The sequence below is a fragment of the Polypterus senegalus genome, chromosome 14 (assembly GCF_016835505.1).
Source record: "Polypterus senegalus isolate Bchr_013 chromosome 14, ASM1683550v1, whole genome shotgun sequence".
NCBI classification, from domain to species: Eukaryota; Metazoa; Chordata; class Cladistia; order Polypteriformes; family Polypteridae; genus Polypterus; species Polypterus senegalus.
In genome coordinates, this window is record NC_053167.1 from 49,051,371 (window position 1) to 49,186,687 (window position 135,317).

The following is a 135,317-nucleotide window of genomic DNA, read 5'->3' on the forward strand; positions in this document are numbered from 1 at the left end:
TCTTAGATAGGTCCCCTGTTACAGGGGTGATGATATCTAACACTGCAAAGACAATTACACAGTTTGTAACTGACCACAACTTATCAGACCCCTGGAGATTTCTAAACCCAAACTCAAGAACATATTCCTTCTACTCATCGGTGCATCATTGCTACTCAAGAATTGATTATTTCTTTGTAGATAACAATTTCTTGCATCATCTCACAGATGGCGTCTTAACCCAGTTTTATTAGCAGATTAGAACTGTACAGAATTTATATCCAAACAAATCAGCTTTTTTTAGAGACAAATACATCCTCAGAGGTCTCTGCAGGAATACTCTAGAAAACCCTGAAGGCCTTCTTAAGAGGACAGATTATTTCATATCTTTCCCACAGAAATAAATTTGAAACCAAGAATGTATCTGAGCTAATCAACCAGATTACTAGAATAGACCAAGAACATGCCAGGTGTCCAAGTGAGGCTCTTCATAGGAAAAGGCAGACTCTGCATTAAGAACTCAACCTATTGACAACTAAAGAAACAGAACAATTCATTTTTAAATCAAGACATCATTACTATGAACATGAAGAGAAAGCTAATAAGATCTTAGCTCAACAAACAGTTCAGAATGCAATCCCAGTAATCACCAATACAAACGGAAACAAAATCAGTGACCATAAAAATGTAATGCACACATTTAGAGACTACTATAAATCCTTATATTCTACTGAGATTAAAGAAGAAAAGACAAAATCTAATGCAGTTCAGGATGCATTACAGATACCACAAATAGACACTCCCAGTGCAGAGGAATTGAATAAACCTCTGGTGCTATCAGAATTACTAGCTACTATAAAGTTATTTCAGAGTGGGAAAGCAGCAGGCCCCGATGGCTACCCTGCTGCATTTTATAAGAAATTTTCCACTCAGCTAGGTCCCTTCTTATTAGCAACATTTACAGAAGCTAGAGACAATCAAATTCTACCTCAAACTTTTCGCCAAGCATTATTAACAAAATAAGGACTTATTAAAATGTGCATCATACAGACCAATTTCACTTCTGAATAATGATGTTAAGATACTCTCCAATGTCCTAGCTAGAAGGATGGAGAAAGTGCTGCCTTTGGTAATATTTATTAAAGGCCGACAAGCTTCCAATCTTTGACGCCTGTTTAATATAATATATTCACCTGCAAAGTCAAACAACCCAGAGATATAATATTATTATCGTTGCAGAAAAAGCCATTTGATATGATTGAATGGAACTACCTTTTCACTACATTGGAGAAATTAAATTTGGGTTTGGCCCGAACATTTGTGCATGGCTCAAACCACTGTATACCAATCCAGAAGCTTCAGTTTGTATTAACAACATTAATTCAGACTACTTTAAACTAGAACGTGGTACCAGACAAGGATGCCCCTTGTCACCACTGCTTTTTGCAATCGCCGTTAAGCCACCAGCAGTTCACTGTAGAAATGCTTATGAGAAAATTGGGATTATCAGAGAAGGACTTGAACAGAACATTTCTCTATATGCAGATGATATGGTACTGCATATATCAGACCCACAAAATACTTTGCCTAAAGTCCTAACAGCACTTACAGAATTTCAAAAGATTTCTGGTCTCAGAATTAATTTGACTAAAAGTGTGCTCTTTCCAGTGAATTCTCAAGCACACAATATTAGATTGGACACCTTCCCTTTTATCATCGCAGATCAGTTTAAATACCTACTGTAGGTGTAAACATTACAAGCAGACATTAACCACTCTATCAACAGAATTTCACTGTCTGTATGGAAAAAATTAAGCAAGACTTGCACAGATGGTCAACCCTTCATCTCACTTTAGCTGGAAAAATTAACATTGTTAAGATGAATATCCTTCCTAAGCTTCTCTTTTATTTCAAAACATTCCAATATACATCAATAAATCATTTTTTAAGAAATTAGATTCAACCATAACCTCATTTATTTGGAATTCAAAACATCCACGTATCCAAAGAGCGACCCTACAAAGACCTAAGGCAGAAGGTGGCATGGCTCTACCTAACTTTCAATTTTATTACTGGGCAGCAAATATATAAATTATAAAAACCTGCACATTGACACAAATAGATGAACATGCACAGGCTTGGTCCGCAATAGAAATAAAATCCTGCAGTACTTCTTTATATTCTTTGCTTTGTACCCCAATAAATGCAAGTTATTGCCAATATACTAATAACCCAATTGTGCTTCACTCACTCTGCATATAAAACCAGTGTAGGAAGCATTTTAAGATAAAGAAGCTTTTATCGGTGGCACCTCTGCATGAGAACCACCTTTTTCCACCCTCTCAAACATATGCAGTTTATAATGTCTGGAAAACATTTGAGATTAAATCACTTTGAGATCTGTATATAGACAATGTCTCTGCATCCTACAAACAATTACATTCCAAATTTAACTTTCCAACAGCACATTTCTTTCACTACCTTGAAATCAGAAAGTTTGTTAAACAGAACCTGCCCAATTTTCCTCATCTCCCACCTCCCTCTATGCCGGAAAAAATATTGCTTAGTCTTGAGGACTCAGAAAGCATTTCTGCAATATTTAAAACCATTTTACAGTTCCTCCTTTTCAAAGATCCAAGAGGACAGTGGGAAAACGATCTCTCATTCAATATCTCAGAAAAGGAGTGGAAAGTTTCAATGCAGAGAATCCACTCAAGCTCCATATGCGCAAAGTGTACAATTATCCATCCATTTTCCAACCTGCTGAATCCTAACTACAGGGTCATGGGGGTCTGCTGGAGACAATCCCAGCCAACACAGGGCAGGAACCAATCCTGGGCAGGGTGCCAACCCACTGCAGGACACACACAAACACACCAAGCACACACTAGGGCCAATTTAGAATTGCCAATCCACCTAACCTGCATGTCTTTGGACTGTGGGAGGAAACCAGAGCACCCAGAGGAAACCCACACAGACACAGGGAGAACATGCAAACTCCACGCAGGGAGGACCCGGGAAGTGAACCCAGGTCTCCTTACTGCGAGGCAGCAGTGCTACCACTGCGCCACCGTATTATTTATCCATCCATCCATTATCCAACCCGCTATATCCTAACTACAGGGTCATGGGGGTCTGCTGGAGCCAATCCCAGCCAACACAGGGCACAAGGCAGAAAACAGACCCTGGGCAGGGTGCCAGCCTACCGCAGGGCGTGCACACACACACACACACACACCCGCACACACTAGGGACAATTTAGAGTTGCCAATGCACCTAACCTGCATGTCTTTGGACTGTGGGAGGAAACTGGAGTACCCAGAGAAAACCCATGCAGATACAGGGGGAAGAACATGCAAACTCTACGCAGGTAGGACCGGTGTACAATTATTCAATTCAAAATTATATACAGTATCGAGCACATCTGTCTCACTTTAATTTGTCCAAAATGTTTCCAGGGCAAGATCCAACCTGCGAACGTTGCAATCAAGCCTAACTGGGTCACATGTTTTAGGTGTGCAGCAAATTAACATCATTCTGGACCAAAATCTTTAAATACCTATTAGACAGCCTTGGTGTCACAATCCCTCCTAACCCATTAACAGCTGTGTCTGGTGTACTCAGAGATGGGTTTAAAGTGGAGAAGGACAAACAAACTGTCATTGACTTTACTTCATTATTGGCATGTAGACTTATCTTGCTCAACTGTAAGAATCCTAACTCTCCTATTTTACGTCAGTGGGTAACTGATCCATCCAACCATCCATTATCCAACCCACTATATCCTAACTACAGAGTCATGGGTGTCTGCTGGAGCCAATCCCAGGTAACACAGGGCACAAGGCAGGAAGCAAACCCCGGGCAGGGCACACACACCAAGCATGTCTTTGGACTGTGGGAGGAAACCCACGCAGACACGAGGAGAACATGCAAACTCCATGCAGGGAGGACCCAGGAAGAGAACCCAGATCGCCTAACTGTGAGGCAGCAGCGCTACCCACCTCACCACCCTGGTTAACTGATGTTTTATACTACTTGAAACTGGAAAAAATCTAATTCTCAGAGGATCTGTGCAGAACTTTTTCAAAACCTGGCAGGATCTGATCAGTAACATTTTGGAATAAGCTTTTAAAGCACTGAGGATTTTTCTTCTCCATTTATCTTTATTCGCTTATTAATTCATCTACTAACTTATTTTACTGGCTTTAAGTTTTACTCTGCTGGCTTAGCTCTCTTTTTCAGGGGTGGGGGTTAATTTGTTTTTGATCTTATGTTTGTAAAAATTGAATAAAATAAAAAAAAAGAATTGTATTATGTAACTAGGATAAGCCTCAAGTAATGGATATTTTTTCCACAAAATCTTTTAAAGCCACAAACTATATAAATATGTTAATAATAAATGAATACATGGCACAGTGTTGTAGTGTTAGTGCTGATGCCTCACAGTCTGGGGTTTATGTCCTGGGTGCTACCTGCCTGTTGTTTGCATGAGGGTCACACTGGGTTTCCCTTTACAGTCTAAAGACATACAGGTTAGGTGAACTGGTGATTGTGAATTGTTTGTGTGTGTGTGTGTGTGCTAACCTTGTGACAGGCAGACATCTTAGTCTAGTGATTGTTCCTGCCTGCAGGCGTAGCTTGGTGTCATAGGCTTAGTTCCCTCGTGACCCAGCCATGGTAAGTGGGTTTATAAAATGGCTGGATCAGTGAATACTATAATCTGTCCTGATCTAAGCAACTGCTGCACATCACCTAACCTTAAAACAGACACATAAAGACTCTGTATAATTTTAGTTTCAGACTAGTTTACTTGTATATTTTGTATCAAGTTTTTTCCACTTTTACACATCTGATTGCCACTCCTGTTGGCAAAGGAAAACTGTCGAATGTCTACACAAGTGAATGAAAAGGCTGTGCATGCCTGCCCGGCACTTATGTCTGTCTGTACAAATCTCTAACACATGTCACATATACCATGTGACAAAATATTTAAAAAAACAAAAACAGTGATGTCTGTTTCTTTGATGATGCAAATTAATATCTGAACACAGTCCAACTGTCAAATCAGATAACTAAGTTTCTGAATGCATCACTCCATGCTTATAGATTATTAAAGGAAGTGCCTTTTTGCCACAATTACAATTAGCAGATTAACATTTTCTGTAATTTAAATGTTATGTTTAAGTTTTGTAAATATATTGTAACTCTATATTATAAATAATTTTCAATATTTGACATGATATGCGATGTAACTATGTAGCCGTATAGGTGTGACAGTACAAAATGGAATTATCTTTTATGGTTCTTCTAGCCAACCCAAGCCATAATGTCAGACTCCGTCCATACAAATTGACCTATCACAAATGTTTTTGAGATGCAGTAGGAATGAGGATTATTTGGAGGGAACCCACGAAGCTGCCCACAGTGAAGGAGTCCAAGGTCTATCTGTACAGATGGGGAAGAGAAGCTCTACATACTGTGCCACTGTGCCAGGCTCCATACCAGTAGTTTTGAGCCATATTGTCTGAGCTTTGCTACAACAGAACTTGAAGACAGGTTGACATCATGTCAAAGGTTACTTGTGGAGGAACTTGCATAATCTACCTAAAGTTCAATAAACATGCTTCTCAGTGCTGCTTATAAAATTTACTGTCAAATGGTATTTTCTTTGAAAAATGATATTAAAAACTAAAAACATGCAAGTAAGTTAGACCAGCGGCTATGTACTTTAAATACCATTAACATATTATTTTAAGACTTCACTTAAACATTCTTCAACATGTTACTGCTACTGAGTGCATTGTCTCACTTCTTGTACATGAGAGATAAAAATACAAATACAGCCAAGCGCTCAGGAATCACAGCTCTCTATAATAGGACAACAGCCTTGTTTTGACCTCCATACACTTAATTTAATGTAATGACCAGACCTCGATTTTTCAACACACATTGTGAAAAGAAGCAATTCAGCTGTTTTCCATTACACCTCAGCTGGCATATAAATATTTACTGTAAATCTTAGGACGTGTGGAAATTCAAACGTTTTATGAAAGCAAAGTTCCTCAGATGTTTTTTGCAATCAAATATGGACAGTTGTTCCATTTTGGAAGTTCTTTAGCGTTGTGGGTTCAAATCCTGCACTCACTCACAGTGTGTGTGTAGTTTGTATGTCTGTGGGAGTTTCATGTCATATAGTGATTCTAAATTGTCTCTGTATGGGACTGTGTGTGAGTGGGTCCTGTGTCCACAACTGGTTCCTGTGGTGTCCAGTACCTTCAGGAATAGGCTCTGGGCCCACGTCACTAAGAATTGGAACAAGCAGGTTTGAATATATTATTTTATGTTACATAAACATGCTGTGAATGTCCAGCTAGCATGCAAGCAGCAGCACAAACAGATTAGGGTAGTCATTAGTAACAGAATTAACATTTTGTAACCTCCACATGACTAACTAACTGGTGCTAAATGATATGCAGCTAAGCAATGAATCTTGACTTTAATTATCCAATGACATGGTGTCTGTTAGCTTGCTTCCCTTGGTGAAGAAATATAATAAGCTTATGATGCAAAGTACAAAAAAGCTCTCCATACACAATACAATACGCAGGGATAAGTCTAAGATTTTAAGGGTAAATCACTTGAGACAAACTTTTTACTGCCAAGGCATCTACATTCCAAATGTAAAAGCAATAAGAAAAAGTAATAAAACAACAGACCATGAAAACTGCTTTATTTAAAATTGTTTGCATATGTTATTTTGATCACATCGTCTGTTCGGTATTACACCCCAGCAAGACTAAGTTATGCTGCATGACGCTGCCCACTGCCTACCTTGTACATTACAAAGATGCTTCATTCAACCAAACACGCATATGGACTCCCTGGATATTTTCCACCATGTTAAATAATAAAAGAGGCATATTGTTGAGAATAATTGCTTAAAATGAACACATTGGCCTCTACCTGTAAGCTGTAGAATTATGAGTCACCTATGATGAATTACAAGAAATCTCCAAAAATTAAACATATTCAACATCTGCAAGATACAAAAAAATGTTAATATAATAGATATCCAAGTTACTAATAAGTGTGCTCTTTTGCTTGCACCAAGTTAACGTTTAAATGCATTAGGGGAATGACAAAATTGAAGAGAACAAGAAAACAAAGCTCTACAGCAGAAACAAGGAACAAGCACTTTTAGTGAATGATATCATTATGAAGTGTAGCTCAGATGACAAGATCTTGCTTCAAAGGAAGATGCTCCTTTTCCTAAGGACATGTAATAAGACTATCTGTACATGGGACATAAGGAAAGGTGTACTGTGTCTTTGCTGGTAAATAGTATAGTTTGCCCTGTAAAGAACAGTGTGTTATGGCTCAGCCAGGGTCTTATCCTCCGCTCAAGTGTATTTTTTTAATTTCATCTTTTGATTTTATTTTAATATTTTGTATATATTACGAATATATTTTTGTTGTTACTTGTTTTGATCAATAATTTGTATTTTTAATCATTTTGTGTCTAGTCCTTTAAATCATGTTCCTCATGTCCTTTTTAATGAACCTAGGGGGGCAGGCCCTCTGCATACCACAGCAAAGGAGTTTCCCTAAGTAACTACTTAACAAGAGGTCGCTTTGGCACTAAGATTGCTCTCCTGCTTTTTGGTTTTATGGTTTGCATTTTATTATTTTATTCCCTGGTTTTTGACTTCTGCTTTTGTAATTAGGACTTGTTTCAATTAGAAGGCAAATGTTTAGTTACATTTATTCTCTACTCCCGTCTATCCTGCTTTGTGTAATTGTTGAATTTCTGAATTTCTGATTGTTTTGTTTTTGCTGGCCACAGTTTTTTATTTATTTATTTGTTTTTTGAACTGGTTTTGTTTGTTTTACTGGTTTGTCACCATTTTGAGCGTAATTAGTAAGCACAATCATAACACAGTTAAAACTTCTGATCATGGGAGACTCTAGTCCTAGTTCAAACTTAAAACCAGATATTCAAAACAATATAATGAAACAAACGTAAAAATTATGACAAATGCCATATACAGTAAAGGGAAAAGGGCAAAGTCCAAAAGCACAATCTTTATTTAGTTTTTTTTTTTCTAATACTATAATGCATAACATGCCAGCATCATTTATAGCTGGGGAATAATGACTCACTATGCACATTCAAATAACTGGCAATTGGCATCATAACTGCATACAGTAAGGCCAAAGACATACAAATCTTCACAAAATGGCAACAAACAACACAGAAAAACTTAGTGGAGCTCATAATAATTCAAATATTTAATAAATTAAAATAATAAAATACAATAAAATAAACACAAGGACTTATTAAATCAGAACCCGGTGCTCAGTCTGCAATCCATATATTGTTTCTCTGGCTCATTTATTTGGCTCAGGGATGTGGAGAGCCCATTCATCTCTTGGCAGTATTGTTTACAAACCAGGAACACAGCCCTGTTGGGACATCAGTTTACAACAGGGTACACTCACACAGACACTCCTTATGTGCTCATACTGAGTTATTAAGAGTGTCCAGTCTTCCTATCCTGAACATCTTTTGGATGAGAAGAAAAACAGGAGAGAAATATGGGGAGGGTACCCAGATTCCAGTATGATTGAATATGAAAGCATGATTCTGGCTAGTTAAAAACTGCAGTCATGATTGGGTCATGGTTGGTCACTGTCATTCTCTTAGGTTCAGCACGATAGCTAAATTAACTGCGCAGTTAGGACTAACCATAACATGTAGAGGTGATTTAGACTTTACATCTTCTGAAGAAATACAGTAGATGTTTATCCAGGTAGACTACAGATGCTTTCAAAGACATAATATCATTGTGGCTAAAATAAAAATTAAATGGAAGAATATCCATTATGTCCCTGCATAAGAAAAACACAGCATTGTGATAATGCCTGCCTGACCAGATGAATACAAGAAGGTAATGAAAACCAGTCATTACATTTAACACTCCATTACACTGTAAAGTAAAAAATATAAATTCTGTAAGGGGAAAACCTGGGCAAATTACATTCATTCCTATAGTATGCTGCAGTTTCCATGAAAACTTTCAAGAGCAACTCTCACTAGATCTGTGCATATATCAGTGTGTTTTCATGGATTTTTTTACTATAAAGGTTTAGGGTTAAAATGTGTGTATTGGTTTGAAGGGTATTGTAAGTGGCACAGCCTCTTAACTACATGGACCTCATTTTGGATGGTAGATTTCTGGCCTTGTCACAATGTGAATTTTATAAGTTTTCCTTGAGTTCTGGTGGACATTGTCTAAGCTCCAGTTTTCTTCAATGCTGCACATCAGGTTATTGAACATCTCTAGATGTACTTGTCAATAAGTGTTGGGGAACTGCTTGTGGCATCTCCAGAATAAAAGCCAAAGTTGCAAAAAAACAAAAAAAAAAACAGAAGAAAAGACAGAAAAGTAGAAAATGAATAGGAAACAACAAACCTAATAGTTGTCTTGGGCTTCATTAACAGATCTGTTCTCTTTTCTAGTACATGTGGTGGCTGATCCACCTCTCACCTCCAATCGAAACCAAAACACTCTTTCACTTCTGGCACTTTTTCTTCTACTCTCTTGTATTATCTCCTCCTGGCAGTTGGGTCTTCTCTTTGTCTAATCTCAAAGCGTCAATCTCACTGAAGCTTTGTGGAGGGCCTGGGGTCTTCAAAACCCTGGCCAGAATCACTTTTTGCTAAAACTTTCTCTGGAACTCCTAGAGGTATCTTCCTAGGGATCCTAAAGGGCTAGGTGTTCCATCATCCTGTTCAATAGGACTCTTTCTGGTAGTATTTAATATGAAAAAGATCTAGAATGCAGATCTCCACAGCTCTACTGAACAGCCAATTGGATTGAAAGTTTATGTCACAAAAATGACACAGTGAAAACACAGAGAACAGGAAGTACCTAACACTCCTACTTACACAACACACCTACTATAAGACACATTGATTCAATTGTCACAGTTACTATTGAATAAGATAACCCTTTCATAACCCTAATCTTAACAATAGTGTAAGGATATTTCAAGAGAACGATACACAAGGTATGCCTTAAAATGTGCATATTGAGAAAGACTTAAATGACTACAGTAAGCGTGTCACACAATGTGACAGTTGTGTACTGCAAAGGCAGCTAAACATGATCAGATGTGTGCATTTTGATTGGTTCAGCAGAGGTATAATGGTCTACAGCTCAACTCTGTGGACCAAATAGTAGCTACTGTACCTACTCTCAGCTATCACTCACTGCTCTCGTGTTTGAACATCTGATTGAAATCCTCTTGGACAATTTGGTCATTTAGAGTGGTAAGGATTAAGTTAGGGCTAGGCACAAAAATGATCAAAGTCGTATGTAAAGGTCAGTGAACTAAACATTAGATTGATCACCAAAATATATGGGTTTGCACCAAACTCAAAGCTGTACAACTAAACTAAAAACTAAAATCAGAATCGGAACCTAAATTGATTGTTTGCTTCAGCACAAGTCTTTTACAGTAAGAAGCTTTTCTGATTTTTTCATAAAGTGTGGGCTCTACCAAACATCAAACCTCAAGTGCCAAACATGCCTACCAATTTACAGTATGTGAACCTCCAAACTGGTGGTAAGGGCCACAAAAACAAACATGTCACCAGAATAATAATACTATAAATAAGAACTAATGAAAATGATGAAAAAAGGTTAACGGTTATTTCCACATCGAAAAGGAAAGAAAGTCAAAGGACGCATTGTTGATGAAGCCTCTACAGTTGAAACATTGTTTTTAACCTTCTTTCCTTTTCAGCATTGAAATAACCTTTATTTTTTTGTCTTTCTAAATGTAAGCTGATGTAGCCCTATAGCAACTTAAACAAAAATTAAAGATTTATTATAATAAACAAACATCAGAAGGAAATTACCAATTCTTTCCTAGCTACCACAGTTTTCTTGAACATAGAGCTTAATCCCAATGATATTACTTTTGCTGTCCTCATTCTGTGTCTGTTGCCCATGCCAGCAGAACCTTGCCTTTGTGCTGTCACTAACAATGGGGCTCCCACCACAGCATGTTATGCCCTACTCTGTACTAGTATCTCATCTATGGTTGGTTTTGACATTTACCCAGTACTCCATAATAGGATCCACTTTTGCAAAACTAAGAGAAATGGAGAGATAAAGATCTGGACCTGGGAATGGTTCCACAAAGGACAGTGAGCAAATTGGAAAAATAAAAATCTTTGACTTTACAATTTGGTGAGCATACATTTAAAATGCAGACATTGTCTTGATTAATATAAAGGTGCGAATACACCACCGGCCACTTTATTAGGTACACCTGTTCAAATGCTTCATGCTAATATCTAATCAGCCAGTCACATGGCAGCAACTCAATGCATTTTGGCATGTAGACATTGTCAAGCTGGCCTGCTGAAGTTCAAACTGAGCATCAGAATGGGGAAGAAAGGTGATTTAAGTGGCATGACCCTTGGAACCAGAAGGGCTGATCTGAGTATTTCAGACCCTGCTGATCTACTGGGATTTTCATGCACAACCATCTCCAGGGTTTACAGAGAATTGACCAAAAAAAAGGGAAAATATCCAGCGAGTGGCAGTTCTCTGGGTGAAAATGCCTTGTTAATGGCAGAGGTCAGAAGAGAATTGTCAAAATAGTTCAATCTGATAGAAAGGCAACAGTAATTCATATGACCACTTGTTACAAATGAGGTTTGCAGGACAGCATCTCTGAATACACAACACATCAGACCTTGAAGCAGATGGGCTAGAGCAGCAGGAGACCACACTGGGTGCCACTCCTGTCTGTTAAGAACGGACAACTGAGGTTACAATTCACGCTGGCTCAACAAAACTTACTGGACAACAGAAGACTGGAAAAACGTTGCTTAGTCTGATGAGTCCGTGACAATCAGGTGGTAGGGTCAGAATTTGGTGTTAACTGCATGAAAGCATGGATATTTTTGGCACATTTTGGGCTCCTTAGTACCAACTAAGCATTGTTTAAATGCCACAGCCTATCTGAGTATTGTTTATGACCATGTCCATCATTTTATGACTGCAATGTACCTATCTTCTGATGGCTACTTCAGGTAGGTTAACACACCCTCACAACTCTGCAATGATCTCAAAATAGCTTATTGAACTTAACAATGAATTCAGTGTACTCAACTGGCCTCAACAGTCACCAGATCTTAATCCAACAGGGCACCTTTGGATGTGGTGGAACCGGAGATTTGCATCATGGACATGCAGCTGAAAATCTCTAGCAACTGTGTGATATTATCATGTCAATATGGACCAAAATCCCAGAGGAATGTTTCCAGCACTTTGTAGAATTTATGAAGAAATATGGCACTTCTGAAGGCAAAAGGGGGTCCAACCAGGTACTATCAAGGTATAACTAATAAAGTGGCCAGTGAGTGTATAATCTAGGTTACACAAGGAAGGCACTAAGGTACCATTCAGCAATGCACAGGCTTCTTCCACCCTTCATACATTTGTGGCCAGGCTTGTATCATCGTGACACAGTTCAGCAGAAATCGTGTTATCAGCTCATAACGCTGTGCGCGTCAGGAGTAAAGTTAAAATTAATCTTACAGCCAGAGCTGAGGCGTAATTCGAAGTGATGTCTGTGACAAATCGCTGAAAACAAATTTCACAAAAGGGAACAATTAAAAAAAATCAGAAGAAGCACGACAGACCAACATCAGATCTACTCATCCAGTAGCCAACTATGCATCCGACGATTACATTCTTCAAGTTCCACGTATTAATATCAGTCGGTAATAATGTGTCTATTTTAAGTGCAAGCTGAATGGCAATCAGGTTTTCATTTTTATCAAACTTCGCACACAAAGTCAACATTCTTTCTTTCTTTCTTTCTTTCTTTCTTTCTTTCTTTCTTTCTTTCTTTCTTTCTTTCTTTCAATAAACAAACACACACACGGCGCCTTAACTAGCTCTCTGTCGGCCAGGTATTTTGGCGCACCGCAGGCTGAGCCGTCGTTTTCCTGGACACGCCCCCTTCGAGGATGCAGACACTCGCTGGGAATATGAGGGCTCCTTCACTCCGGGGACCGCACTGTCCTTTGCTTCACTCTCTGCACTATTGCTCAGCGTTTTTCTTCTCATGTTGCAGTAATATACGGCTGTATTGAAGATTTTTGATTATGAACAGATTCGTTTCCAATTACGGATGTGGCCGAAGGTTTTTCTTTTTCAAAGGCAAAAACATCTGTTGGATTTTGTACTTTATTCACGGTTCCATATGGAGCGGCGCTTTCTGGCTGTAAGGTAATAGTATATAAAAGCAATTTTAATATTTGCATAGTTTGCCTCATTTCGCTTACTGGCTGTTCTTATGTGATTATTTTCTGTTTAAACATTTGGGATTGTTTGCCTTTATACATGAAGTGTGGCAGGCTATTAATTATCTTGTTTTTTTATTTGGAATTCTTTGCGCAGAATTAATATATGGGGCATCGGATAAAATAAAACAGACTCAGTCGATGTTTTTATATCATTAAACACTGGTCATTTCGCATGGTATTACCTGTAGTTGCTCAACTGTGGAAAACTTGGCAGTGTCAGGATTTGATAGCAACAGCGATCACTTCAGAAACATCTCTTCGTAAGTTTTCTTTGCTTTAAAACAGTCACTCTCAAGACTGATGCTAACATTACCCAGACTATTGAAACAAGGCTTAGAGTAAAAAGAAATTCAACATTTGTCAGTAAATATTAAATATTGAAAAGTGGCTCAAACATCATTACGCATTAGTCTGTATTGTACATTCAATGGAAGTAGTAACTGTCAGCGCACAGAATTTTGAGAAAGGGAACTTTTGGAGTTACAGGTATACAGTTGTGATTCAAAACGTAAGTTTGAATTGGCACCATGATTTATGAGCTACCTTGGGTTTTCTCTCTATTTGTTGTTTTTGCTCCCCACCAGATGGCAAATGTCCTTCCTTTAAGCCCTCCCTAACATTTCAACAGTGTGTGCTGTCTGTGATTGACCAGCAGCGCCTATAAACCTTGTAAGTACTTTCAAATATAGTGCTATATTTGGTACTCTTATCGAAGGGTCCGCTGTAAAGATCGGGGACCCCACAATTGCATCCTGAGTTATTGACAGGATGGATGTAATGCTTAGGCATTTTGTATTTGTCTATCCATTCATTTGTACCTGCTTATTCATTTCTCAGCGTAAGGACCGTTCTATTGAGCATTCAGATATCATGCACATGTATCCATTCATACACTCAAAAAAATAACCGTTCTGTAATTGGATGTGTGGTTCCTCTTTGAATCATTGCTTGGCACAAAAAAAAAAAAAAAACTTTCATTCTGGAACGGATTCTTAGCAACAGATAGTTGAACTATGAATGGAAAACAACAGAAATCTTTAATGTATAACAGGCCACATAGCAGATCAAGGAAACCCGAACTTAGCCGATTTTATTTTATGCAGCAAGACTCCACATTTTGCAAACGTCCAGTGAATATTTATGGAGCCTGTTACGCATACAGATTTTTTCTGGATGGTCCTTTCGGGAAGAAAAAACAGGTTCCCCTACGCTCTGAAGTACCCATCGACACCTTTATTCTTGCGAGTGTGGTTGCTTTATCACACCCTGCATGTGTGTAGGCTATATTCTGTAACATGTTGTCGACATCAAATGATCACACAGCCATGACGAGATAAACTGTGTGTCCCGGGTTGAAGCTTTGCTCGCGACTTTCTTTCCGTGTTCCTCTACGGATTGTTGGTAACTTTTTCTCATTTCAGAAGCACTGTTTTCAGCTCGCGTGGACTCTTTCGATTGCCTGGTCGTGAATAAACATCTCTTTGAGTGTGACTGGTGACAAATGAAGGTCTTCTTTATCGGATGGTCTGCTTCACCTTGGACGCGTTGCCACTATTATGCCTGCACCTTCCCGTCTCATAACGCTTTGAGTTCCTCCGCTTTCCTGTGTGAATTCTGATTAATTCGACCTCTACAGGGGCGGCATCTGCCATTGCGTTTTTCATGATTGTAAAGTAGGATGCGATACACAGAACTGTGATGTAGCAAAATGAGTGGTATATTATATATATATTATATTAGTATATTATGTACTAGCAAAATACCCGCGCTCGCAGCGGAGAAGTAGTGTGTTAAAGAAGTAATGAAAAAGAATAGGAAACATTTTAATAATAACGAAACATGACTGACAATGTAATTGTTTTGTCACTGTTATGAGTGTTGCTGTCATATATATATATATACACACACACGCACACACACACATATAAACATATATATACATATACACATATACATATATACATATACATACATATCTACATATATACATGCACACATATATAAATACATCCTTGCGGAGGTGGACAGTGACTCGGGTAATTCTGAGGTGGTAGGCAGGGTTGAGGAGCCCCAACGGGCCACCTCAAAACCAGTTCCCAAAAAGAGAGAGGTAGTGATAGTTGGGGACTCAATCATTAGGGGGATTGAAGCGCAGGTGTGCTCCAGAGAGAGAGAGTCTCGCACGGTGTGTTGCCTTCCGGGAGCACAGGTGGGAGACCTCCCTGGAAGGGTGGATAGGCTCTTGGCCAGAGCGGGGGTGGATCCAGTTGTCCACGTTGGAACAAATGACATACATAAGGGTAGTCTGTCAGTTCTGCGATCCAAATTCAAAGAGTTAGGTACCAAGCTGAGGAGCAGAACTGACAAGGTAGTCTTCTCCGAAGTTCTGCCTGTGCCACGCGCCAGTCCAGGTAAGATTGAGGAGATTAGAAGGCTTAACGTGTGGCTCAAATCTTGGTGCAGGGTAGAAGGGTATAGGTTTATGGGGCATTGGGACTCCTTTTGGAACAGATGGGACCTGTTCCGCCGTGACGGGTTACATCTGAACGGAGGGGCACCAATGTATTGGGGAGGCGTATGTGTAGGCTAGTCGAGGATTGTTTAAACTAGGGAATGGGGGCAGGGAGTTTAGGACAGGCCAGATTTAGATCTATACATGGAAGAACAAACAATGGTGTAGAAATAAAAATGCATAGTAATGTAAATTTTAAGCAAACACGTAAAGATAGAAGGATTAACACATTAAAAATAGCTTGCCTTAATGCTAGAAGTATCAAAAATAAGGTAAGTGAGTTGGAGTTGTATGTAGCAGAGCATAATTATGATATTATAGCAATAACGGAAACCTGGCTAAATAACAAAGATGGGGATGAGTGTAACATAGAGGGATACACATTTTTTAGGAAGGATAGACAGAACAGAAAAGGAGGTGGGGTTGCTGTTTATGCCAAACAGGAATTAAATGTAAGTCATCTTCAGTTGGATGATGAGCCCCATCTTAGTGAGGACATGTGGCTTCGCCTGGAAAATATTAGGGAAAAGGTCTCATTTTAGGAGTGTGTTATAGACCACCCAATTCAGACAGTAATTTCAACACACATCTTTTAGTAATATCAAAAGGCAAGTTTACAGGGGATATTATAGTCATGGGGACTTTAATTATCCAAATATTAACTGGGATAACCTTACAGATGGAGGAGCACAAGAGCAGGAGTTTTAGAAGTAATCAGTGACTGTTTTTAACACAGCATGTTAAAGCACCAACAAGGGGTGAAGCCTATCTGGATTTAGTATTCTGTAATACAGGATAGAATTGAGGGTGTAGAGGTGATTGAACCACTAGGGTCAAGTGACCATAATGTAATACAATTCTCAGTATTTTGTAAGAGTACAGATGCAAAGACTAAAATTGTTAAGTTGAACTTTAGTAGGGCTAATTTTGAGCAGATGCGACAAAGTCTAAGTAGGATAGACTGGGATAAGCTTTTAAATGTGGAGACAGTCGAGGAGCAGTGGAACAGGTTTAAAATGTTTTACATGTAATGCAGGACAGATACATACCTAAATTTGGAAGTAATAGGAAACTAAAAAAAACTCCACGATGGATTAATAAAGATTTAAAAAGAAGTTGCAAAGGAAAAAACTGCTGTATAAGGCATATAAGACTAATGACTGCAAAGAGAACCGTAGCGTATGAGAACATGAGGGCAACCATTAAGAAGGATATCAGAGAGGCTAAAAGACAGTTGGAGAGGAATATAGCAGATAAGGCGAAAGAAGACCCCAAGAGATTCTTTCAGTATTTTAGTAGTAAAAGAACAGTTAAGGAGGAGGTCAAGTTCATCAGGAATAGTAAAGGGGAATTAAAAGATACAGACAATGAAATAGCAGATGCCCTAAACTTACATTTTTCTGAGGTGTTTACAAGTGAGCAAGTGGATAACCTGCCAGAGGTAAACGCAACTACTAAGGAGGTACTGAGGGATTTGGAAATTGTAGAGGGAGAAGTGCTGCTCAGATTAAATAAGATGAAATCAAACAAATCACCAGGCCCAGATAATATTTATCCTCGTGTTCTTAAGGAGGCTAGTGAGTACATATATAAACCCTTGACACATATTTTTAGGAAGTCACTGTGCACTGGAGAGATTCCAAAGGACTGGAAAATGGCAAATATCATCCCATTATATAAAAAGGGTGACAGGGCAGATCCAAGCAACTATAGGCCAGTAAGCTTAACAAGCATCACAGGAAAATTAATGGAAGGAATTATTAAGGATAAGATTGAGCAACACATGACAAGGACAGGAGTTATTCTGAACAGTCAGCATGGGTTCAGAAGAGGGAGGTCGTGTTTTACTAACATGTTGGAATTCTATGAGGAGGCAACAAAAGGATACGATCAAAGTGGAGCTTATGATATTATTTATCTGGACTTTCAGAAAGCATTTGATAAGGTGCCACATGAGAGGTTGGGCATCAAGTTAAAAGAAGTGGGAGTTCAGGGTGATGTTTTTAGATGGGTGCAGAATTGGCTCAGACACAGGAAGCAGAGGGTGATGGTGCGAGGAACCTCATCAGAACTGGCGATGTTAAGAGTGGTGTTCCACAGGGGTCAGTGCTAGGGCCGCTGCTATTTTTAATATATATAAATGATTTAGATAGGAATATAAGTAACAAGCTGGTTAAGTTTGCAGATGATACCAAGATAGGTGGATTAGCAGATAATTTGGAATCCGTTATATCATTACAGAAGGACTTGGATAGCATACAGGCTTGGGCAGATTTGTGGCAGATGAAATTTAATGTCAGTAAATGTAAAGTATTACACATAGGAAGTAAAAATATTAGGTTTGAATACACAATGGGCGGTCGGAAAATCGAGAGTACACCTTATGAGAAGGATTTAGGAGTCATAGTGGACTCCAAGCTATCAACTTCCCAACAGTGTTCAGAAGCCATTAAGAAGGCTAACAGAATGTTAGGTTATATAGCACGATCTGTGGAGTACAAGTCCAAGGAGGTTATGCTCAACCTTTATAATGCACTGGTGAGGCCTCATCTTGAGTACTGTGTGCAGTTTTGGTCTCCAGGCTACAAAAAGGACATAGCAGCATTAGAAAAGGTCCAGAGAAGAGCGACTAGGCTGATTCCAGGTCTACAGGGGTTGAATTATGAGGAAAGATTAAAAGAGCTGAGCCTTTACAGTTTAAGCAAAAGAAGATTAAGAGGTGACATGATTGAAGTGTTTAAAATTATGAAGGGAATTAGTACAGTGGATCGAGACTTGTATTTTAAAATGAGCTCATCAAGAACACGGGGACACAGTTGGAAACTTGTTAAGGGTAAATTTCGCACAAACATTAGGAAGTTTTTCTTTACACAAAGAACGATAGACACTTGGAATAAGCTACCAAGTAGTGTGGTAGACAGTAAGACGTTAGGGACTTTCAAAACTCGACTTGATGTTTTCTTGGAGGAAACAAGTGGATAGGACTGGCAAGCTTTGTTGGGCTGAATGGCCTGTTCTCGTCTAGATTGTTCTAATGTATTAATGTTCTAATATATACATAGATATACACATATATCCACATATATACATATACACATATATATACATATCTACATATATACACACATACATACACACACACACATACTGTATATATATACACACATACATACATACATATATATATATACATATATACATATCTACATATAATATATATATATACATATATATACACATATCTACATATATATATATATATATATATATATATATATATATATATATATATATATACCATTGTAATAGTTTTGTTACTGTTATGAATGTTGCAGTCATCAAGGATTTGATTATCATTATTTCTTTCAATCAGGTTTGTATTTGAAGGACGTGTTGTGTTCAAGTTACATTCCATGTTTGTCAACCGTTGTAAAGATAACAGGTTTCATTCATCGAAGTGTTCACTACCCAAATCGGCACTCGTGAATCTGAGATGTTTAACAGGCATTCCCGGTATTAAGTTGTGGATTTTCCTGAGAATATTTAGCGGTAGCGTGTCTATAAACTTAATTTAACCTTTCCCAGTTCTGCAAAGTCAGTTCACGTGAGCCGCTCGGAGTACATGCATCAAAGCTTCTCAGCTTTGCTTGTGCTAAGAAAAGGAAACATTTTAAAAATAACGTAACATGATTGTCAATGTAATAGTTTTGTTACTGTTATGAGTGTTGCTGTCATCAAGGATTTGATTATCATTATTTCTTTCAATCAGGTTCGTATTTGTAGGATGTGTTGTGTTCAAGTTACATTCCGTGTTTGTCAACCGTTGTAACAATAACAGGTTTCATTCATCGAAGTGTTCACTACCCAAAATTGGTACTCGTGAATCTAAGATGTTTAACAGGCATTCCCGGTATTAACTTGTGGATTTGCCTGCAAATATTTAGCGGTAGCATGTCTATGAACTTAATTTAACCTTTCCCAGTCCTGCAAAGTCAGTTCACATGAGCCGCTCGGAGTACATGCATCGAAGCTTCTCAGCTGTGCTTGTGCTATCTTGTGTGATCTCGCGATGTTCACGGCTTTATTTAATGTTAGCTCAGACCTGGCATACCAGCAATTTAAACTCCGTTACAGCAATTTTAACTCTGTTACAAAGTCATCAAAAGTCTCGTTTAAACCCTGCGTCTTCTCATTAAACATATATCTCACGAATATTCGTCGTGAGGAATGACAAACGCCAGCGGCCGCCTGTCTATGAACTTAATTTAAACTTTAGGTTTACACCGTGCTTTGTTTCTGAAGTAGCTGCACTCATGAATATGGTTGTATGCATCGCTCGCTTCATATTCTTTTGCTGCCTTCTCAATTGTGTAATGCGTTTTTTGAACAGGTTTCATTCATCGAAGTGATCACTCATACTGCGTTCACAGTCAGTTCACGTGAGCCGCTCTCTTACGATGTCCATGGCTTTATTTAATGTTAGCTAAGATCCGGCACTTAAAAGTTTCTCGCTACAGCAATTTTAACTCCATTACAAAGTGATCCAAAGTCTTGTTTATACCTCATGTCTTCTCATTAAACTTGTATCTCGTGAATATCGTATTCGTTGTAGGCATGACAAACGGCAGCGGGAGCGTGTCTATAAACTTAATTAAAACTTACGGTTTACACCGTGCTTTGTTTCTGCAGTAGCTGCACTTATGAATATGCTTGTATGCGTCACTTGCTTCATATTCTTTTGCTGCCTTCTCAATTGTGTAATGCGTTTTTTGTTCAGCACTCTTTGGAGCTGTTGCTTTTTGTCTGAGTACTGCGTTCACAGTCAGTTCACGTGAGCCGCTCAGCGGCAGAGTGTTTCTATTGGATTGCCGCTGACAGACGGCCTAATATGGGCAGGCACTCAATTACATGGGAGGCGTGACGATGAGGGACGCAACTCCGCCTCACACGGCGACCGAGCTGCAGGCTATGGCTGGTATATATGTACATAAGTAGGTTCCAGTTATGACCGTTACACGTAGAATTTCGAAATGAAACCTGCCTAGCTTTTGTAAGTAAGCTGTAAGAAATGAGCCTGCCAAATTTCAGCCTTCTACCTGCACGGGAAGTTGGAGAATTAGTGATGAGTGAGTCAGTGAGTGAGTGATTCAGTCAGTGAGGGCTTTGTCTTTTATTAGTATAGATTTATAATGTATATGTATATATTAAACGTGACTTCATCCATCCATGGATTTTCTTAATCTATGTTGTGTCTATCACGGCAGCACTGGACTCATGTCTGGATCTAAATCTAACACCTTGAAAGCAAACTTATAAATGTATAGTGTGGGCTCCTGGAAAAATAAGTCACAGCATATGTTAAGCAAAGACTAAGAGTAACTTACCAGGCAACCTTAATCGAATTCGCTTAATCGAGCCCAGGGAGTCAAATTATGCAGCATCAGCACAGGCAGGAGTCAACGCAGCACACAGTCTTTACGTACAATAAAAATCAAATGTATGGCTGATGATCTGAATGGATACTTGCAGCTGACACTTAATAAGAAGCTGGTGAAGCAACTGACAAGTCTATGCCTCCATATTTATCCTTATGAAAACTGCAAATTAATGTCTGTAAAAACTGAAATTGTAAAGTTCACTCTAGTAAACTTTTGAGGGCTTAATTGTCTTTAATTTGATTTTGTTCTTAAACGAATTTATGTTTCATCACTGCAGAAATAACCAGTCGAATTAAGTTTACTTAAAGGAATTCACTTTAAGGTTTCAGTATTTCAGTTCCTTGTGAGGGTGCGACACTCCGTCCAGGATTAGAATAAAGCAGCTATTGAAAATGGACGGATAGATGATGGTCTCGCCTGTCCATCTATTGGCAAATCCACCTCATGCAGCTCATCTCAGGGTAGATCCACAGACATGTACATCCACACATACTGGGCAGATCAGCAGTTGTCTGTCCGCCTAATATTGTCCTCTTTCAGAATAATGCCAGAATGTCTGAGGAAAAAATAAAAGACAGGCTGAGGCAACAGTGCTAACCACTGCGTCACCTTCTTGTGCTCTGCACACATAATTTCTTAAGTTTTCCTGGAACTGCTTTTCAGGATTTTTATATTAAAAATCATCTAGTTTCCAAGCGGGTGGTGCAGTGGTAGTGCTGCTGCCTCGCAGTTAGGAGACTCGGGTTCGCTTCCCGGGTCCTCCCTGCGTGGAGTTTGCATGTTCTCCCCGTGTCTGTGTGGGTTTCCTCCCACAGTCCAAAGACATGCAGGTTAGATGGATTGGCAATTCTAAATTGGCCCTAGTGTGTGCTTGGTGTGTTTGTGGGTGTCCTACGGTGGGTTGGCACCCTGCCCAGGATTGGTTCCTGCCTTGTGCCCTGGGATTGGCTGCAGCAGAAAACCTCTGTGTTCGGATTCAGCAGGTTGGAAAATGGATGGATAGTTTCCAAGCTCAGTCCTAGGGTACCCCTGTGGCTGTGAGATATTCATTCTGACCAGTTTTACTTCTAAATGATCTAATTGTTTAATTAGTCCTTTTCTTCTCTTACTTTGCTTTCAGAATTACGTGCTATATATTTACATGTAAGCACATTTAAGAAAAGTCATTTTTTTGCCTTATCTATAAATGTTAACTTTTTTTACCATTTTTATTTTTATTCAATTTATTTCTGTGGTATTTCATGTTATGTTAACTAGAACTTTACAACAATCTAGACAAGAACAGGCCATTCAGCCCACCAAATGTCACCAGTCCTACTCACTTAATTCTTCTGAAATCACATCAAGTCCAGTTTTAAAGGTCCCTGAAATTATACCATCTACCACAATACTTGGTTCTTTGAGAAAATTTACCCTTAACAAATTTCCAACCATGTTCCTGTGTTCTTGATGAACTCATTTTAAAATAATAGTCTCAAACCACTGTACTAATTTTAAACACCTAAAGCATGTCTCCTCTTAATCTTCTTTTGCTTAAATTTAAAAGGCTCAGCTCTTTTAATTGTTCCTTATAATTCATCTCCTGTAGCCCTGGAATCAGCCTAGTCGCTCTTCTCTGGGTTTTTTCCAGCACTGCTTTGTCCTTTTTGTAGCCTGGAGACCCAAACTGCACACAGTACTACAGATGAGGCCCCACTAGTGTGTTATAAATCTTGAACATAACCTCCTTGGACTCGTACTCTGCACATTATACTATATAACCTAATGTTCTGTTAGCACTGTTAACACTAGAATCCCTGAAGCCTACTAAAAAACGTAATCCCGGCCCACTTTAAATCCCTTTGCACTTCCACCATCAGCATCTTTTGTTTTGTAAATGTGTCAATCAGAACAAGCAGAAAACAGACTACCATCCCACAACCCACCACTGAAGCTCATTTAGAGCAAAAAGCTCTCTCGGCTTAAGCCTTGTTTATTTCGATGTGAAGTTCCTGGAGTTGTGTAGGGTAAATAATATATCATTATTTGGAACACATGCATTTCATGTAGGATGACAGGAAATGCGAGAAATGCAAAAAATGCTGAGCACATACCTAAAACACAAACTTTTTTCATGTGTGAAGACAGAAGTCCAAATATCAAATAAACACTTTCACAAAAGGTACATGTTTAACAAAACAAGCACAAATTTATTCAAGGATATAACCGAAGAAAAAGAAATTGGGTTACGGTAGATCATTGACATGACTGATTTGGGAGTACAGTGGTAAGATCTGCTGGCTCATATTCAAGAGGTTGCAGGTTTGAGCTGCTTCCCAGAATTAACGTTTTGAGTAGTGAGCTGCTCTTATTGTTACTATTATACAATAAAAACATACATTTGATTTGAGTCTGCAACAGCCAGTGTAAATTTATGGTATTTGCAAATGTTAGTGTTTGTTTTTTATTATTCAGTTTTATTCACTCAGTCGTGTTCATGCTTTCCCCAATTTGACACCGCTGTTTTCAAATAAACACATGCTATAATAGAGGTGAACTCAGATGAGGATGAGCAAGGCATGCCAAGTTCGCCAAGGTATCGTGCAAACTTCTGTTTGTGATTAAGTTTTGTGATGGTCTTAATATATTAAAAAAAAAACATTTATATGTTAATTATATAAAAGCCACATCGAATGTTATTTACTTTGATTTATTTACCTATCTTCCTGCAGTGTAAAGTCACATGTAGATTGCAGAGCTTCCTGTGTTTGATCAACATGGGCATGCTCACAAAGTATACCTGTATGTGTAATGCCACTAAAAGTGTGGCGGCAGCTTCCACCTGCAGCTATAGACACGTCAGTACACGAGCGACTCTCCACGCTAGTGTTTTGACCGTCAGATTCTAGTGTTAATGGCTTCTGAACACTGTCTGGTTGTTGATAGTGACACGCCCACCACGACTCCTGAATCCTCTTAAGGTGCATGTTTGATTTTCAAACCTCCTATTGTGTATTCAAATCTAACATTTTCACTTCATATGTGTAAATCTTAACATTTACTTACATTAAATTTTATCTGCCACAAATCTGCCCAAGCATGCTCTCCAAGTCCTTCAGTAATTTAGATTATTTGCCAATCCACCTATCTTGGTATCATCTGCAAATTTAACCAGCTTGTTATTTATATTCCCATCCAAATCATTTATACAATTTATATTAAAATTAGCAGTGGCCCTAGCATTGACCCCTGAGGGACACCACTCTTAACATCACTTGATTCTGATATACTTCCTTCCAGAATCATACTCTCCATGAAATTGAATGTTAAAGCAGAGCCATTACTTCAGTGTTACATTCATTTGTGTGCTAATATACTATATAATAAAACACTAAGGTCTGCATGCCCAATAGCACTAAACAATCTGATTGGTCGGTTTGGCTTTGGTAAGATGACAAAAGAGGAAGTGAGAGTGTAAGACACACAAGAAGGGGTAAAGACGTACGAGGCATGCTGAGAGAGGTGCCTTCAAAGGCAGCAAGTATAAAAATTGATAGAAAGTGAAAAAGGTGCCTTGAAAATAATGACACAGCCTGAGAAGCCGCCTTTATTGGAACACAATTGAGAAAAAGAGCGCCAGTTAAGAGATGTTTACACATGCAAAGGTGCTGAAGGTAAAAACAGATGACAGAGCAAAAGATAGCAAGTATTTTTTTAAACTATTTTATTACCTGTTTCAACAGGTACTGTGGATAGTTAGTGATAAAATGGTTAACTACGTGATCCTTAAGTTCAGTCCTGTAGACCACCATAGATGCAGGAGTTCATCTTGTAAGACACATTAAATTGTATTTCTGGCTCCTTAGTTATAGAACTGTAGTTAAATAAAATTGAATTAAAGGTAGAAACATATCCTCGATTCAGTAGCTACTTGGTGAGAGTAAGGAAAACAGATGATTGCCACATCAGCCTAAGTCTCTTGCGATTCTCTTATCTGATGCTGAAAGTAATGGAGTCATAGATGGCTGATCATCTGCTGCTACATGCTACATGGTTGAGTCTGTTGTACTTACCGATGTACATTCGGCTAATTGGCTTATGACAGTTTATTGTAACTAAACACATTTGGACATTATCAACTGACTGGCAGACTTGCTTGGCAAGACAGAGTTTGCAGTTCCCCTTGGCTGGCATTCTTTTCTGCTGTGTCTGTTTCAACAAGATACTGTATGTTGTTGCAATATGGGAATTGCAGGATCCTGGGGAGTGAGAACTCAACTTGTAACACTGAAATTTGATTGATTTGTTCACATGCTCTTGAAGAGGCTGCTTATGGAAGCTATATTTTAAATGATTCAAATAATGCAGCACAGGATTCATGCCAGGATTCCTACTGGCATCCTCAAGGACATTCACTTCCTCATTCATATGTCACTCCAGTGTAGCTTCGGCATGTCCTTTGATCATTGTCCTGCTAAATGAATGTTTGACTTTTGGATTTAGAGGTTTATCAGATGGAAGCAGATTACCTTTAAAATGTACCCATACTATGCAAGTGCATTTTACCCTTTCAACACAGGGCAGCTTCCATGTGCCCACTGATGAAAATGTACAGCTGTCATCACCTTGGTAAATTGTGTAAATGGTGGTGACTGGGTGATAAATTGTATCAGGAATGGCAAAGGCTTTGCTGGCTGAAGGACATTTCTTCTGTATCTGGCACAGAACTTCCCTTAAGCTTTTCTGTAGCCTTAGTGTGCAGAGATGACCTGACCCAGGTATTGCTGGGGATGTTCGATATTAATTTCATTTCTTGTCTTTATTTGCAAAAAGTACTTAATTCCATTTCATTTTGTTTTACAACTTCTTGAGTGTAGAGTTGCAAGGTTTGAAGAATCATGAATTTTTAGATCTTACAGTATGTACAGTATGTCATGAATATCAACACATGGCTCAGAGCAGCAGTGTAGTCTCACAGCTCCAGAGCTTAGATTCAAAAATCACTGTATGAGTGGAGATTGCAAGTTCTCCTTGGTCTCCGATTCTCATCCACTTCTCAAAATGGTGCCTGTCGTGTTAATTGGACTTTTGTGAGTAAGTGAAGATGTGCATAAATGTGCCTACTATTAGGCTTATCTAGGTCTCAGTCCTGCTTTGGACCAAATTCTTCTGGAAGAGGCTCACCAGAGCTATTTCAGCCCTGAACTGGATTAAGATAGCTAGAAAGTCTGCGGATAGATAAGAAATATTACATGGGTCTTCAAAATATTCAAATCATATAGATTATTTAAAGCATCAAACAATGAAAACTTTGCCAAGATTAAAATAATGTTGTAATGAACTTTATATTCTTTCTATCTGTCTATCTATCTATCTATCTATCTATCTATCTATCTATCTATCTATCTATGGGGTCTCCTTCATAACAACAGCAATACAGCTGCATAATGCCTCATAGTGACTGGAACTGCCAAGTCAGAAGTTTTCTTTCATTTGAATTCCCTTGCTTTATAGGTATACCATGTATGTTCAGACCAAATTGTTTGTATATTTATTCATGTATGTATGTATGTATTTATTTGTTTATTTAAATGGCTTCTGTAAAAAGTCAAATTTTCCCCTCGGGACAAATAAAGTTCTATCTATCTATCTATTGTAACAAAGGCACTATATAGGCGCCTGACCCGACACAGAAAGACACGGAGGCACGTATAAAAAGTACAGATACTTTCATTTTCTTCAGATGTGGGACATGTCTTCCCCGTGCCACACAGCCCAAACACAGGCCCAAGCACCAACACTAAATCACAACACCACAATTCTCCACTTCGCTCCACCACTCCTCCCAGACCAGCCCCCCTTAGCGGCCACCCCGGGCCCCAACCAAGCTGTGGAGGACTCCGTCTCCCATGGAGCCCTCCGGGTGGTTGGGGAATCACCGTCGGCCAGGGAGGCTGCCACCAAGTGTCCCGGGGGAGGTATTGGACTGCCCATGGCAGCTTCCCCGGCACATAAGTAGCAGTAGTGTCCCTGCCAGGCATGGGACCCGGCTGTCCTTCACACTATCTATCTATCTATCTATCTATCTATCTATCTATCTATCTATCTATCTATCTATCTATCTATCTATCTATCTATCTATCTATCTATTGTCACAGGTGGCTAGGGGATGACCCCGCCGGGATGCCCCGGAGGACCAGAGGAGAGCTCATGCCTCCCCCAGACCATGTGGGGGTGACTGCCCTGGTGTCTTTGGGGGCCACGGGTACAGAGCTTTGAAGCTCAACCCTGTAGGGGCCCGTGGTCACCGCCAGGGGGCGCCTCAATGCCTTGGGAGCCCTGGACCTCAGCACTTCCGCTACACCAGGAAGTGCTGGGGGGAAGAAGAGCAGGAACACCCGGAGTGCCGGTGGAAGATTGCCGGGAGGCACCTGGAGCACATCCTGGTGACTATAAAAGGGGCTGCCTCCCTCTATTCATTGGCTGGAGTTGGGAGTGAAGGAAGATAAGGTCTTGGAGGAGCAAAAGAGGTGGCCTGAAAAAGGAAAGGCGTTTGGATTGTTGGCCTGGACTTTTGGGGACTTTGGGGTTTGTGCACTGTAAATATGATAAATAAACGTGTTGTTGGTGATTTCAACGTGTCCGCCTGTCTGTGTCCGGGCCGGCTTCCACACTATCTATCTATCTATCTATCTATCTATCTATCTATCTATCTATCTATCTATCTATCTATCTATCTATCTATCCAGAAGTGCCTTTCATGCAAATATATTTTTATGTAGCTAATGCAGACCATTTTATATCTATGTATCCCTTTCAGAGATACGGCATTGACTTTGAAAAGCTTTTATCCAGTTTCACAACATTTTTTTAATCACTGTCTAAGTAATTTTTAGTTAATCTCTTGTCCGTAGACACTGATTACTCAGCAGGAGTTAAACTATTGTTCTTTAGCACATCTTAACTTTATTTCTTTGAAGTAATGCACAAAGCATTGACAAACTCAATTGACATACTTAACAATACCACAAATCTCAATTAAGCAAACACTTTGCTTAGAGAAGATTGCATTAAACCTGACTAGAGAATTCCCAGATGTTTGACACAGTGATGATTGATTATTTCTTTTTTTTAATGGTTAAGATGTTAGTTAAAATTTCACTCAAGTTAGAGTTTTCTGTATTTAATGAATGTCTTCTATCGGCCTTTAGATTTGTATTCATGATAAGCTTAGCAGCCTGCTTCAGCCTGGTATCATTGATGTATATCGTTACTTGGGATGGGCAGAGGTTTCAGTAATGTGAAGTGACACCTGTTGTACATCAGGGACAATGATAGCGTATTAGTCTAAATTATGTATATGTGTGAAATGAACCATAAATGTGAAAATGTGATTGAAAAGATAGGGATATCTAGGAAGTACAGTATGTTTAAAGAGAGGATCAATAATGTATCACATTACAGATTGGTTCAAGATTCAAAAGGAATCTAATAAGGTACTTAATGATTATGTTTTCCACCAGTCTTCTTAGATGCAGGTCATTGTCAAGAGGATTTTGGCATAAAGCACTTGGGATAAAGAAATGATGTGTGTTTAATTCATGACATGTTTAGTAAACTGTGATTTGTATTTTGCATTCCAAAAGACTAAAGAACAAACTCACCAATAACCTACTGTACATATTCTGTAAAGTTAAAAGGTATTGATAGTTTCTGACTCACAGAATGTTCAAACCTCTCTGAATGGATGCAACATTGGAGTAAATTAGCTACCAGCTAGCCAAATGAGCCTGATACATTAAATGGTGTTCTTCTGTAATTAACTTTATGTTCATAATCATATGCCAAATGAAAAGGTCTGCTACAGTCCACATACAGTGCCTATGAAAAGTATTCACCTGTTTGGTAGATTTCACTTTAAATTACAATGAATTTCACCTTAGGGTGGAGGCCTCGCTTGCAGACCCAAGACACACTGGAGAGATGATATGTCTAGGCCAGGGAATGCCCTCAATATCCTAACAGAGGTGCTGAAGGAAGTAGTGGGGAAAAGGGATACCTGGGTATCTTTGCTTGGACTGTTTTCCCTGCAACCTGGACCCAGGTAAACGGCAGAAGATGGATGAATGGATGAATTTAATTTGTCTTTCTTAAAACTGATCAACAGAAAAATAGTCTTTAATATCTAAATGAAAAAATATCTCTGCAAAGTGATCTAAATTCACTACAAAAAATTCAACACAAGATAACTGATCATATATGTTGTCACCACTATCAAGTCAGTATTTAGTAGATGTACCCAGGGACAGTCCTAGCCTGTTTGGTGCCCTGGGCAAACACCCCCTCTGGCACCACCACCCTAATCCAACCCCCCCCCTGGCCCCCAGCGTTTTAATATACAATAAAAAAATACAGTGCAATAAAACAAACTTTTGGAAATGTAATGTCTAACAGAGACAAAATCAAATTTTTTATTTATACAGCACCAAAATATTTCGTTATAGTGTAAAGAATTTTCACTTTAGTAGGCTACCATCTCCAGTCATCAGTTCACCAGGTCACTAACAACTACATAAACATTTTCTCTCAGAGCTGCAGTCAGTTTATTATTTCGGGTTAACTTTCCCCGCCTACCACTCTCCACTACACGAGTCAATTGCATTAGTAAGTTAGCACGCAAACATATATATCCACCTAAAAAAACTCTTACTAACTCAAATCATTTTATCAACATGTTCAAAATCTCATTGACGATATTTTACTGTTTTAAAGCCTGTAATGTGCACTCCAATTATGGCTAATTTACTAACCTGTGATAAAGAATAGAGAGAGCACACGCATTGACCTGGCGTCAGCTTCACACAGGAGAATTTATTCTTCCTGTTTGCGGTACTCTGCTCTATGCTGCTCGCGCAAGGAGCGCCCATCTAACGATTTCTGCGATTTCGCACAACCCAGGAAAAATTAATTGTGACATAATGGGCTTGGATTGGCAAGATTATGAATGAAATGTGCTTTATTCTTTCAACAGGTTGTGTGTGAGGGCCCTCACGCTCACTTTCCGCATATATGGGTGTGACAGAATTTAGAAAACACATTGGTGCAAATTATAAGTCTATATCATAATGTCTGGTGCTTTTGTGTTTGTTTTTATTTTGTTTTATTTTGCGAGCTGGTTATTAGATGCCGCGCCAGCCAGCCAGAGAATCCCCCGCCGCCCCTCTCCTCCCTGTGCTGCAAGCAGCAGGCGCACCTCGCAAATGGAGGGCGCTCTTACTCCCCGCAAATGGGCAATAGAAAACCGATCGGTGCCCATGCAATCCCAAAAAGGCGCTGGCATGATGCCGGGGCAGCATGGGCGCGTGCAAAAAAAAAAAAATAAATACATTTTGCCGACACCCAAGATGCCGCCCTGGGCAACGGCCCATGTTGCCCATATCAAAAACCGCCACTGGATGTACCCTTAGCAATCATGACAGCCTTGACTCTGTGTCCGCAGGTTTCCATCAGCTTTGAACATCTGGACACTGAAATTTCTCCCTATTCACCTTTACAAATTTATAAAGTCCTCGTTTTGAATTCCAGTTTATTTGTGTGGGGAGTTTGTATGTTCTCATTGTGTTTGTGATTTTTGGTTTTCCAGGTACTCTGGTCTTCCTTACACAGTCCAAAGGCTTAATTTAATTAATGACTTTAAATCAGGCTATGATCGAGTGTGAATGCCTACATGTGTTTGAACCCTTTGATTGACAGGCCACCCCTGTCCACATCTGGCGCCGGCTATATGCTTCAAGTAGCTGGGTTCAAGGACTGGATAAAGGGATGCATTTATAGCACAACATACATTCTCAAAGATGCTGTAAAACAAAGCAAGTAAAGTCATCTAAAAGAGTTGGGGTATCAATAGGCCATCCATGTTTAACTGACATAAGATAAGGTTGAAAGTAAATAGCACACAAGGATGAAAAAACAATAATGGAGCAAACCAAGTAGTAATGGAAAGAAAACATACTTCTTAGATATCTACACTCGGTTTCAGCAATGAACACCCTGTTCTGGTGGATTTTGGATCTTTATAGTAGCCTTCAGGAAGATGCAGGGCTTTGGAAGGAGTGGAAGTGATGTTTATATGTCTTTCAGTTGGTGTTCCTCCGAAATCCAAGTGAAAAGGAAGTTGTTACAGAAAGCACTCCCTCTTGACTCGAGGTGTTATTGCATACCTTTTTTGGAATCTTGAAGATGTTCCTTAAGTACCTGTATGTGACAACACATATTCAGGGACCCAGGTTCCAGATATACTGTGTGTAAAGCATAATATACTATAATATTCTCAGCGACACTTAATAAAATTCATTGACTTGAGTGAACCAGAGCCTATCCTGGCAGCAATGGGCATAATGCCGGAAATGTTCTTAAGCTAGGCAGTAGTTCATCACAGGGTCCACTCTCTGACACAACCACATTTACCCTAACACATTCTCCAACAAGTTGGAATGCTTTTAATATTTCTGGTGACACTTTGGGATGTAATTTCTTGATGATGCTTAAAATATAGAAGAGCATACTTTAAGGTGTCTAGAATTCCAAATCTCTTTACTTATGGTTTTCTCCGTATTCCTAACACTTGGCTCAATGTGATGCAGGATAAACCATTATAATGCACTGTATGTGTGTGTGTTTATATATATATATATATATATATATATAGTGCTCAACAAATTAAAGGAACACTTTGAAAACACATCAGATTTCACAGGTGAAAAAAATAACACTGGATACCTCTACTGATATGGATTAGGTAATGTGTTAGGAACGAAAGGATGATCGTTTGATGGAAATTAAAATTATCAACCTTAAGAGGGCTGAATTCAAAGACATCCTGAAAATCAAAGTGAAAAAATGATGCCGCAGGCTAGTCCATTTTGCCAAAATTTCATTGCAGCAACTCAAAATTGTACTCAGTAGTTTGTATGGCTTCCACATGCTTGTATGCACGCCTGACAATGTTGGGATTGAGGGGGGCATGCTCCTAATGAGACAACGGATGGTGTCCTGGGGGATCTCCTCCCAGATCTGGACCAGGGCATTATGGAGCTCCTGGACAGTATGAGGTGCACCCTGCCAGTGTCGGATGGACTGAAACATAATATCCCAGAGGTGTTCTATTGGATTTAGGTCAGGCAAGTGTGGGAGCCAATCAATAGTATCAATTCCGTCATCCTCCAGGAACTGCCTGTATACTCTCACTACATGAGGCCGGGCATTGACGTGCACCAGGAGGAATCCAGGACTCACTGCACCAGCATAGTATCTGACAATGGGTCCAAGGTTCAGGTCCAGGTTCATCCTGATACCTAATGGCAGTCAAGGTACCATTGTCTAGCCTGTAGAGGTCTGTGCATCCCTCCATTGATATGCCTCCCCAGACTATCACTGACCCACCACCATACTGAATGATGTTACAGGCAGCATAACGTTCTGTGTGGCTTCGCCAGACCCTTTCACGTCTGTCACATGTGCTCAGGGTGAACCTGCTGTCATCTGTGAAAAGCACAGGGCACCAGTGGTGGACCTGACAATTCTGGTATTCTATGGCAAATGCCAATCGAGCTCCATGGTGCCAGGCAGTGAGTACAGGGACCACTTGAGGATGTCGGGCCCTCAGGAAGCCAGTTTCTAATTGCTTGGTCAGAGACATTCACACCAGCGGCCTGCTGGTGGTCATTTGTGCCACCTCTGTAGGGTCCAGGTATCGCCTCATGCTACCAGTAGTGACACTGACTGTAGCCAAATGCAAAACTAGTGAAGAAACAGTCAGAAAAGATGAGGAGGGAAAAATGTCAGTGGCCTCCACCTGTTAAACTATTCCTGTTTTGGGGGTCATCTCATTGTTGCCCCTCTAGTGTACCTGTTGTTAATTTCATTAACACCAAAGCAGCTGAAACTGATTAACAACCCCCTCTGCTACTTAACTGACCAGATCAATAGCCCAGATGTTTCAGTGACTTGATGCTATACTCAGATTAAAAAGTGTTCCTTTAATTTTTTTGAATACATTTTTGAATAAATAGTAAATAAGAAAGATAGTGTGTGTGTGTGTGCTTATATCTAGATAAGTTGTGTATATGTGTATAGGTAGAAAGTTACACAAATACTTATTTTCCTTGATTATAAAAGAAACAGCTTTTTCAAAAATTGTGTCAAAAACATGAACACATTTTCAACTTTACATATACTTTATAAAAGATTTAAAAATCAATAAAGTTTCCCTCTAGGAATACACTTTATTTACAGATGTATGTAAAACTGCTATTGATTAAACAACATAACACCATGGAATGAAAAGCCAGGCCAGCACACTTCATCAATTCCTACTCTTTTACAGTTTTTAAAGCCATGTCTCACATTGGGATTGAAAGGTCCCCTAAGTAATTTTAATCACCAAGCCACACTCATGCATCGCTGAATAATTGAAATAAGTAAGTATGGGAGTTGTTTTGTTTTATACACCAGTATAATTTACAATTCGCCTATCACAGTTCTCATATATAGTGTGGGGGTACTGTGTGGGGGTTCAGTTCTTGGCAGGCAGGCAGGCAGGCAGGCACCTTCTTACTATATATTTATGTAGTTTATTAATCAATAAATGATACTTATTTCATGTAGGATGCTGGAAAACAGAGCAAATTGTATAAAAAGCTTGAAGTGCAAGGTTAGAGTTACAATTCAAAATAACCCACATACATAATAAAATCCTAGAGAAATAATAGTTAGAGCCACCACACTGCTTCACTGTAGGGAGGGTGTTGGGCTGGTGATGAGCAGTGCCTGGTCTTTACCAGACATAGTTCTGCATTTTGTCTCTTCAAACCAGATAATCGTTTTCCTCATGCTCTCAGAGTCCTTTAAATTGTCATATGCCTTTTACTATAGCCATTCTATTAAAAACATCTGATTGATGGAGTTCTGCTAAGATGGTCATCCTTCTGATAGGCTCTCCCATCTAAGCAGAGGATTTTTGTAGCACTGTTATAGTAGCCATTGGGTTCTTGGTGACTTCCTTGACCAAGGTCACACTTAGCAGGTAACTCAGTCTGACAAAATGACCAACTCTAGGTAGAGTCCTGGTGGTTCCAAACTTCTTCCATTTCACAGTAATTGAGGCCACTGTGTTCCTAGGACGACACCAATCTTTAGAAATGGTTTTATACCCTTGCCCTAATCTATGTCTCACCACAGTTTTATTGTCTGGCACCATAGTTTGTGTGGTCTACAAAGAGTTCCTTGGATTTCATGACTCTTTTTTTGTCTTGATATGCAGTGTGTATTGAGGGTCCTTATATACACAGGTGCATACCTTTCAAAACTACCATGGGGGACTCAGAATTCCTAGGATCAGTCATTAGCATGATAGGGTGTAGTTATCAAATATGCCTTTAGGAATTGTGTTCCTATGAGCGTAGTTAATTCAACATTGTGCTGAATTGATTGACTGTGTATTTTTGGCATTTATTCTGCCATCATGCAGGTTATTGTACAATTTTGTCTTCTCCAAGCTACAAAGGCAAATGATTGGTTTTTGATATTCATGGCTTTTGTTCATTCAGTTTATTGCCTGTGAACAGACTCTTAATCAATGACATTACACTAAAATGCTGGGGTGTCTACAGCAAAGCATCAGGAAAAAAATGTCCTAAATTTGCACCATAACAGTGAACTTTGATCAAAAAGAGGGTGGGTGTTGCTTTGAAATCCACATTTTCGACAGATCTCTCTGGCTGAGACTTCCTTTTTGTTCCCACAATTAAAATTCATACGGAAGGGAACAAAAGTTGCTACTGTGGAAGAAATACAAGAAAAACACCAGGGTCTCTAGGAAGTAACAAAAGATGAGTACAGGAAATGCTAACAAGAATGGGGGAATCACGTGAACAAGTATATTCCATCTTAAGGAAAGTATTTTGCATATGACTAAATTTCTAAAAGTTTTATAATAAAGGTTTCTTTTAACAGTTACAGAAATTTTTGAGTCCTTGCTTGTATGTCCAATCAACTCAGGTTGCCATTGGTGGACTCTAATCAAGTTCTAAATATATCTCAAGGATAATTAAAATAAACTAATTTTTCACTTTAGTCTTGTAGTTTATTTTGTCATTAAAGTAGATCGCCGTCCCTATTATAACTAAAGTACCACGTTAAATGCTTCATATTCTAAGTGTTCCCCGACCTAGTTGCCAGTCACTACTTGCTTCTTAAATAGGCTTTCTCTTATACCGACAGGGGGGCTCAGGCAGTGATCGCCACACAGAAAACATTACATTCATTATGTTACAGCTCTCTGAACATTTTAGAATACTAAAAAGTAGGATTGATATCATTTTCATGACAAAATGCATTAAAGCATGTATTAAACATGAGGGGGTACTGTAGTGCAGCGATAGCAAAGAGCCAGCGCCCCATCCAGGGACTGTGCTTGCTGGGATGCACGTGACCCTGGATGGAATAATTTATTAGAGCAGTACAGTCTCTATCAAATGTACCAACCCCCAATTCCTGTCTTTCCATTTTCTTTCTCCGTTTAACCAATCACCATACAATAGATTAGATAGATAGATAGATAGATAGATAGATAGATAGATAGATAGATAGATAGATAGATAGATAGATAGATAGATAGGTGGAACTGAAGAGTCCCATAGTGTGGTGGAGGAACAATCTCCTCAGTCTGTCAGTGGAGCAGGACAGTGACAGCAGTCTGTTGCTAAAGCTAATTACAATATCAACACACAGGTAGTCATGGGTTCAAACTGCACTGTATAGTCAGCATATTACCAGCATATTACCATAAGATAGGAGAGACTTATAAGTGACTGACAGTTAAATGTCAAACAGGTACGCTGAACTTTGTATTCTGTGAACCACTGGAACAGTCGCATTGCACTTGACAAGCTTGGGACAGTTTAAGAAGACAGGTGCAGACTCCTCGGCAACCTGAATAAACAGAGCCTTGTAGAAGATAAAGGGGGATCATGACGATAGGCATTGGGAACCCTGGAAGAGTGAATGCGACTTCAGGAAACAGTGCCAGAATAGCTGAGCTTAGTTTTAGTATAACTGTTACTTTATGAATTTTTTCCAATGTGCTCTATTAGTTGCAAGATGATTCTTCTAAAAGTATGGCTGTGGATCATTTATTGTTAAATAAACCTGGCCATTATCAGGCTTTACTCTCATTCAGTAAGTGTGTCTTGGTCTTTCCATCTCAGTGCTTATTGCAGTATTATTCTTGATAATGTTGTAAATGGCACAGTTTAACATATTACTCAAGAGAACTTCATGACAGTGGAATGAACATTTATTAGAATGCATTCATGTCCCTTTTTGTATTATTATTATTATCTTTGTGGTGAAGCCTTAGCGTTAGTATCAGAAAGCGACAAAGCATCATTATCATTTCCAAAGAAAGTGCAACACGCTGTCATGAATTCCATTTTGTGACTTGGTGTGCTGTAAAATCATAATGTCATTCATTGTGGCCTACTCCTATCTATGAGTAAGCGTAGGATGCTTCATAACTACTTCTGATGTCCTGCTCTGAGGTAGGACAAAGTCTTATTCCAGTCAGACTTTTGGTGCACAGTTCTTTACTTCTTATTTGCTTTTAAATTTTTCATCACATGCTCTTCTTTGTCCTTCCAGTTTTTCTTTGGATTGCCTTACTGATATTTTTTTTCTCATTTTGATCATATTCTTTCACCTTTCAGCTTTAAGTATAACATAAATAAATTCATTCTTTATCATTTTTCCGGCTTCTTTAATCCTATGATTTTTCACTGAGATCTTCATGCTCGAAAATGGGAACAAACATAATTGCAGAAGAGAGGGTAAAGATCTGTGATATTGGTGTTATTTCCACATACCATGATGAAGAAGCTCATTTTCCACAGTGGAACTGAAGGAATACAAATTCTATGAACAAATGTTTAATGAGTTAACTGGTTCCTATCACTTGAGTATATAACTGGGGGGAAACAAACACAGAAAACATGACATATTCAAAATTAAAAGAATCACTCAAACATGCAGAGCAACAATACTAACTCAAAACAGCAATGCCAGGGTCATGTTAGTCTCTTAAGTCATTCATCAACTTATGACAAGTGTGACAAAAATGTAAGCAGAGTTCACGCTGTGCTTCAAGCATGCAGAATACATTTACGCCTGTAGGCTGCTTCTTATCAAAAACGTTGCATCTGTTTCTTATGCTTATTAGCTGTGATAAGCTCTACTCCTGTCAAAATGGGTTCTCCAAACCTATTCTTTCTGAGGCATTCATGTCATATACTGTACCTGTGGACACTGACTTTCCATCTGGTGAATAGCTTTGTACTTTGCATACACTGCATAGATGTGATATATTTTTCTAGTCCAATTGATTCACAATTAAATAATCACCCAAATCATTTACAATTAACACAGTAATTGTGACACCTTCTTGGAAGGATTCATCAAGTGCATTCATTTGTTCTTTTGTCATTAATAGTATTTTTCTATCTATCTCTCCAACCATCCGTCATCCATCCTAGCTAACAGTAATACAATGTTATGTCTCATAAAATGAATGTTGTACTTTTGTGTACTCATTTTCAGTCTGTGTCAAGATTATTGTAAATAATGTGACCAGGAGATGTAAAGAGCTAAACAGTGGGAGAAATAAGATTAGAGTCAAAGATAGCAGTCAAAATCAGTAAAGATAATAAGATCAACAAACTACATAACCTTTTTAGGAAAACAAAGAAAGAATCACATTAAAAAAACCTGAGCAAAATTCTGTAACCAAACTAATTGTAAAAACAGTAAATCCCCAACCAAAGAAAACTCACGTGCACACAGAAAAGATATGGTTTGACAATACCAAAACAATTACAATGAAAGGATATGCCGCCATTTTTATATACTGTATGCTGGCAGTGATGTTGTCACACATCACACGGTCTGGGTCACATGACGAAAAACAAGCCACAACAAAGATGGTGACAAAATGAAATTATGACCTCATCAATGCCTTTGCCACAAAAATAAAAATAAGCATACACAAAAAACCCAAACATAAACTGAAAATGACACATGAAGTTGATGCAAAACTGAAAAATAACGTAACAGTTGTGTTGAGACCTCTAAAAGAGATTCTTTATGAAGTGATCTTGAAACCCTTTAGATTTTTTTAAATGCCACATAGTTGGTGCCATTCAATCTCAAGTTTCCTGACCTTCCAGAAACAAATGTCAGGAATGAACTGAAGTGAGACAAGTACTTGTTTGTTAATTAGCCTTACAAAGAGGTGAGTGCTAATTAATCAATTGGACAGAGCAGTGCACTAAATTTGCTGATGACACCACAGTCATAGGCCTAATCACTAACAATAATGAAATGACCTACAGAGGACATGATTTCCTTGTGTCATAGAGGTTCCATTACAACAGTTTCTCCCTTAATGTCCAGGAGCTTGTCACAGACATAGCAGGAGATAGACCAGCAGCCCTAAATGTCTTCGAAGTATCATCACTGAGGACTTAGCATAGGTGTAATCCATTAATGCAATCATTAGGAAAAACCACCTGCACTGTAACGTCCCTGGATGTCCGAGGATGTCCAAGGAAAGCTTGCAAAGGCTAAGACTATGTTTAGCACCTCTAGCATTCACTGTCAGTATTGTGTCCTTCCATTTGGGTTACATTGGGCACCTTCCGACGTCTGGTGAACAAAGTGCTCCATCCTCATAACTCCTATAGTGCTGTCTACCTGGATGACGTAGTCATCTGTTCCAGCACATGGAAGGAACATCTACAGCAGGTCAAAGCAGTATTACGGATGCTAGGAAAACCGGAATCATATTAATCCAAAGAAATGTTTCTTTGGGATGAACAAAGCCAAATATTTAAACTACCTAGTGGGCTGGGGTACTCTGAAGCCACAGTGTACCAAAGTAGATGCCATTTTGAATTGGCCAAATCCGAAGACCAAGAGGCAGATCAAAGCTTTTCTTGGTTAAGCGGGTTACTACTGCCGATTTGTACCCATGTTTTCTGAGAGAGCGGCACCCTTAACTAATCTCACAAAGAAGAGGTCCCCTAACAGTGTGGTATAGGATAATAACATTAAAGCTGCATTTTGTGACTTAAAACAGACCTTACGTCAGCACCTACTTTGAAGGCTCCTAAGTTTTCTTTGCCTTTTATACTCCAGACGGACACTTCAAACATAGGCCTGGGGGCTGTGCTGAGGCAGAGCATCGATGATTTCGAACACCCCATCATGTTCCTAAGCCGGAAATTGCTGGAACAGGAAACCAGGCATGCAGCAGTGAAGCGGGAGTTCTTGCCAAGCAGAAGGGTACTACCTCCTGGGCCGTGAGTTCACCTTAGTGACCAAGGACTCAAACCCACGGGTCATGAGGTGGTTTTTGGACCTGCAGCCTTATAAGTTTTCACTCGTCCACCTGTAGTTCTGAGGTGTTATACCGTGTTAGCTGTTATGAATGTAGTGAGAAGTCAAGCAAAATGATACCTTTTATTAGCTAACTAAATTGATTACAATATGCAAGCTCTCGAGGCAACTCAGGCCCCTTCGTCAGGCCAACAAGGCTTTCGTCACACCACTGCTGATACTCTTTGTTGGGTTCACAATCTCTGTCAGGAACATCCAACCCGATGGGTCTGGGCTGAGGAGAGGGTCGTGTCACACATGTGTGCATGGGAGCCAGCTGAAGGGCTCAAATGAAGGTAATTCCACACCAGACCAGAGGATGGCAGAGTGCACTGATCCTTCCCCTTTTTCATCGCCAGACCGACCACAGGAAATTCTGCCTGGATTTGATGATGTCACTTCCAGTTCGAGCCCCGATGACATCACTTTCCCTGCCTGACATTAAAGCCGCCATGTTTGCCTGTCTGTTTGTTCTTGCTTTGGATTAAAGTCTGTACAATATTGAACCACAGCCTTCATTTTTGGCACCCTCTTTCAAGTATACAGGTGTCTGAACCCAAACCTTTTCCTGTGTCCTTTTGAGTTCTTTCACAAAATAAAAAAGCAAAATGGAATTCTAATGTGAAAAAAACATGAAATATACAAAAAATACACATATAACTATATGCATACTGTTTGTTCAAGGCAACAGTAGTATTGAAAGAAAATGGAATCAGGAGTTGGGACAGAGAAACTCGGAATTCATGCAGGAGTCATAATCTGGAAGACAATAATTAAATAATGGAGCTCAGGAAGTGTGGCCAGAATTGTGGTCAGAAAACAACGTAACCAGAGCCAAGAAACATGAGACCTAAATCATCAGAGGTCAGGAAAATTTTTATAAAAAATAAATTTAAAAAGTTAACAACATGAAATGATATGAGAGTTTTTGTTTTTCTCTTTTACAGAACTAGATATTTTAGGCAAAAATATTAAAACGCTGTGCTAATGACATCATGTCCTACCAACAAGTCTCTGCAAGAATAATGAGACAAAATTGCGAGACAAATGATAGTATGAATCATTTTCAATAATGTTAAAAACACATGAAAGCAATAGATAAATATAGCTGCTAGATTGTTTTGCCCCAGAAATCCTGAAAACCATACTCAAATAATTTTTAGAGGTCAAGGATCTGTTGGAAAAAATCAAAATCGTGACAATGTGTTAACATAATACACTTTCTCCTTCTTTTTCTCTCTATCTCCATCATTCTGGCAAACAACACACGACCATGTCAGTAGAATCAAGGACATCTTTCATGCTCCTTTCATGAGGCTACTTAGCATCCACTTGTACTGACAACTGCATGAATGTGTCTGATGTGTATTCTTACATCGTCTGGTATTATCTTAAATGTCTGCTTTTGTATTCATTGTCTGTTGCTGCTATTGCACTACTGTCATTAGTCTGTGAGAGACACGAAATAAGACTTCTTTGAAAATAAACTTGAATGGGCAGATGGAAATGACAAGCAGTTGCTTCTATACATTTAATCATAGATATTGGTCTGAGTTGACTGATAAATAGAACTGTGAAATTTCTAAATGAACAGTGTACTGTCTCGTGTCTCTTCAAGTACATCTCCTATGTGTCCTTTATGTCCCAGTCAGGATGAACCCTGCTCCCTTGAATGGCCGGGAGACCATTATAATGGTAGGCCAGAGAGGGAGCTGTGATATTCAGCTTCCACAATAGGATTTGGACATGGCAAGACGCTGCAGCCGTAATTACAATGGGGTTAGTGGGACACCCTAGTTGGGCCTGGCAGTCTGGAAGAACAGGACAGTTGGTGACTGTCTGTTGTGAGCAGACCATCCCCCTGTACACTGAGCAGCAGCATCCTGGCAAGCCCCAGAATATGTAACCATAGGCCAGCATGGCATGGAAGTTGTTGCCCCATGGGGCTGCCCTATCGGGTTCTATGGGGCCATCCAGGGGGAACTGTCAGATATTAACTGCACCACTTTGTTACTGAATGGCCCAGAAATGTTTTTCGGAGATGATTGACTGAGCACCAGAAGTATTTCTGGGACGGTTGTTAAAAGAAAGCCCTGCACTTGGACTATGGAGTCAGAGTCGGGAGAGGAGCTGGACATCACTCACCTGGGAAGAGTGGAGGTGGAAAGAAAAAAAATTGAAGAATTGTGTACTCCTGGTAAAAAGAAGCCTGTCAGAGGTGCTGTTTGAAAATAAAAACAATCCTCGGTCGAACCTGGGACTGTCCTTTTGTAGTTGTATCTGGGGTATGGGGCTCAGTGGCTAACCCTGCTGGCCATAACGTAATGCCATACCCAGAAGTTACACCTAAGTTCTATTCAATATTAATTTTAGAGTATTATTCAAGTCAATGTTATTGTTTTATTTATTAATTCAAAGTTTTGATTAATTTTCAGTTCTGTTTTTTCTTGTATATAAGCAAAGTGTCCTGCATTGTGATGTCATGAATTCACATGGTCGCATACAATGCAGTTCTATAGTGTCACAAAGTTACCTTGATAGCTAACTTTCATTTAAAAGACATAGCAATCAGACAATATTTAGCAACACAAATGAACACTTTCTGACAGAGCTTATTATAATGGGCTGGAGCTCTATCTAAGGGTGGGTTCCTATATTGAACTTTATGATGCTGAAGTGAATTAGCAGATTAAAAAATAGATTGATAAATGGATAGATGACTGATTTTGGCAAGGACACCTACTGCGTCCCCGAAAAGAGTCTGGAAAAAGCACAGGCAGAATTCAAATGTTGCTATACAGCTGAGTATAACCAAAGTGCCATAAAGGAGAAGGAAGGTCAGGCAAGGTAAATTACTTTAATTCAAAATGACAGTAATTCTGTGACTTATGCAGTTACACAGAGCTTTTCAGAGATGAAACAAAATCATTGGATGTTTTCCTTCTCATGGCTCGTTAGTACAATGGCTGTCAAGTGATGTTCTCACTCACGTATCCATTCAGGATAAATATGGCAAAAGGAGGTTTTGTGCAAAAAAGATTATTTTTGAAGTTAGTTTTCCAATAAGTGTTAACACTCTCGTGAAATTACTATACAACATTAAACTAAAGTCAAATTATACATTGATACAACAAAAAGTAAGAATCAGATACTGTTTTTAACACAAGTCTGTATTTTTTAATCTCCTTAATATTACAAATTACAATTTTTTAAAAATATTTCTGTGCTCTTTTTAGACTAATTGTTCTTTCAACTGCCTCAGTTACATTTACGTCAGGGCTTAGAGGTGGTCAGCTTAATTCTGTTCTGCTCAATGTGCAGACATCTGCTCCAAATAGGTCTTAACCGTGTTTTCTCAGTGCTTTGGATCATTATCATGCTGAAAGGTGACATTTTCGCAAATAAGCTGTTTTCCCAAAGGTACAGCATGATGAATATAAATCTGTTTATATTTCTCAGAAGTTAACATTCCATTGATTTTGAACAGACTCCCTATACTGTTCACCGAGAGGTCACCAGATCATGACAAAGATGTCACCAGGCTTCATAGAAGGCCACAGACAAGAGTACAGCATGCTGCTTGGTAATTCTTCCAACATACTGACATCTTTTTGAATTCAAATTTAAAATTAGACCCATCATTCTGTAAGACTTTCTATTGCTGGTTGTCACCCTGATGGTCTTTTATGTTCTGCAGTCTTTTCTGCTTGTTGTCTTTCCTCAGAAATGTCTTCTTAACTCATCCTACAAGACCATTTCCTTTAAGCCTCCTTCACTTGGTCAAAGTATGTATTTGATCCCAGAGGACACTTTACTAGGTTTCTCCCATTTAGATGTAGTCAGCTTTTTAGGTGTTCCACTATATTTTCTTCTCTATCTTTAACTTGCTCAGTTTCTTCAAATTTCTTTAAAACATCCATGTAGATCAAAACTGTGATTTAATGTCTGTCAAAGCATGTTAGCTCATTCATAATAAATATGTCATTAAAGCCTCCCAATATTTGTAGTTCCCATTCCACTGCTGGTAGAAAACCATATGGAGCCCTAGGTGGTGTTCCGAGTGCGAGGCTGTAGAGTAATGGTACCCCTCTCTGCCCATATCATAGCCAGTTTCGAAAAGGTTCAGCAGCACCTAGATTGAGTTTCATAAACTCCTTGGTGTCCATAGCGTGCATTCATTATTCTTGTGAGAATTCTAGGACCAGGGTTGTGCCACCCTTAGTGTCCAGATCACGCACCCCATGAGTTACCAAAACAGTGCCCCTTGATTTCCATAGCATGTTCCACTTGATTTTCATTAACATTGCCCATCGGTTTCATGGGTGTGAACTCTGAAAAACAGGAAGGATCAGCGCACTCTGCCATTTACTTTCATAAATGGGGAACCTTAAATGATGGCGCCACCCACCTAATAGATTGAACAGGTCTGTGGCATCCAATACACTAATTTATTTGTTAAATTGCACCATTTAAACACTTGGTTCAGAATACAGAATGCAACAGTTTAATTGAATGAGGAAATTTTAAAAATACATGGAATACCTGGGATGCTTTTACAGTCATGGCCGAAATTATCGGCACCCCTGGAATTTTCCCAGAAAATGCACCACTTCTCCCAGAAAATTGTTGCAATTTGGTATACACATGTTTATTTCCTTTATGTGCATTGGAAAAACACAAAAAAAACGAGAAAAAAGCCAAATCCAACATCATTTCACGCAAAACTCAAAAACGGGGCTGGACAAAATTATTGGTACCCTCAACTTAATATTTGGTTTGCACACCCTTTGGAAAAAAATTACTCAAATCAAGCGCTTTCTATAACCGTCAACAAGCTTGTTACACCTCTCAAATGGAATTTCTGACCGCTCTTCTTTTGCAAACTGCTCAAGGTCTCAGATTTGGAGGGCGCCTTCTCCCAACAGCAATTTTGAGATCTCTCCATAAGTATTCAATTGGATTTAGATCCGGACTCATTGCTGGCCACTTCAGAACTCTCCAGCACTTTGTCTTCAACCATTTCTGTGTGCTTTTAGAGATATGTTTGGGGTCATTGTCCTGCTGGAACACCCATGACCTCTGATGCAGACCCAGCTTTCTGACACTGGGCCCTAGATTGCACCCCAATATCTTTTGGTAGTCCTCAGATTTCATGATGCCTTGCGCACAGTCAAGGCATCCAGTGCTAGAGGCAGCAAAACATCCCCAAAACATCTTAGAACCTCCACCATGTTTGACTGTAGGTACTGTGTTCTTTTCATTCCATTTTCTGTAAACAGTAGAATGATGAGCTTTACCAAAAAGCTCTACCTTGTTCTCATCTGTCCACAAGATGTTCACCCAGAAGGATTTTGGCTTCCTCAAGTACATTTTGGCAAACTCCAGTCTAACTTTGTTATGTTTCTGTGTCAGCAGTGGGCTCCTCCTGGCTCTCCTGCCATAGCGTTTCATTTTGTTCAGATGTCGACGGATAGTTCGAGCTGACACAATTGCACCCTGAGTCTGCAGAACAGCTTGAATATGTTTTGAAGTTGATCGGGGCTGTTTATCCACCATTTGGACTATCCTTCATTGCAGTCTTTTATTAATTTGTCTCTTCCGTCCACATCCAGGTAGATTAGCTACAGTGCCATGTGTTGTGAACTTCTTGATTATGTTGTGCACAGTGGACAAAGGAACATGAAGATTTCTGGAGATGGACTTGTAGCTTTGAAATTGTTGATATTTTTCCACAATTTTTGTTCTCAAGTTCTCAGACAAATCTCTGCTCTTCTTTCTGTTCTTCATGCTTAGTGTGGCACACTCAGACACACAACAGAAAGGTTGAGTCAACTTTTCTCCATTTTAACTGGCTTCAGGTGTGATTGCTATATTGCCAGCACCTGTTTCTTGCCACAGGTGAATTCAAACAAGCATCATATGCTTGAAATAAAACGATTTACCCACAATTTTGAAAAGGTGCCAATAATTTTGTCCAGACCATTTTTGGAGTTCTGTGTGACATGATGTCAGATTTGGCTTTTTTTCTCTGTTTTTTGTGTTGTTCCATTGCATATATAGGAAATAAACACGTGTTTACCAAAACATTTGTAATTGCAACAATTTTCTGGGAGAAATTGTGCATTTTCTGGGAAAATTCCAGGGGTGCCGATAATTTCGACCATGACTGTAGGAGATGTTTGGAAACCAAAGCTGTGTTGCTCTAGCCATCTCACAAGATGTCAATACATTTGTCTTACTTTTTTATATCAGTGTTTATTTGTGTTCATTTATTTATATGGTCTCCCCATTTAAGCAACATTCTGTTGAAAAGTGGTACAAATGAACACAGATCCAAGGACCATTCTGTCCAACACAAATACAGGCCTTTTTTAGGCAATACAAAAAGCTCCTTTTCTGAAGGTTCCACTATCTTTGGAAGCTGATTCCCTAATGAATGCTAACTTCTGGTATGCACATTTATTTAATAGTGAATGACTTTTTTAAGTTTGGAGGAAGCAAAATCAAGGTTCCTAAAAGTGGGACAAGAAGGTAATGACTATGTATCTCCCTCGTTCTTCCCCACTGTCTTTACCTGGTTAGAGCCAGTAAGATGCCTCCTTGGCTTGCATGTCTGACTATATATACTATTTAATGTATGTCCTGAATGTTAAAGCATCCAACAAACAGTTGTGTACCCTGAAATGATTCACCCTGAAAAGCTGACATGTTTAATTTTTTGAGGTAGGCAGTATTCAGACAAGCAGTGATCTAATTACAAAGAAAACACAGAGGGAATTGGTTTTATAATGCAGCTCACATTAGTCTGATAGATTTCTTGTTGTTGACATGGTCTAATGCTAGCTGACTGCAAAGTAATATTATCAAAGTACATTCTCAAAAAACACTCCATCCAATACAGAGTCAGTCCTGGTGGCACTGAAGAGCTAGGTGGGATGGGATGGGACTCCAGTCTAGTGCTTGGCCAATTAATGTAAAAATTGACATGTCCAATTTGGAATCCTCACTTAACCTGACCTGCATGTCTTCAGGAATTTGTTAGGAAAACTGGAATAACTCAGAAACCATGTAGACATGAGAAGAACTGGTAACACTTTACATTTAGTGTCCATAATTACACTGTAACTACTATGTAATTACCTGTATAAGTACAGTGTAACTACGAGTTAGTACTCCATACTTACTGTGTAATACAAAGTAACATTATAGTTTCAAGATAAACATATTTTGCTGCAGTTCATCTTAAAAATGATATCGTCATCATATGTAAATACGCGCTTTGTAAAGTGGCTCAGGTTATGCAATATTATAACTGTAGTACAAGTTTACAGTCAGGTAATTGTACTTATAAGTACAAACAGTTCTACAAGGAGCACTTGATTGAGTGCATTTATAGTTCTACACAACATTTTTGTACATACGCACTGTTTATATATGAGGCCCCTGGTCTTTCATCTTGGTTTGTTTTTTTATCACTCCTACGGTTGCCAGATTAGAAAATTAGAAATACGGGACACTTCTCTCTGTGTATTTCTATATATAATATAATTTATACATGCCCCCTAAACACCCAGACCAATATATTATATAAAAGTAAAGCCATAAGTTAAAAGCATAAGGCAAGGATTTTAATGGGTTGTGAAGAAAACAAAAGTAAAATCATTTGAAAATTATTTAATTCAAGCTAAAAAAAATTCTGTAAAAGTGAAATCATTTGAAAATATTTATTTAATACAGACAACATAGAAATATTATTATTATTATTTAATATAGGCATTTAGAAAAAAAGTGGGCCATGGCAATTAGTAACAACACACTTTGTTTATGCTGTATGTTGCAATGCTGATACAGAACTACACAGCAATGCAGCTGGAGAGCAAAACGGTAAGAGTGTCGCTGTCCTCGGCCAACCATAGCAACTGAGCAAGTTGCAAACAGGCAGCTAACACTACTTTCCTCGTTACATTTGGGTTATTTTCATCAAGAGAATCTGAGAAAAGAAAGTATAATTACTTATAAAGTTACAACTAAGTACCATAAGAAGGTAGTAAAAATGCATTTTATTATGAAATTTGAAAATGAACTAAATACTGGACATTTGGGTGTCCCTGAAAGGTCAGTATGGGACAGGGGACAAAATGATCAAATATGGGAAATGTCCCGTATATAAGGGATGTCTGGCAACCCTAATCACTCCACAACACAAAAACAGGACTTGCTAGAGCCCTCCCTCTACAACTTTGACAAGTGAAACTCACAGTTTTCATTTTTGGGCTTTTTCATGTTGCAGGTGCATCATTGAAATAAATAAATGAAGAAATAATTAAATAAATATATTAAATAAATAAGCAAGGAGAATTATATTTCGGGGGGGTCTGCTGGAGCCAATCCCAGCCAACACAGGGCACAAGGCAGGAACCAATCCTGGGCAGGGTGCCAACCCACCGCAGGACACACACAAACACACCCACACACCAAGCACACACTAGGGACAATTTACGTGACCCTGTATTCGGATTCAGCGGGTTAGAAAATGGATGGATGGATGGAATTATATTTCATAACACATTTAATTATTCATAGTTACATTTCATGTTGTTGTTATTATTATTTTTTATAAACTTTGTTAATCCCCAAGAGGAAATTGTCTTATCCCATGACCTTCTGGGGATCAGAGCACAGGGTCAGCCATTGTACAGTGCCCCTGGAGCAATTTTCAGGTTAACGATTTTGCTCAAGAGCCTAATTTATAGTTTAATCTCACAATACTTTTATAAATTTAGATATTTATTTATTTTATAGGTCCAAAATATTCATACACGCCGCAAAAGATCAATGTAAAGTCCATTAACATTATGAAATATGGCCAACTGACAATCAAAGAGCAGAAAACATAAATGCCAGTCAACAGCATTCCTTGAGAAATGAAAGGACCTACTGAACAATTTAAGTTTATCTTGACAAAAAGCAGGCTACAGTAGTTGTTATTATCATAACTGTAGTTATTAAATGTTTAGATTAGTCATAAACCCATCCATTTTGTACCCCACTTAATGCAATCCTGGGTTGCAGGAAGTTAGGTTTTCATAATGGCAACAAGAGCCATAAGGCAGGAACAATTCCTGGATAGGCCAGCAGTTCTTTTCCAACCATAACACCCAACCCTCACACACACACAAACATTAATGCAGCACACTCGTTCATCTACTTTTAATCTGACGTGGTCCAATACTGGATCAGAGCTGACTGAAGCCCACACAGGCATCAAGGGGCAGAAAGCAGGAACCCAAGCTAAATTTGGTGCTCTTCCCCTGTCATGTTTAATCATACATTACATAACACTGAATATAGTGAAGTTTGAAAAACAGTGAACAGAGAAGTGAAAAATAAATTCACAGTGCCAAGCAGCAAAAGTATTATAAAAAAGTAATAAGATAATAATTCAGCTCAACCTTGAGATTTGTTTACATTTTATGATACTACAATATGAAATACAGTACATCTAATTGGGATTTTATATATTGGATCAACTCAAAACTCTATTCATATAAAGTGAAAGGAACATTTCAGAGATCCTACCAAATGTAGTAAATACAAAAAAAAAAAACAGAAAATGACTGATTTCATATAATGATTTATCCCATATGAGTCAATATTTGGTAGAAATACCAATAACACATATTTCAGTGATGAGCCTTACAGGATAACCCTCAAATATAGAGGTCTACAAAGATGGTCCTAGGGGGCAGTATTGGCTGCAGATTTTTGTTCCAACTCAACCAACGAGAAGTTATTTGTCACTGTTGAAGTGTTTTTTGTTCAAGTAACAGTTTAATACTTCTGTTTAGTTGTCTCACTTGTTATGATCTCCCCTCTTGCCTATATTACTCTTAAACAGCTACATTCACTGCTTTGAATGGTTCCTTATTATCAATGAGATGCAGACGACAAAGGAAGCAGCAGTCCTCCATCTCACTTGTCTTCATTTACACCTGTGTGTATTCATTGCATTGTGAGCTATCCAGTTTAATAAAATGTTTGGAAGGAAACTAAAGAAAAAAGGGAAGGACTAAGAATTACTCATCCATCTCAGACTATAAATCATTTGGTTGATATTCTTGGAAATGAAAAAAAAAAATCTACAATTTAAAAATGACCACACATGGCAGAATGAAAACACTAACAAGCCATAAAATTAAATCAAATCTGCTATCAGCAAGGATTGGTTTCTATATAAGCAATCCAACTGTAACAAAAACCAGCAGCCACTACGTCTCTCCAAGATCAAATATGCAGGCCCCTACACTCATAGACTTACTCAGTGGAATTCTGCTGCATTGGCCTATTCCTTCTTTTTGGTCAAATTCCCTTGAGCTGCATGGTGGGAGAGCATCCTCATGCACAAAAATCAAGTTTTGTTTAACACAAGTCATGATGTTCAATATTATGGTGCTTTGAGGTCAGTTGTAGCTGTAGCTGCAGAATTGGCTGAATTCCTGTCCAGTTAACTGTGCAAATACGATTGGGACATTTAATTTGCAGTGTCTCTGTCACCCTGCTATGTGAGAAATTATCATTCTGCGTAGAGATCTGAGCATCCAAAAACACTAAATAGGACCAGAAAAAACAGCACATGCAGCATTCAAAGTTGTTGTATTCACTTCTTACAGTATTTATCAATTCAAAATTTCCAATATTTGCTTCACATGTGCCAAAGTGGAATAGCTCTCCCACCTCCATCTGATCTCCCCCCTAATCATCATGAGATATGCCATGGCTCATATTGTAGGGAGTGTAATTTGGGGTCAAGTGTGGACACCCACCTGGGGTGTTGTTTGCATTGCTTGTGCCAGTTGGATAGTCATGTTGTCATGGAAGATGGAAGGTCTCTGCTTGGTTCCTTACAATGGATAGTTGATAAAATATATTAGAATATCATATATTAGAAAACATTTATGAATTCAAAGAGTTAACAAAATAATCTTACAAACTAAAAGAAAATAATGCACAAGACTAGAGTAAATAGACCCTTAATTGTTCTTGTTATTGTAGATTTGGTTGTGTCCTTAGAAGTGGATGAATTCGAATTGCAGTTAGGGTCACTGTTTCTAAAACACTGCTGCTTGCTAAAATGTATCTTTCATGTTCCAGTGGAGACCCAATCAATATTATACATTCAGTGTGTAATTAAAAATCCATTGTCAGTAGGAGGTAGCTAAAGGGCCTGAGTAATGGTAATTATACCAATGACCAGGGGGTGGCGGGGTGTGCTAACTGTCTTTCTCAGTTACTTGCAGACCATTTCCGGGAAATCCCACCAGGTTCCGACACCCTCGATGATGCCACTTCCGGCCCCAGAGATGGTGTCACTTCTGGTCCCGTCAACATCACTTCTGATTCCGGCCCCAGAGATAACGTCACTAGCCTAATGGGCCTTTAAAGCCGCCATCTTGACTGTGTCTGATCAGTTCTGTTTTGGACTCAGTCTTGTGAAAATCTCTGTTCAATTATTGCAATTTTAGCAGCCAGGATACAATACAATATGCAGGTGGCTGCCCCAAACCTTTATCATGTCTTTTGGCATTATTTGTCACACCATTCAGATTAGTAAGGTGACTGATTTAAGATGGTTAAGTGTGATTTATCTTTAGGAAGTTTCCTAATAGATAGATAGATAGATAGATAGATAGATAGATAGATAGATAGATAGATAGATAGATAGATAGATAGATAGATTTAGATTAATCCCAAGGGGAAATTCACATACTCCAGCAGCAGCATACTGATAAAAAAAACAATATTAAATTAAAGAGTGATAAAAATGCAGGTAAAAAAAAAGACAATAACTTTGTATTATGTTAACTTTTACCCCCCGGGTGGAATCGAAGAGTTGCATAGTGTCGGGGAGGAATGATCTCCTCAGTCTGTCAGTGGAGCAGGACAGTAACAGCAGTCGGTCGCTGAAGCTGCTCCTCTGTCTGGAGATGATCCTGTTCAGTGGATGCAGTGGATTCTCCATGACTGACAGGAGCCTGCTCAGCGCCCATCGCTCTGCCACGGATGTCAGTGTCCAGCTTCGTGTCTACAATACAGCCTGCCTTCCTCACCAGTTTGTCCAGGCACTTCTGTGTTTCTGATACAGATATGCACAACACTGGAGCACCACAAGGAACAGTCCTTTTTACTTTTCTGTTCACTTTGAAAACCTCAGACTATAAATATAATACCAGGCCATGTTGCTTGCAGGTATTCTCCGATGATTCTGTACTTATGAGATGTATTGATAAGGGTGGGAGGGACAGAGTATAGGAGTCAGGTGGAGAACTTTGTTTCTTGGTGCAGAAAGAATTGTTCACATCTAAACATCAGCAAAACCAGGGAACTGGTTATTGACTTTTGAGGGGTCAATGAGCCTCTTTCTCCGGTCAGGACTTTCAGCCAACGAACAGCAATACACTTGCATAATGCCTTGCTGTGACTGAGACAGCCAAGTTAGAAGTTTTCTTTGTTTTTAATTTTCTTCCCTTTTAGTCATTCTGGTGTATGTTCATAGTCTGTCTATCTATCTATCTATCTATCTATCTATCTATCTATCTATCTATCTATCTATCTATCTATCTATCTATCTATCTATCTGTCTTTCTGTTTTCATGAAATGTCATAATGATGCACTAAGTGTAAAATGCTGATCATTTTGTTGTGTGCTTCTCTCATATTTCTCTTACACAACCTTATGTGCTCTTGCTGAGGTTTTGTTCAATCAACAATTTAAATACTTATGCAAGAAAATGATTACCACAAAACCGAATGGAAACGTACAAGACTACATCAAATAAAATTGATTTAACTTTTCATTTGCTCTTTCAATATTCAACGTGAGTTCATTTGTAATTGTATTCCTTCTTTTGAATGAGTTACTAACTGGTAAGTTAGGTAGTCTGACATACCTAACCACTCAATCCAACCAGTCTGTGACTTGCCCCATACAAAATCAAACAGATTTGGTTTTGCCCACTCATGAAAACACATTTCCCCCTTGCATTATTTGCATCTGAGTTTACAGCCATTACATCACTTGAGTGAGATATCAGTTATTTATTAGAAACAAGACATTGGTTGCAGACATCTATACTTTGTGTATTCTGCCCGTGTTCATTGGTGTTTCATCTGGTTTCACTTTTTTGAACTGGAGTCAGTCTGTGCTGTGTGTTCAACGCCCCATAATCCCTTCATGCAAAAATGAAACAAATGCACGGTTAAATTTCCATCATTCTTTAGAGAAGAATGTGTGACCAATTGGTAGTGAACCCCAGGTTTAAGGATGAAATTTTGGGACACCAAGTGGGTTGTCCCGTTTAATTATTTTATTAGAAATTAAAATAAACACATGATGGTCCTGCAAAACAGAAACTACTGCCAGTTGCCTTTTCTCTATTAATGTTGTTGCTCAGCTCCTTGCGTTTAGTGGAGCTCTGTCTTCTAGGTTAGCTTGACTCAAAGTGAAACTCCTCCCTCCGGGGATGCCAGAAGGGGTGGAGTCAATTGCCCTCAGTGTTCATTTTCTCTGGGCTGTGGAGGCAGAAACAGGTGACAAGGATAGCAAGAGCATCCTTTCTCACTTCAGGATGATACTACATACCTCAGCAGAGCCTGGAAGGTGACCCACTGGCACATATTTGTGACAAATGTCATATGCAAATGCACATAATGGAAGTGTTCACAGCCTATAAAAAAAGAATAAGAAGACATTGCACTCATATAGAGCTCTTTAAGACATGTAAAGTACTTTACATAGAGAGAGGGGAAGCACTTCAACCACCACTACCTGTGCAGTATCCACTTGTCTTTCTGTATTAGTACATTTGACACACATTGGTTATTAGGTGGTGAAAAGGTGAGAGAGATGATTAGGAAGCCAATAATGACCAGGCTGTGATGGTCAATTTAGCTGGGACATCGGGAAACCCCGTATTCTTTACAAAAGATGCCCAGGGATCTTTTATGACCATAGAGAGTCAGAACCTCAGTTTTATAACTCATTCTAAGCACAGTGCCATATTTACAACTAAATTTCCCCTTCACTAAACTGAGGCATTGAGATCCACATTCAGACCACAAGGTAAGTACCTTCTGCTAGCCACACCAACACCTTTTCCAACAGCACCCTAAGCTTTTCCTAGATGGTCTCCCATCCAAGTACTGGCCAGGTCTGACCACGATTAGCTTCAGGTGGGTACAATGTTCTAAAATGCATATGATATGTTTGCTATAGGCTAACTTGGAAAGCATCAAAGGTATGCAAAGGAACTGGGGAAATCAATTCAATGATTTTGTTAATTTTATGAGTCTGGCACTGGCATGAATTAACTGTAAAATTTCTTTTATGTAGATCTAAAACCTTAAAAGGTTAACAAATAAAGACAGCAAAACCAATGCAAAAACAACCAAATCCCATTCCAAGTTCCCCAAAATGGAGAACAGCTCATACTGTTTAGATTCCTCATTTTTAGACACTGAATATGTGACTAGACTACATTGTGTCAATTGGTATGACAGGCTTGTTACTGTAGGATGCTCCATTTCCTACACTGATGAAACTGCCAACAGCAAGATGTGATGGCCTTCAAATGTTTGCACAACAGAATAGCTAGTGTTTAATTTTCTAGTGTTGCTTGTGTAACATGAATGTTGAACTTGTTCTTTGTATAGCTTATTAGAGATGGGTCATGCAGTAAGTATGCTGCTGCCATCTGCTTTAGTGCTTCATGCTGAAAGCCTGGAGTGAAATAACGAGGTCAACTTAAGTGCAAAATCTTGAAGTTCATCATTGGAGCAAAAATTTGAAGGCACTTCACTTAAACAGGACAGTAGTACAAGTTCAGTGATCATGGATAGGGAGATATCAAGTATAACGTTCTGAATGCAGTTGAGGGAAACGGGCAGTAGCCAACTTTGGACTGGCTGCCAGTGCTCCTCAAGGGACAATCCATCCATCCTTTATCCAACCTGCTATTTCTTAACCCAGCCAACACAGGGCAGGAAACAAACCCTGGGCAGGGCGCCAGCCCACCGCAGGGCGCACACACACAGGACAATTTAGAATTGCCAATGCACCTAATCTGCATGTCTTTGGACTGCGGGAGGAAACCCATGCAGACATGGGGAGAACATGCAAACTCCACACAGGGAGGAACTGGAAAGCGAACCCAGATCTCCTTACTGCGAGGCAGCAGAGTTACCCACTGTGCCACTGTGCCGTCCTTAAAGGACAATGCATTTATAAAATAAGGCATTAGCTGAGCATACAATGCTATATAAATAAGAAAGGCCCATTGTAGAAATTGTATTTCAGTCCTTGAGGACAGCCAAGTTGAAAAAGGCATGTTGATGATGTCTTAATTTCTAAACAAATCCATCTGCCAATCCAATCTTTCATTCCGTTACGATGGTGTGAGGGGCTGGAAGCCTAAGTGCAAGTGCATGGCAGGAGCCAGTCTTTGACAGAACACTTACAAAAGGAGAGGTGCTACAGTTGGTAGTATTAATAGTAGGGGCAACATGTGTGACACAGTGTATGATGCAAGTGATCTTCTTAAGACGTATATCTTTGTGATAGCATTCTCCATGTCTAACTTTTTTATATTAAATAGTACTAGGATAAGTTTTAAATATTCAATTAACTGTGCAGAAATGATGGGACCACTGATTACCATAAAATGTTTTGCATTCTGGTGTGGGAAGGGCGACACTCTCACAGTGTGCACCAATATGTGTCTCAAATGGGGCAGGCAATGTGGTCACACTACTACAGACACCAAACAATTGATCTGCGTTGCAGACATTACTTAAATCTTAGCATATTTAAAAATTTGTAACCTACAGAAGATGGCATTATGGTGTACTGTAGATTCAGAAGGTCTTCAGATGCCTTCATTTCCTACACGTTTAATTATGGTGTTGCAGATTTATTTTTAAATGGATACATCTGCCATTTTTGCCCATCAGTCTACACTTAATAACTCGTAATGACAAAGTGAAAACCGGTTTTCTGGAATGTTTGCAAATTTGTTGCAAATCAAAAACTGAAATCTCTCATTCCTATCAGTATTCAGACCATGAATTCGGTGCTTTGTGGAAGCCCCTTTTCGCAGCAACGACAGCTTTGAGTCTTCTTATGTGCATTTCTACAAACATTGCACATCTGAATTTGGGCACTTTATCCCATTCATCCTGGCAGATCCTCTCAGGCTAAGTAAGACTGGATGGGAAGCATCTGTAAACTGCCATCTTCAGGTCTCTCCACAGATACTCTTTAGGGTTTAAGTTTGGGCCTTGGCTGCAGTGTGAATTGTGGGACTTTATGCACAGAGGCATGTGCCTTTTTAAATGATGTCCAGTCAATTCAATTTGCCACAGGTAGATTCCAATGAAGTTCTGGACACAGCTCAAGGATACTTAAAAAAATCAGGATGCACCTAATTACAATTAGGTGTTGTCCTAGAACAGAGGTTATTTATACAAATGAATTTGGAAACCTTACTGAGTGCAGATCAATGGGCAAAAATGGCAATGTTTCCATTTAACACTAAATCTACAACACAATAAAGAGTGCAGAAAGCTCTAAATATGTTTTAAGACACCGCTGTAGTGATTAGTGCTGCTGCCTTGTAGTTCCCAGTTTCATTCCAGTCTTAATAACTTTTGCGTTTTGAGTTTGCACTTTCTTCTAGTGGATGTTAAAGTTTATCCTGGACACTTTCCAAAACTGGCACATCTAAATTATTTTGGTTTAAATAAGTATGCCTTGGGGTGGTACGGTGGCGTAGTGGGTAGCGCTGCTGCCTTGCAGTTAGGAGACCCGGGTTTGCTACCCGGATCCTCCCTGTGTGGAGTTTGCATGTTCTCCCCGTGTCTGCGTGGGTTTCCTCCGAGTGCTCCAGTTTCCTCCCACAGTCCAAAGACATGCAGGTTAGGTGCATTGGCGATCCTAAAATTGTCCCTAGTGTGTGCTTTGTGTGTGTGTGCCCTGCCCAGGGTTTGTTTCCTGCCTTGTGCCCTGTGTTGGCTGGGATTGGCTCCAGCAGACCCCTGTGACCCTGTAGTTAGGATATAGCGGGATGGATGGATTCATTTTTGTATGTGGTAATCATTTTGAAAATATTGAAATAGAAAATGGATGAACTGATGAATAAAGTACTGTGAGTTCGGGTTCACATAGAGGAGGCTTTATGACATTTTAGAATTTGTTTTTATTTAAAAGATTAGGATGTGGATGAAACAGGTTTAGAAGGAAGATCCTAGAAGTTGGGAAAGGAACAGGAATTCCCCCAGTTGAATATCCCTCTCCTAAATGTAGTGAGAAGTCAAGCAAAATGACACCTTTTATTGACTAACTAAAAAGATTAAAATATGCAAGCTTTCAAGGCAACTCAGGCCCCTTCTTCAGGTAAGATGTAATACAGAAACTGGAGTTCCTTGCATATTGTAATCTTTTTAGTTAGCCAATAAAAGGTGTCATTTTGCTTGACTTCTCACTACATTCATAATGGCTAACACGGTACAACACCCTCTCCTAAATGAAATTGAGCAGCCTTTTCACACAGGGTGATCCCTAGCTTCACCAGCAGTATGATCCAGGGACCTAGTAGCAAGGGAACTGCACCTTAAACCCCAGGTTTGGCTGTTCAGTCTTCACCTTCAATTCACTGTGAGACCCTGAGCAAGTCACTTAATTTGTGTAAAAAAGTATGTAAACAATTGTAATTACTATTCATTTATTAAAGGCAATAAATACGTCAGCCAAAAATATACAGGAATAAAAATCTTCTAAATGTACTGTGTGGAAGAAACATTAGACTTAGGGGTCACATAGTCATTTAGGATAAAGTGTTTTGATATGCTTTCTTCTTAGAAGAATAAAAGGGTTAGTAAATTTTCGAAGCCTGTTCAGGAATACCAAGAAACCAGATAAAGATCAAGTGAAGAACAAAGACTAAAATGTACTAGCAGCAGGATGACGTACTGTAATACACCAAATGTTTTATTAAGAGATCAGAAGATGTTGTGAGGATCAGCCCGGCTACAGACAAACACCAGGACACACAATCTTCAAAAGCACACACATTTATTTTACAGTTCTTTTCTCGCACAACACCAGTGCACTAAAACAGCCACAACAATTCAGTCCTTACTTTTACTTTCTCTTCTTTTTCTGCCGCCTCTACTCCTCTCCTCACAAGCTTTGTCCTCCTCCTCCTGACTCCGGTTCCCTGAATGGAGTGAAGCGACCCCTTTTATAATGCACCCAGATGTGCTCCAGGTGTTCCCTGACCTTCCTGCAGCACTTCCTGGTGTGGCGGAAGTGTTGCATTCCATGGCTCCGGAACCATCCGGGCCCCCCCTAGCGATGGCCACGGGTCTCCACAGGGTTCCAGCTCCGTGGTTTCCATGCAATCCCAGAGGGCTGCCATCTTGCGTCCCAGAGTAGGAATTGGTCCTCTGCTTCTCCTGGCCTCCCGGTGGGGCAAGGTCCCTGGCCGTCTATCACAATGTCCTGTAAACAATAAAACTAGACAGTTGTCACATACATGCATGCAGATTTCAAAGTTAATACCCAAACTAACAGATATTGAAGAACAACGATATAATGTAGAAAGACTTTTATTTAGGCTGTGTCGTGCTTTATGCTAAACACCTCATGTCTTTTAACCAATCAGAGTTACAAAATGTATGCATTGATTGACACTGTATGTAAATTCAATAGCTTATAAAATGAACCTCTGTCCTTTGTTTGTGTGACCGTTGTCATCATGCTGTAACAGACTGCTGTGAGAGATGCGCCCTCCTCAGTCTGGTGCCGCAGGTGTAATAAATGACGTAGATGCCTGATTATTGACTAAAAGGTTTTATCAGACTTGTCTTGTTAAAGGATATGTCCATCCATCCATCGTGACTACAGGGTCACAGGGGTCTGCTGGAGCCAATCCCAGCCAACACAGGGCGCAAGGCAGGAAACAAACCCCAGGCAGGGCGCCACACACACTCACACATGCCAAGCACACACTAGGGACAATTTAGAATGGCCAATACACCTAACCTGCATGTCTTTGGACTGTGGGAGGAAACCGGAGTACCCGGAGGAAACCCACGTAGACACGGGGAGAACATGCAAACTCCAAGGAGGGAGGACCCGGGAGGCAAACCCGGGTCTCCTAACTGCAAGGCAGCAGCGCTACCCACTGTGCCACTGTGCTGCCCTAAAGGATATGTTTCTTTCTTTACTTATTTTGTTGATTTCTACTACAACTGTTTGTCATTTAGGGTGGCAAACCAGGTCTCAGATGTACCAGGATAGCTGGTGTGTGTAGGTGTGCAAGCATGTCTACACCTTCAGATATTTGTGAGACATTTGTGTGTCAGAGTGGCATCAGGTGGTGGCAGGCAGGAGAATGCCCTACTTTAGCTAAGAAGGGAAGCAGACAAATGCTGCTCAGGCGTGGAGTTCTTATTTATATTACATTTTATGTTGTTAATGACTGAGCAAACAGTTTTATTATACACAATAAATTTGCAATTGTATGTTACCTTTTATAGTGAGTGCAACTTCAAAGTATGATAAAAACGGCCATCATTTCTGTTAATCCATAAATGGCTCTGCTGTAATTTTACCGTACACCAATCGTAAATTGTTTTTTTGTAAAAACATAAAATGTTTATATTTAATAAAAATGAGTTATGAAACAGGACATGAAAATAAGAGTAACAGACTAAAGAAAATATTTAGTTCCTCAGAGAAGAACCATAATAAGAAACCCATGGAGTAATAATTCTTTAATTATTTTTGAATGAGGCCAGAACATTTTCTAAAGATTTTTTCTGGCTTGAACCTAATTTATGTGGTAGTATTATAAATAAAAAAAATACTTAGAGTTAGGTAGGCTGTTAACAGATACACATATGTAAAGATGGAGGAATGTGGTGAAGTCTCAGGAGCAATAGTTCAACAAATGCTGCCCTATACCATTATGTCTTTAGGACTGCCTAAGCACAAACCTAATCTAAGCAAAAGAGGTCAGTCACCACTGAACGATGCACTAAATATTAACAACTAAATGAATTAGATTAATTTATCATCTATTACAAATAAAAAAAAAGGAAAATTTAACGTAAAGAAAGGCACAAATTAGCACAACTCAAAACAGGAGGGAGAAAAACTCAACAGCAAAAGCAATTAACAAGGACCAACACTCAACTTCAATAATTCAATCACATAAATCACATTAAGAAACTTTCTTACTTCCACCTCCGTAACATATCCTGTGTTCGCTCCTTCCTCTCCTTTTTTAATGCTGAGAAACTTGTCCATGCTTCTATAACGTCCCGCATAGATTATTGTAACTCGCTGCTGGCAGGTGCCCCTTCTAATCTTATATCACAGCTCCAGCTTATTCAAAACTCGGCTGCAAGAGTCCTTACTTGAGCCAGCAGCAGCGAGCACATCACACCCATCCTGCTCTGTCTTCACTGGCTCCCTGTGTCTTACAGAATTGAATATAAAATCCTACTAATAACCTACAATTCCTTAAATAACCTTGCGCCAAACTACATCAGTGACCTTCTCCATCACTATGTGCCTGCCCGCTCACTAAGGTCCTCTGATTCTGGAAATCTTGTTGTACCCCACACTAATCTACACTCCATGGGTGACAGGGCCTTCAGCTGTATAGCGCCCAGACTCTGGAATGACCTACCGAAATTAATCAGATCAGCTGACTCCATGAATTCTTTTAAAAAACAACTTAAAACTCATCTGTTCAGGAAGGCTTTTAGCTCTACTTGACTTCATTCCCCTTCTCTCAGTTTACCTCTCTGTCAAGATGCTCATGTAACCTGTGTGTGTGTGCTAGACCATTAATTCTGTTGTCTGTTAGGCTTTTCTCTGAATTTACTCTCTTAATATTCTTTATTTATTTATTTGGTTTGTACAATGCTATACGCTGTATACCCTGCCGTACTTTCTTATATTCTGTAAGTGCCTTAAGCATGGGAAAGGCGCTATATAAATAAAGCGTATTATTATTATTATTAATAATTCAATAATACACTTCTTGAGTTAACAAAATGGTGCCTCTCGGTTTCCATACCACGAACAATAGGGAAGGGTGGAAAGGTCCGGAGCACATGCCCCTTCAGTTAATAGTGCCCCTCAATTTTTGCCACACAACATGGGATGAAATTCCTGAATACATGCTGCTTGAGTTACATAAACAGCCCCCTTGGTGTCCCAAGCGTGCAACCCTTAACTTTTATAAACACTGTAGTAGCCAGCCACCTATTTTGCCTAATGGATTGACTGGCTCTGAGACTAAAAACCCAAAAACCATTAACCCCACAATGAACATCAGAATCCCAAACCCAATGTAGAATACTAAATGGAACATGCAGAGGATAGATAGATAGATAGATAGATAGATAGATAGATAGATAGATAGATAGATAGATAGATAGATAGATAGATAGATAGATAGATAGATAGATAGATAGATAGATAGATAGATAGATAGATAGATAGATAGATAGAACTTTATTTGTCCCCAGGGGAAAATTTGGCTTTTTAGAGAAGCCATTTAAATAAGCAAATAAATACATACATACATGAATAAATATACACACACAGTTTGGTCTGAACACACACGGGATGCCTATAAAGCCAGGAAAGTCAAATGAAAGAAAACCAGCCATTGGCAGTCCCAGTCACTATGAGGCATTATGGAGATGTATTGCTGCTGGTATGAAGGAGACCCAATAACGTTTCTTGACACACTTCTGCTGAATAATTTGTTGGCTAAAAGTCCTCAGTGTTAGTATATCACAGAGAGGATGTGCAGCTTTGTTCATAATGGCATTCAGTTTTGTTTTAATTCTCTCCTTTGCTATAAATTTTCCTTTGTGAATTTCCCCTTGGGATTTGTGAATTTCCCCTTGGGATTAATAAAGTATCTATCTATCTATCTATCTATCTATCTATCTATCTATCTATCTATCTATCTATCTATCTATCTATCTATCTATCTATCTATCTATCTATCTATCTATCTATCTATCTATCTATCTATCTATCTATCTATCTATCTATCTATCTATCTATCTATCAACTCCAGCGGGTCCAGATTGTGCCCCATAACTGAGCTTGCCCAATAAAGAAGCTTGTCGATTGGCAGAGAAGTACGTAAGAGTGGTACAGGATATGTACGAGGGAAGTATGACAGTGGTGAAGTCTGCAGTAGTGGTGTTGGATGCATTAAAGGTGGAGGTGGGATTACATCAGGGATCAGCTATGAGCCCTTTCATATTTGCAATGATGATGGACAGGTTGACAGACAAGATTAGACAGGAGTCCCCGTGGACGATGATATTTGCCGATGACATTATGATCTGTAGCGATAGCAGGAAGCAGGTTGAGGAGACCCTGGAGAGATGGAGATATGCTCTGGAGCCATTGGCAGTTCCAGTCACTATGAGGCATTATGCAGATGTATTGCTGCTGGTATGAAGGAGACCCAATAGCATTTCTTGACACACTTCTGCTGAATAATTTGTTGACTGAACGTCTTCAGTGTTAGTGTGTCACAGAGAGGATGTGCAGCTTTGTTCATAATGGTATTCAGTTTTGTTTTAATTCTCTCCTTTGCTATAACCTCCAGCAGGTCCAGATTGTGCCCCATAACTGAGCTTGCCCAATAAAGAAGCTTGTCGATTCAGTGGGCGTCTCTTGAACTGATGTTACCAGTCCAGCACACCACAGCATAGTGAATCAAATTGGCCGTCAGAGAGTTATTGAAGAAGTGAAGGATGTCACTTTCCACATTAAAGGAACGCAGTCTCCTAAGGAAAAAGAGCCTGCTCTGCTCTTTCTTATACAGCTCTCTGTGTTCTGAGACCAGTTCAACCTGTCATTAATGTGGACACCTAAGTACTTGTAGTAGTGGACCACCTCTACATCCACTCCTTGAATAGTGTAAGCTAAAGAGCACCTCACTAGCAGTGGCATCAAGAAGAGTACCACTGGGAGGAGTTGTTATCAAATAAACATCTTAGCAAATGATTGTAGCTGCAGCAGCTTCTTAAATATAACTTCAGGTGACTGGCATAATTAGCAGAGGATCTGAATTATAAAAGACACATGAAAGCGTTAGAGAAAGCATGGAAAAACAAGTAAAAAAAAAAAAGGAAAGGAAATGAAATGAAATCAATGAATGGGGCAAAGCCCCAATTAAATCCTAATACTTGTAAGATGAAATACCAGGGTACATTGGCTCTCAGCTGTTAAATGAGCAGGAGGAGCTTTTAATGTTCTTTTGGTGAAGGAGGTGGTTCAAAACATACGAAAAGAATATTATTATTACTTTGATTAAGATGAAAATTGTAGAAGCCAAAACAGCTGCAGAGGAAAAGTACAGTTCTCAAAACAATTGACATTTAACGAAGACATGAAGAAGGCTGTGATACTTTAGATGGAAAGTGTTACATACAAGGATTTCCAATTCAACAATGCAGCAAACATGCCTTATGCCTTATGAAAATAACCTATCATTAGAGGAAAACTTCAATGAAATGAGCAAGGAATTAGCTGTGTATGTTTGTCTGATTATTTTGCTGTCAACGTAAAGATGTCAGAAGGAAATGGACACACAAAGGGGACAGGCATTACGTAATCACTTCTTGAAAGTGTAACTGCTAATAGGGGTGTCATTATCAGATCAGCTTCCAATGCAATTTTTGCTCTGAGAATGTTGATGGAGAAGTTTAGAGAAGGCCAGGAGTTACTTTGCGTCTTTGTGGACCTGGAGAAAGCATATGACAGGCTGCCTTGAGAGGAGCTGTGGTATTGTATGAGGAAGTCGGGATTGGCAGAGAAGTACGTAAGAGTGGTACAGGTTATGTACAAGGGAAGTGTGACAGTGGTGAAGTCTGCAGTAGTGGTGATGGATGCATTCAAAGTGGAGGTGGGATTACATCAGGGATCGACTCTGAGCCCTTTCTTATTTGCAATGGTGATGGACAGGTTGACGGACAAGATTAGACAGGAGTCCCCGTGGACTATGATGTTTGCTGATGACACTGTGATCTGTAGTAATAGTAGGGAGCAGATTGAGGAGACCCTGGAGAGGTGGAGATATGCTCTAGAGAGGACAGGTATGAAGGTCAGTAGGAAAAAGACAGAATACATGTGTGTGAATGAGAGGGAGGTCAGTGACATGGTGAGGATGCGAGGAGTAGAGTTGGCAAAGGTGGATGAGTTTAAATACTTGGGATCAACAGTACTGAGTAATGCTTCATTGTGACGTAGTGCGTCACAAAGACATTAACATAAGAAAAAGTGGGTTGCAGCACCAAAAAGGTTGAGAAACACACAAGTAAGGGGATATATCTGGGGGCAATCCAGTGTAGGAGTAAAGGCAGACCCCGTTCTGTAAGTACTTATTATTATATTGTTTAGTTTTGGGATGCACAGACAGTTTTTGTTCAATTCATTTTTATTCCTCTTCTTCCTCTGCTTCTTTAATGTATTTACACAAAACCACTGAAATATCTTCACAAATATTGAAAATTGGCTTTGCTTGGTGGAGTACATTTAAAATTTACAAAGCATTTTGTCTGAAGGCCAGCTGGTGTCCTGCCGTCATTTGTGATTTGTGAAGATATTGCAGTGGTTTTCTGCAAATTCATTAAAGAAGCAGAGGAAGAACAGAAAAAAAATGATAATCAACAAATTATTACATAAAATTATTTATTAAATTATTATCTTTACAGTATTTATTTGTGCATATTATTTGCATATCCATGTATCTATTCATTGTTCTATAAGGATAATTAATACATTGATTTAGATGATATGTCAAAAGAAAATGTGTCCCTTGCAATCAGAGCTTACATAAAAGCCTCATGTTGAATTATTTGAAAAAAGGGTATTTAGTGCATGTCCAGCTAGTTCTTGTCCAAAAGGTTAATTGAAAACAATTTTAAAGTGCAATATTCTGAAATTACACAATGAGACTCTTTCTGCTTCTTTCTTTTTTCTTTTTCTTTTTGTAGATGGGGAATGCCTCTGAAATGGTCTTGTTCATTTCCACCATCTCCAAGAACCATGACATCCTCATGGGAACATTGTATTCCATGTTCTGTAAGCCTTTTCTACTCTTTGGGTTTCTGCTCAGCATACCTACTCTGCCTTTCTTTTTGCAATTATTTAGTTAAAAAAGTATAATTTAAATGTAATTGTAAAAACAGCAAGTAAAATTTGTGCTATTTAATATTGCAGAAATATATGTGTATATGTATAAATATATATGTATAATTTTGATAAGTGTATATATGTGGCGGCATTGCTGCCTTGCAACAAACAGACTGGGGTTTGTGTTCTGTGTGCTCCCTGCAAGGAGTTTGCATGTTCTCTCCATGCCCATGTGGGTTTACTTCTACAGGCTAAAGATATGCAGGACAGGTGGACTGGCAATGTTAAATTAGACACTTATGTGTGTGTGTGTGTGCATGTGTGTGTGTGTGTGTTCACTTTGTGATGGGCTGCTGTCCTGTTCAGGGATGGTTCCTGATTTGTATCCAGTGCTTGCTGAAATGGGCTCCATTTTCTCCATTACACTGCTCTAGATAAGCAGGTTTAGAAAATGGGTGGTTGTTTATATATACAGCACATACACTACCAGTCAAAAGTTTGGACTCCCCTATAAATGTTGATGTTTTTGATGAAACTTTATTCCTTTATTTTCAAGATATCGTTAAAATATACAGTATTCAGGGCATTACTAGTGCTGTCACTGCTTGAAATGACAGATTTTAAATTTATTACTCACATGTTCACATATGACTGCGAAGCTCAATTTTCAGCAGTCATGCTTCTTATATCATGCAGGCTAGAAGAGATATAAGTTATAGAGCTAAGAGCCACCCGTGGGCAGTTTTTCAGAGCTGTAGTGAGAAAAGGAGAAGAAGTGATTAACGACAGCACCACCTTTCACCCAGTGGGTCATCACATACCTTGAGTGATCCAGTGAGAAGGTCCATTGATGCTCATGCCTGACAATATATACATATATACATGTATATTATATTTGTAGAAATACACACACACACAAAAAAACATATATATACAGTTTATATATATCCTTCTATATTAAAGCGGTCGGGATTGTCCTTCCATCCCGTGAGTGCTACGCAGGTGCGGAGTTTCACACACGCCCCGTCCATTTTGCAATGCATGATGGGATTTGTAGTTTCGTTTTTCCAGGTAAAAGATGATTTTCTACTCCAGACTGTGCGATATCTTCTTCTTCTTTCTTACTATATAAAAGCGGTGGGGATTGTCCTTCTGTCCCATGCGTGGAAAGCGTAGCGGTATTCCGCTTATCACAGACTTACTACTTGCAGCTTGCGGTACGAAGCGACATGATGTGAGCAGAGTTCTGATGCTCCCATTGTTCCCTTGCTTTTGTGCGCGATGCGTTGGAAAAATAGACAAAATTATGTCTCTGGAAATAATTAATGTTGATGGAGTACAAATGCCTCACCGCGTAGTAAATATCAGGGGGGTTCAAAAGGGCGACCTCAATATAGAAAAAAAGTTTAAATTTCATCACAAAAATAACAGAAACTACGAGTATTAAAGTAATACCGCTCAAATGCAATATAACCAAATTAATGAGTTTGTATAAAATATCAAATTGATCTACATATTGAATTGCCTTAAGAAGTGGTCAACTTAAAAGTCGGTCGCCTTAAAAGGCGGGTCAGCCTAGTGTATATATATATATATTGTGGTGGATGGGCGGCTCCATATTCCGGCCCTCACCCCCAGGCCGCCAGGAGGAGCTCTCCCGACAGCATAGACGTGTCCCGAGTTCCAGCAGGGCATCATGGACTCTGTAGTTTTTATACCCAGCCCTGCTGGATACCTTGGGGACCACAAGGAGTCGCTGTAGGGAGGCTCATGAACTCATATATGCCCTATAACCTGGAAGTGCATTAATAATCCTGTGACAGGAAGAAACAACATGCTACCGGTTAAAGATAAGGACTATTTACCCTGACCCGGAAGGAATAAGGAATTGTGGACTGCTGGGCAGGAACACCTCTGTGTCAGGGAGTATAAAAGGACTATGGGAGCTCCCAGACAGAGAGCTGAGCTGGGTGGTAGGAGGGCAACGCGTCTGGGAGTTGGAAAATTGGTTATTGTTATTATTGGAGTATTGTATTTGGTTTATGAGTAGTGTGGAGTGGAGGGTGCTTAGTGCACATTATTATAATAAAATTAATAATTTTAGCACTTTTACCTGGTGCCTGGTGTGGTACCTGAGGGTTCAAGGGAGCGATAGCGCCCTGTACTGTCACTATATATATATATATATATATATATATATATATATATATATATATATATATATATATATATATATATATATATAAGTGTAAGGATCAGACTCGACACACTGGTTTGGGGCAGTCACCCGTATATTATCCCTGGCTGCAATGGGTTTGTTTTAAGACAGAAGTGTCTTCGATAAAGTCCAGGCATGAACTCACTTGAGGTTTGAGACGATGGTGGTTTTAACTGGAAAAAACAGAAGTGACATAGGGGAACCGGAAGTGTCCCTCTTCTGATGTCGTCGTAGGCGTCTGAACTGGAAGTTACCTCATCCTAGGTGCCAGAAATGACATCTTCAGCAATGAGTCAGACAGGTTTTCCTGCTGCTGGTCTGCAGAGATAACAGGAGAAGGTTTAGTGCAACCCGCCATCCCTTGGCCTGGCGTGAAATTACCTTCGCTTGGTCCATATAATGTTCTCCTACTTGCACATGCATAATAATATATATACAGTATATATATACAGCGGTGTGAAAAACTATTTGCCCCTTCCTGATTTCTTATTCTTTTGCATGTTTGTCACACAAAATGTTTCTGATCATCAAACACATTTAACCATTAGTCAGATATATCACAAGTAAACACAAAATGCAGTTTTTAAATGATGGTTTTTATTATTTAGGGAGAAAACAAATCCAAACCTACATGGCCCTGTGTGAAAAAGTAATTGCCTCCTGAACCTAATAACTGGCTGAGCCACCCTTAGCAGCAATAACTGCAATCAAGCGTTTGTGATAACTTGCAATGAGTCTCTTACAGCGCTCTGGAGGAATTTTGGCCCACTCATCTTTGCAGAATTGTTGTAATTCAGCTGTATTTGAGGGTTTTCTAGCATGAACCGCCTTTTTAAGGTCATGCCATAGCATCTCAATTGGATTCAGGTCAGGACTTTGACTAGGCCACTCCAAAGTCTTCATTTTGTTTTTCTTCAGCCATTCAGAGGTGGATTTGCTGGTGTGTTTTGGGTCATTGTCCTGTTGCAGCACCCAAGATCACTTCAGCTTGAGTTGACGAACAGATGGCGGACATTCTCCTTCAGGATTTTTGGTAGACAGTAGAATTCATGGTTCCATCTGTCACAGCAAGCCTTCCAGGTCCTAAAGCAGCAAAACAACCCCAGACCATCACACTACCACCACCATATTTTACTGTTGGTATGATGTTCTTTTTCTGAAATGCTGTGTTCCTTTTACGCCAGATGTAACGGGACATTTGCCTTCCAAAAGTTCAACTTTTGTCTCATCAGTCCACAAGGTATTTTCCCAAAAGTCTTGGCAATCATTGAGATGTTTCTTAGCAAAATTGAGACGAGCCCTAATGTTCTTTTTGCTTAACAGTGGTTTTGCGTCTTGGAAATCTGCCATGCAGGCCGTTTTTGCCCAGTCTCTTTCTTATGGTGGAGTCGTGAACACTGACCTTAATTGAGGCAAGTGAGGCCTGCAGTTCTTTAGACGTTGTCCGGGGTATTTTGTGACCTCTCGGACGAGTCGTTCTGCGCTCTTGGGGTAATTTTGGTCGGCCGGCCACTCCTGAGAAGGTTCACCACTGTTCCATGTTTTTGCCATTTGTGGATAATGGCTCTCACTGTGGTTCGCTGGAGTCCCAAAGCTTTAGAAATGGCTCTATAACCTTTACCAGACTGATAGATCTCAATTACTTCTGTTCTCATTTGTTCCTGAATTTCTTTGGATCTTGGCATGATGTCTAGCTTTTGAGGTGCTTTTGGTCTACTTCTCTGTGTCAGGCAGCTCCTATTGAAGTGATTTCTTGATTGAAACAGGTGTGGCAGTAATCGGGCCTGGGGTGGCTACGGAAATTGAACTCAGGTGTGATACACCACAGTTAGGTTATTTTTAACAAGGGGCAATTACTTTTTCACACAGGGCCATGTAGGTTTGGATTTTTTCTCCCTAAATAATAAAACCATCATTTAAAAACTGCATTTTGTGTTTACTTGTGTTATATTTGACTAATGGTTAAATGTGTTTGATGATCAGAAACATTTTGTGTGACAAACATGCAAAAGAATAAGAAATCAGGAAGGGGCAAATAGTTTTTCACACCACTGTATATATATATATATATATATATATATATATATATGTGTGTGTGTGTTTCTGTGTTTTAAGTTATCAAAAATAATAATTCTTACTGTAAATTTAGATAAATTAGATAAATAAAGACACAGAGCTACTCTATAAAGCGATGTTAATTCTTTGTAGTTAAATTTCAAAGTCACTAAATGACTCTTAAAAGAAACAATTTCATCTGAAGAAAGCACAAGGCTCCTTTATTCTTTATGCATTTGTTGTTTTCCACATGAACAGAACAGCATACTCATGCATTCTATGAAAGCAGCCCGCCATGACTGTTGACTCCTAGACAGTCTCTTCTTTAATTAAGAGAAAACTCAAGCTCCATACACAGCTTCAAATTTTAAGAAAGACCTTATTCATACTGAGCGCATAACCTTCAGGGATCATGAAAATTGCAAAGAATAGAATAATGTATTCCTAAAATTAGGCATAGTATATATTTCTTCAAAGTGATGAGTGTATAAATTCAATGTTACTCAACTGAAAAAAATTAAAAATTGCAGAACTGATTTTTGTGCTTTATATAATCTTTACAAATGTTATAACAAATAATTGCATAGAAACAGTAATCAAGGTAATCAATAGATTTGTATATCATATAGGAGACACAGCAATAATCACCATTATAGCTCTCTGGAAAAGATGTGCTAATGTAAGCTCTCGTCAAGGAGCATATGGATGGCCATTGGGAAAGCAAACCAGCAATTTATGGTTCTTCTGTGGTTAAATGAGGGTAAAAGGTCAGTGACAGGCAATTGCACCTAGAAAGTAATTTCAAGAACGTTATTCAAACTCATACTCATGGGAAAATACTATATATGATTAGTTAAAGTAGAGAAAGCATGGTGCCACAGTATTGTCACTGTTTCTTCATGCCTTAAGTAACAACCAAGCATGGATTTTGAACCCAACATGCTAGATCCAGGAGACAGCAGCACTAGTCACTGTACCATGATGCAACTCCCTGTGAAGAATGCTTTAGTAGAAATCCTCTAAATTAATTGGTGAGAGCAAGAGGGTCCTTATGTGTTGGCCAATGATGTATATTGTGGAGGACATACTTCCTGGAGAGAGCCATTAAAGGAGAGGTGGCTCTCATGGTAGCAAAAACACCTGAGAGAAGGACTGAAAATGTTGGAATAAAGGAGGCCAGGAGATGACTTCTATAACAAAATAGACTGAAGCTAAGATCAAAATTCCAGGAAGTCAAAACCAAAACTGACCAACAAGAAGAAAAGGAGCCTTTATTTCACAAAGTCTTTTCATTAGTTAATTGCTAATCCTGAACAATTATAGAAGAATATCAAGATGCTAAACATGAAGAAGTTCAAAAGCGTCTCTCCTTGAAAGTAGGAAGCAGATTACATTTCGGACATCCATCAAATAGCAGGTATACAAACGATTATAAAAAGAGCAGGAGAAAAGTTTCACAAAATGACTGAAATGTAAGTCACATACTAAAAAAAAGACACGGCTGAAAAGGCTTTCTAAATAGGTTTTAAAATGTTATAATAATAATAATAATAAATGTGATTTATGTAGCGCCTTTCCCATGAAATGTTGAAAATGTCAAGCGATTATGCCTTTCCAAAGATGATGGATATTCCTTAATACTGCAGTTACTACAGAGTCCATACTGAGTTTATTACTTAAGAAATTATGAATGATGACTTAAAAAAATATATATATATATTAAATGTAGCCACAACGGTGTTTTGAATCCTCAGGAGTACCTCTGAGTTAGATTTCTTCTTTAATTTTTCTCTTAAGTACTCCTCCACAATAAATGCTGGTTCACCATCTAAATGTTATTGATTTGGCTTGACCTCGATTTTCAAAACAGCTCACAATTTAACCCCATATTGACATTGCAATTCATTTAATTGCTTGGTCCTTCACCTTTTGAGGGGTGGCATAATTAATAACAAGGACACTTACAGGATCCCTGTGGTGTGCAAGAACAGAATTTCATATTTGCAGATTATCCATCTCTACGTGGAAGAGCATAATATGAACTTTGTTAACCTTAATAGAAATAATGAAAAAATTCAGGCACCTAAATGGACGGCAATTGAAAGAAAAATCAAAACTCTGTGAACTGGACAGTGGGTTAATTTCCTGCTTTATAAGCACAAAGATCAAATGATTCGGTTGTAAGAATTGCTTTCCTTATAAACGTGAGCTTATATTGTGACAGTTAAATGCGTTAAATGTGTGTGCCATTGTAACAGCCATTTGGTAAAATGTACTGGCCTACTAAGCTATCAAGGATTCACTACTACCTTTTTTGTTTAGTTGTTTTTATTTAAAACACTGCACCTCATTGTTTCATTCAGACAACAGTTGGACTTCCTCAGAGATCACGCTGTCAAGATGGCTCGACAGTCTTTTTTCAGCATTTTATATCACTGACTACTCTGTTTTCTCTGCCACCATGTGGAATCTCAAATTTCATAAAAATGACATAAACTTAAACGTACCTTGATTATTCTAGTCTCTTAAGTGTCTCCAATCACTGTCCACCATCTTATCTGCGAGGCTGTATTTATACAATGCTCTGGGAGTCTCCATCTGCCTTCTCAAGCTTTCCCAGGCTTGTAAGGTCCAACAAGAACGTTCCAGGAGTTCGTGGAATGCAGAGCTCAGCACACCTGTAGACATTTTGCTGTCAGTCACACATTATTCTTCTACCGGCTACGCAGCTTATTCAATTTCCCAAGGTAACTGTTCCATTCACTGGATGGAGTGCTTATGTTTATCAAATACCAGCAATGGGTGTTAATGGATGCCCACTTTGCCGTGTCTTTATTCTGTTATACTTATAGCAAGGAGTCCAGAAGTTCCAAAGTATCAAAAGCACTTCCAAACATGTCCACTAGAGGGGGAAATCCTACCAAAACACATAAAAAGTGTCTTGTAGAATCTATATAAAAGAAAAGTTTAATGTCACAAAAATGCTCTTCAATAACAATGACGCTCAATGGTATACAAAGGCAAAAGGATTTGCTCAAGATGATAAGACAATCCAATGTAACCAGAAATTCAATGCAGTTAATATTGTTTTGTATCAGTATACTGCTGCTGGAGTATGTGAATTTCCCCTTGGGATTAATAAAGTAAAGTCTATCTATCTATCTATCTATCTATCTATCTATCTATCTATCTATCTATCTATCAAATAGAAAATTCAAAACCAGAGCATAAAATCAAAAAAGTTCAGTGAGCAGAAACACAAAGTACAAGAACTCACCACTCTCTAGTGTATTCAAATGAACTGCAATGAATGGTGGGAGGTCCCCCAGTTTTATAAGGTGGAGGGCAGTTCCTGATGGTGTATGGCAGGTGGCCCTGTCTCTTTGGGGACCACCCATAACACATATGGAACATAACACAGACAGCTTACATACATAGAAGAAATCAAAAACAGAGAACAATGCGCATAATCAACAAAAGCAGCATTAATATAAATAAAACTTTATATCAAGAATGGACAAAACAGACATAAAACAAAAATGTCAACCCCAGAGAGGGAGGAAACCCTGGCTGAAATATAACATCTCCAGGGTGAGGATAAAAACAAAAACCTTTTCTAAACTTTTCCCAAATACTTCTTGTTTGCAGAATTGATCACTTAGGCTCCTTACTTTTGTTTTGTCCTTTTGATGTAACTTTTTGTCTTTCTCTTTGGTTTCCTTGTTTACAGCACTTACACATCTCCTGGTTGTGACCCTTTTCTGTTTTGCGTCTCCCTCCTGGATTTCCCTTTAAAAAAAATGCTGTCAGTTTTCTGGCCCAACATTTCAGATACAGTCAGGAACCACACCAAAAACTTGGATTAATTTCTTTAATTTAATTAATGTATAGGGTGGCGCAGTGGTAGCACTGTTGCCTTGCAGTAAGGAGACCTGGGTCCACTTCCCAGGTCTTCCCTGTGTGGAGTTTGCATGTTCTCCCAGTGTCTGCGTGGGTTTCCTCCCGCAGACCAAAGACATGCAGGTTAGGTGCACTGGCGATCCTAAAATGTCCCTGGTGTGTGCCAGGATTTGTTCCTGCCTTGTTGGCTGGGATTGGCTCCTGCAGACCCCTGTGGTAGGGATATAGCAGATTGTCTTGTCACTGCTTCCTTCAAAACATTATTAAGATTACATACTCATTTTTAAGTATATATTCTAATTTAATAACAATATAATTTACACAGAACCTGATTTCATTCAAATTTCACAAATAAAATATCAACACAGACATACAACACAAGGACAAGAAAAAAACGTCATTTTAGTACAAACACACTTAGACATGCACTATTAATCAAATTATTACAAACAACTCTTAATTTCAAGATATTAAAGTCAGTCTGAGCTTGTGGACAGACACTATCATGAAATCTGGCTCCGTTAGCCTTTTTTGATTTGAGCTGTTTAGCAGACAGAAAGAGAGTGAACTATGGCAGATGTTGTCCAACACCCCTGGCCTACCCAGCATCTTGCTGCTAGAACTATATCTGTGCTTTGCTTTCCTCACTGATATTGTATTGATATTCCATCTCAAAAGTCTTGTCCTAAACTACAGTCTCCTGTATGTCTGCTTCTCACTACCATCATTTCTCTGGCACCTCTACATGTTTTCTCTGAGACATCTGTGTTCTGCTTTGGTACTCCTGGTCACCATGCCCCAACTCTCTGAATATGCTTCAAGAATGCAGTAAGTTTTTGCTGATTTGCTAAGCTTCTCCCAGCCCAGTGATAGTCAGATGCCCCTTGGAGAACCACTATTTCACAGAATTCCCCTGGTGTGCTTTCTGCCTCTCGGCACTTCACATTTCTGACTCTATCAGCCCTTAAAACGTTGGTATTTTTTAGTTAGTTATCCACTCCTGAAACTAACTGCATGAATGCATTTCCTGCTCTCTAAATAAAGCAATATTTCTGTAATGCCCTTTTCCTTTTCACTGCCTTACTCCACATTGTAATATTTTGTGTATCTTCAGTTTTGTTAGTGACTTGTTTGAAGTGTAGAATATTAATGGATTTTTTTAACAGTACCTGTACATAAACAATCCTCTTTAATAAAACCCCTGTGTGCGTCCAGGTGTCCGTGTGTGTGTGTCTTCTGGTGAAGTGCGCATGTGCGGGGCCACACGGCACGTGTTCAGTCTCTTCCTGTGCATTCCCGGGTGTGCAGAGAGAGAGAGACACACAGGTGCGTGCGCACGAGACAGACAGACAGACACGCAGGCCCACGCGAGAGACAGACACGCACACACGCACACACACACACACACACAGAGTCACGCACGCATGCAGGCAGGCCCACGTGAGAGACACACTCACACACACACAGGCAGGCCCGCATGGGGACAGACACACACGCACACACACACACATGCACACGCACGCAGGCCTGCCACAGAGAGAGTCATGCATGCACACACATGCAGGCCTGGGACAGAGTCAGACACACACACACAGGCGCACGCGTGCATTGTTGCAATGTTACTTTTCTTGGTTGTTTATTAGATTACGGATTTTTCAAATGTTCATTTTTTTCCCTGTGCTTAAAACTCATTAAAAAAGGGGTTTTTAGCGAGCGGGTCGTATGGCTATAGCGCAAACTCTTGCAGTGTTAGTTTTCTCTGTTGTTCAAGGTTTTCTTAGTGTTATTCAATGTTTTTACATTTAGTTTACTATTACGCTGTGCATTCAATGGTATGATTAACTATATTTGTGCTTAAAATCTTAAAAAATATATATTTACATACAGTTCATACGGTCTGGAACGGATTAATTATATTTACATACAATCCTATGGGGAAAATTACTTCGGTTCCACTGTATTACTGTCTGACAAAATTACAGGCATTTTACAGAAATACAAACCAGTATTACTGAGAGAGAAAATTAAAGGCACACGATACAGTGACGCATATTACAGCCACATACAAGGTCCCTTGCCATTTAATATATAGACTGTTCATACAAATGTTTATGCACTACTGTTCTAGCGCCCGTTATTGTAACGGGCTTAATGTCTAGTAAATAAATAAATTGCAGGGTACTCAATTCAACCACAGTATAGTCAGGAATGGGTTGAATGGATTATAAATATGGATGAATGTATGGCAACATAAAAAAGTTTTAAGCCAGAAAACTGATCTTGAGAAAAAGTCACAAAGTGAACACAACGTTTTGTGATGAGTCTTGATTTTTACATGTGCAGAATCATTTCATTTCATTAAATTTGTTTTATATGTTTTTGAAGATGTGCATTCCTTTCATTGTTCTGTCGGCCCATTGTTTTTCTGCCATTTTGCGGAGCTTTTTTAATGACTGTAAAAATGCTGTGTATAACGTGACAACAGCACCAAGTAGCTGTGACACATGGCAGCATCATGTTAGCTGATTTAAGATGGCAGCACATATGTTCTGGATATCTGAGGACTGAATATATATTTAAAAATAAAAATACAAAAAATTTCTATACATCAGGTTATGGTCAGGAAAACTAACTTTGTCATATTTATTTGCTGTTACAGTTTACTGTTAGCATTTCTGGTGCACATTTTAAGTGGTTTATCTGGATCTGACCTTGAGTATTCCAACTACAATACATCTTCTTAGCTTTATTTCCAAATATCCTGGTTTTTAAGCTCTTAAAAATATGAACACCAGCAACAACCTTAGCATTCATAACAAAATCCATTCATCTGCCCATTCTCTAACCCAAGACAGAAATCAGGCTGCAACGTAATAGAAATAATAACAATAATAGCAATTATGCAAAGCAGTGGAATTTAGCATGCTAAGGTGTAGGAGAAGATAGCAAAGGAATACCATTGACAATGTTGTGTGGTCCTCGAGTCTGAACCCAACTCAAAGAACAGCACCTCAGGGATTAACAGACTGGGAATTACAGTCTGGATGTACAATTTTGGGATTAGTCATTTCAAGAGATCTGAGATTGAGAGGATGAACACTAAGACCAAGAAGCTCCTGAGCATCCATGGACTTCACCATCCAAAAGCAGATGTCAAGTGACTATATATACTTTATATATATACAAGAATACCTTCATTAGATTGACTAAGTTGAGTTTGGCAGAGATAGGTTCACCAAGCTTTTAAAGACCTATGAACCAGCAGAGCAAAATACTCCCTCATAGCAACGAGGAAAGGAAATTAATAGCAACTACTGTTCTTCCCACAGCAGCTCATTCAACCAATCTGCAAAAAAGCTGAGAATCCAGACAATCATTAAAACTAAGATTGAGCTGCTAACCCTGGCAGACCATTTGTGGACAAAAGTACAAGTTGTAACAGTGCTACCATGGTAAGAACTCCATTTCCCAGCAGCCCCAAAGTGGATTGTTCTCATTGGATGACTAAAGTGGGAGCAGGCGCTGCTGGGGACGAGAAAGGCTGGCGAGAAACTTGAAAAGGGGGCCTGGCGGAGCAATGTGAAATCTGTGTTTTTGTGTAACTTGTCCAATGTGTCTACTGAAAAGTCAATTGTGCCCCCTGGATCGTTTCCCGTTGGGATGAAATGACTGTCTCGTGCCTGTCTGTTGTGTGTATAGTGGTGGATTATACGTTGTGCATCTTCAAATGGAGTACTCCTGCAAATCTGACCCCTCGCCGCTCAGGGCTACCAGTAGGACTGTTTCATTCCTTTATTATGGAAGCTGTTCCTGGGATTGTCATCTTCACACCAGACCATTTCATCTGCTTTTGCAGCATTGGACTGTATAAGGACATTGCCGTGAGTGTTTATTGTTGTGTTAAAATTGTATCATTGTAGGGCAAGGGGAGGTTGGCCTGATTGTTGTTGTTTGCATTGGATTTTCCATTTAATGCATTAGTTTTTCATTTGTTGATTTTCTGTCTCTGCCTGTGAGTGTGTGTGGGTCAGGCCAAGGCTGGGTGCGTTCCTAGAGTCCCCACTGAAAAAATGAATAAATCACCGTCCTATCAACGGTATGAATCTTAGTGACACTAGTCCACTAAAGAGTGAAGAATGACTAAACAGCCCCAGGCTCAAGGGAGAGATGGAAAGTCTACTCATTGCAGTGCTGGATCAGGCACTCAGCACCAGGAACAACCAGCTGAACATGTTAAAGCAGCAGGTTGAGAGCAAGTGGCAAATGTGCAGCAAGGCTGAGGAGCCAATGAACAATATCATTGCTGGATGTACCATGCTGGCTTCTACTGAGTCCATAAACTATCACAACAAGATTGCCAACTCTCTGCACTGGTTGGTCTGTGGTGCACTATGTGGAAAATTGCTTGCAAAATGGTGTCAGCACATGCCGACGGGTGTTGTCAAAATTTAAAGCACTATTATCATGTTGGACATGGCAATGCAAACTGATTGTACCATTTCAGCTAACTATCCTGTGTCACGCCAACAAACACAAATAGAAGCCAAAAAAGGTTTGAGGTAGCCGCATCGTGTATTGTAGGCAGCTGTAACAACAAAGACAAATTAATCTTTTATAAGGCAATATGGCAGTTATATGGTGAGGCAGAGGAAGTGTTGTCCTCAGGGCCGGAACCGGAAGTGATGTCCTTGGGACCAGGACCAGGAATGATATCATCAGGGTCAGGCAGAATTGACCCGTAATTGGTCTGAAGAGGGAAGGGGAAAAGGGTTAATGCACTTCTCCATCCCCTGGTCTGGCATGGAATTACCCTCCTTTGCACCTTTTAGTTGCCTCCTTTGTGCACGTGTGTGACACCTGATATAATGGTCCATCACAAGTATGAGAAACAATGTCTGATGATTGATGTAGCAGTCGCAGAAAACAACCACATCTTCCTCAAAGAAGCTAAAAGCAAAGTAAATATAAAGATCTGGAGATGAGGATCAGCAGAATGTGAAGACTAGAGTTGTATCTGTGGTGGTCAAGGCTCTAGGTGCCAACAAGAAAGGATTTGAAATGAATCTGCAGGAGCTGACAGGACCCCATAAAGCCCAGGAAATAAAGAAGATTGCATTGTTGGGAACCACTCACAACAACAACAACATTAATTTATATAGCCCATTTTCATACAAAAAATGTAGCTCAAAGTGCTTTACATAATGAAGAATCGAAAATAAAAGACACAGTAAGAAAATAAAATAAACACATTCTTTGGAAATGGCTGGGTTAAACCTTGGCTTCCTGGCTAGGATACAGACACTACAGCAGCCACTAGCAAACTGTTGTGAGAGATAAATATAATAATAACTAGAAAAATAATTTAAATAACATTCTCAAGCTCGCCTAATCTAATTTAGGGTGGAAGGAACAAGAGCAAAGCCAAACAGAACTGGGTACAAGGTTGGAATCAACCCTAGATGGGATGGGACACAAAATGATTTATATACTTATTCTGAATCTTGAGACAGTGCCATCATCCACATAAGTGGTTTGAGAGTTGGTGGTGTTCCATATTAACAAGAGCTATTACAGTATGTTGATTTGAATAATATGTTCTCCAAAGCACCATGTGATTGAGCGGACTGTCAAGGCCAGTTTCCAAAATAAAGAGTGATTAATTAGCAGCCCTCATTGCGTTATTCTGGGCGTAAGGAGAGTCCCAGCTATACAACCTATCAATTGTGACTTTTTTTAAAAAGATATTATTTCAGCAGCCATTACAGATGGATACCAGCTCCATTTACAGCGATCACAAGTTTGCTTTCACACCCAATAACATAACAGTAAAGCTTATTTACTATTGCTTGACAGTTAATAAAATTCATTCATTTTCTAAAGTATTTTGTTACAATGTAGGGCAGCATTGAGCATGGCAGGAACCAGCTGTGGGTAAAGTACCAGTTCATAGCAGGACACACTTACACACATAGTGGACTGATTATGATGTACCCTGGGATTAATGACTTTTGGAATATGGGACAGTACTTTAGAATACATAACATTTCAATATGGAAATGGGTAAAACATGCAAACTCCATAAAACCAAAGATGGGATTAGAAACTACTTTGTTTTAATGTAGTTCCTGTTTTCCTGTGTATTTAAAGAAATGTATATGTTTCCATGTATTAATTATTTCATTTCAAAACGGGGTCTTGAAGGAAACAGTCTTAACAGTGAGGTCCATACATCCCTTTCCCCTGCCACACTTGTTAACTCATACTGTGGGATCCCAAAACATTACCAAGCCATCTGGGAAATATAAGCCTCCCCATGAGCTCTGGGTTCTCCCATCTGGTTGTGCCTGTAAAACCTACACTGGATTGCATCCATTAGGTATCTGTAACCAACCATAACTAACTCAATTGGCTCCTCTCGATGCGGAGGGACAGCAGCTCCATTCTGAGCCTCTCCCAGATGTCTGCACGGCCATCTTAAAGGGAAAGCTCATTTTGTCTGCTTGTACCCACAATCTATTTCAGTCAGTACCCAAATCTCATAAGCATATAGGTGAGGGTACAGACTGGTAAAGGGAGAGCTTCACTTTCTGACTCTGCTTCTGTATTATGTAGTTAGTAATGTGTAAAAAGAAATTACACCTGCAGTTACTTGTCATAGTGCTTTGCACCTGTACTCAGTGAAGAGTGCTGTACAAAAATAAACAAAGTTGAATTCACTTGAACCTATTTTTGAGATCATGTCTCATCCACCTTAATAAAAAGACAATTCTCTTTGAGTCTGTCATGTTGCTGCGTTTCTATTATTCCAACAGATGGCACATCACAAACGTTTGTAGTAACACATTTTATTACTTAAAATGTTTGTGATGCACCAGATGTTGGAATGACAAATGCAATGCATTTTATTACTACATTAATACATTCCAATAGATGGTGCACTGCAAACATTAATGCTGAGGTCTTTGCGATTACTTAAATTTCATCTTGTGTTAGACGGGTAGCACAGCTAGTACTGCTGTATTTATCTAATTTAACTTTTTTTGTCCTTTTCCTCTTTTTCTTGCTGTGGTTGATTGGTATCTTTTAAATTTCATTGTTCCACAGGTGTCCTCTCTTTACTGGGAAATGGTACTTTGCTTTTTGTTGCCTATCGCAGAAAATCCTTTCTGAAGCCTGCCGAGTTCTTTATCGTCAACCTGGCCATAAGTGACCTTGGAATGACCTTGACACTTTTCCCGTTAGCTATCCCTTCTGCCTTTGCACACAGGTAGGCAGGCTCCTTTTCTCCCTTGACAACCGTTTCCTTTACATGAGATAATTCTGACCGTTTATTAACCAAGGCATTGATTTTTTTCTGTATGTCTCTTCAACTTGTTTTGCAGTCGCTATCATAGAGAGACAGCTTATAGAGTCTCACTGTCAGTTTCATCTTCTTTTAGTTATTTTACAAGCAACTTGAGGCGTGGAAACTCCTTTCTATGTCTTTTTTTTACTTACTTTTTAATTTCTTGAGCTTCTCTGCCTGGAACATTTCTCATTTGTCTGAGATTATTCTGTATTTTGAATCCCTGGCCCACCATTTGTATTACTTTGCCAGTGCTCTGGGAGTGATATGTGTTATTCAGGACTCAATTAGTCATTTGATTTTTACAATCAGTGCCTAAAGGAGCCTCTAGGGTCCTGTTTACCACTTTCCACTTTTAGCATTAAATCCCAACTGTGAGGGCATACACGATGATGGTTTAATTGAAGTTGTGTTTTGGTCCCGCACCTCTGTTTAGGTGCTGATAACAAAGCACTAATGACTTTGGTGTTTAAGGAGAAAACAAAAATTTCTTTATTATGACAAGAATATAGGGTGAGAGATGAGACTTGTGGACTCCTAAAGTCCTCAGCTGCAATGTAGTTTGAAATGGTTTAACGGCTATGATTTTTGCACTAATGCCTTTAAATATTAACATACTATCTGACTGTATACTCATGGAGTGCTTTTTCTAAACGTGTCCCTCCACATTCATAAGTTTCTTTTTAGGTTGTCATTCAAAAGTGAACTATGCCTGTTAATTTCAGGCTTTATAAACAGCATAAGTAAGAGGTTTTATATCAGAATTAAATATAAAATAACACTTTCCACAACACACATGCAGACATATATACAGTACCATGAAAATATAAAAAAATATACTACCAAAAAAATTAAAGGAACACTTTTTCATCCGAGTATAGCATCAAGCCAGGGAAAGTTCTGGACTATTGATCTGGTCAGTTAAGTAGCACAGGGGGTTGTTAATCAGTTTCAGCTGCTTTGGTCTTAATGAAATTAGCAACAGGTGCACGAGAGGGGCAACAATGAGACGACCCCCAAAACAGGAAGTACAGTTTTACAAGCGGAGGCCACTGACATTTATCCCTCCTCATCTTTTCTGACTGTTTTATCACTCGTTTTGCATTTGGCTACAGTCAGTGTTACTACTGGTAGAACGTGGCAATACCTGGACCCGACAGAGCTGGCACAGGTAGTCCAACTTCTACAGCATGGCACATCAATACATGCCATGGCCAGTAGGTTTGCTGTGTCTCCCAGCACAGTCTTAAAGGGCATGGAGGAGATTCCAGGAGACAGGCAGTTACTCTAGGAGGGCTAAACAGGGCTGTAGAAGGTCCTTAACCCATCAGAAGGACTGGTATCTGCTCCTTTGGGCAAGGAGGAACAGGATGAGCACTGGCAGAGCCCTACAAAATGACCTCCAACAGGCCACTGGTGTGAATGTATCTGACCAACCAATCAGAAACAGACTTCATGAGGGTGGCCTGAGGGCCCGACATCCTCTAGTGGGCCTTGCCTGCCCAGCACCATGGAGCTCAATTGGCCATAGAATACCAGAATTGGCAGGTCCACCACTGGCACCCTGTGCTTTTCACAAATGACAGCAGGTCTACCATGAGCACATGTGACAGACATGAAAGGGTCTGGAGAAGCCATGGTGAACGCTATGCTGCATGTAACATCGTTCAGCATGACCTGTTTGGTGGTGGGTCAGTGGCAGTCTGGGGGGGCATATCCATAGAGGGACACAAAGACCTCTCCAGGCTAGACAAAGGCACCATGACTGCCATTAGGTATCGGGATGAAATCCTTGGACTCATTGTCAGGCCCTGTGCTGGTGCAGTGGGTCCTGGGTTCCTCCTGGTGCACGACATAGATTGGCCAGCATTTTGTCTGACTGGTCACTATAGTGTTGACTGGTTGCTATGCAAGTGATGTGTGTGTCATGTGACCTATTACATTGTGGTGGCCATAACATCAGCTACTTTTTGCAGGAACGCTATACCACAAAACAGTTGTTGAGATGAGGACCCACTGAGCTAGCCAGGCAGGACATATGTTTAATTAGTCATGTTAAGGTGGAGGCCTAGTAGCTCTTACAGGAATATTTTCTGTTACATATCATCTTATAGTCTTTGCATTTCAAAACACGAAGTAGTGCTTTTCTCATTTTTCTGGGGTAATTACCATATGATTCTGTTCCCACAGGTGGCTGTTTGACAACATTACATGCCTCTGTTATGCCTTCTGTGGAGTTCTCTTTGGACTGTGCAGCCTCACTAATCTCACCATATTATCTTCTGTGTGCTGTCTCAAAGTGTGCTACCCTGCTTATGGTAGGTATTGTATTTGCATTGCACAGATTATACCATTACATAGATAATACAAAATCAGAAACTAACTACGAAAGTGGATGGTATCGTGGCATAGTAAATAGCACTAGTGGATTTAGGGAGGAGTTCCTGCTTGGAGTCGTCACATTCACCCCACATCCTCACCTTTTTTCTCAGGGTATTTTATTTTCCACCTGCATCAAGAAAAAATTCTAGCTTACTGTCAACTCTAAATCGGTCTGGAACAAATGAATGTAGGGTAATGCGTGAATGCTGTCCCTGATCAGGCTTTGTTCCCTCCTAGGGCCAGGTGCTGCCTGGATAGTTTCCTATTCCCTCTGAACATATAATTAACATAGCTGCTGTAGAAAAAATATAAACAGATAAAACATTTAAAAAATAATTTCTACAAAGTTTACCAGTGATAGAAATGAATGAATGCAAGGTAATACATGTTTTAAGTTGGACAAGCAACATTTTCATAGGTTTGTTCTTAGTATTAAGTCAAACAGGTTATCTTCATTGCTCACAATGGCAGTTGATGAAGTCATAATTACTCTATAGAAAAATGATTCTCACTCTTCACAATCCTTGTACAAGCATTTTCCATTCCTGTGTCCCCACCACAGGACTACCACTATAACATCAATTGAAAAATGAAGGTCTACTATCAGGGAGCAAATATGTAAAGCATAAATCAAGTCCTCTAATATCTGAATAGTTTGGCTCTAAATGCTGACATTAAAATGTGTTGGTGCCTAGCATTATGGAGGCCAGATAACCACAGAGACTCTCAGTTGCTGATTAGATTTATTTTGAGAATACTTTGTAAGATGTTTTCAATACTTTTAGCAGGAGTTTAAAATAAAAATGCAGCCAATATATGGTCACTGCACTAAGTAGTCATTTTATTAGGCACACGTATGCTACATGGGTAGAACCCCATTTTGCTTTTCAAACTGCTTCAGTTTTTCAAAGCATGGATACCTCAGAGTTCTAAAAACATCTCATGGATTTTGGCTAATGCTGACTCATATCAATATGCTTTTCCTATAGGTTTTATGGCCACACATTTACAGTGAGGACCTTCTGTTCTTCATTATCACATACAGTATATACCCTCCTGGATTGAGATCTGGAGACAATAAACTGAACTCTTTGTTATGTTTGTGGAACCAGTTTGAAAAGATGTGTCTATTGTGACATGGTACTTTATCCTGCTGAAAGTAACCATTTGAAAATATGACACTGTGGATATAAATAGATGCAAATGATCAGCAACAATGCTTAAGTACACTGTGGAGTTCAAAATACCCCTACGTGTTATTAATTGGCCTAATTTTCAAAACTAGCAGTTTGTAACGCAACACAGGATGGATCCATTGATTAATGCTGCATATGCCAAAGTCTGCACACAGTAGCAGCAAAAACTGAGATTCATCAAATGAGGTGTCATTTTTCAAATTTTCACTCATTTATGTTCTCACTATACCATCATACTTCAGTATTTGGATGACAAAAGTGGCTTTCAATGATTCCTTTCTGCTCGTCACTGTATTTGCAGAATTTCTGTTAAATTCATTTGACTATGCTCCTCTCACTTTTCTCATTATCAGTGTTTCGTCCAAAGAATGACCGCAGTCTGAATATACAGTATTTTCTGTTTCTCAAACTCGTTAAAATCTAGAGACTGTACTGTGCAAATCCTAACAGAACAGCTGCTTTTGAGATGTTGAAAACACCACATATGGCAACAAAAATCATACCATGATCAAAGTTTTGTAGATCTTTTCCCATTTGCCATTTGCATTAACAAGCTGGTGTACATATTGAGACTGCTGAGTGTATAGTATTGAGATTACACATAGAATGTCTACATCTGAGGTACCATCTGAGTAGATTAAGGCAGTATAACTCATTATAAATGTGAAACATGAACAAATGTCAAAGTCTGAAATATTCTACAGTCAAAAATACAGTAGATTCTGATCATCTACCCTAACCTTAAACAAGTCTGACCTACCCACTCAAATAAAACTAATAATAAAAAAATGAATGTTTTATTAATTTCTTTCATAACAGCAGGCACTGTTTTCTTCACAAGGATCTGCCACCTACTTTTATATAAAATGGCGCTAATAACATTAGGTGTCTTACCTGTTTACAAACACATATTAATGGTGCACACAATACATTCATTCAATCATTCATTATCCAAAACTGGGTCATGGGGGTAACAGTCTTAGCTGTGAGGCCCATACGTTCCTTTCCCCAGCCAACTCATACTGTGGGATATCAAGGCATTAACAGGCCATCTGAGAGGGTCTCCTCCCAGCTGGTTGTGCCCATAAATCTCCAAATGGAGGCATCCGGATCAGATGCCCAAACCACTTCAATTGGCTCCTCTCGATGCAGAGAGTCTTCACTTCTCACCTACCTCTAACGGACAGCCCAGTCACCCTGTACAGGAAGCTCATTTCAGCTGCTTGTACTCACAATCTCATTCTTTTAGTCATTATGCTAAGCACATGACCATGGGTGAGGGTAGGGACTCAGATTGACTAGTAAATCAATCAATTATTACTCAACTCCTTCTTCATCACTACTGATCAGTATAGTGACAGCATAACTGTGTTCACCACCCCAATCGTGAACAAGATCCCAAGGTTCTCAAACTCTTGCACTGGAGGCAATAACTCACCTCCCACTTGGAGAGGACAGTTCACCTTTTTCCTACAGAGGACGATCGTCCAAGATTTGGAGGTGCTGATTCTCATCCCTGCCACTTCACACTCAGTCACAAACCATCCTGGAGTTCGCAGCCGAATGAAACTAACAGGACCAAGTCATCTGTAAAAAGCAGTGACGCAATTCTAAGGCCACTAACGCCTTCCTAAGGCCTGCAGTACATGAACTCATAATTTATTGACGGTAACCATGTGCAATGTCACAAACACTCAATTATCAATAAACTAAAAAAGAAATAAAAATCAAATGTTCAACATAGAGTAAATTATCACCCCAATGTAAAAAAATGCTCAAATGTTCCCCCATTCAAGAAAAGAAATAAACAATGGTTAAATTGCTTGTTCATTTTTATTTTGTGCTTTAATTGTATTACCTAAGATTCTGAGACATACAAGAAATTTTTCTTTGAAGTCTAAATAGGACAGTGCTTAAGTTAGATCATCCGTGTTAACTTACCAACTGTATATTCATTTATAATAAAAATAGAAGAAAATAATATATATATATATATATATATTGTCATTTTAGGAGGCAGCGGATTGATTTGGGAAACCACTGCCGCCAGGGAATGGTGGGGTATTAACTTTCTCCCTCTGCTTCCTCAAGGAAAAGACCGTGCACCATATGGATGACCTACTTCCGCCCTTCCTCCGCCATCTTGCCCTGGCGTCATTCCCATCCTCCCTTGCGGTCCTTCCCGACATTCCTCCACTTCCGGCTCCTCCCCAATAAAATGGCATACTGTTTGTTTATGATTTTGACCTGTTTTTTTTCTGTACAATATTTGCTACTGTCTCTCGGTCCTTTACAAGTGGCGTAGGATAGAGATCCCGGAATGGGAGGGACAGGACCTGAACACCGTTGCAGGGAATGAGCGCCCAGCTCCAGGCCCTGCAGCATACATGGAGGCCACGTTAGTGGAAGCCCAGCAGGCGAGACCAGACCCGCCCAGGCAGCCGCCTCAATGGTACCGATGGGCCGGGAGGTATGCCTACCTGGGCATGTTTGAGAGGGCGGCCACCCGGAGCGAGTGGCAGCGGTCAGTGGCGTCCATCTTGGCGCCATACCTTATAACCTCCCTGAGGAGGAGGCCGCTAATTACGACCTCCTCAAGCCCGAAATAGGCCCTTCGGCATTAGCCGGGCCAGCAGGCGGCGAATGGCGGAACTGGGTCTTTGACCCGAAAAGCCGCTTCGCGCCCAGGCGTTGAGTTCTGGGGCAAGATGGGCGCTGGCTATATATATATATATATATAGTTGGCGGTCCTCCGACTTGGGGGTCAGAAAAGCCTGCTCGCGGGAACCGGCAGGGGCGGGGCCACCCCGAGCCCCTATATCCGCCGCGCTGTTTCAAGTGTGGCGAGACCGGCCACCTATGCCCCATCATAGCCTATGGACTGCAGCTGGACAAGAGGTATTGTACCCGCCGCATCCCTTGGCGAGTCGAATTGGTGTTGCTAAATGGAACGCCGTGGTGGCTTTGTTTGATTCCGGCAGCAACATTACCATTGTTGCTCGCCGTTTGTCTTAAACAGTGGTTAAAGCAGATTTGTTGGTTACCTGTGTACATGGGGGACTAGGTCAAAGCTCACTGCTATCTTACCTGGAAGGGAACCAATCAAATGGCGGTGCTGTGTTACCTGACCCCCTTCCCAGTGATTCTGGGACAAGACTGGTCTAAAAATCAGCGGTAAGCCATTAGTCAGTTAGGGGAAAAGGCACCCTCCCGCGGCCTCCAGCACAAGGGCAGGCCCTATGGTTGTCTCGGGGACCTTTCGTGGCTCGGACCTCCGGAAGATTTAGCCAGGGAACTGCTCTCGTGGACCATCAATTTCGGTCCACGCCGGCCTCCTTTAATGGAATGATGACTCCCTGCGCTTTGCCGGAACAAACAGCTCGATCCACACGCAACCCTTCTTTGTCCTTGAGAGATCTGTTGTACCGGTGGCTAACAAAGTTGTTGCTAGATTCCGAGATATGCCCCTCACCTCCTAAACCTGGGGCGAGGAATTAAGCTCCGCTTTTAATCAATGAGTGGAATCCTGTCTGCCAGACCATTCCTAGGAGGGACCGTGCTCCTCTAGTCCCTATTCCCCTCGTGGACATCCCCTTTGAAAGGATAGGGGTCGATTTGGTGGGACCCTGGAGCCCTCAACCCGTGGCCACAAGTATATCCTAGTCATGGTGGACTATGCCACCCGGTACCCAGAGCGGTTCCCCTGCGCTCGCTAATACTAAAAGCATCGCACGGGAACTGGTTAACTTGTTTTCCGCGTGGGCATACCCAAGGAGGTCCTCACGGACCAGGGTTTCACTTGGATCGTTCAAGGAGGTGGCCAAATTACTGCAGATAAAGCACCTGAAAGCGTCAGTCTATCACCCGCAAACTGGCGGGTTGGTGAGCGATTTAATCAGGCGCTTAAGCAGATGCTCCAAAGGTAGTCAGCGGGGCGGCAGGAACTGGGACCAGCTCCTCCCGCTCGTGCTTTTGCCTACGGGAGGTACCCCAGGCCTCTACGGGCTTCTCCCCTTTTGAATTACTATACGGGCGACAACCCGGGGAATCCTCGACATCCTAAAGAGGCTGGGAGGCGAGGCTCTTCCCTCCTCTAATATTTTGATGCGTGCGCAACTGCGCGACCGACTCACAAAGATCAGGCCCCTCCTAAAGAGCCGTGACTAAGCAGCGCAGGCCGGTGTTACAACCGCAACTCCGTCCTCAGGGAGTTCGCCCGGGGACGAGTTATGGTGCTCGTCCGACCTCCCACTTTCGAAGCTGCTCGCTCACTGGCAAGGGCCTTACGAGGTTAAGGAGAGAAAGGACTGCGTCGACTATTTGGTAAAACAGCCCAACGTCGACCGGTGAGAGGATCTATCATGTCAACCTGTTAAAGCCCTGGAGATAGAGAGGAGCTCCCAGCTCCGTAGGTCACTCTCCCTTTTACAAGCACAACTGCCCTTAACCTCGGTGAAGAGCTGACCCCAAGCAGCGGCAGGAGTTAGCCCAAACACTCCGAGCCATCCCGAGGTGGTGGCGAGTCACCCGGCGGACGCGCTGATTGAGCCGATATAGTCCGGGCCGGGGTGTCGTCCGGGAGAGGCCCTACCGACTCCGGAGGCAAAGCAGCGCAGAGGTCGAACTGGAGGTGAAGCGTATGTTGGACATGGACATAATTGAAGAGAGCCATAGTCCCTGGTCCAGCCCTATTGTCCTCGTCTCCAAGCCAGGCGGCTCCTGGAGGTTCTGTAATGACTTTAGGCGTCTGAATCAGATCTCCAAGTTCGATGCCTACCCCATGCCCGCATTGGCGACCTCCTTGGCGGCTGGAGTGCGGCTCGATATCTGACTACCCTTGACATGACAAAGGGTATTGGCAAATTCCTTTAGCGGCATCCGCAAAGGAGAAAGCGGCCTTTAGCACCCCTAGCGGGCACTGGCAGTACAAGGTCCTCCCATTTGGGCTGCACGGGGCCCGGCGACCTTCAGCGTCTGGTAGATAGAGTGCTGGCGCCCACCAGTCCTATAGCGCCGCCTACCTGGATGGCGTTGTCATCTATTCCGGCACCTGGGAGGAGCATCTACTGCAGGTGCAGCTGTCCTCCGAACACTGGCTAAAGCCGGCCTCCGCATAAACCCCGGAAGTGTTTTTGGATTAAAGGAGGCCAAATATTTAGGCTACCTCGTGGGACAAGGACAGGTGCGGCCACAGAGCTCCAAAGTGAAAGACATCTTAGAATGGCCCGTCCAGTACCAAGAAACAGGTGCAGGCTTTCTTGGGGCTTGCGGAGTTACTACCGCCGGTTTGTTCCCGTTTCTCGAAGAGCAGCACCCTTGACTGACCTGACAAAAGGCTCCCTATCGTGGTGTGGACCGACAAAGCAGAACAGCGTTCAGTGACCTAAAGAAGGCCCTAACGTCGGCACCTGTGTTACGGACGCCCGATTTTGGGCTCCGTTTATTCTCCAGACCGGCGCGGACACAGGCCTGGGTGCCGTGCTGAGCCAAAGCGTCGATGGTGTCGAGCACCCTGTGATGTACCTTAGCGGAAACTGATGGACGGGGACCCGTGCAGCGGCAGTGGAGAGGGAGGCCTTGGCCATTAAGTGGGCAGTGACCCACCTGGCCACTGACATTTTTCCCTCCTCATCTTTTCTGACTGTTTCTTCACTAGTTTTGCATTTGGCTACAGTCAGTGTCACTACTGGTAGCATGAGGCGATACCTGGACCCTACAGAGGTTGCACAGGTAGTCCAACTTCTCCAGGATGGCACATCAATACGTGTCATTACCAGAAGGTTTGCTGTGTCTCCCTGCACAGTCTCAAGGGCATGGAGGAGATTCTAGGAGACAAGTAGTTACTCTAGGAGAGCTGGAGAGGGCCATAGAAGGTCCATAACCCATCAGCAGGACCAGTATCTGCTCCTTTGGGCAAGGAGGAACAGGATGAGCACTTCCAGAGCCCTACAAAATGACCTCCAGCAGGCCACTGGTGTGAATGTCTCTGACCAAACAACCAGAAAGACTTCATGAGGGTGACCCAAGGGCCCCATGTCCTCTAATGGGCCCTGAGCTCACTGCCCAGCAGCATGCAGCTCAATTGGCATTTGCCATAGAATACCAGACTTGGCAGATGCACCACTGGTGCCCTGTGCTTTTTACAGATGAGAGCAGGTTCACCCTGAGCACGTGACAGAAGTGAAAGGGTCTGGAGAAGCCATGGAGAACATCATGCTGCCTGTAACATCATTCAGCATGAGCAGTTTGGTGGTGGGTTAATGATTGTCTGGGGAGGCATATCCATGGAGGGTCACACAGACCGCTACAGGCTTGACAAAGGCACCTTGGCTGCCATTAGGTATCAGGATGAAATCCTTGGACCCATTGTCAGACCCTATGCTGGTACAGTGGCTGCTGGTGCACGACAATTCCTGGCCTCATGTGGTGAGAGTATGCAGGCAGTTCCTGGAGGATGAAGGAATTGATACCATTGACTGGCCACCACACTTTCCTGACCTAAATCCAACAGAACACCTCTGGGACATTATGTTTTGGTCCATCCAATGCCACCAGGTTGCACCTCAGACTGTCCAGGAGCTCAGGGATGCCCTGGTCCAGATCTGGGAGGAGATCCCCCACAACACCATCTGTCATCTCATTAGAAGTATGCACCGATGTTGTCAGGCATGTATACAAGAACACAGGGGCCATACAAAGTGCTGCGTACAATTTTGAGTTGCTGCAATTAAATTTTGGCAAAATGGACTAGCCAGCCACATAATTTTTTCACTCTGATTTTTGGGGCGTCTTTGAATTCAGGGCTCTGTAGGTTGATCATTTTCATTTCCATCAAATGATGTGGCATCCTTTCGTTCCTAACACATTACCCAGTCTATATCAGTGAGATCTGATGTGTTTTCAAAGTGTTCCTTTAATTTTTTTGAGCAGTTTATATACAGTATATATATATCATGTAAATGGCAGGGAGGGCTAGGAAGGTAGGGAAAGTGGCTGATCACTTTTACCTGAGCGTGTAAAGGTGGTTGACGGATCTACTCTAATATCATACCCTAATCTACTATACCTAATCTAAAACAGTAATGTCAGTCTATGTGTGTCCTGTCCCCTCCATGAAGTCTGGTTAGTTTGGCTTTTGTCACACTGGTTGCTCAATCAAATTTGATCAAGACAGGAAGCACCAGGCAAGAGAGGCGAAGTCAACACACGAGGAAAGTAAAGTTGTAGGAGGAACATAAGAGGGATACTTTCAAGAAAGTATTAGTAAGAATACATATTATATTTTTATAGTGGGTAACAGGGGCTACTATTTGCAGTAGTCAAAATGACAGAGCCTGAGTAGCAGGCTTCACAGGAACACAACCAAGAGAGGAATCAGTGGGCAAGGCAGGATGAGATGCAAGAGCAAAGCGAACAAAAGGAATGGAGGAGCACTGAAGGTAGGCACAGGACAAGAGATGTCAAATATCAGACATTTTTAAATGTATTCTATTAGCGTAGCATCATATAAAGCAATCTGATTAGAATTATCAGTTATAAGATAGAGCTTTCTTGGGTCATTATAGAAATACATACAGAATGCCTACTTTTACAGAAAATACGTTGTCACTTACAATTGTCTACATTTGTACACAGGTCTACTGTATGAAGGACCCTATTCTTTTGTAAGTGTTTTAATTGCAGTTATGTGACAACTGTCTACAGTATTCTTTGAAAATGGCCCTGTAATAGGAGTGTCATCAAATAGAATATGAAAATGAATGAGCTTTGATGCTTGATTCCCTGTGGCCTGTTGACAAGCTTTTCAACTGTACATTTACTTGATGTTTTAGCTCTCGGTGGTGACATACTGTAGCACAATATTGTTGAGAAAGCAATTTTCTAGCAAATTGTTTGAGAAAAGCAGTTTAATAGCCATTGTTCACTGCAATGCAAGTGAGGCTGTGTCAGAAAGAATTGCAAAGGTGACAAAATGCATTTAATTATGCATGATTTGCTGCTTTGTTTTATTTGTCAATAAGTGCACTCTGGGAATCAGCTGAAAACGCTTCTAAGTAGAACCTATTCAGTCTTCTTTCAATTAAACATTTGACTAAGGGTGATGTTGAGTAACTGTAACTCAGAAATCGACAAAATAACCAGTCATAGACATTTGGATTTAAGTTTGTCCTGCAAAGACTTCCTTTACAGTTTGGAAACCAAGTCACACACATTTGCTGATATCACCACTGCAATTAAAACAAGTGAAACATCTCTGCTTGGTTTTTCATCTTCAGCTCAGTTTCTGTCTCATAAAATTATATTTTTCTTCTCAATTTCATTTCTGGTTCTTAAATTTTGCCTGATTTCTGTCTCAAACATTGATTTGTCATTTTGTTTCTTGCCATTTCTTGTTGTTCAAAGGGCTTAATTCTGACAAAGAATGAACTGGGATGTTGCCCCTAGGGTCAATTAATGTATATTTCAAGGCAGGGTATCTGGGGCCCCTTTTGGATGTCAGTAAAGCCGTTTTTCCACTGCATAGTACGGCACGACACGGTTCAGTACAGCTCACTTTTGCGGGGCTTTCCACTGGGAACAGTACCTGGTACCTGGTCCTTTTTTTAGTACCACCTCAGCCGAGGTTCTAACCGTGCCGAACCGTTACCAAAATGTGACGTGTAAACTCTGCTGGTCACTGATTGGCCGGAGAAAATCGTCATTACTGCGTCACTGGATATTCTTTTCTTTAAAGGTACAGACACGCGGAAGTTTCGAAAGTTCTCCAGCCACTGAGTATTTGTAAAACCGGGAACAATCACATCCCACCACTCTGAAGCACGGTTAAATGTCCAAACAGATGGTCTGTTGCGGCGACTTTTTTGCAAAATGTGGAAGATCTGTAATATACAGAATCAGCATTTTAATGTTACACTGGCAGTTAAGTTCATTTTATGCTTTGCAACAGTGATAAAAGTTAGCTAGTGATGTGCTTATTTTAGATGCTTAACCTTGCGCGTCGTCGAGCTAAAGTGTTGTCGTTGTCTGCGTGTTGTTGTAAAAGTTCCACGGTGTCACGGCAGTAGAGGCGGCGCAACTCTAACGACACGTGAATAATCCCACCCACTCTAAAGCGGTACTAAACTGCAGTCGAAACGCAAACCGAGCCGAACTGAGCCGAACCAAGGTGAGCTGTACTGAACCGTGTCGTGCCGTACTATGCAGTGGAAAAGCGGCTTAAGTCACTCCTGGAGAAAAGAAAGCTAAAAGAAGTAACTTAAAAATCAGAACAAAGTGAAGTGGCAAGCTTGAAAATGGTGGCTGTTCCAAGTGCACAAAGCTGCTCAGTCCTTAAGCTAAGATCTACTCTGAGCATGTCAATTTTATTTGCCTTACTCCATCATGTGACTGCTGCATAAAGGGTGTTGCTGAGCAACAGTCTCAGATGGGAGGAGCTATGGGAAAACGACATATAGTGTGGGGCCCCAACTCACTTCTTTTCCTGAAATACAAATTCAAAGGCTCAGTTTAACATGTAGGGAGTTATTTCTAATGGTGTAAAACATGGGTTTTTGAGTAAGAAAGAGTCCACCCTTCCAATGTCGCTGAAGGTAGGAGAATAGACCCCTGATGTAGCATTCCATACCATTAATAATACCATTTGCATAAACCATTCATCAACTTAACATTTGTGTAAATAAGGCAAAAATCTCATCTACTAGTAACTCCTTCATGCAACATGCACTGTGGTTTAGTCTATTTTATTTAAAACTATTTTCCACAACTGAAATAGCAAAACTGAAATGACAGCTTGGCTTCCAGTTTTGGATTCTGGTATTTCCTTAATATCCGGAGTGGCCTTTGGCAAAATAAGTTGTCTTTGAATTAATTCTACACAGTAAGTGATGCCCATAAAAGAAAAACAGTCATCTGGCACAGATAGCTCAGTTTAATATTAGGAAATAAGGATAGCAGCAAATACATCATTATGTTTAACTTTGTGTCTAAAATTAAGATAGTGATGTTTTGATCTTGGGTCTGGTTTAGGATCTTTTAGATAAACTACAATACCATTTAATTGCATTAACCCTGGAGACACATTAGACAGTCTGATAACAATTCTGTAGGCAATCTATTAAAAGAAACATTTTCAGCATATTAAAGGGAATGGTGAGCTAATTTACTTTTCGGTAATTTAGTTCCTGTAGGAATACTCAAGACAAGCCAATCATGTAAGCCAGGGTAACAAAATGAGAAGTGTTACATTGAAGGAAAGTGAAACATTTTAAAGTCATCTATTTTCTTTTTCTAGGAAAGAAGTGAAGCTCAATAATTGATAAAGAAACACATTTTTTTGTCAGATCATTTCACTCTTTTATATAGCACACTCAGTATCATAATCATCTGAGAAGTGGATGACTCAACTTACATGACTTGACTCAAGTGAGACTCGAGTCTTAATTTTCTTGACTTGTGATCTGCTTGCTTGATGGTATTTTTAAAAAAACACTTGACTTGTGACTTGACTTGAACTTATGATAAATGGCTTAAATAAGACTCACATTATAAGTCACATTTATTATTTTCCAAATTGCATTCTTTTAATTTACATTGCAATAATGTACCTAGTGCAGTGTATCGGACTGACCAGCATATTGAAGGGCAACAGCAATAATTTCAATTTACTGCAGACTACACTGCAAAGAATGGAATGACCATCTTCAAGATCGGAGGTTTAAACATCACTAACATCTTCCTGTCATTTCAAAATTCAGTTACGCTTATTACAGAACTGACCCCAAACACTGTGACTGATGTGTCATTGTTTTAACCAATGTACCACTTTAGCTTCCACGTATGTCCTCAGCTGCACATTAGCTCCCTGACACCATTTCACACTGTTCCTCTCTAACCTGGACCAACGTTCTCCTGAGCAAATTCAGGTCACCCACTGCTCACAGTGGTGCAAGTGCGAAGCGATGCACATTCTCTTGTTTTCCCATCTCTGCGAACTGCCAATCCAAGTGAGGATCTGTCCACCTTCCAAGTCATACAAATGGAAGTTGTAGGGAGGAACGCGATAAGTGCTTTTTCATATACAGTAACCAGTGTCATGTAAGTGCTGTGCCAGGCTAACACTGAAGCTCCGTCTGTAGCTTGCAGCTGTTAGATCTTTGTTAGAAGGGCCCAGATGTTACACTATGCTACCTGAGTTACATGAATTAAATAATATTTAAGATAGCTAAGATGTTCAGGTGCTTTACATAAACTAGCGATATCAGCAGCATGCCAGTGAGGAGAACTCCTATTCCAGACTCTTGCGCTGTTTCATTGCAACATGGCAACTTTGATTTGTTTCATTAACTCTTTCAGGGCTGATGTCGACTTTTGATGAAACTCAGGGGTAGAGGACGGTAATCGACTGTAAACTGCGAAAAAACTCGCCCTTACATTTTAGTTCAACTCTTTTTGCTAGAAGAAAAAAGTTAAGTAGCTTTGCTAGTCTAACCTCGATTCCCAGTGCATGTGCAAGTAGCAGAGCGCTCCACGGACGTTTTATGCATTATTTCTGAACCGGACTCTGACTTGTCAGACTTGGAATTTGATGCAAGTGATCTGGAGATGAAGATCAAAAACAAAAGTGAGGTACCAGCATTGGCTGATCAGTCGCCAGCTAAACACGTTTGAGGAGCCGATACGCCTACAGCAGCGTTCGCCTGGGACGACCACCACTTATGATGACAAGAGGTACAAACCATATCGCGTCACAATGCGACTGCCATCACTGCCCACCTGCTGTGCCCACCGTGCATTCCTGCCGGCCATCGGGGCGCACCCGCACAGCCACTGCTGCCAGAAATGCCGAACTGGCGCCAGCAGCAGCAGCAGCACAGTTTTCTGTTGACTTATGTATGAAACCATTGCTTTGTGCGCTTTTTTGGAAAAAATATTCAGCCCTCAAAGAGTTAAAGATGAGAAAATATTGCCTAATTAAACAAACATTACACAAACTAAACACTGCAAAAGGCATATGGTAAAATCTACAGTTGGCATGTCGTTACATGTTTGTGACGTTAAGTGATTATTTTATTTAACATCATTCACCTTTTATAAACACCTTCAGTATTGCTATATACTAGAGATGATCATGGCTGAATGAAGGACAGGACACATGTGAGGGTAGCAGTGAGTTAGGACTGTTTGCATCTTAGAATAAAAAGCTAAAACAAAAGCTGAAAGTTACAGTCTAGTTCAGCCGAACCACTGCCTAGATATCTGTGATGGTCAGAACAGACTAATGGCCCTTACAGTATAAAAAACTTTGGAAAATCAAAACTATGCAAATTACTGTAAAGTCAAACAGTTTCACATACCAGTCGCTGTTAATTCTTATTAAGAATTGTTTTCCTTAAGAAAGTTTATTCTTAGCTTGGATGTACAGTATAAGTTACACATTATCATAATTAGATTAATGGCAGAGAGTGGTGAAAGTGTAAGCACTTTTCTATTTAAATCTTCTTGACTATACTTTGATTTGTCGTAAATAAAACCAGTAACTTGACTTGGTGGAATGTAATCATTATAACCTGAGACTTGACCTAAAAGTTGAACGTGAGACTTGCATATGTAGGACTTAGTCCTAATTTGCATCTTGTCACTGATGATCACCATGTACACCAATATAATACCATTAGGTTAATAAACAAAATATCAGTCCTAATAGAAATGTTTTGATCAAATTAAGAAAGATCTGATGCTGAAAAAGGTATGTCATTGGTAATACTGTTCTGTCCCATCCATTGGTTCACTTCATACCTCAGTGATCGTCAGTGTTATGTCTTCATTAGGGAACACAAATCTGCCACCACTTCACTCACACAAGGTATCCCTCAAGGGTCAGTTCTAGGTCCTCTTCTCTTTAACATCTGTATGCTCCAATTAGGTGAGATTACTCGTCGGTATGGTCTGAGCTTCCACTGCCATGCCGATGACGCACAACTTTATATAAGTGTTGATGCAACTGCAACATCTTCACCTGTTGCACTGACTGATTGCATTCGGGAAATCAATCATTGGATGACAGATCATTTTTTACAACTTAATCCTGATAAAACAGAAGTCTTATTAGTTGCCACCAAATCTGTCCTATCTACCCTTTGTGGGCCAAAAATTGACATTGATAGGATCCTGGTTGAACCCTCAGCATCAGTCCATAATTTGGGTGTCATCTTTGATCAGCTTCTTACTTTTCAACCACACATTAGCTCAATAGTACAGACAGCTTTTTTTCATCTACGTATCTTTGCTCATCTGCATTCTTTGCTCGGTGTGAAGGATACTGAAACACTCATTCACGCTTTCAACGCTACCCGTCTGGACTATTGCAATGCATTGTTTTATGGCCTCCTGACTAAATATATTAATGGATTACAATATGTTCAGAATTCTGCTGCTTGTCTACTTACACACACTAAAAAATCTGCTCACATCACACCTGACCTTTATAATTTGCATTGGTTACCAGTCTTTTCAAGAATCCAATATAAAATTATTCCTCTCACCTTTAAAGCCCTTCATGGTTTAGCCCCTCATTATCTGTCTGAGCTGCTGCTTCTTTACACTCCTGCTCGTTCATTAAGATCATTGGATGCTAACTTACTCACTGTAGCTAAATACAGGTTAGTAGCTATGGGTGGCAGAGCTTTCAGTGTGATAGCCCCTAAAATCTGGAATGCTCTCCCACTCAGCCTTCGCGAGGTAAAATCTATTACTCATTTCAAAATCCTGTTAAAAACATATCTCTTCAATGAGTATTATTCATTTTCTTGTATGTAATTTTTTTGTCTTGTTAATGTGTTTATTGAATTGTAAAGCGTCGTTCAGTGTATGAAAGGTGCTACATAAATTAAACTTATTATTATTATTATTATTATTATTATTATTATTATGAGCTTTGGGAAGGACCGGAACTGCCAATGAGGGATACACAAAAGAGAACAGAAATGGGGCAGATTCATGAACTGTGGATCGCAATGATCCGGACAAGCCATAGGGCAACTTAACCTATACTGTATATATATCTATATTTGTACACTGTATACTGTATATACATACAATGTATTACTGTATATTGTAAGAGAACAGACAGACCATGATAAAGAGCTGGGTCACCACCCTGATTACCCAGTATAATCAGAATGCAGCAATGCGAAAGAAAATATGCAATAATTGTGAAAATGTCTTTTCAGACACAAGCTCCAAAGTGAACTGTTTTCATAATGGCTGAGCTTCCAGTCATAAGTCCTTCTGGCAGGAAGAGGCAAGTCCAGGCAGACTAACAGTGTCAATGTACCAGTCTGCAGAGGGAGGAAGAGAAAAGGCATTAGAACACAGCACCAACCCCTGGATTAGCGGGTAATTACAATCAACAGAGCCCTTATGTTCTCCCCTATTGCACACGCGTGAAAATGTATAGATATACACACACACATACAGCATTTACAAAGCAGTTTGACTAACAGCATCACAAGAATGTATTATTACAGCCTACTCACATGCAAAAATAAATAAAGTAAAATTATTATAGTGGCATGAACCTTGCCAACACGAGAGACATAGAAAACAGCATATTGTGGAAAGCAAAATATATCAGGTCTCAGTATCAGCCTGAAATTGGACACTAAACTGCAGCCCTACATCGAGTCGACAAATACTCACTTTACCTAGCTGCACAAACTTACTACAATCAGGTCACGTCAGAAGGATGCACTGGTACAGCACATTGCTGCACCCACCACACAACAAAAGAGTTTTGGATCCTGGTTGACAACCCACCAGGCAGACACGTGATCCAGTCTCACCCTTCTGCAAATGACCATCTATCTGCTGCAGCCAGGTGTTACATGGGCATCTCCTTGGCCTGGTCCAGCTCCTTGGGTACTCAACAATGAGGATCCTGTGAGCCAGATCACCCTCAGGGAATCATGCCACATGGCTGTAGTGCCATAACTGACGCTCCCTCACAATGCAGGTAATGTGCCTCATTCGGGACTCCATGAGCAACTGCTTATTCAACAGAAAGTCAAACCAGTGGTATCCAACAGTTCTCCGAAGAGACACAGTACCGAAGAAGTCCTCGTCTCAGATCACTAGATAGCGTCCAAGTCTCACAATCGTATAGCAAAACAGGAAGGACCAGGACTCTAAAGACTTGGACCTTTGTTCTTTTGCAAAGATATTGGGAGCGTCACACACCCCTTTCCAGTGACTTCATGACCCCTCAATTCATCTATCGATTTCATAGTAATAGTAACCAGAGACATGAATGTCGCTGCCAAGGTAAATAAACCTCTCGAAGAGGTCGACACTTGCTCTGCAGACAGAGGTCATTAAATGCCTGAATCTTAGTGTGTATCCAGGGCACTCACAAGCCCAGACACTCAGACTCCTTGCTCAGTTTCTCAAGAGCCCCCCTCAGAGCCTCTGTTGAGCATAAGCATCATTGGCAAAGTCAAGATCAGTGAATCTTTCTTTATCAACAGATGCCCCACAGCCTCTGGACCCTATGACCCTGCCCAGCACCCAGTCCATGCAAGCCACAATGAATAAATAAAATTTAAAATACACATAATATACAAGTTTAAAACATGTCTGATGGCCAAAAAGTCGATTTTTTGCTAACTCAACAAGCTACACAAAAGAAGGATCAAATGAAAGAGTTTTTTTTAACAACTACAGAGGAGCTATTGATCTTACCATACCTTCAGATCTGAATCACATGGAGGAACATGGCCACCAGCATGATGTAGTATGCTAACTCATGTGTGTGGCCAAATTGAGTATCTTGGATCCAGAAGACAAACAAAGATCACCAACCAGATGAAAAAAGCACAACAAAGAAACCAAACATCCAAATACACCTAATCTATCTATACCTAATAATTAAACTAAATTAATTTAGAATTTAAGTAGTATAATTATATTATATTAGGTAAACTTTATTAGTCCCATTGGGAACTGTAGATGCATACAACAGCAGAAACATAAAAAACAAAGATACAAACTCCCAGGACAAATAATTACCTCAACCAAAAGATAAATAAATTGTGCAGAAATAGCATAGTGAACCTTAAACAGTAGAAGCTTTAAGACTCAAAATTGAACCATGGGGAAAGAATTTGCCAGTGTCAAGGCTGTCTGATCACAATGGGCTCCCTAGTCACAGACTTTATTTAGCTTTTGATCATGTGATTGTTTTCAGAAGAAGCTTAATGTTGCAAACAGAAAATTGCTACTGTCAAACCAGAGTTATAGGAATGGAGAAACTTACGAGACCGTGCATTTCATCCTTTTACTATGTTCACGGGTTGCAAGAAACACTCATTCTTCCATCAATCTATTCAATTCCTGAACTCGCTTAATCTATTTCAGTATCAAGACCAGGCTGGGCACATCCCATCAGTACTGGGAAAAAAAACACAAGAAGTAGCTTTAGGTAGAGAGCAAGTCTATTACACGTTAGTGAATTTAGGAGGCAAACTGAGCAGGCTTAATACAAGAGCTACAAATTGATCCATGAAACAGAGAAACCTTATAGCAGTGTGGCTAATGGTAGTTATATGTTTATGGTGTTTAACTACTCAACCACTCCCAGTCGATGTAGTCTGCCAGTCTGCATGTTCTTGCCATCTCTATGAGCTTTCTCTTACTACACCTGTCTCCTCTCTTAACATGCATGCAAAGATGCATATACTGTATATTTGGCTACTTGATGACACAACTTTGGCCTGGCTTAGCAGTTTATGTGAGTGTCCTGTGATCACAGGGTTATCAACCATAACTGCCTGCTAGATTTCTGTTAGTGTGGACTTTGGCTCCCAGTAATAGAAAATGACTGTTTTGGTTTGGAAATTGTAAAGAATTGGAAATTGGAAAACTATTGAGATCCATTGCTAAAGAAATACATTGATTAATGGTTTAATTATCATTCATTACCATGGCTGCTACATTTCTGTCCACAGGGTTCACCATCATCAAGTAGAGATAAAGTCTATCAGTGTGCCAGCAATAATGTGGCCGTATTTGTGATTTGAAGAACACCCTGACTATATAAACCATTCACTGACCACATTATGCTGATTTTTACCAGTCAATGTCTTGTATAATCCTTGGTTTTCTGCTGAAGGCAATGATATTTTGACAGTAGTTTTCAGCCTTCATTTACTCCTTTCTCTACGTCATGTCACACCCTGTGACTTGCAATATAAATTGATTTGTAAAGCACTTTGTGCTCCCTAAGAATTAACAATAATTTATTAATTAGTTGTGTTCTGATGTGTTTGCTACAGCAGTTTAACTTCACACTAACCAGAGACAGTCTACTGCTTTAGCACCTTTATGATGACAATGCTGCCTTGGCCATCACCCAAAGGAGATTAAGTAGTTTGGAGGGGCAATAAATTAATTTTCTATCATAACATAAAGAAAGATTTCTTTGTCTGAATTTCATTAATGTAAAATCAAGTACAACTTTGAAAAATTATTAAGAGCACTCTTAAATCATCTGTAAGTTTCATTGATTTTATCATGTTTTTGTTCTTATTCAATCAGCAAATTGGTGAGTAAAAGTCTAGTTCCTGAATAAATTTGAAATGAGCCAGGAAATCTATTATATACCCTATTAGTAAGGTAAAATGTATTTCTTCTTTGGCATAACGCATTAAAAACTGTGTCATAAAAATGAAGAGCGAACATATAGTTATGGAAGACCTGATAAAGTTCAAATGAGTCAGGGGATGCCTTTCATTCCTTATGCCGATGTTACACTTTCATGCACGTTTAGATTCGTTTTTCTGTTATGTATTGTAAGCTGTCACACGGCAGACTGGAAATTACATAAGCCAGACTCTGATTGATGGCATCTATGCACCAGGATAGCGGGTCCTGTTTTTCAAAGTGCACATTTTATTTCCAGAAGATCAGACAGGTTGACAGCTAAAATTACACAGTAACACCAGCTAAGTGTTCTGCAACAAAAGACATTCAGAGGACTTACTTCTGTCAAGGTCAACTCAATAAGGAAGCATCACACCACCAAGTCTGTCCGTTGAGGCACACAATGTTGACTTCTCACGTTAACCAGTAAAACACCTAAACATAAGAAATGGTGCCACCTGATAAGGATATCATTTTACACATTAAACACTGGTCTTTGTTCATTTCTTTCATTCTATACATAAAATATTTCATAAGCATATACACAACATAAACTTATTAAACCTCTTTATGAAAAACCTATCCTGGCACAATCAGGTTCAAGGGAAGGAACAGCCAAAAATGAAGCCCACTGATGCTCACGCTCACACAGGACCAACTGATCTAACATGCATATCTTTGGTTTTCCTTCCATATCCCCAGAATTTCTGGGAAGAAAGCCGGGTACACTGAGGTGGGCTGGCACCCTGCCCAGGGTTTGTTTCCTGCCTTGCACCCTGTGTTGGCTGGGATTGGCTCCAGCAGACCCCCGTGACCCTGTAGTTAGAATATAGCGGGCTGGATGGATGGAAGCCGGGTACATAAGGAGAACATGCAAACTCCACATGGACAACAGCCAAGTGTGTGATTCAAACACTCCCCACAATGTGACTGAGCCATCCTTGGTGCCAAACTTATTAAAAGCATGAGCTTTGAATTAGCAAACATCTATCTGGCAATGCTGTAACACAGTTTAAAATCTTAACAATAGACAGGACATTTTCATTTCAATATGGATTTGAGGATTCCAAATGTTAGATAAAAAAGTTTGATGCATTTCTGAAAAGGCTGATGATCCTTTTATGTGTTGCTTCTGAAGCTGAAGATCATATAGATATGTACAGCATTTGTGCAGTTCAGGAAGAAGCAGGATATAAGACTTACGCAGTAAATAAAACTTGAGATATAAACATGTAGTTTCAAACCTATCTGCTTAACCAGTCCATCCATAAACAGCATCTAACGGTCTTCAGTTATTCAGCCTAATTTCTGGAGTGTTTCGGATATTCGTTTCCTCACATTTTATTATTTCACCTTTTCCTTGACATGTTTTTGGTTCTGCCTTTCAATGTTTGCTTTGGGCTGGTTTTCACCATTTTATATCATTTATATTGAGGAGTTGTTTCTCCGCTGAGCATTACTACAAATAAAGACGTCCCCCCCTTGATAAAGGATGAAACGTTTCTTCAGAAATACCAGGTTCCTAAATTAAGCATTCAAAATTGTGACTCTTATTCCGCCCTATTACTAAAGTACACCCCAACGGTCAAACCCCTTCTTGAATCCAGTTTGTGATTTTCAGATTGCATACTTAAACCATTCAAAAACTACAAAAAAAATATATATGCTTGTTTAAATTGAAAGACATAACATTAAAAAAGTTTTGATGAGAATATGCCATTTATTTCCATAATTTTGCCAACCCTGTTCAGCTAAAATGTCTGAAATAAAACTGAGATTTGAAGGTTCCTAAATTTCTTTTCCCCCACCACACTATCTGGTAATTTATCCCATGTGTCTATGGTTCTGCATGAAGGAAAATTGTCTAACATTTATACAAAATTTTTCCTTAATAGTTTCCTGTGGCGTCCCCACATTCTTGATCAAGAATTTATTTTAAAATAAAAAGCTGGGACCTCTTCTAAATTTTAAAAACTTCAATTATGTCACTTCGTAATCTCTTCTTAAAATGACAAAGGTTAAGGTTCCTCAATCTCTCCTCATAGCTGATACCTCTCAGTCCTGAAACCACTCTAGTCACTGTTCTCGGGTCTTTTTTGCAATATAGAGACAAAAACTGTACACAGTATTCCAAGTGAAGCCCTTATCTGTGCGTTATATAACTTAATCATAACTTTCCTTGACTTGTGCTCCACACCTCATGATATATACACTATAACCTAATATCCTATTTGCTTTCTTGATCGCTTCTAACATTGACTGAATATGGATAGTGGTGAGCACACTATAACTCCCAGATCCTTCTCACAAACTGTGCTTTCAAGTTTCAGACCTCCCATTGTGTATTCAGATCTAACATTACTACTTCTTACATTTCATACTTTATATGTACTTACACTAAATTTCATTTACCACAAATTCCAATCTTGTACATCATCCAAGTCCCTCTGCAACAAACAAGCTGACTCTGTATTAAACTGCTCTTCCACCTAATTTGCTATCATCTGTAAACTTAACTAGCTTGTTGATTATTTTCTTGCTTAGATCATCATTCCTGTTAGTGAAAAATTATTAACCATTTTATAAATATAATAGCAAACACGACAGGAGTTTTTATATACAACTGTCAAATAATCCATCTGTTTTTGAAACTACTTAAACATTTTATGGAATGATAAGGCTACAGCCTATCCTGCAAGCTGTAAAGCAATTTATGATCCATATGTTCATGAAGGCAGGTATCATATAACATTGCATACTATAACTGAACCATCAGAGGAATAGTTTTACTGATTCATATTACTCCCAAAATACATTTTAAATAAATATCTATACATTTAAATAAATACATATAAGCCATTCTTTAGAACCCAAAGTAGCACAATGTACATCCACCTCATGCTTCAAACCAGCTGCTCAAAGCTGTGAGGCCGCAGAGCAAAAAACAACAAGCCTTTCTGAAGGGCTACAACATTCCTATCAATTGTGTAATTTCTACTTAAGTTAAAGGGTAACATTTGAAATGGGATTCTTTGTAATTCTAGATATTGTGTGCTTAATTTGGATTACATTCCTTCACAAATATGTCTGCTTAATTCATTTTTAAATCATGAAATTGAAAATAGCTTTAGGGAACTAATGAAAACATTTTCTGATAGAGAGTATCCTCTTCCATTCTCCAGAACAATCCGTCTTTCTTTTACTGCAAAACCTCCAGGGTTATCAGCGCTGGAATTCAATTCGCAGAAATGTTTAATTGTAACTGCAAAGTAAAAGTGTATCACATTTGGCAGGGGCAATTTAAAAAAGCGCCACACTACAAAAAAAGAAGAGCAGGATATTAGTACTCATCTCAACTGAACTCAACAGCCTGGTCATTTAGATGGCTCTGCTGTTCACGTTAATATTGAAGGTTCTAAATAGCTGGGCATAGACTTCATTTGTAAATCTTCAGCTAATTATTAGAAACAGTGCTGTACAGTGTGAGCTGTTGATTTGGGGAATACAGTGGTTAATGATGAAGACTTGGGTTCAGCTCTCGGTGTATATATAAATATATAATGTCTTGTTTGTGTGTGTGGGTTGCTAAATTATATATATATATATATATTTGCTTGTGCTGTGAAGGAGTTCAGTGTGTTGTGCTTTCACATTGGTGTCCCAACAGATTCAACAAATTGGAAGACTCTCTCTACCCAAGTAAAAAAAAAATGTTTTCAGAAATGTTTACACGTTTATTATAATCAAAAACTGAAATCTGAAAAATTGGATGAGAAGTGCCAGTGAACTGCCATATTCGGGTCTCTCCACAGATATTCTATGGAGGTTAAGTCCGGGATTTGGCTGTGCTACTCAAGGACAGTCAGAGACTTGTTCCGAATCTACTCCAGAGTTGTCTTGGCTGTATGCTTCAGATCAGTGCCATGCTGAAAGATGAACCATTGCCCCTGTTTGAGGTTGCATTAACTTTTGAGCAGGTTTCTTCAGGTACCTTCCTGTATTTTGGGTGCATTCGTCTTTTCCTCAGTTCTGACCTGACTCCCTTTCCCTGCTACTGAGGGGCACCCCCATAGCAAGATGCCACCACCACCATGATTCAGAATAAAGAATTCAGTTTTTGTGTCAACAGACAAAATAATCTTTTCCTTCATTCTTTCAAAGCAGGCCGTTATATTTCTTTTCCTTCAGAGTGGTTTCTGTCTAGCCAATCTACTACAAACACCTGACTGATTGAGTGCTGCTGAGATGGTCATCCTTTCAACAGGTTCTTCCATCTCAGCAGAGGACATTAGAAGCTCAGTTAGAGTGACCATTCAAATTTCTTAGTCAATTCAGTGACATTTCTTGCCTGGTTCCTCAGTTTGGCCAGAGAGCCAACTCTAGGAAGAGTCTTAGAAGTTCTTAACTTCTTCCTATTTCACAATTGTCAATGCTAATGGGAACACTTAAAGTTTTAGAAGTGGTTTTATACCCTTGCTCTGATCTATGCCTCACCACAATTTTACCACAGAGGTCTACTAAGAGTTCTTTGGACATTATGGCTTGGTTTTTGTCTTGACATGCAGTGTGAATTGTAGAACTTTATATACAGGTACATATTGTGAGGGGCAGCTGGCATCCTTGCCCAGGCGGGAGGCCCTCAATGGAAGGACAGGGAGAGCCCTCTTAAATAGGGCATTGCCTCCCCCAAAATGCTAAAAAGAACAGAATTAAATGGCTTTTATTGTCACTATACGCATGTACAATGAGATTAAAAGTGGCTCCTTCAGTGCAGACATATATGTAGAACACAACAAGTAAATAAAGAAATGGTGCAAAAATTTGCAAAGAAGTTGTAAAAAAGTTCTGCGACGCTATATACATACGGAAAGAATAATAACTACTGCACTATTGAGTTATTGCACATTATTTAAATACTGGAAAGAATAAATAACTATTGCAACCATCCCAGTCTGGGATCCCCACGTGTGCCCACAAGGGATGCTATGAATTGTCATCCCAGGGGACAGCCATGTTGGGTCCTGTGGAGTTTGCCAAGGGGAGCTGCAGGATTTGGAAGTCTCTAATTGGTAGGGCTTCGACCTCACCCGGAAGTGCTTTGAAGCTGCAGCTTTATATCACCGTGTATCACCTTTCTTTGATATGCTTGAATGGAACTATCTCTGCACCAGATTGCACAAATATGAGTCCGGCCCAAACATATGTGCATGGCTCAAACTACTTTATACTAGCCCAGAAGCCTCAGCTCGTATTAACAACATTTTTTCAGATAATTTCAAACTAGAACGTGATACTCAACATGGATGCCCCTTATTACCTTTGCTCTTTGTAGTCACTGTTGAACTGTTGGCTGTATACTTTTGAAATGCATCAGAAATAAAGGGGATTTTCAGAGAGGGATTTGAACAGAGGGTGGCATAGTGGTGCAGTGGTAGCGCTGCTGTCTCGCAGTAAGGAGACATGGGTTCGCTTCCCAGGTTCCCCCTCCGTGGAGTTTGCATGTTCTCCCTGAGTCTGTGTGGGTTTCCTCCGGGTGCTCTGGTTTCCTCCCACAGTCCAAAGACATGCAGGTTAGATGCATTGGCTGGCACAAAATTCTGTGCCAGCAGTCCTAAAAGCATTAACAGATTTTCAAAAGATATCTGGACTTAAAATCAATTTGAATTCTCTAGCACATAATATTGGACTGGACACCTTCCCATTTATCTATTTCAAGGTGTAAATATTACAAGTAAATATAAAGCTCTTTTTATAACAACAAAATTTTGCTCTCTGAATGGAAAAAAATTAAACCAGACGTGGCTAGATGGTTTACCGTCTACCTTCCATTAGCAGGGAGAATCAACATTGTTAAGATGACCATCCTTCCCAATTTGTTCTTCCTATTTCAAAGCATCTCGATATACATTAACAAATCATTTTTTGAGAAATTTGACTCAATCACAACTTCATTTATTTGAAATTCGAAACATCCACACATCCAAAGGGTGAATCTACAATGACTTAAAGCAGAATGGGGCATAGCACTACCAAACTTTCAATTTTATTAGTCGGTGGCAAATACACAAACTATAAAGACCTGGACATTGACACAAATTGATGAAAATCCACAAGCCTGGTCTGCAATAGAAATAAAATCTTGTGGTACTTCAATATATTCCATGCTCTGTGCCTCAGTTAATACAAACTGCCTTCATTACACTAAAAATCCAATTACCCTTCATTATCTCAGAATATGGAACCAATATAGGAAGCACTTTAAGACAGACAAGCTCTTATTTTATGCACCTCTGCATAAAAACAACTTTTTTCCACCCTCTCAAACATATGCATTATTCAAAGTCTGAAAAATGTCCAGGATTAAAAACTTAGAAATGTGTACATAGATAATGTCTTTGCATCCTACAAACAATCAGACATCCTAGATGTCACCAACCCTCCTAACCCATTGACAGGTGTTTTGGTATACTCCTAAAGTGGAGAAGGACAAACTGTAATTTCTTTTACTTTACTAATAGCACATAGACTTTTCTTGCTCAACTCGAAGAATCCCACCCAACCACTATTAAGTCAGTGGGTAACCAATGTTCTATACTACTTGAAACTGGAAAATATCATTATCAACTTTTTTAAAAACATATGGCAGGATCTAATCAATAACGTTTTACCCTTTTTTTCTTGCTTCTTTTATAGAGTACTTTTGGTTGCTGGCTCCACACTTTCTCTTGGGTGGAGGTCAAATTTTGCTTTGATTTGTTAAATTTGTCTTGACTGTAAGGAATGCTATCTGTTTCTAATTAAAATCAATACCAATATATATAAAAAAGGGACTGCCTTCCAAAATTCAAGGGCAGAGTTGGGAGAATGGAGGATAAGCTTGCCTCTTAGTGCGAGAGACAGAGAACAGAAGACAAAAGTATTGCTGAGTGCTGTATACTGTGCTTTGTACTGTGGTTGTAGAGTGGGAAACATTTAAAAGGAAGAGTTTCCCACAATAAAAACACACTTATTCATTTTATACTTGCATCCAAGCCTTTGTCCCGGGTGTTTGGGGTACTAGAGTGCCCCCTGGTGGCCACAAGATGTCTTTCTAAACAATATCCAATAAATTCAGCTTACCACAGCTGGACTCCAATCAAGTTTCTAGATACAACACAGCAGACCACAACAGCAGCAAAGGGCTTGAATACTGATTTCAGTTTTTGATTTTTAACAAATTTGCAAATCTTTTTGAAAACATGTTGTCACTTTGCCATTATGGGTTACTAAGTGAAGATTGATTGGCAAAGATGGTAAATTTATTCGTTTAAATTTAAGTCCACAACACAATAAAGTGTGCAAAAACTGACAGGGTCTGAATACTTTCTGAACCCACTATATACCTGATGTATGTCTGACTATATATATATATATATATACAGTATATATTTTTTTGTATTATTATTTCTTTGCCTATTTACCCCCAAAAGGCTGTTTTGATCTTTGTTTATAATGAACTGTACACTAAGTCTTTTTGTCCTCACTGTTTTACAGGTAACAAGTTTTCTTCAGCTCATGCCGGTCTGCTGGTTGTGTTTTCCTGGTGTTACTCATCAGTTTTTGCATGGGCTCCTTTGGCTAAATGGGGGCATTACGGTCCAGAGCCATATGGCACCGCATGCTGCATTGACTGGCATGCAGCAAAAAATGAGGTGTCTGCCATGACCTACATTGTGTCTCTATTTGTATTCTGCTATGTGGTACCGTGTACCATTATCTTTACCTCCTATGCTTTTATTCTGTTGACTGTTTTGGGATCCAGACAAGCTGTACAACAGCATGTGTCTCCGGTGACAAAAGCTGGCAGCGCCCACAATGTCATCATTAAGGTAGGTCGCTTCAGCAGGATTTTTTTTTAAAAGAGAAATTTTAATGGAAAGAACCTCTGAGAGTAAAGTATACCATATCATCTTTTTAGCCTGCTTAATCCTGAGCAGGGTCCCAGTGGGGGGTGGCAAAGGATAGGAGGTAATATAGGAACAACTCCTCGAAACAGGGCACCAGCCTATGGCAATGAGGTTAAACTGTCCACTTTAATGTGAGGAGCAAATAAAGTTGAGCTTTGGAAAACACTCAGTCATGGAGTAGAAAAATCGGAATTACAGTGGTGTGAAAAACTATTTGCCCCTTCCTGATTTCTTATTCTTTTGCAGGTTTGTCACACAAAATGTTTCTGATCATCAAACACATTTAACCATTAGTCAAATATAACACAAGTAAACACAAAATGCAGTTTTTAAATGATGGTTTTATTATTTAGGGAGAAAAAAAAATCCAAACCTACATGGCCCTGTGTGAAAAAGTAATTGCTCCCTTGTTCAAAAATAACCTAACTGTGGTGTATCACACCTGAGTTCAATTTCCGTAGCCACCCCAGGCCTGATTACTGCCACACCTGTTTCAATCAAGAAATCACTTAAATAGGAGCTGCCTGACATAGAAGTAGACCAAAAGCACCTCAAAAGCTAGACATCATGCCAAGATCCAAAGAAATTCAGGAACAAATGAGAACAGAAGTAATTGAGATCTATCAGTCTGGTAAAGGTTATAAAGCCATTTCTAAAGCTTTGCGACTCCAGCGAACCACAGTGAGAGCCATTATCCACAAATGGCAAAAACATGGAACAGTGGTGAACCTTCCCAGGAGTGGCCGGCCGACCAAAATTACCCCAAGAGCGCAGAGGCGACTCATCCGAGAGGTCACAAAGACCCCAGGACAATGTCTAAAGAACTGCAGGCCTCACTTGCCTCAATTAAGGTCAGTGTTCACGACTCCACCATAAGAAAGAGACTGGGCAAAACGGCCTGCATGGCAGATTTCCAAGACGCAAACCACTGTTAAGCAAAAGAACATTAGGGCTCGTCTCAATTTTGCTAAGAAACATCTCAATGATTGCCAAGACTTTTGGGAAAATACCTTGTGGACTGATGAGACAAAAGTTGAACTTTTTGGAAGGCTAATGTCCCGTTACATCTGGCGTAAAAGGAACACAGCATTTCAGAAAAAGAACATCATACCAACAGTAAAATATGGTGGTGGTAGTGTGGTGGTCTGGGGTTGTTTTGCTGCTTCAGGACCTGGAAGGCTTGCTGTGATAGATGGAACCATGAATTCTACTGTCTACCAAAAAATCCTGAAGGAGAATGTCCGGCCATCTGTTAAATCGACTCAAGCTGAAGCGATCTTGGGTGGTGCAACAGGACAATGACCCAAAACACACCAGCAAATCCACCTCTGAATGGCTGAAGAAAAACAAAATGAAGACTTTGGAGTGGCCTAGTCAAAGTCCTGACCTGAATCCAATTGAGATGCTATGGCATGACCTTAAAAAGGCGGTTCATGCTAGAAAACCCTCAAATAAAGCTGAATTACAACAATTCTGCAAAGATGAGTGGGCCAAAATTCCTCCAGAGCGCTGTAAAAGACTCATTGCAAGTTATCGCAAACACTTGATTGCAGTTATTGCTGCTAAGGGTGGCCCAACCAGTTATTAGGTTCAGGGGCAATTACTTTTCACACAGGGCCATGTAGGTTTGGATTTTTTCTCCTAAATAATAAAACCATCATTTAAAAACTGCATTTTGTGTTTACTTGTGTTATATTTGATTAATGGTTAAATGTGTTTGATGATCAGAAACATTTTGTGTGACAACCATGCAAAAGAATAAGAAATCAGGAAGGGGGCAAATAGTTTTTCACACCACTGTATCTGCAAAAGAAGAATTAAAATGTAAGAAAACTGGTTTTCTGCTGCATTTCTAGATTTTAGTGACTGTTGTCAAACTGTGTATCAGAAGTTATAATGAACTACAAACCTGTGAAATCATTTATTGTTGATGAAGCTTAAAAAAGCTGGATCTTGAGATTGACATCTTTTGTCCCTCTTACCTTTTCTATCAAAAGTTCTTCAGCTTGTTGTGGCTTCTCTACTCACCAACTTACTTAACTCCTAATAACCTGAAGGAATCAACTCAATTTAGTTTCAGGGCACAACACAGCTGTGAAACTGTTCTCCTCTGACTAATGTATTATGATTATAATAATTCTGTTATTCCTTTATTTAGTCAATCTGGGTAAACTGGGTATCTCCTTGATTGATCTCCAGTGGCTTATAGTGCCAGTCATACAATGAATTTCTCAAAGATCTGCCTCTCCACTCATTCACTGGTCAAGGGTCCTGTCTTCGATTCCAAAGCACACTAGCTGTGTAAAAAGCCCGGGCTCCTAGAAACCATGGATTCTGGCACTTCAATCAGTCAATCGCATCGGTTGTGTATTAGCGGCACCTTGTCGGTTTCATTTTGCCAACATACTCACCTCCGTTGTCTGTTAGTTGCTAAGTGTGCTTTTCTCTTCTCGGAGATTTTGTTTTGCCAATGTGCTAGCCTCACTTGTGTATTAGCAGCAGCGGTTTCACTTTGATGACAGAGTCGCTTTCTTTGAGTTTCAAGCTGTAGCCTCACACTTCCAGGCCAGACAGACAGGCACACACACTTCCACGTGTAGACATTTATATAACCTATAAGATGCTTATTTTTCCGGAAGTAACTGTTAGCAATATTTTGGCAAAACAAGAATTTGTTTTGCACGTATTAAACATACAGCTGGGTAATGGACATGTGGATTATGTGAAAAGAGTGACATGAGGATCTTTTTCTTTTTTCCATGGATGTTTTTCACATCGTTTTCCATTGTACAGCACTGGTCACCACTGAATTCTATTATATCAACTTTTTTCTCTTAAATATCATTTCTGGGTGCAATATTCCTTTACACAGAGTAACCTTTCATCTTTCTTTTTAAATAAACTAGCATATTAAGGGCTAATTAGCAAAAATAATTCCTGCTTATTGAGTATTGTGTAGCCATGTAGATGAGGCCAGCTAAAGTGAACTCCATCTCATCATACCGTTAAGTGATGGGGTGATCGGTGTTTAAGTTTGATGACAGCACCCCTCCTATTTACCATCCATCCATTTTTCAATATTTTTAATAAAAATGCAAGATTGTGAAAGACTACCAATTACTATACATACTGCACAAATTCCCTCTAAATGTTCATTTCCATAGTAATTTAAAAATGGAGCTTGGCTATGATGCCTGTTTGTGATCATCTAGTGTGGATCATTTGCAAACCCTTTGCTTCAACCTCGAATGATTTGGTTTTAGACAGAAGTGCCCTGTTGTGTTGCTTGTATTTACCTTCTGTTGTCAGGGTGGACATTTCAGTGCTCAGAGTATTTTTACACACTCGCACTGTGCAGATTGCATATAGTGTTGTGGTTAACTGGGCTCATTTCATATCCAATCTATACTCAGTCTATGGATTCATGGGTTTCTACTGTATCAGAAAGATGTTAATGTTAGATGATCCAGAAACTCTAATTGAGCCAGACCCCATGAGAGTGGCATCGGCAGTTGTACTACATGTTGCCATGATAGGTTGCTGCTCCATGTCTCCATGTGGCTCATAATGGAACAGCAGGCTTTGAAAATGGGTAACTTACTGTATGTACTAGAGATGTGTATTGCATTTAGCACGTGTAAATGCACTTCAATAACCCGATTGTTTCTGAAATGCCATGTAAACCCTTATTACAATTAGAGAAATTGGGTTATTGGCCTCTGTGAAACGTAATTAACTGTGATAGATTTATCCACAAATAATCCAATTATCTGGCCACGTAAACCCTTAACTGGATTATTATTAAGGATTTTATAGTCTTTCAGCTTTCAGCAGCCACGGGTAGAAGTGTCCACAAAATACATTTTTATAGGCAAATGTCTGGGCATTATTCAGTCTCCTGTCTAAAATAATCTGTCTAAATATTTCAGAAATTGGGAAATTTATGTTGACAACCAAAATGTACATAAAATGTAACGTGTCGATAGAAGTAGAGTAATAAAAGTAACATATAGTCCTATTAAATTTCTAAAGTAATGAGTAACCTAATGTAATATTATCTTATTGAAGTTAAAAAGTATCTGCGTTATTATTCCAGCAGCATTAGGTGTAAGGCAAGAATCACACATAATGGTATTTCGATCCTTTGCAGGGCTCAACTACACAGCCAAGTAGAATAGAGTGTGCTAGGTGCAATCTGGTAACAGAAAACTATAAATAAAGCATCAATTTGACTTAACGTATTTATGGAACACAAGAAGATTATCACAGGTGTCATGCTTTTTTCAATTCATAATGACTGATTATGACATTTCACTCTTTTTTGTGCAGTTTAAAGATGGTGGAGCATTTTGCCAAAAGAAAACTCCAGAATACTTGCACTTGTAAATGCAGATTATTAAGAAATCAGGTTTCTTGCTTAACTGGGTTATTCACGTTAATCTGACTATATGTGTGTGTGTGTGTGTGTGTGTGCAGGTAAATGCAGTGAGTGTGTAGGAACTGATAAAGTATGGATATGACCAAAATGTCAAGAATTCCTTATTCTAAACAAGGGTGTGGCAGACATATTTCTACTGGTAATCTCTTCTGATGTAAATTACATTTTACTTTGCCCTTTTTCTTGCAGCTCTCTGTAGCAGTTTGCATTGGCTTCCTGACTGCCTGGAGCCCATATGCAATTGTATCCATGTGGGCTGCCTTTGGAGATTCTCAGCGCGTACCATCTGTTGCATTTGCAATGGCAGCAATCTTCGCAAAGTCATCTACAATCTACAATCCCATCATTTATCTGCTCTTCAAGCCCAACTTCCGCAAATTTCTTTGTCGGGATGCTGCAGTTTGCCATCGGCATGTGTGCACCCCGTTCAGCTGCTGCAGAAAGCCAGGGCAGCAAAAGGAAATGTTTCAGAGTAAAGATGCCAGCAACTCCACGCGGCTGTCCAATGGCCGGCCCGAGAATAACATAGGCTGCCATCACTGTCCTGACTCAAGGCCCGTAAGGACACTTTCAGCAAATAGAGCTGCTCAAGTAACAACAAGTCTAACAAATAAAGAGGTGCCAGTTACTCAACTCTCAGATGAACTGAAAAAAGAATTACTTTAGTTCTAGGGGACCTGTGATGGAAAAAGCCACAATAAAATTGTATATCAGGGACCCAGGTTTGATTCTGGCTGCAGATATTGGTTCCTTCTAATTTCTTAGTTAGAAGCTGATTATTTCTGCTCAAGCAAAATTTTTTGAGCTTCATTTCAGTTACTGTATATACTCGCATTTAAGTTCTCCTGCGGAAAAGTCAGGGCTTGATTTTACCATATAATTTACGGTATTTTATAATGTCGGTCGTATAAATCGAATGCGGAAAACTCACGCTGTTAATCCAAGAGATTATGATATGCTAACGCCCAACAGAGAGAGTGACCACGGAGCAAACTGCCTTTTTTTTATATGTATTGTGCCTACGTGATCACAAGGTAATACCCAAACTATTCCGAAGAGACATTTGTTTTGTTTTGTGTTTTTTGAGAGCATCCCTTATCTACAATGGAGTGTTCGATCAGATGAAAATATGAAGCTGGTTTGAAATTAAAAGTCATTGAAGTGGCGAAAGAAATTGGTAACTGTTCTGCTGCAACAAAATTCGATGTGTCTGAGAAACTGATGCGAGACTGGAGGAGGCAAGATGTTAAAACAAAAAAAAATTAACTGTCGCATTTTTGAATGGGTGTATAAGTCGGGGTCTGATTTTATGATCGATTTTTTCAGGTTTCAAGACCAGACGTATACAAGAGTATATACGGTAACTCACTTTTTATAATTTCCACACCTTAATAGCTTGTTTTAGTCATTCACTATTTTCAGTTACTTTTGGTCTTCTTAACTTCATTGGCCTCCTTGGACTCAGAATTCTATGTAAGTACAGTTAAGCCCAATTTAGACTTGGGGTGATGTGTAATGATCCGCTTTACTGTGTTAAGCCCAAATAACTCTCAGGACAGTATTCTGCTGCCTTCTGCTAGATAAGAAAACATTGTTCTGCCAAAACACATGAATATTCTGTGTTTTGTCACTTTAAGATAACTTATCAATGTTCATGAGTGGGGTGGAACCTTCATACAAAACACAATGATATGGAAGCAAGAAGCTGTAAAGTTATTTTCAGCTTGGAACAAACTGAAACTGAAACATTAGTTGAATCAAGCAATAGTGATGATAACGTGAATTGGGAATTAAACTTTGACATGGATAGTGAAACTGCTGCATATGGCACTGTACAACCAAACTACTGTGAAATTTGGTTTCCTGAAGGTTCACTGTGATGGAAGTAGGTGCTTGGCAATAAGGCAAAATGATTGCGATCGAGTAGAAAGACAAAATAGATATTAGCCCCACAAAGCACTGGTCATAATGAAGCAAATGGCAATGTTCCTATCAGGGGAAATGTGGAAGTCACTAAGCCTTGCACTGTGGTTGCCTACAATACCGCAAGGAGCGCATCAACCATGTGAATCAAGCACTAACATTCTACTCCCTCACACTGAAGCAGCAGAAAAAAAGCACACAATGTAACAAGCTTCTACTGTTCCTATTGCAATGTTGGGCTGTGCATTGGTTCCAAAACATGTCTCACACAGGATGTATACTACTGTAAATCAGCACAGCAGGGGACACTAGACATGCTGTTCCTCCTGTATTTATGTTGATATTTTGATATTCGCATGTTTGTTGTTGAAAAAAAAATGTTTGACTCATTTTTCTGGGAGAAACAAAATGCTAAGGAGACTAACCTGCTGACAATTTACAATGAGGCCCAAGTAAGACTGGAACAAGCAGCTCACAATATAATTTGGGCCCATTTAATATCTGTTTGTCCATCATGAAGCATCTGTTTTAATAAACCAGTTGGAAAACCATAAAAGGAAAAATGTGAAATATAACAACAAGGTTTGCTTTCCATTTAAGCTGGGATGGAACACAAACCTGCAAGAACTGTGGACCTCCAGATGGAATCTGAGCAACGGTGCTCTGGATAAACACTGCCATTGTAACCAGCATTGATGGAATACGTTCATCTGATGGACAAGAGTGACACTAATTCTGGGAGAAATATAAAATAAATTTGTTGAGGGCAGCTTGTGCAATAAAGTCTGATATGTATATAGAGCGGAAATATAAAGAGGACAAAACAATAAGTGTTGTAGAAAGGAATCTTTTGCCCTTAATTTTTTTACAACATTAGTCAAAATTATTCTAGCTTTTTTGAAAATGTTGATGTAATTTAATGGTTATTAGGAAAGTAATTTAAGTATTTAAGTAACTCCACTAAAGGTGATCATTTCAAACTTTGTTTCAGTGAAACAACTTCAGTAACCATCCACATGGATTGTGACTTCAATTTTCACTTGTATGGTTTATGGCTAATATTTTATATTAAGAGCCATGATAAATTAATAATTATATGGTACCTCAGCTTTATTAAAAACATCAGTGTCAAATTTACAAGAACTTACCCTTTTTATTCACTTTATCAGATGTTAAAATTGCTGATGTCATAGATGAACTGTTGCTTGGTTTACAGTGGATCCACAATCTTGTACAGTAGGTGCACAAATATCAATTTCATGCTCCACTGAAAAGACCTTTCAGTGCTTTTAGACTGTTATTGACGAATGTTAATAATTAGATAAAAATAAATCATTCTGGTGATCTAATATCACTTCTTTCACCCAAAGGCTTGTGGGTGTGAGCCTGCAGGATCAGGCCCATGCTCATGTTTTAGTGATTGAACTAAATAAACGGTATGAAAGTTTGTAAACTCAAAGCTCCTCCGTGAGAAATACATATGAAAGCATCTCTCCAGTAAAACTAAATTAGAACGTGTATGTACCAGATGATCTCTAATATGTGTGACAAAATATTTTAAATGTTTTTAAAATAAAGTGTAAAGTAACACACACACACACATATATGTATATATATACTGCTCAAAAGAATTAAAGGAACACTTTTTAATCAGAGTATAGCATAAAGTCAATGAAACTTATGGGATGTTAATCTGGTCAGTTAAGTAGCAGAGGGGGTTGTTAATCAGTTTCAGCTGCTGTGGTGTTAATGAAATTAACAACAGATGCACTAGAGGGGCAACAATGAGATGACCCCCAAAACAGGAATGGTTTAACAGGTGGAGGCCACTGACATTTTTCCCTCCTCATCTTTTCTGACTGTTTCTTCAGTAGTTTTGCATTTGGCTACAGTCAGTGTCACTACTGGTAGCATGAGGCGATACCTGGACCCTACAGAGGTTGCACAGGTAGTCCAACTTCTCCAGGATGGCACATCAATACGTGTCATTGCCAGAAGGTTTGCTGTGTCTCCCTGCACAGTCTCAAGGGCATGGAGGAGATTCTAGGAGACAAGCAGTTACTCTAGGAGAGCTGGAGAGGGCCATAGAAGGTCCATAACCCATCAGCAGGACCAGTATCTGCTCCTTTGGGCAAGGAGGAACAGGATGAGCACTGCCAGAGCCCTACAAAATGACCTCCAGCAGGCCACTGGTGTGAATGTCTCTGACCAAACAACCAGAAAGACTTCATGAGGGTGACCCAAGGGCCCCATGTCCTCTAATGGGCCCTGAGCTCACTGCCCAGCAGCATGCAGCTCGATTGGCATTCGCCATAGAATACCAGAATTGGCAGATGCACCACTGGTGCCCTGTGCTTTTACAGATGAGAGCAGGTTCACCCTGAGCACGTGACAGAAGTGAAAGGGTCTGGAGAAGCCATGGAGAACATTATGCTGCCTGTAACATCATTCAGCATGAGCAGTTTGGTGGTGGGTTAATGATTGTCTGGGGAGGCATATCCATGGAGGGTCACACAGACCGCTACAGGCTTGACAAAGGCACCTTGGCTGCCATTAGGTATCAGGATGAAATCCTTGGACCCATTGTCAGACCCTATGCTGGTACAGTGGCTCCTGGTGCACGACAATTCCTGGCCTCATGTGGTGAGAGTATGCAGGCAGTTCCTGGAGGATGAAGGAATTGATACCATTGACTGGCCACCACACTTTCCTGACCTTAATCCAATAGAACACCTCTGGGACATTATGTTTTGGTCCATCCAATGCCACCAGGTTGCACCTCAGACTGTCCAGGAGCTCAGTGATGCCCTGGTCCAGATCTGGGAGGAGATCCCCCACAACACCATCTGTCATCTCATTAGAAGCATGCACCAATGTTGTCAGGCATGTATACAAGAACACAGGGGCCATACAAAGTGCTGCGTACAATTTTGAGTTGCTGCAATTAAATTTTGGCAAAATGGACTAGCCTGCCACATAATTTTTTCATTCTGATTTTTGGAGCGTCTTTGAATTCAGGGCTCTGTAGGTTGATCATTTTCATTTCCATCAAACGATGTGGCATCCTTTCGTTCCTAACACATTACCCAGTCTATATCAGTATAGATATCCAGGAGGATTTTTTTTTCCCATTGAGATCTGATGTGTTTTCAAATATATATATATATATAATATATATATATATATATAAGATATGGTAGTATCATACAGACTTGGACAAATTTATTGGTACTCCATCACTAGAAAGGAAGAACCCACAATTGTCACTGAAATAACTGAAAAAATAAATTGGCAGCCATCATTGTTAAATCCATATTTAACAAAAATCAGACTTTGCTTTAGAGTTTTGACTCAACAGAATATTCTAAATAATTACACAACTAAAAATGGCATGGACAAAAATGATGGGATCCTTCATCTGATATTTTGTTGCACAACATTTAGAGGCAACCAGTACAAACTGCTCCAGCAATAATAGGTTTGAAGCAGCCTTCTCCAGACTGCATGTTTCAGTTCTTTCTATAGATGTTTGATAGGATTCAAATGAAAGTTCATACAAGGCCACTTCACAATAGGCCAATGTTTTGTTCTTAGCCATTCTTTGGTGCTTTTAGCTGTGTGTTTTGGGTCATTATCCTGTTGGAGGAATCGATGACCTGTGACTGAGACTGAGTTTTCTGACATGGGGCAGTATATTTCACTCCAGAAGGTCTTGGTTGTATAGAGATTTCATCGATCAAAGACACAGCAAAGGAGGCTCAGTACATAATCGAGTGTCCTCCATGTTTCATAGTAGATATGATGTTCTTTTCTTTGACAGAATCATTTTTTCATCTGTGGCCATGGAGCTGACATGACTTTCCAAAAAGCTTCAGTTCTTTCTCATCTGTCCAATGGACATTCTCCAAGAATAATTGTGGCTTGTAAAATACTGTATGCATTTTAGCAAATGCCAGTCTGTTTTTTCAGGTTTTTATTTCAACAGTAGAGCCCTCCTGGGTCTTCTTCCTTTGAGCCCACTGTCACTCAAAAAGTGGCAGATAGTGTGATCAGACATTGATGGGCCTCGACCTGGGAGTCCAGCTCCTTGACTTTTTGTTTACCATTCTCACTATCCTTCTACCCATTCTGGGGTTGATTGTCCTCTTGCAGCTGAATCCAGGGAGGTTGGCTACATTCCCATGGTCCTCCAGCTTTATTGTAACTGCTATCAAAGGAACATCAGACTGCTTGCAGATGGGCTTGAAGCCTTTGCCTTTAACATACTTGTCTATAATTTTCTTTCTGATCTCCTCAGACAACTCTCTCCTTTGCTTTCTCGGGTCTGTGTTCAGTGTGGGACACATGATGACACCTACCAGCAGAGTGACGACTTTTCTCCATTTAATGGGCCGAATGAGTTTGCACAATTGGAGACACATGTGATACTAATTAAAGAAAACAGCCAGATTGAAAAATCCCTCTAATCCCATTATTTATAATCTTTTTTTAGGGGTTCTAACAAATGTGTCCAGGCCATTTTACAATATCTTTGTAAAATAAGCAATACTTGATCTCTTTTCACACTCAATGACATATGAAAGGCATGCTGGTATACATGACGCAATTGCTTTTCATTGAATCACTTTTTAGGAGGCATATAGCACTGCACTGTTTAAATTAACTGTGAAGGTACCAACAAATTTGTCCACATCTGTTTATCCAGCATATGCCTGCATACACAGGAGTTTGTGTATGATTTTTTTTATATATTCTGTAGACTATTGTCATAATCTTGCAATCTGTTTTTTCATGCAGCTGTGTAGGACAATGGACACTAGCCCTTTGTGCAGTACTTCAGCCTTTACACTGCCACCATAGGAAGTGTGCCATCCATCCTCAGTTTGCTAATTCTTGCTTCGTAATTCCTTACCAAAGCATCACTCAGTAGGGCATGTTATCTATAGTAGCTTACACTAAATTCACTACATGTCCATAAATATTACTTTCTCAAGTATTACAGCTACCATTCAGAGTGGTTAAGTAGCTGGAAACCTTATACTGTACATGTATATTCCAGTACATATATTGTTCTTAATAACCAACAGGCCTACTGAAACATGGCATTCAAGCTCACCAGATATGCTATGGTGTGTGTGTTATGAAAATATTGTGGAGGTTTGCTCAGTTTAGAGGCGCTAAACGTTGGCATTGCAGTCTACTGTAATATGTTGTACATTGTGTCATTATATTATCTAACATATATCTGATATTGCTCTTGTAACCTAAAACTTTACAACTTTATAAAACTGTATGTCTTGTTGCCTGTTATTTTATGCCACATGTGAATGTTATGACTTTCTCAGTGATAAACTCCAAGTATTGTGGCATTATTTTTCTTTGAACCTCCCTGTATAGGAAACACATCCACTGCTTTTGAATGTGATTGACAGAGCCTCATTCTAACCCTTAAAATTCAAGTTGTGCCACATTTCGGTCTGTCTTCTCTTGCTAGGTGTTTCAAGTACACCAGGAAAACTACAATAAGAAGACACCTCAGGACATGTCTTCCTTCTGTACACTACAAGAACATAATCATGGAGGGTGATCAGAAGCTGATGAAGTCTAACACTACCCAAGGACCACTCCTTTCAGTAACATCTTTTGCAGAAATTATATAAGGGCACAGACAGTGAAGAAGTCTACTTTGCCCATTTACATAAAAAAACTGCTTCAGGCATTTCAACATGAAAAAACAATGACTAAAAGATGGCAGTATGTCCAACATTAAAGAGCTTACTAGGTAACAACAGTGATTTTTGAATAAATACACCATGATGGATGGATTAAAAGATTTTATAATGAGTCCCATCTCTTGGTTTACTGCTCCTTAGTGGTCACTGTTGGTTGGGAGGTGTGGCTAGACTTGCTCTGGAGTTCCGTACTGAGATGTGCCAAATCTGGAACATTCAAAGCAAGACAATTTAAGTTGCATGCTTCTCCTATGCAGATGACACATTCCTCAGAGTTCCATACTGACTTAAATAAACTATAGACTAAAGGAGCCTGCAATCCATCAATACAGTATATGGATGGTACTCACACACTGTAAGCAAATACCAGGAGACCCTGCAATTTCATATTTTGAGCTACAGTTTACCAACATTTGCATGGTCTCTTGCATGTAAGGCTTAATGACAATCTGCACTGCAGACCAAATAAAAATGACTGCAGCTAATATTTAATTGTAATATCCTGTTTACCCTTTTCAGACTGGATTCCATATTTCGATGCTGGAGTTATGTTAACAAAATATTAATAAATATCCCACTGAGTTACCTGGTTTTAGTTAGTAAAAAACTGTTAACATTCACCTGAAAAAAACAGGAAGCTATCAGCAGAACAATGTTGAGCTCTCAAGAACCTGCTTCACCTTCAATTTTAACAGTCAGTGTGAGCACCTGCTTAGATGTAACTAGCTCCCAAATGAGTGTCAGGACACCATAATATGATATGTGATATATGGCCAGCCAGTCATCTCAGGCAATACCGCCAGGCTGCCAGATGGAGCCCTCCCTGCAGCATGGAGGTACCCCGAATGCTAGCAGGGAATCATGGACAATGGAGTTTTTATCCACAGCCCTGCTGGATACCATGGGGGCCGCTAGAAGGCGCTGAAGGGCGGAACAAGGATTGTTTTCCCTACAACCCGGAAGTACGTCCTAGTCACGTGGACAGAAGAAAAGGAGTTTTTTATCTGACCCGGAAGTGTTACCAGTCACATGGACAGAGAGAGAAACCCTTCCGGGTCAAGGACTTCAAAAAGGACTTTGGGAGATCCCAGGATTGAACTGAGTTGGGTGGCAGAGGGACAATGTGTCTGGGAGTGGAGGATTGATTATTGTTATTGGAGTATTGATTATTGTTTATGAGTATAGTGGAGTGGAGGGTGCTTTGTGCACTTATTTATAATAAAAAGTCAATATTTGGGACTTTTATCTTTTGTTTGGCGTCTAATCTGAGGGTTCAAGGGGACGACAGTGCCCCCTATCTGTCACAGCTGAAAAAAAACAACTTTAAGTAAATTATGCACAAAATTAGAAAGAAAAAGGTGCAAAACTACAAACAGAAATGAAAGTGTTATTGAAAAATCAAAATTAAAAAGCTTGTAATCTTATCATGATTTCGGACCTCATTTCATAGCATAGCTATAAGCTACTCATCTCAGTCCAAGAACCAGTTCCTCACATTAATTGCAGTCTTAATTAAAAATGACATTATTTGACAATTTTAACTGTTATTTTGTAAATCCAGATATGCACAACGTGGTTGAATTTTAAAGGAATTTAACAAATATGGTTAAACTATACTGTTGTCTTTTTTTAAGCTTTGGCTGCTTTTTATTTTTTTAATAATTTGCTTGCTAATGATCACAGAAATAGAAACAACAATAAAGTGTCTCCTCTTCATTAAAAGACAGGATTACAAAAATAATGCTCCTTCTAGTTAAATTCCTTATGCTGCTAATTAACCTTTCACTACTCTCCATCTGCATTCAGACAGAAAACTCAATGTGAAACAGATTTAAATAAACAGAATTCTATTTTCACTTACTTGTTTTTATTTCACTTTTTATAGTGCTAAATTGAATTAAAAATGACAACTGAAACAGAGAAGCAACTATATCAATAGCCTGAGTAATAATTAGCATGTTACTAGTTAAATAACAATGGAATTCTAAAATAAATATCCCTGCAAAATCCGGTAAATATAATAATACTTTTAACATTTCCTATAAAAGATAAATATTAGTGTGTCGTTCAGTAATATTTCTATTGCACTACTATATTGTATCACTTGTGTTGTGTTTTGTGCATTGTATTGTATTGATCCCCTTCTGTTTGACACCCACTGCACGCCCATCCCACCTGGAAAGGGGTCTCTTTTTGAACTGCCTTTCCTGAGGTTTCTTCCATTTTTTCCTTACAAGAGTTTTGTTTGGGGGTTTTTCCTTGTATTCTTAGAGAGTCAAGGCTGGGGGCTGTCAAAAGACAGGGCCTGTTAATGCCTATTGTGGCACTTCTTGTGTGCTTTTGGGCTATACAAAAATAAATTGTCTTGTCTTGTCATTCAGTGATGACAAAATAAAGGTTTAATGCAGAATATAGGAACACACACAGCAACGTGAATGATAAGAGAGCTGCTATGGTCTAATCATAGGTTTATACATGAGAGAAAGATGTTGTCAAATCTGCCCATTTGTGTCACAGATTATCATATAAAGACAGTAACATTTGGATAGTATACATCCAGCTTGATCTCTCCACAAATGGAGCATGCTTAGAGAAGTCTGTTGCTTTCAAAGTTCCCCTGGTTGAAGTTACCAGTATTTTAGGGTGAGAATGATGCATCATTAGTGTGTTGGTAATTCTGATGCAAAGTTAATAAACGTTAATATGATAAAAAGACAAAGAAAAAGTTACAAAAATGCAGCGAAACAGGTGCAGAACCTGACAGGTGTGTTTTAGAGGAGGTTCAATTTAAACATCAGTAACTGACCTTTTGCTGTCAAGAGGTGCAAACCATTAGCAATGATCATGATGTGGAGTTAAATGCACTCGAACGGCAGTGCACTTTAAGGTACAGACATAATTTCTATCTCATGCTGTCTGTCCAGAATGAAATAAAACTGAGCTCCAGTAAAGAAATAAAAGTACTAGAGATTAAATAGAAAATCAAATGAAGATTATATCTTGTATGCTTGTTGGAATTATTCCAATAAAATGTATGAACAACCTTATTTATAAAAAAATCATATATGTGTTTACCTACAATTATTTATTCATCGTGTACATATATCGATTTATGACTAATTTCTGATCAAATCATATTTCCCATTTACATAAGCATATCTATATAGAAACCAAATAAATTAAACCACCAGAGGACCTTTACAAAATCAATGGCAAGCAGAATGCTGCGCAGGGAAAGCTTAATGAAATATTTTTGGTATTGTGCACCCATAACAAACAGCTCTTGTTTTCTCAGATTAGCAGATCATCCATTGAAAGTCCTTCTTTTTCTTTTTACAGATTGTAATTCCTTCTTTATTATAAGGTCCTAACACCAGCATGACTAGGGTGATGTAGTACTTTTCCAAATTCTGCTCCGTGATTGGTCAGCTGTCATCAGGTTCAGGCTGCTCATTTTGGAATGAACTGAGCCAGCAGGTAACTACAAGTCATCTGGTAGTTGAGTCATGGCAACTGGACTTCTTTCTTGCTAGGTAGATACATTTCACTGCTCATCCAAGCAGCTTCGTTGAGCAGTGAAACGTATCTACCTAACAAGAAAGAAGTCCTGTTGCCATGACTCAACTACCAGATAATTTCACTTGGATGACTGAGAATCTTCACAGACATAACTACAAGTCCATAAAAAGGTAAGTAGCAAGAGCAAGTGAATGGTCACACAAGTCTCTAGTGGAGCTTAACATATATGTTATGTGTAGAGCGTGATGTTCTACTTTACACGGCACATTGAAATGAATAATTATGTGACATGTTTCCTGTTTCATTTACCTTCATTTTTAAATTATTTTTCTCACACAGGGTGGCCCATTTCTGCTGTAGCATGAGCAGATGAAAAAACAACCCAAAAGGTCATACAGATTCAAACATAAAGACATTAACCTCTCATCCCAGAGTTTAATTCAGCCAACAGTTGGAATGTATAGAGAACTCATTTGACCAGTGAAAAATCAAACTGGGCATATTGGCTGTGAGGTGCCCTGCTACCCACCATGCTAAGAGCCTTAGTCATCCTGTGTTGGGACCACACAAAAAAGGATGACTACTTCAGTTTCACCATGTTGTGTGATGGGCTTTGAGGTAGTATACACTTTATAACCTTATATACTTTGCCATAATATGTTCTGAAATGCATTGTGTGGTTTGTCAAATTAATGACCGTATGGAAATATATATACTGTATGTTGAACTGGGGTATTTGTGGAAAATGAAGATTATGTGAACATTATGCAGAATTACTGTGCAATTAATACTGTAGGTTATATTTTAAAAATACTAGTGCACAAAAAACATGCTATTAGGTGTACCGTATATTCCAGATTGTATCAAAATATCTCATAACCAAACAGCAAATATTCTCAGTGGGTTTATAGTTTTGTCAATTTCAGGAAAAATACAAAAGTACTAAATATGCAGATGTATCTTAGCAACCTGTAATGTAATGTTACAATCAAATGTAAGTGTATTGCAAAATGCAACATAAGAACAGTTGTTTTGGAAATCATCAATCACAATTTGCTGACTGAAAACTTTTATTAATAAATAGTGTTTATTGTACATCACAACAACAGTATTCAACATTTGTATGTGCCTTATTGTCTCAAATTCTATGCATTTGGTGGATTTTGCTCGGGCAAATATATTGACCTACACCATCATCCATCAGTATTGACATTTGAATGGTGTGGAATTTGGCCCGGACACAGACAGGCAGACACGTTCATGTCACCCACAAACACGTTTATTTACAATATTTACAAGTAATTGCTATGGTCACACAGACCCAAATAATGGTCACTAAGACCCAAATTAGTGCACAAAACAAACCCCAAAGTCACAGTCCTGGCCACAATGCTTTTCTTCGGGCCGCCTCCACACTCCTCTCTGCCTTGTCCTTCTTCCCCCCGACTCTAGCCTCGAATGATGGGAGATGGCCCCTTTTATAGAGTCCCCGGATGAGCCCCAGGTGTTCCCGGCATTCCTCTTCTGGCCACGCCCCAGCGTGGCGGAAGTGCCGGCTGTCCTCCCGGCAGCTCTCCGGGCACCGTCCTAATTCTTCCCCCCAGCACTTCCTGGTGTGGCAGAAGTGCTGGGGTAACAGGTCCCCAAGGCATTGGGGCGCCTCCTGGCGGTGACCACGGGCCCCTACAGGATGGAGCTTCCATGCCCTGTACCCATGGCCCCCAAAACAACCAGGAAGGCGACCCCCACGTGACCCAGGGTGGGCACAGACCCACATCCGGTCCCTCATGACGTCCCAGCCGGGTCATGGACCCTGGCATTCCTGACAATGGATAAATCCATTCATCCATCTACTATTAAACCTGCTTAATCAACGTTTGGAATTTGGAGGCTGAAGCCTCTCCTGGCAGCAGTGGTGGGTGCCAGTCCATTAAAAACTCGCTCCTACACCCCGTTTATTTGTAAAGGGCCAGTTTAAAGGTATGGAGAACCAGAGCACTCGTGAAATATGAGGACAGTGTGCTAACTCTCCAAAGACCACAAGTAGGCCAGGATTCAAGCCTGGAGTTGTCACAATGCAGTAACAACCATCACAGTGCCCCATTAAAAACTGAATCTATTTCTCTAAATTGCTTTATTTATTAATTGGGGTAACACTTTCGATTAGGTACTGTGCAAATGCATCTATTACTCTTACGTAATAAGACCTTAACAAGCACTTCTATGTGTCTTCATAACAATTCCAAAGCATCAGTAAAGTGTTTATTCGTCTCTGCAATGTGACCATCTAACAAAACTTAATTATGAAGTGGTCTGAGGTGGCTTAACTGAGGCACATTTCTCTTCTTCGTATTAACAACTCATTTTATCAGCATGTCAGTATGCCATGCTGCACAGAGATGAAGAACCGATCTATTGAGGTTTTATAAGTGTTATGAAGACCAAAAGAAGACTTTGGTTTTGTCTTGTTACAGTAGAGTAAATGAATAAGGGATGCATTTTTGTAGTACTTACACTAAAGTGTTACCTTACTTTGCATTCCATAGTGTGCATCCAACTTAAATTTTAGGATGGAGATGGCCCTTGATATCAAGTTCTGTGTGCACTGAAAACTTGGATTCCCTCAAGTGCTCAGATACCTGCTCAGTACAGTGAAAAAGAACACCGATCTGAAATGAATAAACGTCTAAGAATGAAATTTAGATTTTAGACACTTACTCAGACTTAAAAAAAATAATTCTTCAACCGATGATGAGTCGAGTAGGGGATGAGTAGAGGATACATTTATCTGTCTGCTGCACAAAGCTTATTCTCACCTGGACAAAGCTGTCAGCACTGTGAGGATTATTTTTGTTGATTTCACCTGTGTCTTCATTACCATAAATAACTTGCAAGATACAAGTGCATAATGTAACTGTTAGCATATTTGTTATGCAGTATGTACACTGTTAACATCTTGAGTCTTGTGGTCATACATGTGGGCAGTGGTGGGGTCTCTACACAAAATCCTGTGGTTTTACAGGTTAGAATTGTAGCCGCTCAGCTCCATTGATCTCCTTCCAAAAACAGTGATCACAGCAAGGAATTCTGCGTGACGATCATTATGCTGATGTGGAAAGCACTGTGATCCTATCCATAGGCTTGTTCTCTGGTGGGAAGCTTTTATGGGTCTGCAGTCAATAGGATAACAATGGGACTTTATATCTAGAATATAATATTTATTGGTCTTTTATAGCACCTTTTTATTCAGTTTTGGTTTTGTTTGAAGACTCGTTGCATTTTCAAGGAGCAATTTGCAAAGTTGATCTACAGCCCTGATCGTTTGGAGCTGAATGTAAAATAAAAGTAAATTAATCATGAAGATTGCAGGTTGCATTGATTCATATTGTTAATGACCCATGAACACAGATGGTTCCAGTAGTACATAATCATATTTTAGGTAGCTTTGAACAGAACAAGTCGTCAATTTTGTATGCCTTAGGACCATGGTTTACTGGAACAGCATCTTTTATTGTATTCTGAGAGCATTTAATCTGTAAAACCAATCACCAACCCAGACCACTAAACTCTCTTTAAACAAACATCTGACAGTTAAGATATAGGAAGGCACCTCATCAGAGCAAGTGTCTCTGGTCCAATAGGGAAAATAGGAACATTAGCAAATTACTTATTTGTTGTCATTTCTTGTGCCTCCAACTGTGTGGCTTGTTTAAACTAGGAATGTGTAAATGATTAATGGCTCAATGAATTCCAACAAGACAGAAATCAGTTATTAACATGTTGATGTAGTGTAGTTGGTCTACAGTCTGTATTTAGCCTCAGAAGCTATCCGTGGGCAATATCACACAATTATTGGCCCTAAAATAAGTGCTTATTCCAATTAAAATATCTGGAGTGCTCCAAGTCTCAAGAGGACATTGTGGCTGGGCTTTTCTAAATTATCACTGAGGAAAACCTATCTGGTCTCCACATACTCCTACCTATGGGTTATCTGGGACCCCAGAAGTGATTCTTAAAGCTAACCAGAAAGTAGTTACTGATGATGAGTCAGGTGAGTGACTGGCAAGGAATCACCTAACAGGAAGAAGAAGATAACTGACTCTGGAGGAAGATGAGCAGGGCAGGCTTTAGTTAATTTTGATGGGTAAGTGGACCATTTCAATGGCAAATAAGTATAAAGGGCAGGTCCTGTGGGCATTAGGTCTTTTATTTTCCCTTGATTTAGTCCTTTGTGTTGTCAGTGTTGTGTTATTCTGGTGTTATAATAAAAAAACAATTCTTGTTTTCAACTTTTTGGCCTAATTTTCCACCTTTTGGATTTGGGAGTGCCCATATGGGTTTTAGTGTGTATGTGTCTGTTTGTTTTATAATACTGGGCAGCTGGCATCAGTGGAGGTAGAGAGAGCACTAGTGTGTTATTAATGCTGGTACACAACTGGATGCATACTTAAAAATAAATAACAAAACTCTATGATTCTCTTTTGCCCAAAGTGGTTTTTATACAGCACTGTTATAAAGTTTTACACTTTAAAATTTTCAGCCATGTAAACTAATTGGCGGTTTATTATATTGAAGCAATATTAAGAGAATGTTTTAATGATACTCTTTACAGTATAAGTACAGCAAAATAAAGTATAAGCTTGATGGAAAATCTCATTCACTTGTCAAGTATTCTGGGATTTGATACAAGAGGAATATGGGGCACGCTGAATGGCACTGAAGTCTCATAGTTTCATGAATAGTGGTTTGAATCTTGACTTCCATTCTGTCTGCACTTTCTCCCCATGTCCAAATGAGATTTACTTGGGCTATTATTGAACGTGTTCTATCACAGACGATATCTTATCCAGATAGTTGGCCCAGTAGAAATCTCAGCACATTTGGAATGTTAATGGACAGGGAGATGAATCGTTAAAGGTCATTAAGCAGAATGTCAAAATGACATGTCAAAACCCAAAAGCTAATCAAAGTCAAAGAGTAATTGATAATCATAAAATAACATGCACAACACTCTTTTGATTTATCCACAATCTAGGATGAATCTACATCCTGGTATCAATGTCAATGTTAATGTCAATTTATTTATATAGCACATTTAAAACAACATAGGAATGCTATGGCCAAAGTGCTTTACAATAAAAGAAGAAAACAAACCATACAATTAACATAAATAACATAAATAGAAATAAAATAAATGAACATAAATAAAATAAATAATAAATAGAAATAAGATTACATAATCACAACAGGGAAAGCAAATGAATAGAAATGTGGTTTTAATCTTGTTTTGAACAGTTCATATGTAGACGACCTCTTTATGTGATGAGGTAAAGAGGTGAGGAGCAGCAGCTGCAAAAGCCCTGTCCCCCTTAGTTTTACACTTAGTACGAGGGACAACAAGAGACAACTGACCAGAAGATCTAAGCACTCTGGATGGCTTGTGTAAAGCACACAATTCAGATAAATAGGCAGGAGCAAACCACATGTAAAGATTTAAAAACTAGCAACAAGATTTTAAAATCAATTCGAAAACTGACAGGCAGCCAGTGTAAAGAAGCTAATATTGGAGAAACAGAGTCATACTTTCTTGCCCCAACCAGAAAGCGAGCGGCAGCATTCTGAACCAACTGTAACCTGTGTATAAGGGATTTGCTAATCTCAGAATACAGCGAGTTGCAGTAATCAAGGCGAGAAAAGATAAAAGCATGAGTAGCTTTCTCAAGATCCCTAGAAGATAAAAAAAGGCTTGATCTTACCTAAGAGACGAAGCTGGAAAAAGCAGCTCTTGACTACATAATTAATCTGTTTCTCAAAAGAGAGGTTACTGTCAAAAAATAACACCAAGACAGAGAAAGAGCTGAAAAGTCCAAGACCAATTTGGGCTTTAGCTGAAGGACCCAGTATAAGCACCTCTGTTTTATTTTGATTCAGATAAAGAAAATTATTAGCCATGCAGGATCTTAGTTCAAAAAGAGAGTTGTGCAGTTGATTCATTGCAGAGTTGCAGACGGGAAATAAACCTGTGTATCATCATCATAGCAGTGAAAAGAAATGTTACATTTCCTAAAAATAGCTCCAATAGGGTGAAGGTATATAGAGAATAAAATAGGACCCAAAATGTATCCCTGAGGAACACCATATTTAAGAAGAGCAGTCGATGAAAAAGTGGAATTTAAAGTCACTGAAAAGTGTCTACCAATTAGATATGACAGAAACCCATCAGCCCACCAGCTTATTGAGAACAAGCATCCCAGTAACTAGGAATCACATACTGACAATGAGAACCTTATAATGGCGGTGTTCAAAAGCAAAATTAAATGGCAATACCAAAAATAATTTAACATACACTGTGAAGACAAAAGAGTAAGAGATAATGATACAAAAATAACATATGATATCTAAATCCCATAGGCCCCAGATAAAATGTATTACATGAGTAATACATTTTTACGACATCTTAATCATAACACAGGATTGCTTTCTTTTGTCCCCTGTGCACCTGATGCGGATGGAAAAAGTTCTGGCTCCCTGCATGCCACTAATTACAAAAGCAGGTTAAGGAAATATACTAAATTAATAAATACAATTTCAACCTTAAATTTTTCATAGGGTGAATACTGTAGAATGACTGGAAGAGAAGAATTACCGCAGGAAGGACACTGATGCCTGCTCTAGGAATGAGTCCAAAACTAAGACTTATGAGCACTAAATGAAGAAATTCCCATTTGAACTGCACTGTTGGCCTTGCAAAGCTCCAGGTTAGAGAAATGGAAATCTGACTTGGCTTCTTTTTGAACATGTACAATATTACTGTGGTTTATTTTTCTTTGAATTACACTTAAATAATTCATTTGTGTATAGCTGGAAATATATGAGGAATTCAATCTCTTGACAGACATGGGAGTGCCTGAGAAATCTCCAAGAGGCGTTTAAATAAGTTACTCAGGATACGATGATCTGTTCTGTCCAGCTCAGCATGCCACCACTGAGAACCTCACCAGGAGGAAAAGTCAAGTGAAATGATATCTGTTTGTTGTTGGTGCACTGACCAGCCATGGAGTTAGACTGGAGTCAAATCCTGGCCTGATCACTGCCTGTAAGGACTTTGCATGTTCCGCCACATGCAGGTACCCTGGTTTTCCTTCCACATCACAAGAAGAGATGTAAGGTGCAGAAAAGATTGAGTACAGACTTAATATATATATAAATATGAGAGGTGACCCAGAAACCAATGGTCACTGAAGACAGGGGAGAAACTTCCATAAGGACAAGCACCACTGCAACATTAATCTGAGCTTTATGGCAGAATAGCAAAATGATACATGAAAGCTTGTGTGACTGTAGGGGGCAGTATCGCTCCCTTGAACCCTCAGGTACCACACCAAACACCAGGTTAAAGTGCAATAATTATTATTTTTATTACAATAATGTGCACTAAGCACCTTCCACTCTACACTATTCATTAACCAAACACAAATAATCACAATCATCAATCCTTCACTCCCAGACGCGTTGCCCTTCTACCACCCAGCTCAGCTCGCCGTCTGAGAGCTCCCACAGTCCTTTTATACTCCCTGACCCGGAAGTGTTCCTGGCCAACAGGCCACAAGTCCTTATTCCTTCCGGGTCAGGGTAAATAGTACTTTTTCTTCACTGCGGAAGCCCGTCGCTCTTCATGTGACGAACTTCTGGGTTATAGTGCCCAAATGAGTCTACTGGCCTCCCGACAGCGACTCCCAGTGGTCTCCAAGGTATCCAGCAGGGCTGCGCATAAAAACTACATAGTCAATGAGGCCCTGCTGGAATTCGGGACCCGTCCATGCTCTCGGGAGAGCTCCTCCTGGCGGACTAGGGGTGAGGGCCGGAATATGAAGCCGGCCATCCATCACACTTGCTTGGATGCCCACAGGACTCTCAGACTATAAAAACAAGATTCCATGGTCTTATGAAACTGAGATTAAACTGTTTGGCTTCATAATTCTAAACATCACGTCTAGAGGAAACTGAGGCACCACTTATCACTGCTCATCACCTGCACCATACCATTCCAGTGGTGAAGCATGCTGGTGGCAGCATCAGGCTCTGGGGTTGTTTTTCAGAGGCAGGGACTAGGAGGTTGAGGGTAAGTGGAATGGTATGAAATACATAGAAGACTTTAACGACAACCCACTCCAGTGCTCTCTGAACCTCAGACTGGGCCATAGGTGTGCCTTCCAACAGGCGATGACCCAATACACAAAGCAAAGACAGCACAGGAGTGGCTTTGGGACAACTCTGTGAATGTTCTTGAGTGGCCCAGAGAGAGACCAGACTTGAAGCCAATCAAACATCTCTGGAGAGAACTGAATGTACGGGAAGTGTTCACTCCATCCAACCTCACAGAGCTTGGGAGGATTTGCAGAGAAGAATGTAATGTAAATTCAGGTGTGCAAAGCTTCACACGTCTTTCCCAGGAAGACTCCAAGCTGAAATTGCTACCAAAGGAGTAAAGAGTGTGAATATCTGTGTCAATGTGACAATTCAGTTTTTTTTGTTTTTAATAAAAGAATAAAAAATCCTAAAATCTTGTTTTTGCTTTGTCATTTTGGGGGTATTACACTCGTTTGCCTTTGGTTCATCCCTCACTTATAATTAATTACTACTATTTTTGTATATTTGTGCCTCTCATCCTTATTCTGATGTGAGGATGACAGCAGTAGTCTATCCATCCCTTTAAATGTGTTGTGACAGATAGGGGGCGCTGTTGTCCCCTTGACCCCTTGGATCAGACACCAGATAAAAGTCCAATAATTATTTTTATTTGGACAATAATGTGCGCAAAGCACCCTCCACTCCACAATACTCATATAACAATAAACAAATCAATAATCAAATACGCAAATCCTCCTCTCCCAGACGCGTTGTCCCTCTGCCACCCGACTCAGCTCACTCGTCTGGGATTTCACCAGAGTCCTTTATAGTTCATATAGATTATAGTTCAGGTCGGGTGAAAACTCTTCTTCTTCATCCTGGAAGTACGTAATTTCCTCTGTCGCTGTGCCTAAGACGTACGTCCGGGTTATAGGGAAAATAGCAGTCCCTGCTCCTCTCTGTAGCATCCCCTGGAGGTCCCCATGGTATGCTGCAGGGCTGTGATGAAAAACCCACTGTCCAAGATGCCCTGCTGGAATTCGGGGCACCTCTATGTTGCAGGAAGGGCTCCACCTGGCAGCCTGGGGGTATTGGCCGGGTTGAACGGCCAGCCATATCCTACAGTGTATGTGCACTGACAAGGGGCATGTAGCCTGGAAATCGAATTATTGATTCGAAGAATTCTCAAGCAATATTTGCCTATTTTCAGACCCAATCAAAATGAAGAGGACTTCACAAAGGAAAGTGATTGAGCCAATTGAGTGTTTTGTAGCCTGAAGATAATTTCTAATGAATATTTCTACATGAGGAGGGCATGCAAGCTGTTTTCAAAAAAAATCAAACATTTTTCCTAAGAAGCAACCACATGGTCCATGCTCTAACTTCTCTTAAGGTAGCGGCAGTCTCAAACTTTCACCCTCCTCTTTTCAGCAAAACCTAATCTTATATGTTCCATAACTTATGAATGACACAGTGTACATGACAATATGTTGAAATGTGATTTGTGCTGTTTAAACCAACAGAGTGAGAGGCAAATTAGGACAAATTGGACGGGACAATGACGAATTGAGCTGGTATTAATTCTAGCTTTGCTGGTTCCTCACTTAGTATTGCCCTGACCTGTAAGTGGTTGGGATTACTCTGTGGATGATGTCACCCTCTGCGATGATCACCTCACCAAGATGTTTAAGCTCTACTAAATGCCCATACCTTGTGATGCAGAAATATCACTGTGATCACATTTGATAATTATAGCTATTGAATGCCCCTTTTCAGTCACACACCCATCTTTATCAAAGTGACCTACTGGCAGTTCATTAC

The 135,317-nt window shown here is 39.7% G+C and overlaps 1 protein-coding gene across 3 annotated transcripts; it reads left to right on the forward strand.

Moving 5' to 3' along the window:
* Positions 1 to 13,071: 13,071 nt before the first annotated feature.
* opn7b (opsin 7, group member b) lies at positions 13,072 to 115,032 on the forward strand. 3 transcript variants are annotated; one of them, XM_039735425.1, is made up of 6 exons: positions 13,072 to 13,292; positions 64,880 to 64,967; positions 80,296 to 80,458; positions 82,727 to 82,854; positions 109,342 to 109,676; positions 114,382 to 115,032. In XM_039735425.1, the coding sequence occupies exons 2-6, from the start codon at positions 64,880 to 64,882 to the stop codon at positions 114,856 to 114,858; spliced, it is 1,191 nt and encodes a 396-aa protein (XP_039591359.1). In that variant the 5' UTR covers positions 13,072 to 13,292; the 3' UTR covers positions 114,859 to 115,032. The 3 variants fall into 3 exon arrangements, with proteins under 3 accessions (XP_039591359.1, XP_039591361.1, XP_039591360.1); XM_039735427.1 differs by lacking the exon at positions 64,880 to 64,967; XM_039735426.1 differs by lacking the exons at positions 64,880 to 64,967; positions 80,296 to 80,458.
* The last annotated feature ends 20,285 nt before the right edge of the window (positions 115,033 to 135,317 follow it).

Excerpts from the sequence above, each read along its gene's own strand:
- opn7b (XM_039735425.1), top strand. The coding sequence starts at position 64,880 with ATGGGGAATGCCTCTGAAATGGTCTTGTTCATTTCCACCATCTCCAAG. Across the intron at positions 64,968-80,295 it reads AACATTGTATTCCATGTTCT|GTGTCCTCTCTTTACTGGGA; the intron begins GTAAGCCTTTTC and ends ATTGTTCCACAG. Across the intron at positions 109,677-114,381 it reads CCCACAATGTCATCATTAAG|CTCTCTGTAGCAGTTTGCAT; the intron begins GTAGGTCGCTTC and ends TTTTTCTTGCAG.